Genomic DNA, 144,179 nt, shown 5'->3' with positions numbered 1-144,179 from the left:
TTGCCGGTTAAAAGCACACATCAGAAAGTGGTAAATTGTCATAGTGTTGCTTTAAATGTTCCTTTGTTTAAATCTAAAGCCAGTTGTACCTCTAACATTCATTAAATCTCTTTTTTTTCCATATCAGAAGCTCTGTGTGAGTCTGTCATAAAAACGTTTCCCATTGCGTGTTTTTGTTATTGTGCTTCATGTGGGTATAAACAGTTGTCCGCAAAGGGATGTATTTTATACCACTAAATGCTAGTGGTAGTCAAGAGGACACCTCTGGCAAACCTTTACACAAGCTTCACGGCCTGTTCCAAGACATCTAAAATGGGCCATTTAGGTGGACAATGCTAGTGCACACATCAAAAGCAAAAATGATAAGCAAACGTACAATTCTGAGGATAGCATTTTTGTATAATGGGCTGAATTTCCCAGATTTTGCTGTTATGTTATAATTGTTTGGCAGTATACAGTGTGAGGCAAAACAAAATCCTCTCATTTGACCTTATTCTTGGCATTCACAATTGTATGTTTACTTTTCACTGTTTTGGTTTTATGTCATGCATGTAAGGGAAGTCCTTGCCTTCCCTCAAGCAGGTTTCAATTTAAAACTATCTTCAGGCTTGCCACAAATGTTCAGGCTTGGAAAAGGAGGAGGGAGGAAAGAAGAACACCTGCTTTTATTCATAATGCCTGATGACAATATAATGCAGGAGTGGATGCTCAGCCTGATTGCACTCCTTAAGTGAATGTGACCTGATTGAGTTAGAGTTAAAGTAGGGCAGGATCCAGGATGAGGCCCATTTCAAGGTTCTCTCTCAGATGCCACAGTCCCCTTAAATTTCCCCACTTACGGCTACAATGTCAAATACCACCTCTGCATGGTCTACAGTATTCAGGACAACAGCTCTGTGAGTCAGTTGACATCATACAGAGCAACCATGACAATGGGGACTCGGGGAAGCCTGTGGCATGTGGTCTGATGTGAGTGAGCATTCAGTGTCCATCACCTGACTGCACTGACCAGCATGATGAATAGGGTCAGGGAAAGGGGATGTCCCATGTCGGAAAGAAGAATAGCAATGTTGGCATCTAAGCTGTGGGTGTCAAAGAGAGAGTGAATAACTGTCATCAGCTGGGTGAAAAATGTCTGGTGTGCGGTGTCCGAGGACCTATTATTATGCAGTACTTTGCTGGACGTTAGCACCAGAACGTGACCCTACCCCAGCTAGAAACCTGGCACAAATATGAAGCTCCGGGAAATAATGGCCGCAAAAAGATTTCTCAGACACAGCGGCACCTTAAAGGTAACAAACAAAATGAAAGCATGCATTCCACATTCATAAACATTTCACCATGTTCTACAGTACTTTTTTTACATTTCACATAGAAACAACAACTAAACAAAGCTTGACAACTAATAATTTGTTTAATCATCGTACTATGATGTAAACATTATATTCCCTTTTCATACATTCTGGCCTATGTCAGTTGATCCAGTGAGGAGTATTCTCCTTGAAAATGCTTAAATTTGTTTAGCAGTTTCAAAGATAACAGAGTGAAATCACTAGTTTGGAACACTGCATAGAGGCGAGGAAGATGAATTGATTCAGTTACTGGGCCAAAGCCCAGTAGTTGCCTTTGAGTTATAACTTGTGGCGCGTGGGCTACATCTTCTGTGAGGCAAAGACCACCAAATCAGAATTTGTACGCTGTTTTTTACGGTCTTGTCATTTATTTCAATGAGCGGACGTACAATCATCCCAATGAGTCTGTCAGCTTCCTGGCACCCAGTGTAGGCACTGATGACATTCACAGCTGGGGCCCACGCCGAATCTTTTCGTCTAGCAAACAGAAAGCATCAGACTGTGTTTGTAAGAATCCCAAAATCCCAGACATCACAATCACAAAGCCCGACTCTTGGTTGGTCTGATTCAGTCTCAGTGAAATACCATGGGGGTTTTGTGGAGTTAATCCTGTCCAGTGCATTAGTCCTGCTCCCACACTCGGCCACTGCAGCACCTAGCGGGAGATCAGCTGACTTTGGATCCGGTCAGTCAGGCCTTGATTAGGCACGGAACTATGATGGCTGCAGAGAGGCCAGCGCAGCTCCACAACCTGCCCAACTCCCACTGCTCTCCAGACATTGTAGGCCTTTCTTCAGCTTTTACCCAGAAATAGAACTACTAACCACAGATTTCCTTTTCATCATTATCTTTAAAGCATTATCACCACAAAGGAGTCTGAGGCCTCTAAGTCCACAGTAAACAGTGAAGCATTGTAGGGAAATTCTGAATTTCATGGGAAGAAAATAGTTGTGAAAGAGATGTAAGTGAAAGAGACTTTTGTCACTAATCCATGAATCGCTCCCTTTACTGTTGTGGTTTTGGAACTTTGACACGCTAACTGCTGGAAAATTAAGAGACAGAGTAAACAAATTTGTTGGCAGGGTCAGAATCATCACAGACACATCAGGTAGAAAGCGTGATGTTGATTTGTTGTGTAATATCATTCTGCACACAATGTCATAACCTCCCTGATGGCTTTATACTGTAGCATTAAAAAGACAAAAAAAAAACCTCATTATCAAGGGTAAGTTATAAGAAATTACAAAGATCACAGAAATCTAAAACTTACCATGCTGGCTTTCATTTAGAGGCATTTAGAAAGTAGAAAGTCCTCATCTGGATTACTGTAGATCTTGATACAAAATGTGATTTTCCTAGATAGATATGGATCTGATCATTGTATCAACATTGTATTTCAGCTGATACAATGTTGCATTTGTTTGGAGTAACTTTTCTAATAAGCCCAGCCCATGGGCACGGTAAGCCATGGCACTGAACTACGATTCCTGTGCCTCTGGACCGAAAATCAAATGGCTTTCAGACAATTCTTGACGGGAATTCCCAATACGCATTACAAACAAACTCCGGCTGAGGCACAGAGCTCATTTTATGTGTTTAACAGTGAGCCGCCAGAACTCAAGACTTATGCCCTAAACGGGTAAACACATTGGGCCAACTGTTTGTTTTCAGTTTGTTTTATCCGTTTCACAGGGAAGCAAAAATGAATATCCGAGTTGTGCGTGATGTTTGCAATCCTAAAATGAGCGTGTGGTAAAGTGGCACCTTCCCTACTTCTGTGGAGAAGGATCCAAATAGAGACACCCTCACTGTATACTGTACATGCTGAGACATCCCGTCCATCCTTCCAGGGCAAACCCCTCGACAGCCTAATTATCACTCTTTAAGGGACACTCTTTCCCAAATACCCAGCCATGGGCAACAGCCTCCCTGTGGGTCAGGGCAGGGGTTAGAAATAGTAATTTTAACCTTTGAGTCAGGGAAATGTTGAATCATCACCATTTGCTGGCCCTCCTCAAAACACTGAAATTATTTCAGGCATTTCTATGGAAATTGCTAAATGCTATAGCCAGACAGAACGTGAGCAATTCTCCCCCATGGCCTGTTGAAATCAGTGGTTATGTTTTTACACAGAGTGTCTGTGAAAATGTTTCCATTCTGCGTTGTTTTTACAATCTCTGTAAGCAGTTTCCATTAAGAATCTGCAGCTCTTGTTTCTCTGGAAAAGATGACAAACACCAACAGACTACTATGACAGGTCCACCATCAGCTCACTCAGACAGCTGAGATACCACAGTCCTTCTGTCAGACCATGTGCCTGAGATCATGGAGTGAGCATGCAGATGCATGTGGATCCTCGGGTATTCTTTCAGGGTAAAATAAAATCAAACTCAATTTCCCTCTTCTGCACTAATATAATTCAGAAAACTTTGCCCAATTATACCAAAAAGATGTCTGCCTCACGCCCCCCCCCCCCCTCTCTCTCTCAGTGAGTAGCTAGTGATGTAATGTCTCCTTTTAAAACTCATGCACAGTGCTTTGTTTGAATCATTAAATCAAATGCTCACAAACTGTCATCAGTGGAACATCAGTTACACGAAAGTTACAGGAATTCTGTAATCACTTTTAACATACAACAAATGTCCTCCAGAACAACATCCATCTTTCCTATAAAAATGAAGATTATGTTGTCAGGGCACTCAAGAATCTCCTGCAACACAAACAGTTCCACTAAGGCAAAACCAATTTATCGTGTTTGACTCCTTAAGGCTGCTTGAGATGTGTCCCCTTTATTTGGATTTAAAAAGATCCCTACTTTTGGTTTTCATATAATTCAATGTTTTTTTTTTTCAGATGAGGGGTCGACTAAGGCTTTACTGAGATGATCAAGGTTAAACAGCCAGATGCTTTGACTACTCAAAAAATGCCAAACACTGTGAGCTAAATAAAATGAATTCATTGCCAGTAAGAGGGCGTTGAAAACTATATTTGTCCACCGAGGTTCTGTAACTGGAAAGAGAACAGAGGCAAATGTTTAATCCTTCAGTAGAAATTGATAGGTGCAGAATGGAAATAAGTCTCTCATTCAAAAAGGGATCTAGTTTCGACAGGAGGAGGAAAATAAATATCAGTGAATGCACTCCTTGGTTTTTCACCATACCATATTTGTTTAAGGGGCTGTCAAAAACATTTCCTTGAACTCCACCGTCCTGGGCAGTTTTCAACGAGATCTCTCCGAAACCGCACTGGTGGTACAGTGACCGTTAGGCTGCGGTCGCATTATGGACCGGTTCATCTTTCTTGGAAGCAGCAGGGAGCCACATCAAGGGTTCTGGGCAACCCGAGATTGCTGCCGTCGTTTGAAAAGGGCTCTGATGACGAAGTGACGTCTGGGGGAGAACCTGGGCATCTCCAGACACTGCAGAGGCCTGCAGTGCCCGCTCACCATGTGAGGTCACATGGAAAACATCTCAGGGAATGCCTGGAAATTAGGACACTCCGGCACAGGAACGCTTTCCCAGCCAATCGCGGCTGTCGGAGCAGGAAATCCGAAACCAGTGAGCAGGGATGAAAGGCTGGATCCCACCATATGAGTGTGAGGAGTTTTGCTTAAAACCAGACAGCATAAGAATTCCTCCTATATTAAAACAGATGACGCCCTCCAACATATACAAATACGTAAAATACCTATCATTGCTGTGGCTCATCATATTATACTTTCATTTGTTTTGTTTTTTTTACCTGCTGTTTTGACAGGTGTGTTAGCACCTGATTGATGACCAGATTGATTTCTCCCAACAGGAAAACTCGTGCCCTAAGGGGCATAGTGCTCTCTCATTAAACGCCATGAGCACAGGAAACATGCTGTGGGTCAGTGTGAGGCTAGGCAGGATCGCTTCGGGGGTCCATATGCTGCGGTGGGACCGGGAACGTCAGGGGTGCGTCCTCAGCAGGGACGTCTCATTGGTGGAGGTACCCCATGTGGTTACGAGCGTGCCTTATAAAAACACACCAGGACATGCCGCCTGGCCTCTGCCGGGCGCTGCTCACCCTTGCGTGTGGAAGGGAGAGGGGGCAGGGGGGGGGGTTACTCCACCAGCCGGTGCCCAGCAAAGCCACAGCAGGCCTTAAATTCACACGTCAGGGAGCCGCCGCGTGGAGGAAGGCAGGCATCCTGCGGTCTGGATGAGTCAAGACGCGTGGTGCTGAGTCAAGGGGGTGGTGCGGCCTGAGTTGCAGTCTCGGCTGCGCTCGTTGGCAGGACAGGTGTGAGAGAGCAGGAGACAGAGTGAGAGTGAGAGAGAGAGAGAGAGAGAGAGAGAGAGAGAGAGAGAGAGACCAAGAGGTGGGGTTGTTTCATTGTCACTGTGCCAGCCAGGATGCATCAGCCTGGCACGCCGAAATTATGCAGGCATGAGTACACCCAAAAAGAAACACCACAAGAATGTGTTGTCTCGAAACAACAATGCAAACCATGGAAAAATATCAGCCCTGCACCTGCAAGATAAATTCAAAAACACGCTGTAAAAGAACAAGGCAGAGACCAAGAGTTAAAAAAAAGAGATGTCTCATGGGGATTTAAGAATGGGGACATTAAAACCAGACACCAATCCTTTGGGGAAAACACATCAGTCATATTCTGTATTACTTATTACATACCCTCCGCCTCTGGGATCTGATCTACTTCAAAACCCTCAGATAAACATCTGTCCCTTGATGGCAACTTCAGAGCACAACGTGTGGTTGCCTGTGGCTAACCAGGGGCATAAACGGAACTGTACGAGTCCTCGAAGACTTCTGCGTTTCTAAGTGTGTGTGTGGGGTTGGAGAGCATTCCTCGTTGCCACGGTCATTTCCCATCAGCCATCACCAATGCCAACCTTTTCATCGCTGGCCAATGGCCAGAGATGCAACACTATAGGCCTCTTTGGGCTGGTTTCTAGGTTAAATGTTAGGGCCAATCCTGGGCTACTGTAATGGACTCTCAGCTTACATACACTTGAGGGCTGGACAGGGCTTCCGTTTTGTTTAAGACGCCAGGTTTGGAGTGGCACAAGCAGCTCCGCGTACGTAATTACACTGCAGCTATTTCCTAACTCGACTGATCTGCCTTGCCTTTGGTGTACGTCTCAACGCGAAAGGTCGCGGTACGTTTTGGTCTAGACGCGCTCGCTTCCCTCGGACACTTGTTCAGATGGCTACTGGCCCTTGTGCACGCCAAGCCTCTGTGATCTGAGCGAAAAGCACTGCCTCCAGCTCTGATCTTAGTGGAAGTGCTGTGGTCTGAACCTGCCGTCTCCCACATGAAGATGGATTCCAGTAATCTCAGCTGCCGAGAAACCAAAGGGCCACAGCAGGAGAACTGGAGCACGAGAGAGAGAGAGAAAGAGAGAGAGAGAGAGAGAGAGAGGGAGGACAGAGAGAAAGTGGGAGAGAGGGAGTGGGCCAGAGAGTGAAAGACATGTGGATAGATTGATGGACATAAAGAGAGAGAGACCGCTCATGTCAAAGTAGGCATGGCCACAGCCACACCCAACCATCAGCCTGCAGGCACACAGCTGCCCTCTCCCACTGCAAACAGAAAGAGGGATAGAGAGAGAGTGACAGAGAAGTAAAGACACAGAGAGAGAGAGGGGGAGAGGGAGAGAGAGAGAAAGAGAGGTGGAAAGAGACAGAGTAAAGGAGAGTGCAGCTGTCCTGGCCTATTGCAAAAGAGATGCTTCACAGAGTAGTGGGCCGGGGCTTTTGTTTTCCTGGCGTGCCCTTTTACTATGCGGTGCTCAAGCCATGGCCTTTCTGTGGTCACATACTGTTCCAATTTCCTTTTTCTGTGGTCACGTATGGGGAGCGCCAAATGAAACGTCTGAAGTGCAAGTGAAATAATACTCTTGGGGCGTTCAGGGAGGAGAGGGCATGGATTTATGGGAAATGAAGGTGCAAGGCTTAAGGTATTCAGCAGGTGTAGGGGTCCACTACGTGTCTAGTCACACGCTGCTTTGCCAGCGTCTGCATCATCATCAGCCACAATTGTTCTACATCAAATGCGGTTTTCACTACAACAGTGAAGGCAATACGGTCCTTGGTGATGTGACAAAAGCTTTAAAATATCATTCCTCTACATACAAACACATGCAAAGAGACACACACTCCCTCTCTGTCTCTCACTCTCTCACCCCACACAAATATAAGCTGTTACAAACATATTTGGTTGGGCAAAAGTAATCATGGTAGGTATAATATTAAATTATATCCTGTATAACTGTATTACATTTCATTAAAAGCCAGGGCATGTTACTCATAGAGTGGATTTAACATCTAGTCAAGGACATGCCATAAATAGTTGTGCATAACATATCTTCACATTATCTGTAATTCACATTAAATTATGAGCTTAACTTGCATAATTGTTCCCGAAAGAATTTCCCACGTTCTGAAGCCTATATGATACAAAATAATAAACATCATAAGAAACCCTTATTTCCCACTGGTATAATAATATATCTACTTGATCATTCATAATATTTTATGAATGCAGTGTGTTGTTTATTGAGCTCAGTGTTGAACCCTGTTGGTTCCCGAAGGCCAGCCAAGGCCATACTACAGGACTTGCTTTGACCTGGGATTTTCCAGACCTCTACACTGTTGCCTGAATGGACTCTTTGTGTGTACCTCCACTTGATGTTAACGTTAGCTCACCTTTATCTCATGCAAAAGATCCTCTCACTACTGCTGATGTTATCAAGCCCTCCTGCACTATCTGTGTACTCTCCCTGTACACACACACACACACACGCACACACCCACACGCTTTGTATGTAGTGAGGTTGTTTAGCCATGTCAATCATCGTTGTTATTGCCATAGAACAATTCAGCTGTCAATAGACTGCCAACCATTGTTCTGGGCCCAGTGTTATACTGAACAGTCTTCTTTATGAACACAATTACATATAGTTTCTTGTGTATATGTATCTTGAATACTGTATCTTGATGCTGTTTTTCTTAAAATAAATAAATAAATAAATAAAAACATGTATGACATGGGAAAACTGCAATGATTGAGCAAGCTGTACCACAACTCATAGCATACTACAATGCTCCCTAAGTCCTCTGGGATTAGCATCGTCTGAAGTTGGTGTTGTGGCTTGTCTTCAGAGGGACATTTCTGATCTCCCTGCAAATCTCCTTCTTTTCAGTGAATTTTCCTGCTGCGTATCATCACACCACAAATGCAATATTGTGAGTCAGTATAACCACCTCACTCCCTGAAGCTTTCCCAAAGACACAGGGCCTTAACACAAAAGGCATATGAAAGGCTGAGCATGTGGCATGTTGACTCCATGCAGAGCGTCTGGATTACTATTATTCCAAATCTGGCCACTATGCCGTCCACCACGTCTGGTGGCTGAGTGCGTCCTGGAAAAAAAAGGTCCCCCTTCCTGGTACACTCACACAGAAGCCAGTCACGACAGTGTGTGGGTGTGTGCGCCTGTGTGTGTGTGTGTGTGTGTGTGTGTGTGTGTGTGTGTGTGACAGCAGGGTCAGCCATGTTTTCGTTCTGACAAGTCCAGACGGCACCACTGTGCCAATCACGGCGTCTGATGTGGGCCACTGCTCAGTGTCCTGGTTGTTTGTGTGCTTTATCCGTTGAGCTGTTGATGGTTGGAGGGCCCGGGAGGCACGACAGCCTGGCTTCCTACCCAGGGAGGGTGGTGAGGTGTGTCACTTTCATGTAACTGGCTTGACAAAAAATAAAAGAAGTGCTCCCTTGAGTAACCTGGCAGAAATAAAGCAAAAAAAGAGCAGTTGACAGCCAGTGCCTACTGTACTAACATGGTATTGTTTGACGCCATTTAGTGGGCTGCAGTGTGTCAATGTGTTTTTTACTGTTGCCACATTTGAAACAACAACCCTTAATTTTTTAGAGGAATTTAAGGGAATATTAAGTGGATTTGTGCATGGATTTGGGGATAATTAAGGGTTGGCTACCTCTAGACAGCAGATTAAAGAGAGACACTAAAGGAGGTTATTTCCAAGTCATGAGCCCCTCAATACACACTGAGACTTGTAGCATAACTTCCCAGAAAATAAATGTTATAGTATAATTTAAACAATTTCATGGGCAATGTGTTTCCAAATACAAAAGAACAGGACTTGAGACTTTGTGTAGCATCCAGATATGATACCCTCTGTTTCTGCGGTCATTTTCACACGGTCAGAGGTAGTCAGGCGTGGTGAGATGTGTCCTAAATATGGGTGGGGACTATTTGAGCATTAACTGCATTTTAGATTCTGAAATCAGTCCAAATGCCTCCTAACCGTGAGACTCAAAGGCAGATTGAAATTTGACTAAAAGGTGTGAGTAGTGAGAGGTGGGTCACTGAGAACAAGACTGTTGGTGTATCTGTGTGTGTTTGCTGATAGCTACTGAAAAGTTAGCAGACTTTAGTTGTAGATAGAAAATAAGCCTTAACCAACATTTGACCCAGGAGTTGTGATGGCCAAGGATTGTCTTTTAAAACTATCGTTACTCTGTCATACATAACCAAAAATCACGTCAAGGTCAAGATAGCCTATGGACAACCCTGGCAACCCATGATTTCACATGGTAAATTTTAACTGTAACTGTTGCTTTGTTTTGTCTTGGAATGAAAACATACATCAGTATCTTTATCATATTGACTGTAATTGTGTAGTTACACATCACTTCAAATCTGTCTTATAGTCAAATACCTATATATATATAGGTTTGATATATATATATATATATTTTTAAAACAGCACTGAAAAACTATGCTTGCCAGAAAAGTGGATGGAAAAAGATGCAATATCCACTCAGACAAAGGGAAATCTAGACACAATGAAACTGTCAATCAATTTTAGGCGTTTCCAACTGCTTCCCTAGGGCTATTCCTTTACTCCTCTGTTAAAATGGAAAAAGATCAGATGAAGAGATGCTGTTGGAGCATTGCTAATAAGATAATGAGATAGTTTCCATCCTTTACTCATTATGGGAGGCCGATTGGGAATTCTTGGATTTAATACAGATCTTGTAATGTATCCTTGCATGGTGAAATTCATTTTTGCTTAATTTAGACATGTAGGCCTATGTTGAAAATACCAGGCCATGAAAAGCAGACTATTATTGCACTCTTAAAACAAATGTGTTGAGAACAACACAACTTGCATTGTTTTTAACACATCTTTGTGTCCAGATAGGGACAACACAGTTTGTGTTGTTTCCTTTTTTTTTAAATTTGTTACACAATATGCATTAAAAATAACACAACTTGTACAACACTTTCATTTTGAGAGTGTGTCATTGGATAATTAAAGTAATAGCCTATCTGAAAGTAATTTGATAGTCTCATCAGTCAGTGACAGTAAATGTAATTTTTGCTGACAAATAAGCTTGATCTTTGTGCTAAAGGGAAAAGGTTTACACCTACAGTACATGACAAAAAACAAAATGTTGAAAGCAGTTGTTTTACCCAGACAGGTGTGTCATACACACTACCCCTAATCTCTTATTTAGACAGGTGCAAGTTTTGGAGGGAGTTCATCTCCAGATGGTTTGGGAACGTTGACTGTGTCTAATGGTAGCTTGGTCATTTGATGCCATTATAAGTTGTTTTGATGCATTGCCGAATGGGTCACAGCCGCAGCAGCCTGCTGAAGCGGTAAAAAATGCCAACACATTCATGAGTGTATTAAAATCCTTTTCTGAACAGACAGGAGTTTCAGGACTGCCAACAGCATGCATGTGAGTGCACTTCTAAGAGGAACTGTACCCATCTTTTGGGTCAGTATTGTACGATTTTACATTCTGTACATCCATGTCTGCTGAAGTGGTCACACAGCAAATATTTTACTCTGAAATCTACAGTTAGTGTTTAGCTACCAGTCCTCTGAACTGGAATTGGTCCAGTGATGACTGACGATATTTGTGATTAAATGTAACTAAATCAAAGGATACATGGGTTCATTGGGGACAAATTGAGGGCAAAGTGAAATTTAAGTTGCATGATTCGTCAAACTTATCTCCATAAATTGCCAGTAAAATGTATTCTGCATGAAGATACTCCCTGAAGATACTCCCTGATAATGCTGTAACTGATACCGTTGGCATGGGATTCTGGGAGTGAGAGATTCCTTGGTTTAAGCAGTCAGTTCAAGATTATTAGATGCCAGTATGCCATATAATCTCCACTTCAAAAGCAAATGATCAGAGAAAAATGTCAGTCAACCTGATCCCACTGAACTGAAATAATTCCGTAATCAAAAATGTATGCTTTGGCCTAGCAGCCATACCACAAGATTACATTTCAACTGATACAGGCCATTTCAACTGATACAGGCTCACCGCTAAATCTGAGGAAGTATGTGTGTGTGTATTGAACATGTCCATATTTGTTATATTTGTTGTCTTGTGTCTTTTGTGTCTCCTGTGAGAGTCTGAAATAGATGAGGAAATAGATCTAACCCAGGGATGGCAACACTGACATTAGTGGGTCTACAGACAGATCGTGGTGTGGACACTGACATTAGTGGGTCTACAGACAGATCGTGGTGCGGGCAGTTACAGGGTTAATTCATTTTCACAGTAAATTGCAGCTGCTTTGTAGCCTGGCTAATGCCAAACCTCATCTCATTGAGATGGGGTCTGGGAACTACATTTAATTAATTTTCTCGTATTTGAAACGTGGTTTACGAATGCCCAGAACTGTTTATTGGGCACTACGAATGTCTATCAAATGTGTCTGTACGTAGCTCATAACCGCTTCAGTGTGTCGTCATTGTCTTGCTGTCCCCCCTCCATTCTGTGATTGGTTCCTTCGTTGAGGTGTAAACGAAGTCCATGGAATCCAGGCTGCCTAGCAGCGTGAATAAAATCGCGCGAGTAAGGCAGCATGGGAAAATCCAGGCTAGCTGCTTTGGTAAACTGACCTGTAAAACCTGCAATTGCAAATCGTTCACCATGACCTAAATCACTTACCTTTTACATTTGCTAATTGTTTTGCGAGCAATAAAGTATGTGAGCCCTGGATAAATAACCTGAATATTAAAACTTTTTTACTTAATCACTTTATGATAAGGAGAGAGGTGATTTGCTGAACTGATTTAAATCATGGGTGTGGCACTTGAGTTCAGACCTAGAGCCATATATGATCGAACCACCTGAACCTATTTCCCAGCATTGAAGGAATGAGCGCAGCGTATCATAACCCATGAAGTTCCCATCACAGCCCATTTGACATCAATTGAGTGTTACTAGTCAATTAGTAGTCAACCAGTCAATTATTATTTTTTTGACTATCTGTGTATCTATATAAATAAAACGTATTATTATTATTATTATAAAACAGAATGCTTAAGGATGCATTAGCACAAAAAACATGGCTAATATTATGTTAGTTTACTGCATACTTGATTGGTCTGTTTATTGCTCACCATATTTAATATGCAGTTATGACATTGTGGCCAAGTTAATCTGTGCATAACTGAGCCAATTCCATCAATCAAAGTTTTCCGTAAGACTTCCGTAATGAAAACCACTCTCACCCAAGCTGCTTATTAGTTTGACAAGAATTAAAAAAGAATAAAAAAAAAATCAATTGATCAAAACCAGACTCATCTACCATCCAGCTACTATACTGTACCTTGCAAAGTTGACCTACAAATGAGCCATTTAACCCCCCCCACACACACACACATGCACACACACACACACACACACCGACTTGTGCTTGCTACGTGCCACTGTTTGTTTGTCAGTCTATGCAAAGAGGAGTGTAATATCATTGTAAAGTCACTGAATTCTGAAAGTACTTCTGAAAAAAAAAAAAAAAAACAGCACCAATTGCATGTCATGTATTGGGCATCCAGTCCTGACCAGGCTGCCAATCCAGAGGTGGGGTACATAAATGGCAGCAAATCTCTCTGTGTGTGTGTGCCTCTTTCACAGGCTCTCTGAAACAACACGTCAAGGTATGGTTTCACACAGTCTGCCTCTCACTGCCAGGGCTCTTGCCTAAAGCAACACAAGCCAGTCCAAGTTCAGTCAGAGTCCATCAAAGCTGATCCAAACGTCTTTAGTCATTTCATAAATCACACGCCACAAATTAAGTTCTCGGGGTGATTTATGACACCAGGAGAGCGCATGAAAGTGCTCCGCTCTGCTTGAGTCCTGGACATCAAGCCTTTTTAACATCTTGACAAAATAAAACATGATAGTTCAACTTGTAAAAATTAATCATTAGTGTAGGATTCTCTGTTGGGAAAGGAAGTGACCTAAAAGTTAGATCTTCAAAATTCAAATTCACAATAAAAACAAAAAAACAAACAAAAAGAAAGTGTTTTAACAGCATGAACAAACTCAGATGCTGTTGTTTGATTAGAAGTTGGCAGTTGGATCTGTTTCCTGTTTTCATTGTTTTTCCGAGACACAGTTCCTGTCGTTCTAAACTGACAGGCCGGAGTTTGACGAGCTGCAGTGTGCGATGGAATGCTGCAGCCATCGTGGATGGGCAGGAACGTCGGAGCGCTGCACTGCCAAGCCCAGATGTGAGACAGAAGCGGGAAACTGCTGTTTCACAACACAACGTTGGTAGGCGGGGAATTTTCTTCAATTAGCTTAATGCAGCCACAATGACGGAATCTCATATAAGGACAATTAGGGCACTTCCTCAGCTGTTCTGTTCAAGGGTCACATGACCACATGAACACACTAGTTTCTCGAAAGTCTTTTTCTTTACTCCCCCTCCCCCCACCATCACCACACCCGAAATTAGGCAGAGGATAAAACTGTAGGCCTAAAGTTAAGGCAGGTAGCTCAATGGAAGGAATGGAGACCACATCCTCAAAACAAAAAAGCATATCAAGTACAAATGTGATTACAATCTGTTCAGGCTTGTGTTTAATGCGAATAATACTTTCTAATACTAAAACTCAATAAAATCACTTGATCATTTGCAGACCTGAGAGAGTACATTCATTTCTGGTTGATTTTGAATAAATACATTTCTGCATTATCTATAATAGTATTTGGGGGATTAATGCTTTGACTAGAAAAGAGTGATTATGTTCTAGGAATTTTCCTTCTGGTAAAAAAGGAAGAAATACCACAGATTTTCTTTTTCATAAGACTCAAGAAATGTAATTATGCCTTTGTTATGAAATGATTGGCATGTGAGCCTGTAGTGAGTAGGGATTTGAATTCCTCCGCCATTTCAGTAATCAGTATGAAACAATGATTTGTTTTATGAACACAGCAACAGCAACAGTATGTGGGGAAAAATATGCTACAATTCAACTAAACCCAATCCACAACTTTATTTGATGTGTTTCCCAAAGAAGTATTTATCAACTGAGTAAGCCTAACATATGCAGATAGTCTAAGGAGAGTGAGCTCCTCAGAAAACATCTCCTGATCAAACTGAAAAGACTGGATGAGATTAGCTATAGACAAAGGACTTATCACTGTTCATACCAAACCAACCAAGATAAATAATAGCCTATGTTTGCATAATTCCTCATCTCTCAACATTTCCATCCACCAGCAAGAGTCACAGGAAATTAGGATATAGCTACCCACAATTAGCCTAGAAATCTATAGACGCACCCTAGCGGCAGCAAATTACATTTGCTTCCAGGGCTAACCCACAATGCAAATGACATTAAAACCACTTCATATGCTTTGAAGCACAGTAGTTGGGTGTCATGATTTCCAATTTGTCTGGTGGAGTTATTTCAGTGCAAAAGGAAAGATCAGACGCAAAAATGTACAATTGTATGGCATGCAACCACGTACCGGAGGAAGAGCTGTGTAGGGTGGAGCGAGTGTCAGAACTAATGAGACCTTACTTATGAAAATAAACCGCAGGGATTTGGCGAGTATTTTCATTCATGATTTATCATGAGCAAATTTTTTTGGACACAAGTGTTCTGATTTCATTATTTATTTCTGATTCCAAACAAACTGATTGACAAAGAAACCACGTTATAGGCTAAATATGCTTGTACTGTATATCAGTTGAAAAAGCACAAGAGACCATTAATCATTCACTGGACGGACTTGGAATGAAATGTCAACTGTGACGTGCCTTTTGTATTAGCATAAGCAAATCAATGGTGTAAAATTTGTTTACTGGACTTTCTAGACCCACAGAAGAAAACAGAAACACGTGGGACAGAAATAAGGTGTTTTCCGTTCTAAAATGCAAATTTGAGAGTGAATCGTTGTCCCACATAGAAATGGAGCAGGGATTTCTCCTTTCCTCTTCCAGTTGAAGAGTTTGTAAAGTCATTGTAAAATGAAAAGTTTGAAGGGGCCATGGTGTGTTTTTGGGACGGTTGCCTCCCACTGTGTAAACGTCTGCTGCTGCCCATGCTGTGTGAATCAGGCAGCTTAGCTTAGCCAGGCTGAGCCAGCAGCAGGCCTGTCATTAAACCACATGTAAACTATTAGCCTTTCTGATAATGGGAGCGCTCCAGTGACTATTTATACCCGGCAGTGGGAGGAGAGGACAGCGCCACTTTCTCAGACCACTTCTGTGTAAACATTTGGAGAGGGAATGATAGAGATGGGAGGAAGAGAGGGAAAAGGCGAGAGCTCATGGTCTAATTAACGCAGCCACCAGGGTTGGCTTGCTGTTTCCTGTATGGTAAATCTACCCACTATGTGTTTTTGAAATACATTTCTAATCGCATTTAGTGCCAACATGCAGTTGGGCTCAGTAATGTTGTGAATGGATGCCAAATATAGCCTAAAAACGTTTTAGCTTTGTATAGACATTCTTCCCTACCCCCTTAAAGGATTTCTAAAATAACATCTGCCTTGAATGGCACATGGACCAATGACAGAACATGATACATGATGGAAAAATGATCAAACTAACCAAACCACTGTCTCATCATCATGTCCTTAGTTGAGTTAGACAATCTATTTTAATGTTGTGTATAACTGACAACTTTGACAACTGACAACTGCAGTTTTACAGCATGCCTACAGCATACTGACACGCACACACCCTTGCTCAGAACACCCTGAAGAATGCAAACCTTTGATATATTATGGGCCCGAAGACACTACTATGACATGTCAGCTCATACACTATAGTTAGATCAAATTTTTCCACAGGTGATTGAAAGGTATTATTCTGGAAACTGCATTCACCCAACACACACTAGTGATGGGGACGAGACCGCCTATGCCAAGTCCGAGTCAAGACCGAGTCTTTGAAGGGTCGAGACCGAGTCCGTTGGTTTTCAAATACAGTCGAGTCCGAGTCAAGACCGAGTCTTTGAGGAAGCCAGTCCGAGTCGAGACCGAGTCCTTTAGGAGTCGAGACCGAGTCGAGACCAAGACCATAAAAACATGTCAGTTTTCATATTCATGATTTAATATCACCCCAGTTAATAATCAAGGCCTACAGACGGCAGTATCTTTGCATTGCACCATGGGATGTCATTTTCAAATAATGCCCGTCAACATTGCATTTTATTATTATTGTTGTTATGTGTTGTGTGTTTTTTTTATATGAACATAAAACAATGCGTTGGACTCGAGGACTCGGTCTGAAATTACGAGTCCTTCTCCTCCCACTGTTTGAAATAGGGACTATTCGACAACATTAACAAAAAAAGTAAAATAACAAAAAAAAGTTTTCAGAATCTGGAAAAAACAACATTGGGTGATATTTTTTTAAACAGATCCTTTTATGCACTTTTATGCATCTGCAGTTTGTGCAGCTGCCGATAAAATAATTAAATGTGTGTTTACACTGTGATTGTCTCGCTCAACAGGCACTGGTTTGACTGCCAATCAAATGAAGTGGAGCACAATAGGCTCTCCATGAGTTACCCATGCAGAGAATATTTATAATATGAGATATTTGCATTCAGATAACAATTTCATTCTTTCATGTTTCCTGTTCCACTGTAAATTTGGTGTGCCTGTTTCAGGAATGTCTGATAAAGCCTTCTGATGAAAGGTTATGTTTTCTATAATAACTTTGTAAAGATGTCCTGATGAATCTGGTAAGTTACTAGATATGTATAATAATAAAGATATGGACTCTAGCATATCATAGTTACATGTCCAGGGTTATGGTCATGTGTCGTTATGGCCTTGTTTACATGTTGAGAAATGAATGTCCATGACTTTGCTCACACAATTCCAGAGGTGTGCACAACATGGCATGCTGACCGGCCAATGTCCTCCCAATTGAGTGTCCCTAGACCATAACAAATAAAAAGATGGAGCCGGCATGATACCAAGTGGCAGTGCCAGGCGACCACCAGAAAGAAAAAGCTGCACAGTAACTCAACTGCATTGTTTGATCCAATGTGAGCTTTTGCCAGCACATGGTCAAAAGCAAATCATGCTATTTTGTTACACACAGTAACAAAGTTAAGAGTAAGTTAGTCAAACAACAAGAGGGTCATTTAACAAACATCTGGTCTCATAGACACTGCTTAAAAACAACTGTACTGCTCAATGTTGACATTTGTCATTGAATAAGCGGAATAAGACAAAGCTTTGATTTTTTTAGTACTTCTTTTGAGGAATAACCCTACATTAGCTCAATATGCATTCTAACCTTTTCTTTTAAAGGAGAATTCTGGTGATATTTCACATATATCTCTATGGTCTCAAAGTCATCTTCATTAGCCCTCATGAACATGCCCCCAGAGTGTAGCACTGTAGCTGCCTGCTCTAGCTGTTGGCTGCAGCAACTCGTAGGTGCAGGTAAACCCGATTTTTTTTTTTCAGGGGTTTTCTCTCGGTGACCTCTAGAAATAAAGATCTAAAAATCGGCAGAATTCTCATTTAAGAGTCGTTATAATGCAAATATTCAAATGATTGTTTGTGGCAACACATTAGTGTCCATAAGGTCAGAATTTTCAACATGCCAGCATATAAACTCAAATATTGCACCTAAATAGATACATGTGTTGGTGATCTTAAGTGATATGAAGCATCATTCTGACAACTGTTTCTCTTATCTCCCATCCTGTCTCTGGTCTCCCCCTGTACGTGACGCGAGTCCCTCCCTCCGCTGATCAGCAGGACGGTCTGTCCTCTACACAGAGCAGACAGAACGAGAGGAAACACAATTTATGAGCAATTCTCAGTGTTGCCAAAACATGTGCGCTCATCAGTTTTTTTCCCCCTCTGGAGCTGAAAGTCTCCATCTCAGTTCATGCATTTTTCATTACATTTACTTGAACAAGTGGATACAATTATATAAGACTGTCTCAAGGGATTCAGAAAGGGGCCACTGACTGCAGCCAAGTCACCACACCTAATGGGTGGGGCTGCAATATGGCAAGACTGACATGTTCCTCCTCCTCAGAAGAGAGGTCAAAAACAGGGTGATTGATCGGTTCCTCTGATCCAACTCATTCTCATTCTTTGAAAGTTCCACATTTGAAGTGCCCACAGACCAATAGAGGACAATATAGTGACCCAGCCCATGTTTTTACTCTATGCATCTATAAATTCAAAATGATACTGTTGAAGATGTTTAACATATTAAATGCCGCATGAATCCCAATCATTTGGACTGAGAATAAAACAATTCATAATTCCATGTTGTGTGATTAATGTGTACTATCAGAGCACTATTAAACTAATACAGTTAAGTAAAACTAAAAATTGAACTATAGTAGCAGTACATTGATGACTTTTTCCATGACCATCCTAAAACACCCATATACTTTTGTAAAATGTTATTCTATCTTACACAACTCGTATCAGTCTTTATCAGGACATATTTGTCTTTATGATAGAAACATACCAGAACTCCCATTTCAGATGAATGGAACACAAACACAGTCTGAGACAGTCAAGAGGTCAAACATCTCTTATTTGTCGGGGGATTTTAAGGGGTTTTTACCCTTAATAAAAAGAGAGTTTCACTGTCCTATGGACAACTGAGATGAGTATACAAGTTCCAATGTACTGAAAAGTAATTGTGCAAAGGTGTTCCACCTTGATTTATCGGCAGAAAACAACTCGGTGACATAAAGGTGATTTCATCTCTTGTCCTGCAATCCTCAGCCATGACACATTCCACACAATAAGAGCAGACTCTAACAAAAGCATAACATTGTTTCAACAATGAAGAACTCAACAATGAATAAGCAACCACAAACTTCACAATGAATGGAATACAGGACATAACAGCATAACCTCACACCAAATCTGCAAAACCATACACTAATTCTCAGTTTGACTCAGTTTTCAATTTCCTAAAACACATCTTGCATCTTGATTTTGTTTTTCAAACACAACCTATCAAAATGCCACACTTATTCACCAGTGCTTCACTCTCTCTACTCACATAACACTCATTACTTTACTGAACACCATCCGATCATTGCCTTAGTATAGGCCTATGAATAGATATACTCTATACATAGGTATAGACCCTTTCAACCTGCTCCTAGAGGATTTCCGCTTGAAATGTTCAGAACCAATGCAAATACTTAAACATTATGTATTGTCTACACACACACACACACACACACACACACACACACACACACACACACCAGGGTTGTGCAAAATTCCAGAATTGAATTGAAACTGGCTCTTACAGTAAATTCCTATTCAATTCTTGAATTTCACTTGCATTTCAATTGAGGTAGCAAACAGGAAGCAGAATTGCAATTGCAATTTGATAGTAGTCAGTCATTTCTTTCTTTGGAAATACAGTAATTTCTGTCTTAGGCAAAATCAGCTTTTTCAAAACTCCATGTACATCTGGTGGTTATTGTATTGTGCTTTTATTTTTTGTTGTTGCTGTTGTTGGCTGTAAAATACTCTATTCGCAACAGCAAATTATTTGGGAAAAATCACTATTTTTGCTTTCAATATTGCTTGCACTTTTACTGTGTATTTCAACTTCTCTCTGTAGTTGACTTTCACTCTTGTATGAAAATATACATATAAAGCCTATGAAAGACAGACGAAGAGCAAAGAAGAGAGAAAGTTTTGAGAAACAGTCTGTACATGATGTATCCATATATTATAACAAAGGTGTTTATAATGTGAGGTGAATGTCTGTGAGGTGAATGTTTGCTTTAAAGATGTGTTTATGACATTTTGAATGTTGTGTGTCATTTTGCTGGAGATTTGAGGCATTTTGCATTTTGTGTGAGCAATTTTGGGTTTTGTGTGTAGAGTTTTGAAAAATAGATACAGAGTTTTGAAAATGTGTGTAAACAGTAAAAACTGTTGATTTGAGTGTGTGGGTTCTCTATTTTCAAACAGCAGATTATGGATATAATGATGCAGTAAGATATTATGCTGTTACCCTTAATAAAAAAGAGAGTTTCACTGTCCTATGGACAACTGAGATGAGTATATAAGTTCCAATGTACTGAAAAGTAATTGTGCAAAGGTGTTCCACCTTGATTTATCGGCAGAAAACAACTCGGTGACATAAAGGTGATTTCATCTCTTCTCCTACAACCCTCAACCATGACACATTCCACACAATAAGAGCAGACTCTAACAAAAGCATAACATTGTCTCAACAATGAAGAACTCAACAATGAATAAGCAACCACAAACAAACTTCACAATTTAGTCATGTACTCTGGGAACTTTTGGAAACAATAGAGCCTCTACATCTGTGCCCAATCAACATCCAATCAAGATTAATGAATGTTACATTCTTACACATTTTAATTAAAACAGTCAAACCCTGACCTAGTGGCAATCTCAAAACTCGTTAGAGAGCATCAGAGTCACTAGATTCTCCCTTACACACGGTCTCTGAGATGGGAGTAGCAGTTCTGGACAGTGTTGTTTGACAGAAGAGTGATAAGTTCTGGTAAACGGATGGGAGAGGAGCCCTTCTTTTGTCCCTTGGTGGGGAACACTGTCTAATTTCCCAATTAGACATGGCTCTCCAACTTCTCGGCAGCCCGCTCCTACTGCTTCTTCTTCTCGGCACTATGGTCTCAGAGATTTCTCCAACTGAGGTCTGTTCAAATACCATTCTACCAGGATCAAAAGGTATTTCTGAGTTGTTGCTTTTTTTACCTCTTGTGACAACCATGTGTAGCCATGTTGGTGTTGTGATATGAGGTTTTAGTACGGGTGAGGGAGTTCTTTGACATCCACCAGTGTTTTAATGGTCCCATGTTGTAATACGCACACATTGAGAGTTGCACAGATGGAAAAATAATTGTCTGTTGCAAATTTGGAATTGCTGTTCATGCCAGTACTAAGTACTTACGCCGCAGTTTTGACAGTGATATTGATGAAAGCTGCTCAACAACACTGTGGGAAAACGTCAATGCTTCAACGTTTCAAAATCATATGTTTGGGCCTGACAGAACTTAGACTGGAAAAGCTATTATAATTTAGAGGTATTTTCGGAGGAAATTAATGAGCCTTTATGCATTATATGCAAAAGTTGTAACTGTTCAAATATGAGGCTTTAAGAGGTTATATACGTACCATAGCCTAGTGTAATAGGTTTGCTGAAAATACAAATTAATTTGATCTACCATAATTTTGTCCGGATTTCAGATGTTTGCCATGTTCCCTTATTTCTCATGGGAGTCAAAACTCACTTTGATTTTGACAGCAGCATATAATCTCCACAAGATCTGCAGTGTATTCCTTTTCCAGCTGCTCTCATAAGAGACCATGCTGCTATTAAACTCTCTGTGTGTGTGTGTGTGTGTGTGTGTGTGTGTGTGTGTGTGTGTGTGTGTGTGTGTGTGAATGTGTTTTTGAGTGTGTCAGTGTATGTGTGTGTGTGTGTGTGTGTGTGTCTGTGTGTGTGTGTGTGAATGTGTTTTTGAGTGTGTCAGTGTATGTGTGTGTGTGTGTGTGTGTGTGTCTGTGTGTGTGTGTGTGTGTGTGTATGTGTGTGTGTCTGAGTGTGTGTGTGTGTGTGTGTGTGTGTGGGAGAGAGAGGCATATTATAGGAGATGCAATGCCAGGTCACATCTGTATCTGTGTTTACGTGCTGCTTTGTGTGAATGTGAAAGTCTGGTTAGCAGGACAAGCAACCTCAGCTAAATCAGTCGTGTGAAAGCCTGTGCAGTCATGCAGTCAGCGCTTTATTCCATCATATAAAACAACACCCACTGCTGTAGACACGGCCTCTTCTGAGTTCACTTTTGGACCAGTGCATACTGCACAGAAGAAGAAGAAGAGGAAGAAGGGAAAAAAAACGTTACCTAAAGCACTTGCTGAACACATGTTCTGCCTCTACAGGGAAAACTGTAAAAAAGGAAAAAAAAAAAAAAAAAAGTTGTTGCCTTTGAGGAACGGTTTCTCTCGCTCTGTTTGTGCCAGCGAATTGAGCACGTCGGCCTACTGAATGTCGGTATTTAAACAGCTGGGCTCCCATAGACATGCTTATTAGGTTAAGACCCATCTCAAACATGGCCGTCCATGCACTAAGACTCCGAGGGGGCAGATGCCTTTTTGAATATCTGTTTGGTGTGTGTCTGTGTCCTTGAGTCTGTTAGGCCTCTACTACTCACTCTATCTACTGAATTAGGATCTGAGTGTCTGTCTCTGTGTTCGTCGTGGATGCCACTGTCCTTTAACTTTCACTTTTGCTTCTTTGGCAGGCGATGATGGCGAGATTGGCCAGGAGGGCGAACAGGGAAAGCAAGGAAAGACAGGACCACCCGGACATCGAGGTCCCAGTACACTCCACACAACCGCATGCACACACACACACACACCCGCGTGAACACACGCGCACACACACACACACACCCACACACCCACCCTTCCCTCAGGTTTGTCCCCATGCATGTCACAAAGTTTGCTGTTAAATGCTTGGAGATTAAAGGGAAAGTTGGTTGGGGCCCAGGGTATTTACGAGGGGACAGAAATAACCCGTGTGCTGCATGCAAATCTTTTAATTTGAAAGCCTAGTAAACAGCGTAGTGGGCTGCAGGACTCCCGAATTAACTGTGGACATACACAGAGTGGTTTTCATGACATCAGTGCTCTAGATTCAGACTCCTAGCGACTGCCAATGACGTTACACTGATGTGGCTATGACGGTCTAGAGGGGGGCTGGGCTTCTATGTTCCGGTGGTAAATACGGTTATTTTTTGACCATTTTCTTTTTTTTTAGAAAGGAAATTGGTCACACAATTACATTTTTTTCATGTCCTTTTCCTTTGATCCTAAAATAGATGTTTTAAGGGGAAAGCAGAATGCTTTCATCTTTACAGAACTCTTGCCCTTACCTTATATGGTTAAAAGATTGCTAAATATATATACAGTATATATTCTCTGTGTTATAGGCTCAATTTAGTAAATAGTTTACTGTAATGTATGCATACATTGTTTTCTCCAAAACAAGACTCTCAACTATATTCATACAGCATTCCCCCCATAGTTTTATAGTATAGCCCATTACATGTGAGAATATTGTGAGGAAATGTTATGATTATACAAAAGTTTCAGTAATCTGCAGTCATTTTAGTAATTTCAGTAATCTACAGTCATTTCTCTTTTGGTGTACAAATGGACTAAAGTAAATTTGTCAAGATTCAGGTTTGGGATAATGTGAATACTACAATTATGTAATGAACAAGCATGCAATTTTTCAACAGAAATCTTCACATTTGAGCAAAAAAGTGTTTTCTAGTTTATGTCACATATTTGAAAAATGAGTCAATCTATCAAATGTCCATTCTGAGCAATTTGCAAAATGGAAAGTCACCGTGAGAAGCCACAACTCTGTGGGGCGGGTTTTCTCGGAGCGCCCGCAGTGTTTGACCTTGCAGGGTGACGTCTCCTCGCCCTAATTGGGTGTAGAAGGAGTTGAATGTCGGTGGTTGGACGCCAGACCACCTCTTCCCCAGAGGGAAGCCTCGTCAGAGAGGCAGGCAGACGTGTTAATTGCGGTAACGGGCCGTGGTGTCGCCATATGCTGGGGGAGAGAGGAGGTGGTGCGGGTTCTCCGACTTTCGTGCTTTGCTCGTCCCCTTCCAGGCAAGCTGTTTATTTTATCGCTCTGCTACACACAAGCCACACGGAACAATAAGATCCCAACAACCCACCTCCCCCCGTCCCCTTCTGATTCCCAAACATCCATCTTACTTGTCCAGAGGAAATGAACAATTCTGCCAGGAAGGGCAAATCTCAGTGAATTCCAAACACAACAAAGAGTAGTGATGTGTCTGTTATTCTGTTATGCCGTATGCCATATACTGTTTGTAAAGGGTTGAGCTCCAGCTTATTTATAGGCCTGCAGCAACATCATGCCATCAACCCTTTAGCAGAGGTAAATCTGTTCCGGGAAAATAGCAGTGACACTGAACTTTTGAATGTGTTGTATATGTTTCGGAGGTTTTCATCTGTCAGTAGAGCTTGACTGAGGCAAACTAAGGCTCTCAGAGTGAGTGAGTCTACAGAAATGTCACCCCCCGCCGTTGACTAAGCAGAAAGTGAGGGTAGCCAGACAGCAATTAGCTTTAAATTGTGTAGTGCCACAACATGGGGCACTGTAAAAGGGAACACACTGATCTGTGTGCCTCCCATAACGAACGCTAGAAGAGTTTCCATTATTTTGAAAGACCAGGTATCTTTTCACAGTTTCACAGAGACTAGACTATCTGGAAGAGAAATGTGTGCTTTATGTGGAAAAGCCAACAATATCCAAAAGTGTTCCTTCTCATTTCACTTTAACTGGCATTATGGCATGAGTGTTCCCATGAATCACCTAAAAAAAATTAGGAAATGTGATTCTCCAGTGAAGTCCAACCTCACTCTCAGCAATATCACATCCCTCCACTGAAACCAGACACAAGAGAAACTAAAATAAATGTCCAACATTGACAAAAAAATTCCAAGGCCACACTTTCTTCGGAAGACTTCCAAGTAAGTCTCCATTCCACAGATTTAATTTATTAACGCCATCCTCCATGTATTTACTCAGCAAGGCGCATAGAGGAGAGGAAATACCTGTGGAGCTGTACTGGGGCGCATTTTAGAAGAGCAATTAGAGCCTCTGTGGAAAAACAGTCAGGAAAGTGCTGTGCGAAAATTACTGACAATTACTGTTCCATTCAATCTACGTCAATAGATTTTTAACACCGTGACATCATGTGTGGCGATATTCTACTAACCAGATCTGCTTCAGACTTCAATGCTAATTGTTTGTCAGTGATGCATGTTTATTCTTAACTTGATATGAATCATTTACTTTAGGCATATGTGAGGTTCATTTTAAGCTTCTGGAATCCCCACCACATTCCAGCACACTCTGAGCCCGATTAGCCAGTGGTTTAAAACTGCTGTTGCCACCAACATAGCCTTCTTTCAGTAAATCACAGGCAAAAACAGAAACATCTACTATAACTAAGATTTATGGTTTTGTAAAGCAGTATAATCGTTTGAGCCTTTCAGTAGAGAGACTTTATACAATGAAGCAGCAGAGTCTTTTGCTTTTGTGCAGCATAATTACAAACAATCGAGCACATCTGCGGCACATACTTGCTTATTTTCGGCAAACATTCTCAAGGTCTTGCTCCATGTGTCCATTCAGGGTTAACGGGAGAGCTCGGCAGTACAGGAGACGCTGGACAGACAGGGAAGACAGGACCTGCCGGATACAAAGGTAAGCATATGTGTTTCATACAACATTTAGTATGTGGGAAAGTAAATAAACATTTATTTATGTAGCGCATTTTCTAGCACAGTGGTTTTCCAAGTGGGGGCCGGGGCCCCCTGGGGGGCCGCGAGGGGGTGCCAGGGGGGCCTCAGCAAGTTGGAAGGAAAAAAAAAAGAAACACATAAATACATTTGAAAAATGTAAAATATACCTTTTACTATGAGGGTTGTTATACAATGCCATTATAATAATTTGTCGCATTTCTGAACATATTTTCCATGATAATGACTGGGAGTAATAGTAAAGTGATAGCTCTCTAGCAGAAATCCCCGTAGTATTGTCGATGGGTTTAATAACACATCAAGGGGGTCCTTGGCCAGAACCTAGTGGTATTTGGGGGGCCTTGTCGTGGAAAAGCACATATAAGGCCACTCAAAAGTTATCTCAAAGCCTAGACTGTGCAGAGTGAGATGGGTTCTTGTTCTGTCTTGGTGCCAATGACTATCTATGCCTTTTTCACATTCAGTAAACACAGAGCGGTCACCTCCACTGAGGCTAGTGTCAGGGCTCCAGACCCCTAAGATAAAGGAGCTCTGTGAAGATACCCTCTGGACGACAGACACTCCTCTGGACGGCAGCCAGTGTTGCTGATGAGGCCCCTTAATGTCTACTGTTTGTGTGCTGTGATACCCCTGGCACGACCTGCGCTTCTTTTTCTTAAAGATAAACTTCCATTTCATCCCATTTGCTTTCACGAGACGCCCCGGCAACTCCAAAGAAGATGTTTAGAGGCCGCTGTCAGTTCGAGTTTACGTCCCGCGACTGAGAGCGCTTGTCTAGTCGTGGCTCGGCCCCATCAACGAACGGGCCTGCTGATTAGGTTTTGGAACGCAATCGGCTCCTCTGATGAGTGTGCGCCACACGTGTTTATGGAGCGCTCGCTCTTGGCCAGGTGGCCACCACAGAACGGAACTTCCTGGAGCCTCATGTACGATGAGGGGTCAGGCCAGATTCTGTGTCACATTTCACTCACAAAACTCACTCGGCAACTATGTATGAAAGGAAATTGCTTACAGTTGTTTGTCAAAATGAAGGGTCATGGTTTATTACACAGTATATAATCTCCCATTAAACAAACCAACAACAATCAAAGAGGGGAAAAGCCATGCACCCTACGTGACTAGTGTACCTTACAGCATTCCTGAGTACTGCTGCACAATAGGCTACTGCCATCTTGTGGGTGAATGCCATCAATTATCTACAAAAATGTGAGACTCGGGGCATAAGAACTCTTGGACATTTGAAAGTGAATACAGATTAAAAGCAATGTTCTAATCTGCTACAGGTAGTAAAGGAGACCCCGGTACAGATGGACCCTCTGGACTAAAAGGAAAGCCAGGTATGATGGAATTTTATAATACTGAAAGTATTCTAAATGGTGCCAAGCAAACGCGTACTCCTGACGGATATCCCTTCACATAGAGCCATGATTAAATTTTACAGTTGTTTTATTGATGAAAAATCTAAATCTAAACTCATCTATGAAAAGTTTAGCATTAATAAATATGTAATAAACAACATTCAATAAAATAGGTACAACTTGTGACTGTGGGAGATACAGAAAAGTTGTTGGCCAGATGGACGTCAACATCAACAAGCTGAAAAATGCCATTAAGTTTCTAAAGAATGGTAAGTTATGATCTCTCCTATGTCATAAAGCTATACTATTGGTTATAATGTCTTTTGAAAGTGTAGGTGAAGTGTAAAGATGTAGGCCTTGATGGTAAGGCTGTAATCATAATACACTTTGAGGGGGATATGCCCTCATGATCTCAGTGAAGAAACTGAAGAAACCTGATTACATATAATTGTTGTGAAAACACTCATATGCTTTGCACAATAATCCTCTCTTGAGCCATCACTGTGTGTGAAAGTTGAAGAATACCATGGAATTATGAAATACTGATTCCATGGATACTGAAAAAAAGCAGATGAACAGATTGTCATGGTTATTTCTAAGAAATCCTGCACTGCCTTCTCTCTCCGCCCAGACACCCTTCATGTCCTGTAGCATTTGATCAGTACTCTTTTTAAGTTGAACTAGGGTAGTGCTTAACTACTAGCTCCTACAAACTATTGTTATATATTGTCTTATGCCATGGGGGGGGAGTCATCATCTTATGTGATCATGTAAACAATATTCAAGCCAAAACTACAAAACTACTGCACCCTAGACTAAGCTATGACACTTCTTCACTTCTTAGCTAGACAAAGCCACACAAAGGCATAGCCAGAAAGCACATGCAGATGTTTCGCAACCAAGTTTTTGAATATTTGTTACTTTGGCCACAATATCTGGACATATTTTTCTATACCAATGCACAGATGTATGTTCATATGATTATAGTTATGGTTGTAATATGTTCAACCCGCAATGGCATAAGATAGAATGGCACACAAAAAATAGAAAAATAGTATTATTTGAAATTATTGTTTAAAAGAAAACATATTACCCCATGTGTTCATGAATTTGTACATAATAATAGAATGGCAGGAACTAATGTCACCCGCCACGCACGTGTGGTCCCCCCAATGTTGACATTGGCTACGGCCTTGCTTGATGATAACAAGATGTTCCATGACATGACTTGTTACGTATTTGTTTGATGATGGTAAACGCACACCTTGTGAGGTGCTCACGATGGTAAATAAGACTTGAATTTAGAAGAAGTGTGGTGGCACTCAGAACTTCAATATGCAATTATTTATTAGAATAGCGTTTGCGCCATCAGGCATCATCAAACGTTGGTCTAATAAATAACTGCATATTGAAGTTCTGAGTGTGCCACGACACCAACTATGACTTCACATGACTTAATTCATATTTTGAGTATATCGAAAGGAAATCAAAAGACCTCGAATTAATTGGAATTGCAGAATCATGCATGCATTAGGCTATAACAGATATACTTAATGAGATTAAAGCTGGTTTATTTTATGAGCCTAAGCTCACAACTATTTTTCTAAAACTGCAAAAATCCTTCATACACTTGCTGTTTCCTGCCATGCTGTTTGATCTGTTCTACACAGTGATCTTGGGCATTATGGAGACAGAAGAAAAGCTGTACCTGATCGTCAAGGAGGCACGGAAGTACCAAGAGGCTCTGGTCAACTGCAACCTACGGGGCGGCACCCTGGCCATGCCCAAGACTGAAAACACTAACTCGGCGTTAGCAGGCTATGTCAACCGGGCTGGTCTGACTCGGGTATTCATCGGACTACAGACCAGCGAACAACCAGATCAGGGCACAGCTGTATACACAGACCAGAGTCCCGTCCAGAACTATACCGCCTGGGCAGAGGGGGAGCCCCAGGGGGCGGCCGCCAACAGCAGCTGTGTGGCGCTGAGCAGTGCAGGCCGGTGGAGCCCAGTGCTGTGCGAGGGCAGCATGTTCTACGTGTGCGAGTTCAACAAGGAGCGCCTGGCTCCCATCACCCTTCAGCAGTGACTACATGGAGAGGGCTAATGTGAAGAATGAGGCCACTGGAGTATTTGTGTTTCTTAATGTTGTACTCTTGTGTTTGTATAAGTATAGTCATTACACTTGCAAACACTTTAAAATATACAGAACACTCTGATGTTGATCTTTTTTTGTAGTTGAGCATATGATTTATTAAAAGACCATCCAAAAAAATAACAACTTTACATTACCAAAGAAAGTCCTCAGTATTCTATAAAGCCACAATACTCTTTCATCCCCAACACTAAGATCCGTTTAGAACCTTCAAAAACGTAGCATAGCTGTCAGTTCAGGTCAAAGGGTGACCTTTCACAGAATGAGAACATATAAATCGCTTATGGTCAGAGTGTAATAGTAGCAAGTATCATTATGGATATAGTGACATAAAGATTAATTTCTGAACAGTAATGTAGCCTGGTCACGCCTACCTAAATTTCCTTAAGTGAAAGAGTCTGGTTTTAACCACACCACCGTGTTGCAGCTTCTGAAAACCCTACCACAACCACAAAATCAATAAGCCCTACCACGGTGAACAATGAAGTGAAACTGTTATGCCCTGGCTGTCATGACTAGCACACATTGCTGGAACCAATAATGTAATAGCCCATGCATGCAATAAAAGATTCATAATTACTACAACAAACATGAATACCATTGCAATTATTTACTGTAAACAGAGACCATTGTGAGTGGCCCTTAGCAGTAAGATTAGTAAGGAATGGAATTGGAATTTGGAATTTTTTGGCGTTTGGAATTTTCACTACAACTTTCACACTTCACATGAACTGTGAACTCAACTTTCACACTTCTGGACATGGTGGAGCAAAACTCATCTCTTTTATGCTTTTGAATTATTGATTAAAAAGTGCACATGGAAAAGAACACTTCATAGTGTAGGTTATTTAAACAGTAGCCAGGTTTGCTTATTTACTTGTTGTAATCATTAACTCATACTCTGCCTGCAGGGAACACAATTATTAGAGGTTTTAGACAGAAATTCCTTTAGTTCCAAGTTCACTGTAAGGCAGAAGCTCATGACATTGGATTAAATGGGCTATGTCTTCTCTTTCCCAAGAGAATTTGGCAAAACCAATCTACTGAAATGGAATTGGGAACAACTGGCACAGGGATTTAGCCTACTTGCAGCCACCCCTAATGTAAATCTGTGCAGTTCACTGTTATCTCCTTGGAATTTCTTTCTTTGAGATAGCATTTACTTAACTGAATGCCCTCCCATAAAGGTCGTAGCTAAACATTAATCACATAGTAGGAAACAAATGTTTTTTTGTTTGTTTGTTTGTTTTTTACAAAAGGGTGATTTCATATATTACTAATATACTATGACATAGGCCTACAGTAGGTCTATTTTGGTTTTCAAATACCGGTAGGTGTGTCATTTACGCATCGACGTAGAAGGTGTCCATGAAGTCAGAGTAAGCTCGAAGACTAGGAGTGGATAGGAGTGGCTATACACCTGTCCAACCTGTTTGTGACATATGATTCCGACAGATTTTATCCTTCAGTCCTTTGTTGAGGTTATCTGAACGGACTGGAGGGATGGCGGATCCAACAAATCCCGCAGCTACCTCTTTCCCAGCGCCGACCATTTCGTTACCTTTGGGACCTGATGTACTAAGGACATACTCCGGAGCATTGATATGCTTAGAAATTGTAAGTGCTGTGTGTAGCCTACGGTATATTTTCAACAGCGCTGTCTAAACTATAACGTTTGTCACATATTCTAATTATGACGGGGAAAAGCCCGGGTGTAGGTCATTATAGGCTGTATGTAGATGTCGTAGTTTTAGCGTAGCCCTACTCCGAGGTATAAAAATAGTGAACAAGTTGCCTACCGTAAGACGAGAAAACAGGTGTGGGTCAAACGCCCTTAAAGGTGAAGGCACATGGCGACAATCTGGTAATCATTCGGCTGAGGAGCAATTGTAACACATTCCGTTAGGCTATTGTCCTTTTAGAAAACTACTATCAGGTAACTACAGTACGTTTAGAAAACACCAATTTTGTCAAAGTAAAGAAAATTATGTTCTGTAAATGTAGCTAGTTTTGTACCGAACAAATAAAGAGGTAGGCTAAACGTGATGAACCAATCCAGTCATGCCAAACTGAATCTTTCCATATCGCACATAGTGCAGAATAAGTAGCCTAACATACACTTTCTTTTTCAGGTGTTTGGAGGGCTGGTATGGATCTTGGTGGCGTCATCGAATGTACCTGTGCCTCTACTGCAAGGCTGGGTGATGTTGGTATCTGTAACCATGTTCTGCTGCTCCACCGCCTACCTGCTTTTTTTCTTACTAGGTTTGGCTGACCGAATCGACACGGACTGGAATTTCCTGGTGCGTTAAAACATTTTGTTGGCATAACTACAATTGAGCACTGATGAGGTGTTGGTCTTAGCCTACAGTACAATATGTCGTCGTCGATCACCCAAAGGATCGTGGAATAACGTAGGCCTAGGTTGCACTGCCACTGTGGATGTAAGGGTTCATTGCATACCTGTCAACACTCCCGTTTTCCCGGGTTTCTCCAGTGTTTCAAGGTCATCTCCCAGCACCCTCCCGTTTGTTATGTCTCCCGGAAAACTCCCGTAATTTGCATGGCCAGATTGTGTATGAAATACACCCTACCCATACACGATCACTTAGTTTCAATTTCAACCGTTTTGTCATAGGCTAAAACCTGGCACCCAAAACCCAAATAAGGAAGCGGGTGCCGACTGCCCAGCCTGAGTCTTGTCGTAAGCAAGCGGGCTAGTTGAATGGCCTACTCCAGAACTAGCTGTTGTGAAATTGTTGGGAATTTAATTGATTAACACATCACATAAACTGTTATTGAGTGTTGTTGATACACTGAACTTGTCACACATATGTTACACCTTAGTTACTAAGCACATATGTTACACCTTAGTTACTAAGCACAGTAAGCACCAAATATCATAAAATTGTATGTGGCTCTCTACATCAGAAAAATGACTGCAGCAAGATGAAGTTGCTTAGCTTTTAATCACTAGAATTCATTAGGATTACTCCCGTAATTTTAAAGAGCAGAACTTATTGCCAGTAGTCAGTGATTTCAGTAGTCTAAAATGGACAACTTGGGGGCAAATTGGAGACAAAAACATCACCAAGCCTTAGGCTTCTCTCACATGGCAAAAAAGAATTTGAAACAGACACACTGTCTAAAAGATGTGCCAGTTTGTAAGTATTTTCTCTTCAGCCCCTGGCACCATAGTGGCTGAGTAATGTCTGTTTTATGATCATGATAAATGAACATACAATTTTCTCACCCAACTAAGCATACTCCAGAAGACTTACTTTAAGTGGGTTTGGCAGCAAGATAGTTGCATCAGCACCAGTTGCTCCAAAACACCAGACGAAAAATATACACACTATGAAATTCAACAAGTTTCATAGGTTTCTGAGGATACAGTGATGTTTTAATTTTCGTACATTTTTTTTAAGTCTTAGAAGCATTACATGACGGTCTTACCTGCATATGTTGAAAATTCTCCATCATCAATGTGCTCAGCCTCAAGGAGCCTCTTGCTGAAAAATCTTATGAAAAGGTCCATTGTGTGTTTATTGCAGGACATGTTCTACCATTTCATTGCACTAGTTTTCTACTTTGGGGCTTTTGTGCTGGAAGCTGCAACTACATCAGCAGCAAGTCTAAACAGCAACTGCACAGACACACCGAAGGGGAACATCATCACCTTCCTCAGTAGTCAGCAGTACAATATTAATGTGGCAGCTACTGTAAGTATACTGCTTTTTAAATATCTTTTTTATGACTTGCACCAAGTACACCACCAAGATGTGCATGCACCTTATCCATACCCTCAGAGCCGCCATGGCCAAACTATAAACAGTAGGCTAAGCCACTGCATGCACATGTGGGTTCATTCTTACTTAAGTAAAAATAGAATATTTGAAGTGTGGTGAAGAAATATCGGGAAAAAGCCAGGAAAGTTGAGAAGAAGAGTTTATTAAAAAAAACAGCAAAGGCGGAGAGCGGTCAGAGAAGCGGTCAGAATCATATGCATGCACTTTGCTAATAAGAACATGAGATGGTGATTTGAAAGGACATTGTGAACTGTGGACTGTTAAATTCTGATTGTGTGGAGTGATAAGTGGAGTGCAGCACTCCAAGGTGGAAAAACCAGACGCCTTTCCTCGCCACAACAATGGCGGTGATGTTTGGCGTGGGTTTTGTTTGTGGCCACTGTGACTAGGACCTGATTATATTGGCAGTGATGATGCATTAGCTGTCAGAAACGATAATAAGAGCTATTCAGCCTTCAGGGGCCTGAGTGTTTGAGTGTCAGAACTGGACTCCTGTGAGAACGTCTGAGTTGGCGAGCTCAGACAGAGGAGGTGTTGTTCCCTCAGGTCCCTCCTGCGCTACTGACCAGACCTGTTTGGGTCTTCGCTGTCATCAGTGCTAGGTTACAACAACAAATGCTGGGCTAGCTAAGGGCTATTGCTTATTTAGTCACCATCCAATGTTTCTGTTCCCATTATGGATACTAAATGTTAGATAAAGGTTACAAGAGATGGCAGACAGACATTATCATCAGCTTTAGATTAAAAAAGCATCTGCTAAATGTATAAAATTGAATAAAGTATTATAAATAAAATTAATAAAATCATGTGAACAGGTTTTCAATGTGCAATGGTTAAATTGTTGCATTTTTAGAGTAACTACAATCCAGTACTTATGTTAATTATGTAATACTGAAAATGTTCTGCAACAATACAGTGTTAGGCTGTCAGTCATTAATCATCACTATAATAATTACAGGGACTGATAGCTGTGCAATTTCTGTTGTAGTTCTTCTGCCATTTTTTGCTTTTGTGCCATTGGTTTCCTCTCCTTTTGATTGCATTTTGAGTGTTTTTTAAAAATAAAAGTTGTATGGTTCAACTTTTTAAGGAATGTCTCTGTTTTACTCTATGCCCGTCATTGTAACTTGCCGTAAAATGAAAACAAAACTGTAGCCTTACTCAGGTGTTCTTTTCTCACAGATATTTGCCTTCGTGGCAACTTTGTGCTATGGATGCAGCATGATCATGGGATTCAAAAGATGGAGGAAGTAGTTGCGAGAAACATCACAACAGACATACTCTACTACACAGGATAGTCTAACATTACATTACATGATTTAAATTCAGATAAAGGGGTTAACAGTCTTGTGCTAAATCATGCAGACCTATTTACCGTAATATGGAAGTTTTTGTACTGTATAGTAACATATTCAGTGTTCACCATAGAAAATATTTTCTAGGTAATTTATATTTCACTGATTGTTATTGATGATTATTATTATTTGCACCAAGTATTTTCAGAAAGAGTGGAAGAGAGAAATGTTTTTTTCATTGTGTTATTTTATTTGTGCACTGTAGTTACACACAAAACATTAAGGTTACTCAGTTTTGGTAGATTTTTAGGGTTAGTATTTTAGATTTTTATTCTTGACTATGTTGCACTGGTAAAATAATGAAGTATATTTAACCTATTGTATTACATTTGTCAGTACAGCATATTTACATTTAGACATTACTTGATTAATGATAATCTGTATCCATTAGTGTTTTGATCATTATTTGTACAATGTATGTTGTATAAACCAAGAGCAGTTTTATTTGTCTTCTCCTTGTTTAATATATTGGTATCTCCACAATCTCAGTGTGACTGTTACATGTCCCACGTTGATATCACAGATATTTCGACATTAGACCCCAGTGTTGGCAGAAACTCATAGTCTGGCGTCCTCTATCATGAATCACATTTTTCCATCTTGATAATGGATGATGTAACCTGACCATAAGGAGTTCAACCAAAGGCAATGACTTTGATATAACCAAGAAGTATGGTGTAGTTCTAGTTCAGTTTCATAATTTATGTGTAAACTTGAAAATATTTTATATCCTGTTTATATTTTTTTGTCATTTCTAAGTCAGAGACAGAGATCAATGCAAAAATTCACAAGTCAGTCCTTGCATTAGTAAGAGAACTGAATCCTTGACCTATTCTTAGAGATGGCACGGAGCAGAAGTTTATAAGACCACAAGCAGAACAGTGCTTTCCTGCTGGAGGAGAGTAAACACAGCAACTGTGTAGCACTTGTGTCTGTGCCTGTGAGTCAGCATGCTTACATTTTTTGCTAAAGTGACTAAATCAGTGTGCGGTAAATATGGTGGTAAATTACAGCATTTTACCAGCAGAGGACACTCACACAGACGGATAGCTTTGCCAGGGAATGTGTAGCCTGAGGTCTTTATTACCCGGCTTTTTACTCCAGAGAACCTAATGTTAAGTGTTCATTATTTACCAGTGTAAGATGGGGACTTTTGATGATTCACTGATAACGATAAGAAGGATAATTGGTTATGTTAGCTGAGCTGAACAAACAAAAATCCCTTCCCAGATTTGAATATTGTTAGAGTTACAATCTGTGACAGACAACTTAATGTTTGTTTACTGTTGAAATGCTCTATACACAGTATGTCTTTGCACGTGTGAGAGTTTATTTACGTATTTGTGACTGAGAAGCTATCGTTAAAGGAAAGGAAGTTAGATTGCTTAAAGCAAGTTTCATTTATCTTTTAGATTCCTTGGTGACATTTGTGGCATTGGCAGCGTGTCGTCAAATTTAGCAGACTAGTTATCTTTGCTCCTTTGACTCCCGGGACCCATTGAGCAAAATGGGGAATTTTAAAAAGTCAAAACCACAGAGTTAAGTCAAAACCACAGAGGTTATAGACAGGAAATTGCTTGTCCATATGCAGATTATGCTGATAATCTCACAAATGAAAACTGATGGCAAAGAAATACAAAAAGTTTTATATATATTATAACCTTTTGAGATGCCACATACTTACACATGGTGAGTCATTAACTTTTACCCAAGATTTTACTTCTTACGTACGTCTTTTGGAATACCTGGACCAGACGACTGTTGTTCAGCACCAGAGATGACCTTTTGTGTTTGTGCACATCATTCCAGTGTGGCTAAAGAGTTTTGGCCCACAACAACAGACATATTTGATGTTCACCCAGGCCACGGCTGCAAAGCACAGGAGCACACGTTGAGAGACAGTTGGAGATGTTTGTGCAGACACTCAACTGGCCAAAACCTCTGGAACCTTCAGCATTGCCACGAACACACAGGCCTTAAAAAGGTAAAAAATGCACAACCAGCTGATAGCTAGAACAGCTTAAGGCTACAGTTTCTGTAACTCGACATAGCTGAAAGGTTATGGTATAGCTGTAGGAGATACCCTTTGGCCCAAGCTTTGCTGAGAATTCTGCAAGCAGTGCTTATGGTCGATCTGCATACCTGTAAATCTCTTTTCTCAATGCAACTCACAAGACCTGGGTAAACAGCCAACTGAATGTGCCGTAAATTGTGGCCCGCGGAAGACGCACCTCCACATTTCAGCCAGGCGTTTCTGCCCCTCTCCTAGGAGACCTCGGCATTCCAGATCAGTTTCCACAGGGTGACAGCTTGTTAATGGACAACCAAGGCCCAGGCCTGTGCCATTGTTCAGGTGCTACATTCCTCCAATTGGGATTTAATGAGCCCGGCTAGCACATCAAACGCTCCTGACCTTTTATCTGGCATTATCCAAGGCAAACATGGCATAGCTGTGTGTGCGTCACAATGCAGGGTCACTCTCGGCCTACACGACAGGCTCGTTTGAGGAAGGTCAAGGAGAAGGACTTCTAAAGGAACAAAAATAGAGTGGGATTCCTGAGAGGTCACAGTGTTGCATACTAACCCATACTGCAAGTTTGAATCCAAGTTTTAACACCACACTTTTGCAGTTTCACTGGACCATAACAAATACATTAAGATGTCCTGACACTCAGCAGTCTACAGGTAGTCAGACGCATCCTAAACTACTGAATCATGCTGAAGAAGGATGATAGATAATATTCAGTTGGTAATATAGCTACTGAGCTATTTATCTGGTTGCCTACTTCAGACATTGCGTTTCGTAGGTTTACTTTGCTGATCATAGTAAATTGCTTAGTCTTATTGCAATCTTATATTTGTGTGTTGAATCAATATTCTTCACCGTTCAACATCAAATCAAGGTTTGATGGATATTAAAAACATGAGGATCTTTTCTCCTTGTGTTGAGCACAAAGATAATTGTTCACTCCGTCTTTGTTGAAGAGTAAAAAGTCAACAGTGATTTATGACACTCCTGGCATATACATTGATACTACAATGTATACTGCATCAGAGGAATAAGACAGATTTAATCAATTCAAGCACCGATACATGCCAACATGTTTAGTATACACCTGCTACACAGAAATGTAAAATTTATATTATATAAATACATAATAATAACATTGTATTAAATTGAAACAAAAAGAACATAATGATAATGTTTTTTCTTTAAAATATGTTTAGACAGAAAAGATGAAAGGGGTCAGTCTCACACAGTTTTTACTGTTGTATGTTGGTTTGTTTACTTGCTTGCTTGTTACTTGTCTTTGTTCACTTGTGTGTTTTGTTGGCTTGTTTGATGTTCTCTGTTGTGATGATCACAAATGCAAAATCAACTGACCAGAGACGTCACGTCACTTTCACTTCACTTCACGTAGAGCAAAAAGAGATTCTTCAGTGCCTGGCAGTGGCCTGGGGTGCTGAGGTAAGAACTGTCGGAAACTGGGCTTGCTCCTCTGCTGCTGCCTCAACATCGTGTGCCAGATCACATGGAAGTGTGTCTGGAACTTGTGGTCAGTGTTTCCTGAGGTGAACAGGATGTAGAGTTGCGGAGAACAAACGTCTGTAGCACCATGTGGCCAGTGCGGCCCACATACCGCCAGTCTGTGACCCTCAATATCTCAATTTACACACCGTACAATCAGTCAAGCATCAAGCATAGTGCATGTTTTTTTTTATGTTTAGAATTATCCTATCACATACTCTTTATTACAGTTATCAGTTAAGACCAGAGGCGGACAGAGTACACAGCTTCATTACTTGAGTAAAAGTACAGATACCCTTTGCTAAATTTTACTCAAGTACAAGTAAATGTACAACAGTCAGATGTCTACTTTAGTAAAAGTACTGAAGTGCTTGTTTTTGAAAGTACTTGAGTATCAAGAGTACAAGAGTAGCCTACATTTTCTAAATATTGCATTACTACTGCCACGGTGCTTACATATATGTACAGAAACGTCCTACATTGAGTTATGAAAAATGTTAATGTTAATACCTTGGAGAATGTAAAAGGAATTTAAAGTAAAAGCAAGTCATTTTCATCTTATTACCATGTTGCCAGGGATGGGCAGTATTTCTAATACATGTATTTAAAATACGTATTTCAAATACAAAATACTATTTTGTAATTGAAACACTTGAAGCGAAAACTATCATTAACTTGTTCAGAAAATTTAAATAGTCTGGCGAGGTGGGGCCACAGGTTGGCACATTCCCGGGATGGACCTGCTGCGTCTTCATCCATTGTTTAGGTCCATGGTTTAGTCTCTTATCTAAATCTGACCATGGAGTTGACTTTGGCGGAAAGCTGAAGGTGATTGCTGATAGGCTGTCCCAATCATTGGCGCCTGCACAATCCAATCACGTTTGAGAGGGAAACAACAAATTGAGGGTTTCCGAGATTTTTCTTTTTTCCTTTTTTTTTAGAAGTAGTAACGGGAACTCACGGTTATGGATAGAAATGTAGTGGAGTAAAGAGTACAATATTTGCCTCTCAAAGGTACTTGAGTAAAGTCATGAGTACTCCCCAAAAATGATACTCGAGTAAAGTACAGATCCCTCAAAATTGTACTCAAGTACTGTACTCAAGTAAATGTACTCCGTTACTGTCGGCTCTGGTTAAGATACTTCAGTAATGTCAGTGTCAAGCAAGCTTTAACACACTAATGGCTTTCCAAGACACTGTGACTTTTATTTACAGTATACAAAACATACTATCTCTGTGAAATGCTAAAACCTTGCTTCATGGGCACTTTGCCAATGATAATTTGATGTGAAACCATTTCAATATTTAGAGATATGCTTTGAGAAAACAGTGTAAAACATATGGCTATTCAAAAATAGTAATGGCTATTCAAAGTATTGGCTAAATACCAATCAGTGCCAAATATTTGAACGATATTTAGATGTGACTACAGGGGCACAAGAACAACAACTTGAACAACACATAAACAGTTGTTAAAGGGATACCAGGCAACATTTTCGTGTTAATTACTCATCTTCGTAAGTCGGTATATGGTTAAATGACTCATTACAGGGCGAATGAAGACTCTCTCGCCCGCCCCTACTGCCTGTAGGAAGAATATCCCGCTTGCAAGTTCAGTGTATCCTATCCGCCGACCGAAGCAGGATCAGTTTACAACCTGCATACAGCACAGAGGCAGGCTAACGAAACGCTAGTGATTGTTGCAAACGTGTGTATAATGGCAGAGCCAGCGAAGAAGCAGCGAAAACACTTGACAGAAGATGCAAAGAAAAGGAAAAGAGCTTCAGACCGAGCGAGGCGGAGTTTCGTAGAGAAAAAGCATCAAGCTTGCCTGGTGTCCCTTTAAGGCATTATTGTCTCAGCTAAAGATTCAAAGAGGAACAACTGGGAGAACATTAAGGTCATTGATCCAGGCCTGTATTTGAAGTTATGCCCAATGACACTAGGGTAGCGCTGTTGAGAAAACCCAACCCTCCCTTCAGACACTGTTCTGTTTGTCAAGCCAGCCAGTGGCTCTACAAATAATAGTAAAATTAGCTCATAAATTTGCTTGTTTTTGTTGCCCAAAAGTGTTCTGAGATCCCTGTGTGGACTGCTCCACACCATGTGCAGTGAAAACAAATGTCACGCTTGAAATCACTTCCCAGATTCCTAAAACATCCAGTCTGGGACATCACAATAGTAACCCGCAAACCAGGGGTCATTCCTTGTGAAGTGGAATCCAAAATGCCAAGGAGATGTTTCACTCTTCACAGAATGTGGCAGCGAGACCAAAATCTTTCTTTCAAAAGGACTATAGGATGCGTTCATATCTGTTTTTTATTTTTTGTCTTTCAAAACTGTATCAGCCAAATATAAAGATGGAATCTCAAACATTGTTCTGTTACAGATCTGTGTTTACCACTCTCCACCCCTCAGCCACCCCCAGGGTAAGACTGACTGTGTGTGTGCTGACTCATCCTCCAGACTGGAGATTCACCATAAATAAACTTGGTGGTTGATTTGGCAGACAGTTTAAGAACAAATCCAATTCTTCTCAGAGATTTACAGAGGCACGTAGCTGAATTACTAAAAAGGGAGAGGGACCACATCCTCATACACAAACTCTCTCTCACACACACACACACACACAGACCTCACACACTTTGGGCCCTTGCTCCTCCTCCTCTGTTGACCTTTGACCTCCCAGTGGTCAGGCATCATCTCCTGAGATGACCTCACAGCCTGGTCAGTTTTTTTTTCCAGGAAAAACATGCTTGTACATTCTACCATTAAATGAGCTGTTAAGTACAAATTCTTCCATAGACCTATGGAGAATGTTGGAATTTTAAAAGTTGTCACACACCTCCCAAGATTGAGCAGGCTGTTTTTGGCTATAGTTGGATATGCCTGTCAGTTCCAAGATGTTTTCCTTTTCCAACTTGTTTGACAGCAGTGAAGGGAAAGTGTCCTTCTTACCATGGGATTAGGAGAAGAAAAGACCATGGAAATGTTTTGGAACAACTAGCAGTTTTTGAACTTCAGACTGAAATATATATCATGTTCAGAGTGCTAAAGGGGGTCGTTTTACTTACACACCATGCTTTAACATTAGGTGTTATGAAAGTTGTATAGAGTTTAAAACAATAATAAAAAAAAATGCATTTTTTTTATTTCCTCTTTAAAATACAACTCAATACAACTACAAATGCTTTAGCTCACTTATATCATCACATATATGATTAATCACTGAAATGCTTCAAGCACCACATACTCATGGACCAAGGACTGAAAAGGGAAATTCAAGCTTTACTCAAAATACTTCTTTCTTTTCTTCTGCAGTCTTTCAAGAATCTTTTCCAAATCTTGTCAGTTGTTTGGTGTAAGGAGGCCCTTAGTCGCTTTAAAAAAAAGCATCTGCTAAATGAATAACTCTGTACATTACTCTGTAGGCAGTAGTATCTTGCCAGTTGCTCTTAAAGTGATTGTGCAGCGCCTCATTACTCTCCAGCAAATCTGCTCTGTTCATCTGGAGGAACACGGCCTTTGGCACACAGAAATGTAAATGGAGCGAAGTTTAATTTAATCACTCAGCCATGTAAGCCTTCTCAGTCTGCTGTCCTGACTTGCTAAGTTGGAGAGTGGAGGGGGGGGGGTGGGTGGCTGTAGGAGTGAATTCACAATGTGACAATCTGGCAAAGCAGATAATGTAGTCTACCTGAAGGCGCCATGTAAGTCCAATATGAAGCCCAGACCACATCTAGCCTATTCATTCTGATTCAGGCCTGATAACCAGCAAGGAGCATTCAGGCTTTCAATCCATCCAAACACACACAGATCGTGTTCTACTGAATACAGCATATAACATAATACATGCATGCACATAGGAATTATGTATTTTTGTATAACTGTTTGTTTACAGCAACAACTAAATGGCCATGGTTATATCATACATCAAGACAATGCCTTCATGTCACTAGTTGATAGTCATTACATGCTCAAGTAAAGACTGACCAAGGCTGATCACTGGAGTACAGTCTACTATGAGCAGCATACCTGTCAACACTCCCGTTTTTCCCGGGTTTCTCCCGTATTTCAAGGTCATCTCCCAGCACCCTCCCGTTTTGTTAATTCTCCCGGAAAACTCCCGTAATTTGCATGGCCATCAAACTTCATTTTAAAATCATTGATCCATTCAGCTTGCCAGATTGTGCATGAAATACAGCCTACACATACACGATCACTTAGTTTCAATTTCAACCGTTTTGTCATAGGCTAAAACCTGGCAACCCAAAACCCAAATAAGGAAGCGGGTGCCGACTGCCCAGCCTGAGTCTCGTCGCAAGCAAGCGGGCTAGTTGAATGGCCTACTCCAGAACTAGCTGTTGTGAAATTGTTGGGAATTTAATTGATTAACACATCACATAAACTGTTATTGAGTGTTGTTGATACACTGAACTTGTGCCCCAACAAAAAAAAAAATCTCCCGTTTTTGGAAAGCTAAATGTTGACAGGTATGATGAGCAGGGGTCATCATTTTTAAGGACGCAGGGACAGATTAGACATTTCTGACATTATGACTTGATTTAAATAAATGGCAACATCCTGCTTGCCTCTGCCAACCTTTGAGATGGTGGCATATCAATAAATGGCAAATTACGGCAGACTACACACACTAATCTCTGCAGTCACCCTGGCAAGCTCTAAAATATTTTCCCAGAATAAATAATCTCTTTGGGTCCAATCCACCAGTCATACATGGAGCACCCAGACCAACGGACTTCCTATGTCCACCGCAGCTCGGGGCAGTATATTTTCACATGGAGTGCTTCTGGCCACGCGTAAGCAGCGCAGACAGTCTGTCTGAACAGATTCCAACAGCGAGAGCGCCCAGACGTGTTCACTATTATTCACCAGGCTTCTCGCACTCTCTCTGACCACACATATCACCCCCAGAAATATTTCACGGGACACATAAATGTGCGTAGGTAGACTTCCGACCACACTCCTACAGAATAGTTCTATCGACTGCATATCTTCCCTGAACCTGAGTGCTGAAACCGTTCCAGAGGATTTGGCTTGGCCAAAAGTCAATCTTACATTCTTGAATAGAATTGATGGATGTCATTTTAAAGTGAGATTTATTTTCCAATCTTATAATCTTATCTAAAAAAAACCATTTTCTTTATATTCCTGAATTAATTTCTTAAACTATAAATATACTGCTTGAAATAAAAGCTTAACCCCTAATATTTTCATACTGACATTACTAAAATGATGCTATTCAATGTTAATTAAATATGTCCAGTAAGTAAGTCCACTGCATGAAATATCAAGCCCATTAATTAAAATTCCGACGTGTTAATATCATAGTGCATGCATGTAAATATGAGTGACACATATTTGTATGACCATGCTTATTTACAGCAACAATTAAGTGGCCATGAATATATCACACATCAGGATATTATCTTCATGTCACTACATATGCGTAGTAAAGACTGATCAAGGATGATCGATAAAGTACATTTAGAGGGAGTGATATTGCCTACTATTAAGCTCCTGAGAGCTCCTCAGTTTTAGTCCAAAAGTGTCCTTAGTCAGGGCCTCCCTGAGCAGGGGCTAGGCTACTGAAGAGCTTAGGCATGCGCAAGCTTTGGCACCCAAGCCGCGTGTGCCATTGGACGGCCCGGTGCAGACACTGTCAGCAAACACAGACCTGCGGAGCGGCACATTTTTCAGCTCACAATGTGGAAGTGTTTGAGAAGCTGTGAATCATGTCAGGGGGACATCGCACCAGGCAGACAATGGCAACAGATCAGCTGCTACCAGGATTAGGGCCAGAACCACAGACTTAAACAACCCAAGGCCCATTCCTCCAACTCCTGAATATCGTACAAGTCCAGAATTCCACGAGGAACTTTAAATCTCTTGAGCCACTTTAACTAAGACTGGGGGTGTTAATACCAAATACCACAATAGCCCTGATTTCCTGATGCAACAAGATGTTTTAAGCACTCCTGTTTTTTTTTTGAAAATTTCTTCCAACCCTGAAATAATTTTTTATTAATAAATAATAATTTGCCATATTTCACAGCTTTCCCACAGCTTTCCCACTTTTGGCCTATTACAACATTATATATTATATTAATATAACATTAAATATTTTCATGATGGACCATTTAATGATCTCATATGTGTCATGTCATATCGTAAGAGTACTTTGCACAGTGAAAAGTCTAATGTCAAGGTCATATTGTAGGTGAAAGGTCACCAAAATGCCTTTTTTCCCCAAAAAAATCAATAACATTCCCACACTTTATCAAATCATGATTCTCGTTAAAATGCGTCACACTACTGGCAATTTACTGAACTGAAAATTTAAGTGTCATATAAGTTAAGATATTTTGTTTCTGAAAAACAGTCTCATGTGATGTGGCTGTAATTCAGTGACAAAACCCACATTCACCATAATTGAAGTTTGGCATGTCCAGCACTGACAAATTAACAATGGCGATTTGTATTCATGGAACAAGGTCAAAATCCAAGAAGGAACTTGAAGATGTGGCCTATATGGAAGCATCTGACCTCCCTCATGTGCATGATGTATCTTCTTCGCCCTGCAAGGGCCGGTAAAGTCCTGCGAACCAGGTCTATGGCGGCAAAGATTCTCGCCTCTGCTTTAAAAGACCACTGGTTGTTCTGCAACATATATACCATTGGGGAACAATACATTGCCAGCATAATTGAAGACCTTTACGGCTGCTACACACAGTTGCGAGCGTTGCAGTGCTGGAGACGCATCCCATTCACTTTACGTGGGCTTACGTCATCCGTTGCCGAACTAAATTGTGGGTCCGTTGCGTCGCGTTTCTCCCGTCGCTCGCGTTGAGAAGTTTAGCTGTTGCTGCACCGGCCAATCAAGCCAATCAACGGACGGCACCAACCAATCAAATTACGGTTATACTTCAAGTCATTTGCATAGCTTGCGCTGATGGAACTGTGTGTAGAAGCCGTTACAGTATACCCGCTTCCTCGCCAATATGAATTGGCCACAGTCCAAACGAAGTGAGAAACGAGCACAAGAGTCCCAAGAACACCTTTTTGGGGTCAAGATGGGGGATGAGGAATGGCAGTTCTTGCATTCCATGCGTAATGACCGCAAAGGTTACTGTGAGGAGCAGGTTGATAGAAAGTGGGAGTGAACAATGGAATGAAAGAATGCGAGGGAAAAGGCCCTGGAGGCCATGCAGAACAAGGAAGAGGAGCGGAAGAGGGCTGATACAGCATTGGTTGGGTCAACATACGAAGAAGCTATGGGGGAGGCAACCATAGAGACCACCACTGCATCTACTGATAGTATCTCAGAGCAGGTAAATACAGCAGATGATACCAGAGACTTTCTAATGAGGAGACACAGCACTCAAAAAATCCTCCATAGAAATGCATGGGCTTAGTTTGTTGTCTACACATATCCCACCCCTTCCTCTGCAAAACGTCGACATGTGAATACATTGAGCCAATCATGTGGTGTGATGTGAATACATTTAGCCAATCATATGGTGTGTTGTGAAGACATCGTGCCAATCAAAAAGCGTTGCAATATGGCCGCCGAGTGGAAGGACTTTGATGATACATACAACCCTGCAACTGAGCAAAAGTACACGTTGCCACGGACACTGACAGCAATGACAGTGATAGAGAAGTTATGCCACAGTGTTATCAGCATTTGCGTATATATCTCCTCGTAAAACATCTCCACTGTTCAAGCTGAAGTGAACCATGAAGAACATTATGACTGAGATCAACTTTGTTTTACATTGTGCATTGTAATGATCTCTGCTTAATGTTTCTTATTGAATGTAATTCTAGAGCATTTTGGGTGACTTTTGACCTTTAATATGACCTTGAAATAGGATATTTTATAATGCAAACTATTCTCATGGCATGACATACCACATGAAAGACCATCAAAGGGCCCACAATGAACATTTCTCTACATTGAACTTAACAAAATGTTAGAATATTGTGTTTTTTTTTGCCAAAATAGGCATTTTGAGCCATTTTTGTGACCTTTGACCTATAATATGACCTTGACACTACACTCTTTGTAGTGCAAAGTATTCTTACAGCATTGCATGCCTCATGACATACCTTTAAAGGACCCAGCATGAACATAAATCCACTATGTACTTTGAAAGTTGGCAAAAAACACACGTTTTCAGGGTTGAAAAGGCAATTTTGGGGGGTTCGGGCTTGATTTGAATTTTTTTCACATCAATGTATTATAATGAGCATTAGAAAATCTGGGCTAAAGTTGAATCTGAACATTTTCATGAAACAACACCCCACTAAGCCAATAGAGTCTGGGCCAAACATGCTTGTTAAGTTACACACAAGCTCAAGTTCCATAACACAACTGTTGTGATAATGTGAATATAATGAAATGTGACAAACATGACAAACTGTACAATGTTAACTGTAGAAGATATGACTAAGTGGGTGGAAAAACAAGTTCAGGTAGTGGTAAGAATAACAACCGCATAATTTATAATTATCGCCTGAACTACCCATGATACTGTTCTGCAGAAGGCATCTTTTTATATAGTGAGGCAACTTCAGATTACATTATAATAATAATATTCAAATATTACGTTACCATGATGTCATGCTATTTGACCACATGTGCCATTCCCAATGATACAGGAATCAATGTCTCAGGAGTCTAGGTGGGACACTGACAGAGTGGGTGACCTGGCTCCTCGTAATCTCTCTGAAGATGTCTGGGCCAACATGGCTGTCGCCCATCTCTGGGGCTGGACTCGGTGGCGCCGGGAGTATTCAAGCATTGCAGACACCCAGCCATGACATCACCATATTAAGCATCCTCTTACTGATACTATGTAGCTACTGTTGTGAATGGTGAGAAAAACAACCAAGCATGTTTTGCATGGATAAAAGAATACAGTATTTTAGGTCATTAATGTGTCTCAACAACTTAAAATCAAATGATCTCATCATTCATGAGCTCCACCTCTGATTAGAATTGATACATCCTCAGGACACTGAGGGGAAGGACATCAGATACAACCATGCAATCAGTTAATGAAGTGACCGTACATTACTCACATTAATTATGGAGAGCCCAAGTGAGTTGATTTGAGTGGCCCAAGAATCTGGATATGTAGACTCTCATGCCTCACCCACCAATACACTGAAGACAAAATTATGTCCTTCATTGCCAAAACGAATTCAACTCATCAGCTATACATGTTTTTGTAATTGTGTGTTAATCACAAACTGTTGAAAAGGGATCATGTAGGCTTCTCATCATCATCTACAGAAACTCATCACATGCATATCAGAGTGTCAGCTGAATATGTATTTGCAATTTAATAATGTGGTATTTAATTGGAATATATAATGTGGTATTTAATATTTCTATACATGGGGACATTATTTGAAACAGTTCTGAAACTAAAAACGAAATGAGGCTCCCAGCCTATTGAACACTTGAGCCCACTTTTACTTTAGTGGGAAAATTCTGAGTTAAACTCTGTGTAAATACAGGGCAAATGAGAGCAACACGGGCCAATGGGCTGCCCGACTATCTCCACAGCATAAGATTTTTTCAAGGCATCGTCACCTCCTCGCTAAGTCGAACAGCAGTATAAATTCTTTTGAAAGAGTCTGGCCCATTCACCAAAGGATTTGCCGCGTAACAGATGAGCTGATAATTTGCAAAGAAGCATAACAAAAATTGCACACTGAAAGAAGATGCCAAGAGTGATAATTTTCTCCTTGTATGCACAGGTAAATAAACTACAAAGAAGTGGACCGTCGGATTCAAAACAAGTTAAAATCGATATCAACTTGTTTCGTTTTGTGGTCATAATAGGGTGAATGTAAATGTATGAATTTGGTTATAAAGGTATGTGTATTTGTAGGTGGCGTTGGGCGTCCTGGCATGGGCGCAGGTATGTCCATCACGGTGCCGATGTCCTGAAGAGCCACCAATGTGCGCGCGCGGAGTTCCATTGGTTCTCGATGACTGCGCGTGTTGTCTGGTCTGTGCACGACAAGTAGGAGAGACTTGCTCCGAGCTCAATCCGTGTGACATGCGGAAGGGTCTACGGTGTGATTATGGCGCGGGCGCGCACAAGAGGACCGGCGTGTGTGCAGGTAAGGATACCTTTTATCATTCTATCATCAGAACTTTCATATCATGTCGCGTAATTATAATGGATATGTAAGCATCGATGTATTCACGATAAATGATTCACGATACAGATGACATTATTTCAAAATACATTCTTATGAGAGACAGGCTAAGTGTGATGTATAAAGGATCTAACATTGTAATAAAGAGGCATTAGTTCCTTGTTCATCATAATTATCAATATTTAAAGGGCATTTTATTATATTTCATTTCACAAAAAATGAACCTCCAGCCATTACCAGCAAAAATCCTGTCTGAATCATGAGTACTGTGCATAGATTGATGTTCTAACACTGAGATACATATTTCCCCCCACAGCCCACAAGGGAGATATGTGTGTCCTTGATGGCTCTATCTACCAGAACGGGGAAACTTTTTTCCCCAGCTGCAAATACCAGTGCACCTGCCGGGACGGCCAGATGGCCTGCGTGCCTCGCTGCAACCTGGACGTGATGCTGCCAGGTCCAGACTGCCCATTCCCGCGGCGGGTCCAGGTGCCGGGCGAGTGCTGTGAAAAGTGGGTGTGTGATCCCCAGCAGGAGGCCAGCGCCCTCGGGGGCTTCGCCATGGCCGGTGAGCTGACCTCCTCACTCCCTCTCCCTCTCCCTCTCCCTTTAACGTCACTGTCACCGGAGTGAGAGACTCACTCTGTGTACTCTGGGGTAAGAGGAGTGTGTGTGTTGTGGTGCGAGTGTGTGAACCATGACGCGAGGATGTCCACAGTGTCAACACTTCTACCTGCAGACCTCTCTGGGTTCCTTTTGAGCCTAATTTGTTCGTAAAACTGGTGAACACATCTTTTGATTATGTCCACACTGTTTACCCAAGTACTGACCAGGGGTCTTCTGCCTTGTCTGCGACAGCCTACAGACAGGAGGATACGGTGGGCTTTGATGCTTGGGACCCCAGCGTGAACTGCATCGAGCAGACGACCGAATGGTCAGCCTGTTCTCGGACCTGTGGCATGGGGGTGTCCACCAGGGTCACCAACAAGAACCAGCGCTGTGAGATGGTCAAGCAGAGCCGGCTGTGCATGGTCCGACCCTGTGACATGAAGACAGAGCCAACCGACGTGAAGGTAACAATACACTAAATCAGCATTTAGGTCATTGAGTTTATATTGCAATGTGATCCCTAATATGTACCATTCCATCTTAGCACAAAATATATTTAATAATAACTTCAATAGGCCTATATTTCATATACAATAATATATTTATATGGAGAAGAGAACTGAAATGGCTAGATACCAACAGTAAGGGGAAACAAAACAACAGACTTAGATATGAAATGGCGTTTTTATTTTGTAGAACATCTTAAAAATGTCATAGCTTGAACTATACTATCTCACAAAACATGTGCATAGCACAATAATTGACATCTGATGCAATGTGTGCCAGCTTTGTTTGGCTGGTCATATCACAGTTGGCCTGAGCTCCTCTTTTGTGATTTCAGACAGAGGGCGCCTGCCTGAAGACCAAAAGGACCCCCAAAGCCACCCACTTCTCCTTCAAGAACTGCACTAGTGTCCAGGCTTACCGCCCGCGCTTCTGCGGCCTCTGCACCGACGGGCGCTGCTGCACCCCTCACAGCACCAAGACAGCGCAGGTGAAGTTTGCCTGCCCCGACAACAGGGTGATCAAGAGGCCCATGATGTTCATCAACACCTGCGCCTGCCACCACCACTGCCGACGGGAAAACGGCATCTACCAGAGCACAGACCCGATGCACAGCGGCAGCCTGAGACTCTGAGCCTCAGACACGGTGTCAGACATCATCTCGGAGCCCTGTGCTCTGTAGTAAATAGGCTTGCTTTATTCTGTTTGCAACCTAAATTATACCAAAGGTTTTAGTATACTTGATTAGAACAGTAGAAGATCTGTTTGCTGCTATCCTCAGAGCTGTATCAGTACCAAGTACTGCACTTACTCTGATACCTAGATAGAGACACCCTTTGGATGTTCAAAGGGCCACATAGTATGTGCATCTAAAGACCAAAGGTGGTAGACACCAGAGGATTCTGCAGGTGAAGGAACACAACTCTTGTAATTCTGGTTAAAAGTCATAAACAGTGACCTTGGTGTCTCCAGGATCACCTAAAGTCAGTTTTATAATAATCATAATGATACATGTATTGGTGCAATAGACAGGGGGCCACAAAGGCCCGATCTATTCAGCTGAATTCCTCACACGAGGCCGTTGTAGATGGGTGACCTCTCCCAGGACCTGGGGCCATGTCTGCCCACCACAGCTGTGAGGGGCCCATGGGACTGGGAGGGCAAAGGTAACTCTCACACTGCCATGTGGATCTCCGCAGCTAGACGTGCTCTGTGGCCCTGCATGGCCGGGAGAAGAGCTCTGACTTAAGCAAACAGATACGGTATCTGGAAATGTGGGCCAAGAGTCAGACATGGTGTCCCAATTTGACAGTAAAAAAAACACACAAGTGCTGTACATGTTAAGGACAGCGTATAGGATGTGTTGTGAAAACCCTTCACCTCAGATTCCTCCTATTTCCTTTATGAAGGACAGAGGGCAGTATCTGTATATATGTGCTCTAAAGTTAGCCTTTGCATGTATGAAATGCACAATGTTTATATAATCTATTGTTTATTTTATAACTATTGTAAATAGCAATATACAGTATTTGATTTTCTTTATATGTACTTACATTATATATTGTGTTTGACTAAGCTGTTCCAGTGTTCCTAATAATCAGTATCTCACTGATTAACAATGTGGTAATAAATATGTATTTTTTTATATAAAAGTCTCATTTCCTCTGTCGTGCAATAGAAGAAAGCACAATTAATTAGGCACAGACACGGGGGCACTGTGGCGCGACAGGCTACAACACCCATACCATGAACAGGTCCAAGTGCCCACGGGGACCCAGGTTCGAATCCGACCTACGGTCATTTCCCAACCCCACCCCATCTCTCTCTCTCCCACTCGCTTCCTGTCTATCTTCACTGTCCTATCTGAATAAAGGCAAAAAGGCCAAATAATATACTTAAAAAAAAAAAAAAATAGACACAGTACAACTGTCATAAACTGAGGAGGATGCATTTCTCTGAACATTAAGGCGAGGTCCACACTACCAGGCCAAATCCACTTCACATATTATCTTCACACGTGTTATTCTATCACTTGATGGAAATGAAGGTAGTCAGTCAGCCAAGTGGGTTGGCTATGTGCTGTGTGTCTTTGTAGTTGTTGTTGTGAAAATGTGTGTCAGTTCAGGGTCTATCAGTAGCCCTCACTGGGGTAGGAATCTGATATTGGCCACATCTGAAATCCAAAATCTGAATTGAGCATTAAGACTTGCGGTGTGAATCTAGCCTTAGTGCCGTGACACGCTCCCGTGTCTGTGTCCTGCGCATGCGGCATGTGATGAGAATTGCGTCATCAACACGCATGTTGGGGGGTTTCGTCTGCATCCCAACAATTCCACGCATGCAAATGTGCACGGAGGAGCATACCACTTGCTTTACAGTGTCAGTGGGATGCGCACATGAGCTTAAGCTGCGGCTCTGAGTGCGAGAACTCAATAGCTCCACCATGTGGATGGAAAAAGGGTAGCGCAAATCTAGGAACTTGAGTTGAAATACTCAAGGGTGGAATATGGGTGCAGTGTGACAGCGTAGACGATTGATGAATGAATGGTGAACAAGTATGGATATCATTAAATAATCAATACATAGTACACAGTTTATGAAATCTAATGAAGCTGTTGGGAAAGTATAGTTGCATAACTGTCTTTATTAACATTTAAGAATTGATCTCACCTCTACAGATTTCTTAGTGTTTCCCTCCTATTATAAAGGTGATGGTATAGAGCTTATGTGCCAATCTGTCTGGGTGCTCCATCTACAGATTGTTATTCTGGTAACTTTCCTTGGACAGACAGAACAAAATGTAGGGCTTTGCTAAATTGATTCATACGAGAGTGTAGTCGTACCACAAAATGCATTATCTGCAAAATAATCCTTGAGCTTATTCTGTACTTTATAGATATTGTTTACCGCTAACATCAGATGCAACGACAAAATAACACAAACTTCTTTGATAGTGGAATCTTGTGATGTGTGGCCTCTCTCAGAAGCATTCTCTCATTTATTTCTAGTTTGATTATCCCAAATGTGTGACATTCAAAAGTGTGCTATAGCCCCCACCTCTTGTCCTCTCTGTTTTGTTTTGCCTGATGGCCTCAAGATGGCATAGGAGAGTATCAGAATTCCCAGCTGGGCACACCTGGGTCACATTAGCCCTTGCGCCAACAGCCATCTGGTTTGAATGCAACTAGTCTGTTTGAAAGAGCTGGACTAAACACATAAATTTAAAACTGCTAAATTCTGCTGACTTTCAAAACAAATCATCATCATTCTGTTTCCAATCATGCTCATCAGTCATGTTAACACACAGGACATCAGAGCCATATTCTCGTATTAGCAGCTGAAGTCAAATTGTGAGACCTCAAAAAATATGAAACGTCTGAAAGCAAACAACATTTTCCAGTTGAATTGCTTGTATGTGTCTCTTTTAATATCATGTTGGACCTCAAGGCACTTTACAAAGAAACCCAACAAGGAGCTGCATCTGATTCAATAAGGTTTACCACAGTAAGCCCCCTGTTCACAGACTTAATGGATTTTCTTTCACCGCACAGTAAATCACTAACCCATTAAATCAAGGATTCAAAGCATAGCACATCAGAACTGTATTCTGATTTTTGGAAACTTTTTGTATAAATGAAGTAAATGACGTACAAAAGAGTTTAAACTTTATTGTTATGAATTTCATGTTGAGCATAAATAAAGAGTATCACACAGGTGCTATGGACTGAGAAGTCGATGTTAAACAGCTTCATGGTCACAGCTGTGTCCAGCACTGAGCTCCACATGGCGGCAGCGGAGGGCTCCCATTCCCAGAGCCACTCATCATCACCACCACAGACACAACACAAACAAGGCCACATCCTCAGCGCACTGATGAAGCCCTACAGACCAGTCCATTCATGCGCATGAATCATTACACGATAGGGGGAAATGATATGTTTACATAACGGGGGGGTTAGCCATTCAAAGAATAATAAATATGGAAGCTTGTATAAAAATATACACCTAACCATTGGGGGTCAATAGTGCAGGGGTGCAGTGGTTTTCAGATTTCACTCTCGTATGTGTGCAGGTACGTTTTGAGGGACAGGATCTCCTGGTAGGAGCGGCTGGTGCGGCGGTAGAAGTCCAGGCCCGTGAGGATCTCCACGTCACGCACGCGGGCCGTGTGAGACTTCATCAGCTCTTCCACCCACTTGGACTCGTCGTCCGCACTCTGAAGAGGAGAAGGAGGAGGAGGAGGAGGAAGGGCATTTCATGAGATTCATTTTATGTCGGCAGTATCTAATCCTAGGGACATTCTACCAACTGGATGACAACGAGCTGTTTTTGACATCTGAAGAGTCAACAACACTGACAGATAAAAAAACAAAAACTATTTTTAGATATACATTGCAGAAAAGGAAATGTGAATCTAATATCAATGTCTACCGTTTATTTTACTTTTAAATAATACTATAACGATCAGGTGTACTGAACATGTGCCTGTACTGTGTACGTATGAGAGGAGTGTGAGTGTGAGGGGAGAGGATACTCACGTTACAGCTTTCATCATTGTCAGCACGGTGAGGTAGGATGAAGGCGAAAACACTGAGTGGACCGTCACATGAGTCCAGCGTGTGTGTGTAGTCCAGACAGCTTGTCACCACGATGAAGAAGTGGGTAGGGATTGGTATTGAGCCACTCACGTATCTGTAAAAACACACACACACACACACACACACACACACACACACACACACACACACACACACACACACACACACACACACACACACACACACACACAGAGATATGCATCAGTAGATGAATAAATCTATGTGGCTGATACTACGCTTTTATCAGGCATCTACTGTAGTTTTGCCATCACATTTCCATTCATTTTAATGTTATATGTGGGCAGATATACACGCATCCTTCCCACCAGTCAATGCAGTTCAATGTTCCGGACTGGGGCACATGCAATCATGATAGAACATCTTTCACAGCACAACATTGCTGACTATATTGCCAAAAGACACAATTTAGCAAGTTAGCAAGCTTCTGACAGTGCCAATAAGGATCAGGGTGGGGTTTGCAGCATTTTGCATGCCCTTTTAGTTAGCTTGCTCGATAAGACCAAAACTCACATAGTGTGTTTTTAAGTTCAAGAGAGAGAGGAATAACAGATAAAAATAAATACGGTTTGCCATGTCGTCTCACTCACTGTTTCATCTTCTCTGCTGTATCTCTGAGACCATCATAGTCATAGTCAAAGATGGGGCCGCTGACGATGTTCACTCCATTGCGCTCACTGGCGTACCTCTTCACCAGGACCTTCTGGAAGTAGGTCCACATCCCTGAGAACACCACCAAATGAGGGTGATCAGTAAAACAAAGTAAAAGAAAACTCAGTATAAGCAATAAACATAAACCTTCTTTTCATATGATTTTGGGAATGTCTTTGAGGGAAGTCCTAGGACCTGATGTGAGATCCACAGAGAGGATTCCCTCTCCCTCCCTCCCTCCCTCCCTCCCTCCCTCCCATGGAGGCCTATGGAGTGTCTGAGGCCACCCACCAGGGATATGATCAGAAGCAGGTGGACCACCAGAGCACTTGGGTTTGTGATAGTATGTGTGCGCTGAACTCATTTACTCCCCCTACCCATTCACGAGGAAGCCAGCGAACACCAAAAGTGACCCGTTTGCCATCCAAAGAGATCCCACAGACCACTAACTACTACCACTTACCGGAGTGAGATACACAGAGCAACACAAGCACGGACAAAGTCAGTAATTCACAGAAACATTTTTAATACATGAGGACAAAGACATATGCCTGGATATATTTTCTATTGTTTTTTCTGTGCCGCACAATTTAAGATGAAAGCTATGCCAAACCCTAATCACTTCAAAGAATGCTGACAAAAACCATTTCCCATAAATTACTTTCACAGAGAATAAATAGACCGGAATTCCAAATTATGCTGATATGATCAAGATATATTCTGTCGTAATACAGGCCTGGAGTATTGTCCAGTAGCATAACTCCTGTGAGTTGTTTACACAGTCAGTGGTGTATTTAGGACATTCTACAGGCCTTGCTATGATGCATAAATTGAATTAGAAACAGAGAGCAAACTACTTATCCTATAAGTTGGTGGAAATGCTCAAGAGAAGCTATGTTCTCTGTATGTCTTTGGACTATGTAAATGTATATTGACACACAGACAGCTGTGAAAATACCAACATACTTAGACTAGCGCATATGTAAACATATGAAAGGACACACACATACAGATAATATATGTGCAAATATTCACTTGTGTCCTCCTTCACACATACGCAACTACACAGAATCACACAAAAATATACATATCTCTCAGGTATCAAAGGTAACCTGGTAACCTGACATATGCAATATTCAACTATAACTCATGTGTTAACCATTTCCCTAAATATCAGTAGTATAATACCTGAATTGTAGAAAGTCTACTTTTTATGATAAAATAAATAAATAAATAAATAAATAAATAAATAAAGAAAGAAAGAAAGAAAGAAAGAAAGAAAGAAAGAAAGAAAGCTGAATTGAAAACTGAATCGACTCACTTTTGAATGCTGGGTACATGGGCACTGTGTTGGTGATGAGAACTGCATCAAATCTGGCATCCTGCGTTGAGGCCAATTCTGTCAATCAGAAGTTCATAAAATGAGACCAAAGAAAGGCTTCCCTCTGTGCAGAGGAAAACAGATGTCTGCAGCAGTGTTGTGTCAGCACTGGTTGAAGTGGACTCACGAGGCGGATAGAGGAAACCGTAGGAGAGCTGCTTGTCTGCCCGGTAGGCTGTGCAGGACTGACTGTACGCTGGTGGGATGCGGGCATCGGGCCGGACACAGTTACTGAGAGCATCTGGTAGAGTGGTCACATCAACCTGAGCAAAATCGACACACCATTACATGAAAAGAAAACACACACTATAGGCCTGCTGGTAAGAATCCATAGGCCTCCCTATGAGGCCTGCTACAACCAGTGCTGTGATGCTCAATTCAAAACTAGTTAACCGGAGGACAGTAAACTGAGTATGCTTTTATGGCTATGTCTACCATTTTTGTTTGCTGTGTGCCGACAGGATTTGTCGCCACCTATCAAGGCAGTAAATAAAAAATGAGCCTGTCACTAACAATCAAGACTGAAAAAATCCTGAACCAACATCATATTGCACTGATTATACACCAGGCCTGTTTTATTTCAAAAGGTTGGAGAAGACAGAGAAGCAGGAGAGCTGAGTCATCCACTCTATAAAAAAGGAGAGCTCGATTGAGGCTGCCAGCTAGACAATTAGAATAATCACTGAACCACTCTTGGTTCCATCAAGGCTGAGTCTTTCAGCCATTAGGTCAGGGGTTCCCAAACTTTTCCACGACAAGGCCCCCCAAATACCACTAGGTTCTGGCCAAGGACCCCTTGATGTGTTATTAAACCCATCGACAATACTACGGCAAATGTAACAATACATTAAGCTAATCCTAATAATTATTTTAGCCACAAGCACTTTGCGATGGAGCATACAGTGTAAAAATTGTATTTGGGGCTTTCTGCTATATGAGAGCTATCACTCTACTATTATTCCCAGTCATTATCATGGGAAATATAATGTTCACATATGCGTCACAATATTATAATGGCATTGTATAACAACCACCATAGTAATGGTAGGTATTTTTTAAATATTTCAAATGTATTTATTTGTTGCTTTTATTTTTCCTTCCAACTTGCTGAGGCCCCCCTGGCACCCCCCCGCGGCCCCCCAGGCCCCCACTTTGAAAACCACTGCTTTAGGTATTACGTTATTCTATTCTCTGGGGCACTGAGGTACCTGTTTGGGTACAGTGTAGGAAGTCCACAAAGGCATGGATAGGGCTTCACTGTAAGCACTGATATAGTCACTGTGATGCAGGATGCTGTATTTCGTTTGAAACATCACTGCTGGTCGACCATGAGGCAGGTTCTTGTTGTCTGTATGACAGAGAGAGAGAGAGAGAGAGAGCGAGAAAGAGAGATGAAGTGAGCGACAAAGAGAAACAGAGAGAGACAGACATGAAGTGAGTGACTGAGTGCCCAACCAGGACATAAGTTACATTGCTTCACTACAGTCACTACAGTCAAATGATGGTGTTTCTGAAAGGTCTTTACCATCCATAGCTTGCCTCACTCGTTGGTTGAGCTCTTCCACTTTGTTCTGTAAGAGACAGAGCCACAGTGACTCCAGGTTATAGCCTCTTACAATGGCCAGTTTCAAAGCTCTCTGTCCCCTATTTTTTGAACGCAACTGGAAAAGATTAAAAGTGAAAATCTCTTGCAAGAGATCTACATCCCTGCAGAAGCAAGAGCATTTCAAAAATGAAAGAAGAGAAACTTCATTCACATCAAGCAGTTTCAAGAATTGTAAAGGATTTCTCAACAGCATCTGGAGCACATTTACAGGTCATATTGTACATAGAGCATAAAGGATCTCTACAGCTACACAATGGCACAGCGGTCAGAAACAAAATAATCACAATTTGATGCATACTGTAACTATCTATATGGATATAACATGTACAATTCTACATGCCCATACATATACTATAAGAGTGTTATAAACTATTTAACATGGTATAATAATGCAATGATAACTCCTTCCAAAAATTACATTGTGTAGGCTATGCATATTCATAAAGTCATGACAAAAGAAAATAAGGCATTACAGGGGTTAGACAAAATAATGGAAACACCATGTTACATAACATGCGACCTCTATCACCGCCTCAAATTACGCTTCCTAGAGGTAGTTTTTCCTTGTGTTTTGATATACCAGCATGACTTCAGACACAGTTCCTCTCGACACGTTTAAAGGGACCCTATGCAGTTTTGGCCATTTATTCGCTGTTTTCTTGCTTTTTGCTTGCCGTTTTCTCTACAGAGCTCCCTCTACAGCTTCAGAATATATATTTTACGACACTCCTCGCACAACGGTTTACTCGCTGTCTGCTTCTTTTCGCTGGCTCTGCCATGACGAATGTCTAAGAAACTCCATCGCTGCCTTGTTCTAGTTGGTGCGTGGCATGTATGTGTGTAGTGCCGTAAAGGAATTTGTTACATCGCGAGACCGCAAGACTTTCTGACTCTGAGGCCAGCGGCTCGCCGGGCCAAAGTTGCAAGGCTGTTTTTTCCGCTCACAGACGCTAGGGGGAAGCGAGACGGCCACTATTCAAAGTCACATAACCATTCCAATGACTCTGAAGCTGTTAAGTTTAGGTAAATTAAGCTAAAAAAACTGCATAGTTCCCCTTTAAACAACTTGGCTTGGTTTTTGTTACTGAGGCCCCCAGCCTTTTTGGAAAGAAGAAACATCACACAATTTGAAATACTGATGATTGGTAGGAAAAGAAACATCTTGGTTATTACATCAAGTATAGAGTGTCTGCAATTCATCTATACTTATACATAACATACATATAGTTATTAATGTGTAAAAGTTGCTAAAAATATAGGGTTTGAAATATCACCTGTTCCCTTTTTCTATCTAACCCCTGCATCTGTACCATAAAACAATCTCAATTCTCAGGGTTTGATGGGGTTATATAAGATGCTGACCTTATCCTCACAGCTGCACCCTAAGTCGTCTGTGACCAGCCCCACAGGGCCGGGTGGGGTGGGCTTGGACACCTCCTCAGGCATGGCGGCTTTGTGTGCAGGCAGCTTCAGCAGGTGGTTCAGACTGCCGTGGGTGCCGTTGTTAGGGGACGGCTTAAGGCCCAGCAGATCTGTAGAGATGAGAGGCAAATTTGATCAGCTCATACCACCTCCACCCCAGACTCAAACTGCCCTCTCCTATGGTCATTGTTCCCCATTTTTGGGGAAAGCAGAACGCTTGGATTGCGTGGAAACCTATAGAGCTGCATCAACGTGGTAGGTGCTTGCTTTCCCCGAAAAAGGGGTGTGGTGCAGAGAAATGACGATACATCGGTTGTGCAAATACCAAAGACTGTAAAAGGCGAATACAGAGGCTGCAGTTGGCAAGCCTGCCATAGGGAAGCTGATTAGTGGTGATAACCCACACCTGGCACCGGGGGGTGGGTATGAAAGCACCTGGGCCTTTGTGTTCCAGCTTCCACTCTCATTTTCTTGACTGACACTTTTTATGCACACGTACACTTCCATTCACTCTTACTCACTATGACTTATACACATCCAAACACTTTGAATTCCCCTAGACTTACTTTCATTTCTACTTTGAGTAAATACTAATAAATAAATTATTTTATTTAAAGTTCATTGTGTAGTCTGTTCATTGTATATCTATAGCATGGCACAAAATGAACAAAGTTAAATCTTACCACACATGATATTGTAAAGTTCGATGTTCTCAAATGCCGGGACTTTAGTCTTAAAATTGAAAGATGGTCCATAACCTAAGAATATAGTCTGAGGGGAGAAGAGAAATACTTGATTAAAGTAACCAGACAGATCTCTCTCTAAAGAGTCTTTAGTTTGGTATGGTAAAATCAGAATATGATGTACCTGCATACTGTTGATCTTGTTATCATAACCATGGTCACCATTAAACGGACAAGGCCTTGATCCATGGTTTTCAGATGTCTTTTTAGGTTTTCTGTATAAGACAGTAAGATAATCACAAACATGATGGAAATCCCCTATTGCCCACCTATTGATCTGACATGATATTTTGTATGACACAACCATGAAAACATAAAATATCAATGAATGTCAATAGCCTGGAGCAGAGCGGTAGACAGAACAGCGTGGCGAGATGGTGAAAGTTCCACAAACTGGTCAGTAGTCAATGAGTTACTAGAGCCCGCCCTCCAGCATCCTGAAATGCATCCCGCCCTTCTGCTGTCATTATAGATGAACCAGTAATAAACAACCAGTTGCAACCTATTTCCCAAAGAAAGAACATTTCTAATTGGACTGCTTTGGAAAATGGATATTATACAGTATGTGCTTCATAAAACTGACTATTCCTCAGTAGAGCTACATAAATACTGATCAGTTCGACTTTTAATAGCTTTGTATTCTTGGTGAAAACTTACACTAAGGTGTTACTCGTTTTCATCAACTCTATTAGACCAATATGTCAACCACACATTTAAACTCATTTCTTTATAATGACCTAGACTTGCTGTGTCACATTTGTTTATTTCTAATGAATAAAACCCATATTAACTTCCTCCCTGCATATCTCCAGACCAATTCTGTGGCTAGTGGTAAGTAATAACTGCAATATCATTTTTAATTGCCGTGTCAAAGCCAAAATACACTGGTTTATTTATTAGAGAGAATGCTTCTCTCAATTGCCTTTTGGCCAGAGGAGGTTTACCAGCAGTGATATGCCACCACCAGCTCATCATTAGACAGTCATGCAGACATGGAAACATCTCAAAAATCCAACCAGTGAAAAGCGTTCTGTCTGCGTTTACATGAAGGATTCATTCGGTTTCACACTCAGTGACCCTTATGCTAGAGAGCTCCACACACAAGCATGTGGCGTCTGCTAATCACCTACCAGGCCTTGGGGAGCAGTCAACAAAACAAAAAAGCTTTGGATTCAAAACCAGAAGACTGATCCCTGCTGAAACCATCAGCCTGGTGTGAAGTCTCTCTCACTCTCTCTCAGTTTCTCTCCATTCCTCCATCTCTGTCTCTCTCTGTCTCTCTCTGTCTGTCTGTCTGTCTGTCTGTCTGTCTCTCTCTCTCTCTCTCTCTCTCTCTCTCTCTCTCTCTCAGAGAGCAGTCAGTTCACAGCTCCCATGGTGCCAGCGATTAGATGGTCTTATATCTTGGCAGGCTGAAGCTAAAAGACCTCTTTCATTTAGCTCTGCGGTTGACTCCAATGAGGGGTTGGGGTGTGTGTGTGTGGGGTGGGGGGGCATAGGAAACTGGACGTTGCCTCTCTTTACCACACACACACACACACACATTCTATGCACCACACACACACACACACACACCCCTGATGATGTTTTCAGTGGCTTCACTCAACAGTCAGGCGATGGCATGACCTCATGGATTTACTTTAAGGCCATGGCAGTTTCACAAGCAGAACTAATGCGGTGGGTTTGTTGGTCTCCAAACACATGTACTGTCTCTCTGCTAACATCCACTGTCTCTGGACGTTTTCCCTCAAAACAAAAGTTATTTAACTTCTTCTCCAAGAGCCAACCTTTCTGATTTCAAACTGAATGCAAGACAAAATCTTACAGGTTTGGACAGTACCAAGCGTAAACGTCTGATGAACGTGCAGCTACAGTACATGTGTAACCGTGATGTGTAAAATGTAAAAAAAAAAAAAAAAAACATTAAATTATGTTTTTGAGGGTTAGTGTGAATGAAGGGACACAGACAGTGAAACCTCACTTTGCAACGTGCCATTTTCTCTCCACCATCAGATGGATCTCCTCAATGCGGAGGTTGTTGGCGTAGTGCAGACGCTTGGGCAGATGCTGCTTCAGGTATGGCTTAAAGTGCTGGTTTGGCTTCCTGCACTGAGGAAGGTAAGAAGAACACACATGCTGTTTTACACCCATCTCAGCATGGTGGCTCTGTGCTGAGGGTATTAAAGAAGCCTAATTGCAGCATGAATACAATAACGCATGCTGACAACACCAGAGGAGGGACAGATAGAACTTACAGTGAGATTGGCTACCACTGCTTTCGCATCATCTGAAGAACATAAAAACAAAACAATATTAACAGTGAGAGGTCTTAGATTACAAAATAAAAAGAATAGCAGAGTATTCCTTTTTTTTTAGAAACTATTCCATATGGGAACTACTGTGCGCTGATATTCTGAGATTTACAACGACATTCCGTTTAGGTGTTATTTACTGACAGTAGGCCAGTGAGTCAGTCCAGTCATCCTGTATCACTTACATTTGGCGTTGTTTGGGTTCCTGGCACGGATTCTGCCCAAAGATCCTGGTATGAGGAAAATATCATCCACATTTGTCATGTAGGTGCTGAGGAATTCTTTTTTGTCACAGTGGGCCTCTTCCATTCCTGAATAGAACAAAATCTCACATCAACCTCGTACAGACTGGTGTACTGCTACAGAACAAGACCATCACAGAGTAACTTCCTGGGAAATAATGCCTTTGGTAAAGGGGACTATGCTGTTTAAACCACCACAATGTTCATTTGGCAGCAATAATACCAATCTAGTCAGCTGTAGGACAATCTCTAGTCAGTTGCAGTACCGTGATCTCCCACTAGGATGATGTTAACACATCGATGAAGCTTCATCTGTTTCAGGCCCTCCATCAAGTGGCCCACCACTTTATCCAGGTCCTTCAGAGCAATGCTCAGCTAAACAACACAAAGCCACACAGTCAGCTCTAAAAGTATTGGCAAAACTATGGAAACTTCAACTATGCAGATAGCCTACAACTTACATTACTGCTCTGCGGTCCCAGTCTGTGTCCATAGACATCAGGGTGCTCATTGTGCATGGCATACACATAGGGCCTGTGACCACAGGAAGAAATATTGTACCAAAGAGTATCACAACCATACAGTAACTGTTTTCAGGAGGATGTGAGGAAAGATGTACATAAATCTCAGCAAAAAGGTGTGTACTGTAGCTGAAAGATGCCTATAGTCAATGTAGAAACGCAAAATCTAGAAGGTGAGTGAATGTATTTTGAGTATATACTGTATTGCTGATAGAGTAGCCACTACAGTAGTGTATAAGCAGGAACCTGTATGGGTAGGAGGGGGATGCTATACAGACCTCTCTGCATCAGGAAGGTTCAGCCACTGTAGAATGGTCAAAATCCTCCTTTCCAATGGAATGGACCTGTTGGTGAAGACACAATAGAGTATATGGAGTGTGGATGCATGGACCAAATTTGCAATCATTTGGAGACATCACTTAAACTATCGTTCTTAGTTGGTAAAATGAAGCTTTAACCACAGAATTTGTTTGTCAAATTTTAATTCTTAGTCAAAAAACACCACAAGATTCTTTAAGACGAGCTTTTAGTATGATACGAGCAGCGGACCAGACACAGACTGCACTAAAAGCAACAGAACCAAAGATGATAATGTGTCTTTCATTAATCTTCGGGAAGCTATTGCCCATCCAAAACATAGGCAGTCTTCATGTAGGTAGTCAAATGAGGTAGCAAACTATTATGACCAGACATGACAGGAAAATAAAATTGGGTTATCATCGACATAGCAATGATAAGACACTCCATGCTCATTATCTGCCCAAGAGGCAAGAAATAGACTGTGAATAGAAAGGGACCTAATATCGAGCCCCGAGAAACTCACAAGACACAGAGAGGATACCATCAGTAAAGAAAACAAAGATTCTATCAGAAAAATAAGAAGCAAACCATTCACGTCTGTCCCCCGGTCCCTAACAAAATGCTCTAATCCTTCAAGTGACACTTAATGGCCAATGACTCGAAGACCCAAATTGGTGCATGTCAAGGGTCCAAAACTTTCAATATGGTACTTTATAATAAAATAAAAAAACTGTGTCCTCAAGTATTTTCGATTAAATGGAAGGCTAAAATTTGATGGAGAAATCAAGATCCAGATTAGGATGATTACCAATGATTACCCTAATCCTCAAGACATCACACATACAGGTGCATCTCCAAGATTAAAATGTATTGCATTGCCCTGCCCAGACTGAGAGATTAAATGCTCAGGAAACCATTGCTGGTATTTTGACTTAATTGACTGATTAGAGCTCTTCTCAGGTGAACATTTCTGTATTATAAATGATTTATTCTAATATCCTGAGACACTGGATTTTTTATTTCCATGACCTGTAAACTGTAATCATCAAGATTAGTATAATCAAGATTAAAACCCCAAAAAAGGCTTGAAATATTTCACTTTATGTCTAAATTACGGGAATTATATTTTTGAGATGCACCTTTATTGTGAAAGCCAATGCAATCCATCCTTTTTCTATTCCAGTTCAGCTCTTCTCCGTATTTGTTTTTACATGCGTTGTGTACTGTCATTGAACCAAGGCTGGGTCTAAACTCATAAGCGCAACAGCATCAAGAACTGAAATGCAAACAAGCAATTAGCTCATCAATGTCTGGCTGACAGAAGGACTCAGAAACAGGTAGGCTACCACAAAAGTGTCTGGCCACCTAACACAATAAAAACTCATACTAATTCGGATATATTTACTGTTGGAACATATCTGTCATTGATGAGGATACCTCAGGCAAGCCTACATCCTTGCCACAGTCAAGAAATGATCCTGTTAGACACATATTACTACTGTTAAAGAGCAAAATACCTTCTTGCAAATATTGACATATGCTGCTCATAAACAGTAAAATCCTTTCTTTTAAAGTAGTTACATAAAACCCATTAGTCCTTAAGTCCACATGTAGAAAACTAAGGAAACTGTGGTACACTTGAAATTAAACTTTGAGGCACCAGGAGGGGGTAGCAAGTACAGTCATTTCCCTGAATTATATCTTACGCAATATACTGTGGGGGAACGGAAATTGTTTAGTTGTTCGGGACATAAAGAAAGCTGTGGTTCGGTCAAATCCTGTAATCGTGCCCAGGTGCAACTGGAAAGATTTATCAGGGGAGTGACACCTTTTTCACACGATTTCAAAATAATTCACACTGAAAGCAAAGCACATGAATCTACTGACGTGTGTATTGTTTCACAGCTAACAACCTGTTTACTGCTGCCAAGTGGTGTACTAATCCTTATCTGTCAAATCCAATGTGACAAGGTAATCTAACTCTTCACAGACAGCTCAATCTGTTATGACTGTGGAAATAAAAACAGCCTTTCTTTGCCAATAAGATTGTCATCTGTGAAAACACAACAGTATAATGTAACGATTGCAATATGATATAAAACATTACCATCTTGCTAAAACCTCAAAAAAATCAGTCAAGCAACAAAATCTGTCCGCTATGCCAACCCAAAAGCTGCACACCAAGCAGAGGCAAACTTTTAAAACACAAACCTTGCATCATTGACATCATCAGTGGGATCCACATTTTATGTGTATATGAGACTCACTTTGACAAACTGCTGGCAAAACATGCTGGGGCAAGTCTCCCTACATCACAGCAAAGACGGACCACGGGAGAGGCAGCGGAGAGGGTAGGGGGAAAAGAGAGGGAGAGACTTCCATCTCAAAGGCCTCTATGTGTGTATGAATGTGGGAGCCTTTGTGTTTGAGGTGAGGTTTATAGAGCCCAGAGTTGGCTCAAGGGCATGACCAAACAAGAACAGCCCCCATGAATTCAACCATACCTCAATTAAATCACAATTACTGTGCAAAATAACTCTTTTGTCTGTGGACAGCGCTACTTTGAAGGGGCAACGAGAGCTGACCCTGCATGAGCGCTGCTTGTGTGGACCGAAGCCCACCACCGATGAAATGAGGGAGAAAGTTATACATGGCTTTCAAATGAAGCTGCTTGCCGTTGTATTTGGCACATGATATTGTGGACTTACACAGGCCAGAAGAAGGTGCCAGCTTTCACTCCCTGTTTCTCTGCCGTGATCCAAATCTGGAGAAGGAGAGGAGTGAGTTAGGACGTGAATTAAGAGTTAATTTTTGGCAAATGTATGTAAACTTACACTTAATATAACAGACATTCAACTGACAGACGTGTACTTTCTCATCATCATTTTACTGAAGTTTCCATCTAACCCACACTCTCTACTACTGTTGCACTAAAAATAACACAATAAAATGACCTATTGTTTCTTCATTTCAACTTTTTAGACCCTTTAGCAAAATTATACATAATGACAGGTTTCAGACTATAAGTCACTTCACAGCCTCAAACTCCCCTCAGGCATATGAATCTCTAAGAGTGTTCTAATTACAAGCAGACAGTGGTGATGCTCGTTCAGACTGGTCTGGGATGACTCAAAAGGACTGATTCTAAGCTATAGTCAATAGACCTCTAAGCAAATATACCCTTCAGGATAACTCTAAATGGCTCTCTCAGTTCCACACCTTGCTGATCGGTACCAACTACACAATCAGGGAGCTTCAGGTAAAGGCTCAATTAGTAAGAAATGTAAACCATTAAATTGGTAGGGAGCTGCAGAGATTGAACTGTTCTGTCTGTTACTGTACACTTCCAGAGAAGACTGCATCAATGTTGTCCTCCTAGGCGGAACCCTGAATATCGCAATGTTATGGGGTTTGGCCCATGAAACGTTTTCTGGTTGACACAGACAAACTCAAACAGTTTGTTTTTCAAGTAAGAGCGGAGTTCAAATTGCTCCCTGTAATAAGAGTGTTCCATGAATGTGGCATTTTGAAAGAGAAAAGCAGATATTGTTCAACAACAAGTCTAACGCTCAGGACTTTAGAATCAGATCTCTCAGCTTGCTGCAGTGTGCAGACTTCTAGGCTGTCTCTCTGTCTGACATCTGCCTGACAGCGAGTTGAGACGCCTCTGCAGCTGTTGAGCTGATGGCTACCAGATGCAAGGACAAGAAACTCCAGTTCTATTTCAAATGGATGAGGTCAGGGAGAAGGACAACAATACCAATTTATGAGAACAGAGAAAACAACCAAAGCCAACTGTTGACTTGAGAGAGGACTTACTGGCTGACCTCCCCACCAGCGGTGTTTCAGCTTCTCTTGACCGCGGATCGAGAAGGTGGCCTCAAAGGTGGGATCATGCATTGAGTTGCCCACAATTCCATGAGACTCAGGATACAGACCCTGTAGATGAACAAGAATCATGGGCCATCAACACAGAACAAGGCTCCAACCCCATGCTATTTTCTATGGTGCATGCAGTTTAAAGAGGTGGATGGTAAAAATACAAAAGAGAAATTGAATCAGCGGTGATCAGTGCCAGTTCATACATACAGTTGCAATTGAGTAGAGGTTTGGGTAGGTTTTGGTGGGGTATACTGGTCTCATGTAGGGAGCATGAGTGCCACAGGTTCCTGTGAGTCACAAAGAAGACTACATGAGCACTACATCTGAACACAATTGATATTGAAGTTGTTTCCTTTAGCACGCAGCGACTTACTTAGCTTCTCGATGTAAGGGATCACTGCGGAACCTCTCTTCATATATGAGGCCCGGAACCCATCAACAGACAACAGGATGAGAGGGGGGCGGACAAACCTTCATAAAGATCACCACACACACACCACACACACAAACAAACAAACAGAAATCAATACAATTCAACTGACGACACGCTAAAGTGCAATACAGGATGAATATCTAACTATTCCAAAAAATAGTATTTCAAAGTGAGTAAAATAAAAGGCATGCTAGAAGTGGAAGCATCTTTTGATGTCAGATGCTTTATCACTGCATGCCAGGTATCCAGACTACAACTTTGAATTCACATGCATATGGTAAGGTCATGTTTACTACATCCTGAAACTAAATCCTGCTAATTATTGATAACAGTAGCCAGCAACCTGTGTGTTTTTAAAGGCAATGGCCTTCAATCAAGTGATTTTATTGAGGTTTCCTGGTAGGCCATTATTTCTCTGTTCCCTCACATGCATACCCACCATGCAATAAACATATATTTGCATGTCTTTGGTTATGGTGATGGGTCCAATACAACTTCCTCTTCAGAGCTTCCTCTGACCTCCTTTGATGTGCCAAAAGGTCACAAACTCACTGAAGTGACCCAGGAAGTGACAATGTGACCCAGGGAGGTCAAGTGATGTTTCACTATTATCATCCAGCTGTATCTGAATCAGCAGGGGGATGGACACTCACCCAGCAGGACACTCATGACTCTTAATTTCCTCACAGTCCTCTGTCAGCCACGGGACATCTCCTGAGATGGAAAGTGAAAGACAGAGGGAGGGAGGGAGAGAGAGAGAGGGAGAGATTAAGAATCTGGCCCCATGCTGCTCAGTGGTTGACAGTTCCACAGTTGTGCACTAGTGGGTTGGGCTCCACCTTTACAGAGGCTTCTGTAGTTGGTGCAACAGTCTCCTTTGGCTATGCAGTCGTCCGAGCAGTGGCAGGCGTGCTGGTCATTACGCGTCTCCCCGCAGCGCTCCTTACTGCACTCATAGCCACCATCTGACACAGAAAAAAGAGAAATCAAAGACATTTTAAATGAACCGCCATGACTGCAAAACACCCTCCGACTCATATGGCATTGCATATTACGATGTGTCTCCCTAATGTGTGAGAAAATACACTTGTTAAAAGATTTGTTCAAACACCCCACATTTTAAACAAGGACCACCTACATAGACCATCTTACTTGTTTTCAAGCAATGCTCATCAAAGTCGGAGCAGCAGCTGTTGTATGTTTTGCATAGATTGTCACAGCGGCATTGCGGAGCTGCAGCTTCGACCAGTTCAAAGCACCTGCTTTTGCATGAACCTGACAGGCTGGTCAGTGGGGAACTGGACAGAGCTGGCCAAGAGCAGAGAGAGAGAGAGAGAGAGAAAGGGGGAGAGAGAGAGAGACAGAGAGAGAAAGACAGAGAGAGAGAGAGAGAGAGAGAGAGAGAGTAAACTGTTAACATCTGCTGGAGTCTCTAAAATACACATCAGATAATTGGCCAATAAGCCTATAGCCTTTCAAGGCCAGTCAACAGAATCCCATAAATCAGCCCAGTGGTTACAAAGAATTCCTTGTGTGTTCATGACAGACATCATGACAACATAAAAACAGGGACAAGCGCTGTGGATTGGCTATGCAAGATGCAATTTGCAGACTTCAAATGGAGTGGCACTTAGTAAGGATCCATGGGCCTCTGCCTGGGATCAATGTGTCTTTTCAGCTCTGGACACATCCATCTGTCAGTCGTGTGCAAGCGCAAACAGTTTAAAATATGCGTTTACATTTAGGCCTAATTCATTCCCATGATTGGATATTTTTTAAACTAGAAGACTGGAAGATGTGGATCAGAAAGCTGTGAAATGCTACCTGCACATCTTATTATTGACTTAAGGTAGAGCTGAGTAAACATTTCCAAAAGTTTCATCAACAAGGCAAACCTAAAGAGCGCAGCACTGTTGTTTCATTCCAACTCAGGGATGCTGTAGCACGTCCATCTGATGGACATGAGTCTTAAAATAAACATTTCACTGAATATAATAAGCTTCCCTACAAAAATATTCTGTCACATACAGAACTAATGGAATCATCTGAAAACATCAACATGGGCTAAATTGAAATGGCAATGGTTGTTATTAATCAAAGAAATCAATAACATGCAGCTTTTCTTGACATGTTTGGAATGGCATGGGTGAGTCCAGCTTTATGTACATAAACCTCTAACGGACACTGCCGCATGGTCTTTCCAAGATACACTGCACTGAGTCTGGAACTGGAATGACTTTCCCCTCTCACACAAACATACAGCTTTCTTTTTCCTGTTCTGATGTAGATACAGTATTTGGTTTATTTTGCAATGCATAAATGTGCTTAATGAACAAAAAAACATAATAAACAGATGTCGCAGCATAGCAAATGCACACTGCAGGTTGCCAAACAGACTTACTGTAAGAACGAGAGTCATCGGATGCTTTGGACCTCCCTGAGCGGTTGACAACGTAAGCATAGTAAATTCTGGGACCAGAGAGCACAATCAGGACATAAAAGACCTGCAAAGAGTGTGAGTCGTAATTAAGAGCCATGGTAGAAGAGGAAAGGAACAGAAAGAAGCCGGGACAGTCTTACACCAAACGTATTAGGTCTTAAAACGCAATATGCAGTAATTTCAAACATCAAAGCATTTCCCCTCTTTATAAATGCTACAATGAAATTTAGGCCTAGTTTAATGGACTACCTGTAGGCTACATTAGGAAACCAATGGACAGTAAACGGCAGCTTGGGCATTGATAACCTGCTGCAAAGTCTGTCAACACCAGATGGGTCCTCACATAGCCTCGGCTATTGAAAACCCTATGCAGTAGCCTACAGCTCACCGACATACAGTAGCCTCTAACCATCATGACATCCCATTGGCTTCCTGATGCAGCGACTCAACAGCGCTTCTGTGAAAGAATTGCATGCACATCACATTCATTTGAAATGCAACGAATGTTGATTGCAAATGCAAGTTATTAACCTAATAATAAAAAAATAACTTCATCCAACGTCTATCAATAGAGGTTATAAGAAAATGTCTAAACCAAAAGCGAATTTTACGAAGCTAATGACATCCAATTAAATCAAGTATTTTTTGCACATGGGTACCCTAATGTTATGCGACTTTCCTGAATGAAAAAAGTTCAAACATTAAACACAAAAGTATTTTGAAGTAGTCTCGTAGATGCAAACTACAGCTTCGTGAAAATACAGTATCAACCTAATAGCCTACCACCGAGCACGGTTATTTAAGCTTGAAACTAAAAATAAAAACATGAATACAATGCATGAATTATTTAAAACAGTCACATTAACTTATTTACTGAATCTTACCGTACCCATTTGAGTGGTAACATGGTTAAATATTCAGCTGGACCACAACAAGGAGTTCAGTGCTGCAGACTACCACCACACGTCCGCACCATGTTCGCGTTACGGCTGCACAGCTGCCTTCTCCAGCGAGTGCTATGAGCATTTTGCACTCAGCCAATGACAGCAGGGCAGCATCAGAACTCGTGTGGTTGCAGTGCTGCTGTCAGTGCAATGGACAGACGACCCATGTCATGTATGTAGGTTACAAAAATATTTAAACGTTTTAAATAAACACTTGTAAACAACCGAAATGTGTAATGGAGTCAAGGCGGTTGCATACCATACATTTCTGAGCTATTTGTCACACATCTGTGCATTTTAATTTGTCTTTTTGTGTCCCAATTGGTGTAAAACACAAAGTTTTTTTTTTATTATTATTATATTGGAGGCCTACCTTATGTATCAACCAAGGCATTACATAGCCTTTTGCTACAGATCTCGCAAATGTTGCACACCCCTCTGCATTTAGGAAAGGCGACAGCCTATTTTGTAGTATCAGAATGATTGCTTAGACTTGTGGGAATGCCTTGCCTCAAAAGGTCAAGCCTACGAAGCGACATCCTGTAGGCCTATACAATAGGTCTACTCTGTCAATATAAACTACTCTGTATGAATGGGGTATTCTATCACCACCAGTAGTTTACCCTAAAACTGTGAAGTTACAGAATCCATAGAAAAGTTCAAAACAATAACACAAGAACTGAGCTGATGGAAACCGCAGCAGGCACAGAGAAAAACAGATGAGTTGAGGAAACAGGGTCAAGTACACTGGAAGTTATTACTGGCGGAGAAAACCGTAGACAGGAGCGGGCAAGGACACTGAGCAGGCTGTCCCAAAGTGTCAGGCACAAGAACAACATCTTGCCAATATGGTGATGGAATTTATGGTTGAGGTATTTGGTAGACGCTTTTTCCGTTGATTAGACCGTTAGCCAACAAGTTTATGACAAATGCAAAACGGTGCAGTTATCCAAGAAGTCACATAGGTTAGGTAGATGAGAGGATGTTCAGAGAAGTGCACTTTCCTGTACATAGTCCTCCACACATAACAAGACCACACAAGACAAGTCATCTCACTAAAGCTAAAGGCCAGATTCTACTCACTGCAGAGTAGACCATACCATATTTGATCTCAGTAGGCCTATGATCTTTAGAAATATGATGTTTGTAGCAGAATTTTTGATGGGGTTGCAAAATTACTGTAATCAGTCCTGTGATGCAAAGTAGATTAGACTTCTGAAAGTGGGAAAGAAAATCTGCCATGGCCCGACCACAAGGGGTCAAACACTTGCTCTACATATCACAATTCTGCTAGAGGAATTTGAGGTTATATGAGACAACCAGGTGCAGCCTATTTTTCCACCAGACATTCCTGTCATACCAGATGATCATGGTCTTAACAGATTGAAAATGTCCAACAGCATCAAATCTCACCTCAAGAGAACCCAGAGGTGGAAGGGGGCCATTTAACTGCAGAGGACAACAGGGAACACTGAATCCATCAGATTCTGCTGCCAAGCTGAGGTGCATGTTTTGTCAGCCTTTTTTGTACCTGCATGAGATAACTAAAGTGGTGGTAATCTATATAGCTGAGGGCTATATGGTAACACAACCCCCCCTCCCCCCTCCCCCATACACACAGCGACCCCCTCCCTCTCTATGAAGTCACCTCGTGTGTGGTTGAGCCTCATCTTGACTGCTCTGGCAGGGCCTGTGCTGTCTGTGTCGCTGTCCAGCCTTCCCTTCCTGTGTCTCCAGTCTGAGTAGAATTCCTGACAAGGGGCTATTCATGCAGCCCCTGCTACAGCTTGCATTTTAGCTTTCTGCATCACTACAAACTCCTTCAGTCCTACATTTCCTCTGGTCTTAAGAGGACTCACAATATACTCTAAGGACTCACAACAATATGTATAATCTACTACCAACTGTAATATCTACAGCTGATACCATAACTTCTTTTCTAAGTATACTGTTACTATTGTAAACATTATTCAGTCATTTACATGCATCATACATTTATGTTGGTTTTGTTCATGCAATGATGAATTCAGAAAACTTTATTTGAAGTGTATGATTAAAATGACAAGAACAAGGACAATTAAATGAAAATAAAAATAACAAAGACGTCAAAACCACAAAACAAAAACAAAATAAAGTATCAAACAGACATTAACACTTGGTTTATGTAGAAACACGAGAATGTATAAGAAACTGGCGGTCTACCTGAAGTATAAAAGAATGATGGTGTAACATTTAAAATCTAGTATCCAGTCCGAGCTTTTTCACAGGGGAAATCTGGAGCACTGAACTAGTGCCAGTTTGTACAGCACCTACATAAGAGAGCTGAAGGCTGAACTTTCACCCCAATATTCAGGCTTGTTATGTTGCTAAATCTCCATTTCCCTCTCAAGTTGTAGTCGGTGGGCTGAACTGAGGGTACACTGTGTGGGGGTGGGGAGTCCTCTTCTTAGGTAAACTCTCCATCATATACAGGGCCATATAAAAAAAATATGTGGAAAGGTCTGCGGCAGCCAAGAACCTTAAGAAGCCACAAATTGAAAAGTTCCTTTGTAAAAACACGTACAGAATGTCATTATTTATCACCTTCTGTCGCTCTTGGTGTGTGTGTGTATGTGTGTATGTGTGTGTGTGTGTGTGTGTGTGTGTGTGTGTGAGGGAGAGAGGAAGACAGATAGAGAGAGAGCAAGAGAGAAAGAGAGCAGGAGAGAGAGACAGAGAGAGAAAGAGAGAGAGCAGGAGAGAGGATGTGTGCAGGCTGAGTGGTGTGGCATGATAGGTGGTTGGGAGAAGGGGAGCGGGCGGTTTTGGGGAGGGGGGGGGCAGAACTTAAGTGCTGAGCACTGCCTCTTTGTGGTCAACGATGACATCAGGAACACACATGAAGTGCATCTTTCACCCTCCAGAGTCCACGCACGAGGGAAGGAGAAAGTGCCTCTTTTGTGAAGTTCCTGAGCTGTGGTCGCCACAGTAACACCCGTCTCTCTCTCTCTCCCCCACCCCCAGGCTTGGGCAGAAGGCCGTCCTCAGTCGGAGAGGGATGGCGAGCGGATGGAGCGTCCGCTGGCTGGGCTGTTGCTGAAGGCGTGCGAGTCGCGCTCCTTGTCCTTGCTGTCGTGCTTGTGCTTGTGTTTGTGCTTGTGCTTGTGCTTCTTCTTCTTCTTCTTGTGCTCGTGGTGGTGGTGGTGGTGGTGGTGGTGCTCGCCGTGCTTGGACGACGAGCTGCTCTCCTTGCTGAACATAGGCATGGGCGTGGCGGGCATGGAGAGCAGGCTCTGCTCCACGGACGGAGGCTCTTTTCCTGTGGGGCACCGGAGAGAGGATGGATGGAGGGGAGTGGGAGAGAGAGAGAGAGAGAGAGAGAGAGAGAGAGAGAGAGAGAGAGAGAGAGAGAGACACGCTATGAGACCACTGTTATTTTTTAATTCCAGAAAAATGTCAAAAAGGAGATTTTAAGATTCTGTTTGCTCCAGGACGCCCTTTAAGACTTCAAGGTGGAGTGAGCAATACTGACGGAAGTCAGCTGTTTTGAAACACAACCACCTCATACACCCCCCTCTCTCTTTGAAATGTTCTTTCCAGTTCCTTGCACGCACATCATCTTGGCTTGGACACATGCCATACAACACAGGTTAAAAACCTACACACACGTGTCTCAGAGCAACATAGGAACTTAAATGCATAGGCTGCACACATAAATAAACCTAGCGTGGCATACAACAGGCGGCCAACTGGTCTTATATGGGGTATGGCTTATGGACAGGCCCGTAACTACACATTCATGTAGGGAAACACAACATCTATTTTGGCAAGAAAAAGACTGGTTCTTGTTTGTTTTTTTACATTGTATCACCTCTTAAGTGCTGAGGTGAACCTCAATGCTTAGCCTGGTAATATAGCACTTCTCACTTACCTGGTGTAGATGGTCTTTCCAGCATGTTCAAATGATGATAAATGAAAGCCTGACTATCATGAACTGTCTCCATGTCGATGTCCTCCTCTTCTTGGGTGGGAAACTGATTGATACAAATTTAAATATATCATCACATGGTGACAAATAAGCCCAGAGGGGTATTTCACAAAACCTAGATAAGGGATTAAGCTGGGATTTTTGGTTATCCTGGATGAATTTAGCCTTGACTTGGTTTCACAACAAAGATGGCACATAAATTACTATGGAGATTTATTCTGTGAAACTAATTATGTTTTCTTATTGCCAGCTTTCATTCAAATCAGACCTCCATGTGATTTTTTAAGAACTTTATTCCATTTGTACACTACTTGCTAAATGCATTTGCTTGCACAACACCACAGATTGTCTGCGTAATTCCATAGGGTTATCATTTTAATTGTGATAACCCAATAATTATACTCATACATACTCGTATGCTTATTTTGTTGATAGACGTTTGATGAATAGCCTACTATAGTAGGTGATTGGAAATAAAGGGCAATTTTTCAAAGGTGTTGTCAACTAATTTGGATAATATTTATAAGATAATATTTAAAGTCATATATAGTCATACTATGTGTATCTTTAAAGTGGCGAGTGCTTTTCTTAATCACGTCGTGTGCCAAGACAAGGAAGCACTCACACATGGGTGCATACGTAAATGTGCATTTAGTTGGTCTACTACGCCTACTCTCAGTGTTTTCCCATTCAAAAAAGAAAAGGTTTACTTTACTGTTGGTCTATATCAAAAGCGGTTGTTCACTTTGTGTGAATGACGCTATTTTCTGACTCTTTTTAATTTCAACTGTGAACCTGATTACTTACACCTGACTTAACCTAGTCGCTCCTACTCATCCTGGATTGGCGTTAATAAAACGTGTTGAGCTAGGATGACCACTCAATGCTATGTCAAGCCTCGCTTTACAGTATCACTTATCTTGGACTTTTTAATTCTGCTTTATGCTGTGGAATACCCCTCAGATGCTAGCAAATAGGCCACTGTGACATGCTGACCTAAGCACCTTCACTAAATACGAAAAAAGGCGTAATATTTTCTAGTAAATTTGTATGAATGAAAAATTAGGAACATGAATATAAATCATCTCGCGCAATTACATATCTTTTCATAAAACCAGCCTAGCTGTACTTTAGGAGTGTCTGTACTTTGGCAAAAAATGGCAAAAAAGGAAACAATGACCACTGAAACAACATGTCCTATTGAGGGAGAAAGACGAGTTGCGGGCAGGCTCCTTACCCTGCTCTTCATGGGAATTTTAGCGCTCAGCTCGTCCTGCAGCACCTGCCCCGGCTCTGGGGGAGACCCCAGGGGTGTGTCCAGCTTCCTCTTCAGGGCCTGACTGGGTGGAGGGACCGGGATAGGTGGTGTATCGATGACCAGATGCTCTTCCTCTGCCTGCGAACACAGAGAAAATGAGTACACAGACGGAAGGTACTAGCTCACAGGGTGATGACGGACTCATGCAAATATGATTGGCAACTAAATGGGAGGAATCTAATGGACGTCCTCAAAAGACTGACAGAGAGGCTTTTAGTAAAAAGAAGAACAGATGGATAGATGCAACAGAACGGATGGCTCTAGGATGGATGGGTCTAGCATGCCTTAGTACTGACTGAGAAGGCCATGGACGAGATGGACGAGGGCAGCTCGGGGGCAGCCACGGCCTGCTCGGGCTTGATGGTGGGGTTGAGCAAGGCCTTCTTCTCCTTCAGGTTGAGTACCAGGCCCAGCTCGGGCAGGGGCAGGCAGGAGGGCCGTGTCAGGCCAAACAGCGTGTAGTACAGGTTCATCGCATCGCAGCGCAGGCGCCAGTCGTGAGAGGTGCCTGCAAGGGTCACAAAGCAACACAACGTCACAGGAGGGATGGAGGATTATTTGTCATATACAGTACAAAGTCTAGCCCCCTCTTCATTTGTTGCTCCACTAATGTTACGATGGTCCACCTCATACTCTCCCCACAAGAACACAACCATCACACAGGAAACAAACATAGCACCAAAAAGCCCCCCCCCCCCACCCCCGCAAGGACAACCACCACAAGACCACCAAAACAAATCCAAAAGTGACCAAACACTGAAACCGGACCGGAACGAGAACAAAAACCACCCTCTCTGTGTCCTTCATCACTGTGCGCACACCTCCGGGCTACACTGCAGCAGAGAGAGCCAGAAACACTGCCAGAGCAAAACATAGAGATACAATACTGTATATTTGATGTTTTTGTTTGTTTATAAAGCACTTCTATCAATGATCCCTGTATCAAATCCCTGTATCCCTGTATCAAAACCAACCACAGGGTAAAAGATGAGAAAGCACAACTCAAGGACAAAAAGAACTTTCTCAAATGATGTATCCTGGAGAAACCATTAACCTGATTCTGTAAACGGTAAGATTTAATTTGATGTAAAAAGCTTAGCTCCCATAAACAGCCATTGCAACATCAACCCCAAAAGCAGGTTCAGAGCTACCCAACAATCTGTTAGAGCACATTAGGGAATAATCCTGGCAGACTGCAGTCCTCCGAAGAACCCTTTAAATCTCTGCCATTGTGAAACAGACGATTTCCCCTCAGTCTGAGAGGCGCGTGTGCACTAATCAGAAGCAGGTGTCAGTGTCAGAGTTCTAAAAAAAAAAAAAAAAAAAAAAAAAAAAAAAAAAGTTTGTAAAAGTTTTTAAAACTCCTGCCAGCATATGCCGCACATATATAGGTCAAACACGCTGAAGGTAGCAATCACTACGGGGGGGGGACTCTATAATGAGCTCTGCTAGTGTCTCTGTCAAAAGACGTCTTAAGTTGTTGTTCAGAGGAAGTCCCGCGGCAGGCTTGTGCGTTGTGTTAAGAGACTTCAAAGGGTCCAGCGCGCTGCGGCTGGCTCGTAAAGGCGGAGGCCGGGGCCGGGAGGCTGGCGCGTGCGGTGGGGGCCATGTCATCACCTCCAGGCCTGGATGAATACGCGCCTGTACTGTACACATGTGGAAGTGATTGTCCAGAGAGTCCCCGTTGGATCTGGCCGACCTCGCGCGTGATGAAACACAGATGTGGAGGCCATAGGAGAGAAAGTGTGTTTTGTCTCCCTAATGTGATTATTAGTTTGTGCGTCGCAACAGCTTTCGCCATCTTTGTGTGTGTTATGCAACTTTTTTTTTTCTTGTTTGTTTGGCTACAAAAGAGGTTTGGCTACAATTTATCTCGCCTTGCATGGAAATTGTATGATAGTTACTGTATTGTCACCTGGTGCTATCTAGAGTCCGTAATCATGTTACACAGCCACTTACAGTGTAGTAGAGTGTAAATAAAAGAGGTAATATTTGGACACCAAATATGTCAAAAAACATTTAATTTACTGTGTACTAACTTCTTTATTGGTTCAAGAATCAATTCTGTCACTGAGAAGGACCAAACGCCCAAGCTCAGAGGCGACGCCTTCCTCTACCCTTTGACCCTGCCCCAAGAACCCCTTCACCAGTACCCGTCTCAACTGATTTGCTCCATTCCTGCTCTGAGAGCACATGAAAATGTCTTTCTACCTCTCTACTAGTGAAATAAGCCCAGTGAGCTCGCCAAAATAAATAATAATTCAGTTACATAAATGAAAAGGTAACAGAATTGACTGAACAGTGAATCTGCCATTACAAAGACTAAATAAATTATGGCTAGATCAAAAGAAATGTCTTGAAGAAATTTAGAAAATCTGTTCAGTCTTGATCAGTTTGAAAGAACTACAAAGACTTTTCCAAATACCTTGGATGTGAAGGAAACACAGTACGAGTTTTAATCAAGAACACTTGGAAACATGAAACAGTGAATTATTCATGGAGTGGATGGTTTACGGAAAAAACATCTTCATTCTCCAATGTGAAGGGCAAAACCCCCCTCTGTCTTTCAGGTTTTTCATTGCCAGGCTAACATGAGTTCATGACTGAGCAATTCAAAAGAACCTTTTGGATGATACTATGCCTGCCATTAATCAAGCAAATTCCTGAAATCACATCATGCCACAACAGCCAAAGGGGGTGCGGTAGCTCTCCTGCCTCAGGATCCAATCTGGACACTTAAAACACTTAACTGACTCCACTGACCATGGATCCAACAGAAAAGTCCATGAGAATTAAAGCAAAGAAGTTGGATTGGATTTACAGGAAGGAATCATTTTGATACACTCAATACTTCAGATAATGGAAAAATCAGGAGGCAATTGCTTAACCACAAAATATAATTTTCAGAACCTTGTTGTAATTTAATAATCTTGGATTTAAGGTCAAAGTGTAAACAAATTGAGTGTGACGGATGCAATAGCAAAGGAGACCGCATTTTAGTCTACTTAGAGCAAGAAAACAAACTGTGCCGCCATTTCTTAGGCACAGAAAAAAAGTACATTCTGTGTGAGCCTACTGTTCTAGTTCTGTCTTGTTTGGCCTGAGTGTATCCTAACCTTACCTGAGTTCATGAGCTTCCACAGTTGGTCCACAAGTGCCTCGTTGCAGAGCGCTGACTCTGTTGCTTTGGTAAAAGGTGGGTTCTTACCAAGCATGCTTAGGATCTTATGTCTGGAAAGATGCAAAACACATAAATAGGTACTCGTTCATTTAGAGGGGTTTGTCAGTTCACACATTTTTTTTCTAATTGGTTGTACATAACATACATAACTTTAAGGGCAATTAAGAATACGTAAAGACAAAACGGATAACTTCAAGGTTCTGATCAAAGCCACCAAAAAAGAAAACACTGACTTGACATAATGTGTGGGGTCATTCTGGACCATGGTCAGCAGCCACTGGAGTTCTTCTGAGCTCCTGTCAACTAGCAATAAACACACACAGGTAAAACACATGCCCCCGTCTGTGGCTCACACAATGCTGCCCTGTTAGTAGCCCACCCGCCTCTAGCAGACCACCAGCTCAGCTCACTCAATTACATTAATATGAGCAATATGGTGGAAGAGGATGGGCAAGAGCCAGGGGCAGACATGGTGTGTGTGTGTGTGTGTGTGTGTGTGTGTGTGGGGGCTAAAAGAGGAGGAGGAAGGGGGCAACAGTGTGAAGCTTTACATCATTAATGATGCAGAGTGATGAGGTGATTGTTTTTGACTCATTTCCAACAGTAGCCTTGTTAGGAGAAGAGTTGGATGAAAATAAGAAGTGAGTCCATGGCCATGTGCAGTTGGCTCAGTCACTTTTTCCACATAAACATAATGACCAGTTTTATTTTGCTCTTAGAAAGCACAGTTAATCAACAAGCTCTTCAAGCATTTCAATAAACTGCTATAAATCTGACTACTACAAAGACACTATGATTACATTAATTTTTCAACAACTGCTAGAAATAAACTTTTTAGAAGGCACAGTATATGAAATTCAAGCGTGATTATGGCCAGAGGTGCCTACCTCGAGTGTAATCCACAAGAGCTTCCAGTGCAGCGATGCGGACATCAACAAAATGGCCAAACTCTGCATAGGACTTGAAGAGGCTGGGATCACTGGGAATGTGGCCATTCTTCTGCAGCGTGCGAATGGCTCGCAGACAACTACATACCACACAAGACAACACAAGCACAACATCAGTTTTCCCAAAAGCTTCAAGCAATATGAAGCAACTATTCATATGAACTCGACTACCATATGCAAAATATGAACTTATTTTGCATGACTTATGTTTAGCTTGGCACAAACAAGATAAGTAAATATAATATTTATTTACGTAAACAGAGCTGTATGCAATAAAAATCATGAACACAAGTTATATTCAACCTTATTTTGGAATACGGATTATGGGGTGAAAAGTTTAGAGTAATGACTTCCCTAAAACAAATTGGAATCTAGACTAAAGTGGTCTGTTGTCTTTCCTAATTTCCAATAAACCTTTGCCACATATTTGACAGAAAGGGCACTCACTCGAGCAGTCATAAATCTGCCTGAAAGTGATCCTGGTTTCTCTGTTTGGCAATGATGCTCTGTGAGTGCATCTGGCTCTATGGTGATGTACTCAGAGTGCCCCATGCACGCACTCAGTGGTGACTACGTTCTTGCAGCAGGATTGGCTTTTCAGTAGTCATGTCTTTGCATGACTAACATTTTCATAGATTTATTTACTTGATCAGTTACATTGACTGTACATCTCTAGTTTGATAGCAGAATGCTTGTAAGCAACTGCGTCAATTGGCTGTGCTGTGATTGGGTTACTCATCTACAAAAACCTAAGAGTTAATGTGCCTCTAACAGGCTGTGACTCTACACAGTACCTAACGGTGATTGTGTTCCTGTAACAGGCTGTGACTCTACGCAGTACCTAACGGTGATTGCGTTCCTGTAACAGGCTGTGACTCTACGCAGTACCTAACAGTGATTGTGTTCCTGTAGCTGGGGAGCAGTTTCTCCATGTTGAGGTAGCGGGTGATCTCTTCCAGAATGAGGCGCACGTCTGGGTTGAGGTTGTCCACCGTGCGGACCTCGTTGTTAATGCTGATCGCAGGAGTCAGGGAGTTGGTGAGGGCGTCAATCAACTCAGCCCTGTAGTAGTTGTCAGAGAACTGTGTCGACAGCGCAAAAGAGAGATTGACAAAAAGCCTGAGGGATATACAACCTCCACCTGATAAAAATAAAAACTGCTGTTCTGACTCCTAAAGACTGTGGATACACTGCATGCCTCACCTTATTCTTCCTGTTATCATTGTACTTGATGAGGTCCAGGATGAAGTTCAGAACTTCTTTAGGGCATAAATTCTGCACATCTCTCAACAAAGCCATAGAAACTGGCATAGTCTAAAGAGAAAAATATGGGAGGGGCATGTTACAACAAGTTTCCTTCATATTGATAATATTTTGAAGAATCTGAAAAGCACTGAAATGCAATAAATGCATGCAAAAGAAATCTAAAGAGGGAGATGCATGCCTTTTGCAGGAAGTAGCTCTGGAAGTTGATGAAGTTGTTGGTCTTGACGATGTTTGGGCAGCTCTTGCAGCAGAACATGCGGGTGAAAAGGGATTTCATGGCAGGTGGTCCGGTCCACGTGCTCATCATGGAGTTGGCAATCTGCAGCAAAGGAATAATAATAAAAAAATATGTTTCTGGAACAAGGGAACAAGACTTGAACATGAGGAATGAAGTAGTAATACATCATTACATCCAGCACTGTATATTTTACAGAGGACATCAAAGAGGCTTTAAGCCCCATGTAAGTGTAAGAGCTCCAGCCTGTGGGGAAGGTGATATCGGTGTTCTGTACGACCATATTTTCTGGATATTTTCCCCTTTTATTGCTTTTACAAATAATAATAATAATAAGCAGCTTTATTTGTATAGCACCTTACATACACAGAATGCAGCCTTAAAGTGCTTTACATTTGGATCATTTAACACAATAATAGAGAAGAAAATAATAATAACAATAATACATTTTGAGGCTAACACAGCAAGTTGTTGCGATAGTATACAAATGCAACATAACAAATGCAAAATATATAACAAAATATATAGGCTTTGCTAACAAACTATATATAGGCTTTGCTAACAAACTATATATAGGCTTTGCTAACAAACGCTTAGGCTAACAAATGCTTAAATGGAACCTTGGTCAATTTAATTTGGCCTTTTTATTACAATAAAATAACTCACTTTAATGAGTGAAAGTGAAAGCAGATCTCTACATCCGACTCAAAACCCATTGCGGCCATTGCTCCCTCTTATTCCCATGTCAAGCTCATCTCCTTCCTACACACTCACCAGCTTCTTCTCTGAGTGCCTTCAGCACTGCAGATATCTGCCCACATGCATCGCGTCTAATGGGTTTAAAAACCAACGTGCTTTCTATCCTGTTCTCTCGCATCCTGTGGCATCTAAAATGTATTTAGTAAGTATAAGTAAGTATATGTATACTCTTTTGATCCCGTGAGGGAAAATTAGTCTCTGCATTTATACCAATCCGTGAATTAGTGAAACACAAACAGCACACAGTGAGGTGAAGCACACACTAATCCTGGCGCAGTGAGCTGCCTGCTACAACAGCGGCGCTAAGGAAGCAGTGAGGGGTTAGGTGCCTTGCTCAAGGGCACTTCAGCTGTAGCCTACCGGTCGGGGTTCGAACCGGCAACCCTCCGGTTACAAGTCCTAAGCGCTAACCAGTAGGCCACGGCTGCTATCCTATACTATCCTGCTTTCACCTGGAGTCTGGAGAAAAACTATATACATATAAAACACATTAAAATATTAAACAGTAGAGTTTTGACCTACGTGGGTTAGTCTGTGTGTAAAACTCTGGTGCTGAGGCGCTCCCTACCTTGGCCAGGCAGAAGCAGGCCTGCATGCGCACTTTGTAGAAGCACTGCTCCTGCTCTAGGATGTCGGTGAGGGCGAGACGCGAGGCCGGCGTGGAAAACTTCTCCAGAGCCAAGATGGACTCCTCCTGGGCCACCACGTCGCGCTCGTAGCGCAGCTGGTACTGCCACATGAAGTCGGCCTGCTCGAACTCCACCTTCCGCAAGATGGACATGTCCGGGTCGATCCGAATCCACAGCAACGGTGAGTCAGCACTGAGGAGGGTTGTATGGTGGACAGAAGAATTCTAAATGCCCTGCTAGAACTAGTTTCCCCCTACATGCATTTAGGTAAACACATACACATAAACAGCTACTATTCCCTCCTGCTATGCTGTCGTGCTAATACTAAAACCAATCAATAATCAAATCCTGCTTAAACAAAGACATAGGACACATGTTTTAGTAAGTAGTTAGTAAGAAGTTAAAGAGAGAATTGTGCTGGTGCTTGGTACAAAGACAAAGCAGCTCAAGGCCATTTATCCTTGAGAACAGTCGTGCCTACTCATGGGTGCTGAGGTGTCCCTTTCTTTTAGAGTAAAAGTGTAAACCTCAACTTATAAACTACACTGTCTATTCCCTAAACCTTTCCTCAACACTCCTAGAGCACATTAACACTTATTAAATACATACCTGAATATCAACATCAAGCACCATCTTGGGCTGATATTTTTAACAGGGCATGGAGCTCTGCTTAGTGCAGAGGTTAACACCAAAACCTCTGGAGGCCTTTTCAACATGTTGTTGGGCTGGAGGCAGTATGTTTACCACACGTGACTATTACAGCAGTGACACACGGTCCTCCTCACATTTGTAGAGTGAGCTTGGAAGAGTCCAAGCCACAGCCAGAGCCCCAAAACTGGGCAACCACCCGGTTGTCCTCACATCAACCCTCACATCTCCTCCTCCTCCTCTCCTCCTCCTCCTCCTCTCCTCTGTTTTATAGCTCCCTCCTCTCTGTCCTCCAGCTCACCCTAGCTCCAGATAGCTGCAGCTGGCCCTGTCCTTTCCTCTACTGCTCTCGGGTCTGGGGAAGAAACATCAGCTGTAACGCACATCATTTCATGGAGTAGAAGCACAGAACTGCAAGCAGGAATATTCAAAACATAAATCGCATAGAGTGACGCGAGGAGGAACACATTCCCCACAGGTTTGTACAAATATTGCAGAAGTTCATGGTTTTTAATGCCTTTTTTTTAATAAACAAAATACTTTTCCTCAACGTCGCAATAGTTACCTATGAAGCACTTACAACACATTGCATCTGGTTCTGCAATTGTAACATTTTGTTAAAGACCTTAGTACTAGGTGGCAGTGGCACGACGCAGTAGACATTTGGGTCACTGGCCAACAAAGTTTGGTGAGAGAATCAGCATCAGACAGGCCTGATGGGACAGTGAATGACCAATAGAGAGGAAGTCTTACTCCATGGCTGAGAGGTCCATGTCAACTTCCTCTCCGTTCATCAGAGGAATCTTCTTCTTCTTGTTTCTGTAAGCACAAGGAGATGGAACAGCCATGGGAGGGGAGGCAAGGCAAGGTCAGGTCAAGGTCAGGTCAAGTTCAAGGTCAGGTGAGGTCAGGTGTGACACTAGCATTGTTTGACAGCCTACAGTATTCTCATAATGTCAAAGTAAAGATCCTTGAGGAAATGGAGAAGACTCCCCATACTGTGTTGGGTATTGCTGCAGTGGCAGGAGTCTCAAGGGTCAGTAACAAATACAAGTTAAACACACTAGAGGTCAACTAAAACTGGATACTGATCCTGCATGGACGATGTTCTATTGGCCGGTGAGGCCTCCACTCAGTATGCCGTCAATTGCATAATAACTCAATCCTCAGTCCAATTCTCATACATTAAATCAAAACAATACAGCTACATTAACATAAGCAAAGCAGAGTGAAGGGTCCTGTACTTTTTGTTCTGTTTCTTACAGGTCTTTTTACATAATATAACTATTCTATGGTTCTAGGGCCATCAACCTGCCAAAAAAGTTTATTTTTGAGAATGTAGCATGAATGTAGCAATGTTTGTGAAACAGATCCATAAGACCTCAGTGAGAGGTCAGGAGACTGTACTCTGCACTTCTTTACCTTCTGCTCTTGGAGTGGCAAGGTATATCATGCTTCAGACTGTTTTCCTCTATCTGCAGGGTGTGGTTGAAGGAGCCATCCAGTTCCTGAACCGTCACCTTGATGGGGCCCTGCGGAAACCAAAGAAACACACTTAGGTTCCTTTGCAAAACACCTGCTGGCCCCATGACCATGAGACCACCCCGAGAGAAGGCTGCCACACACTAGCGGGCTCTTACCACGTATTTCTGTGTGCCGGATGAGGTGTAATCCTGGCGAATTTCCAGCTCAAGCACATTCCTCTTCCTGTTGAAGGCAAAGCTCCCAAAGAACTTCACCACCCCACTCTGGTCTCTGGGCAGGAGTGTCAAGGCAAAAATTCAAAGCCTCGAGTCGATCATTCATCATGTGCAGCTTTCAGCTACAGGACATCACTCATCATTACACAGACATGTGCCTCACAGATCTGGATAAAATAGTGATATGGGTTAAACTGTCTCAACTAAATCCATCAGCTTGACAGCTTCTGCATGGTGAGAAGCACTATTCCAACAATTCAAAACAACATATGCAACATTTAAAACGGCTGTCAAAAAAGAGGGATTTATCTACAGAAAAAATATTTATTTTTAATTGTATATCTTAATTTTGCTTGTTAAATTCTTTTCTTTTTTTAAGTTTTTGTTGATTTTGCACTAATGAACAAGAATGGCGTGTCCAGTTCACTTAGATATTGCTGTATGTATTTAATTCCACAACTTTGGCAACAGAAGAAAGCTTGTGCAGCTGTAAAGGGATACACCCATTGCTTGATGAGAGGACCGATGTCCTTGCCAGACACGTTGGAGATGGACTTAAGGAAACTGGAGGTCGACACCAGCATCTGGCTCCACATATGAGACTGGTACTTCTGGGACGAGGCGGTGCTGGCTAAGCTCAGCAGTTTGTTGAAGACCTGCAGTTACACACACACACACACACACACAGTATGTGCACACAAACACACACCCGCCGTATAATATAGATTAATGCTTCCTGAACAAAGTGCTGAGAGAAGAGTTTCCACAAGCTATTCAAACAAAGCCAAAGATCTTTTCCAGAAATATACAAATTTCTGAAATCCATGACTGGAAAAACAACCCAAAATCCTAAGACCATGGAGTGGGCACTGAGCTTTTTGGGAAATAATTCACAAAGCAGATCGATCAGGGAAGGCTCAGCACTCATATAAACTTCGTCCTGCCAAGTGTCACCTGAAGCATGAACTCCATGCTGATCCGATTCTCGATCAGCCGCATGACCAGGTGGGCTTTGCACTGGAACATCTTGTAGTACTTCCAGGACAGCGTGTGGGGGTGTTTGATGGAGAAGTGCAAGTGAGGCGTCGGGCTGATGAAAAACAGATGGAGGAGCGCCAGAAGAGGAAGAGCCCAATGATAGTCATGAACACATATGGAAAGAGAAAGAGACAGCAAAACAAACAACAGTAAGTCATCAAGTAATTAACAGAGAAAGACATCAAATGAAAAAAAAAAAATAGAATTTAGAAAGACAGAGCAAAGGAAAACAAAACAAAAACAAAGAAATAGAAAGACAGAGCAAAGAAAACAAAACAAAAAAACAAAGAAATAGAAAGACAGAGCAAAGAAAACAAAACAAAAAAAAGCCAGACAGACAGCCTTTATATTCCACTTTTTCCCCCACTCTGAGGCATTAGTGGTTATTACCTCAGCTGTTGACAGGCGCCTCACAGCGCTTGAGTTAGAGCTGAGATAATTTGCAAACAGCTCTCAAAACACACTTCAGTGGGGAACTGATTTATGACAAATGAGAGCGCCGGAGCCAAGTCGTTTTATGGGAGGTCAATAAGTAGTTCTACTCACAGGCTGTTTTTCCTACAGTCGGGGGGATTCTGAAATCGTTCATCGAACTGAAACGTCTCTGTTCTACACAGCCATGCTAAACGCCAGGTTCAGAGGCCAAGCCATGAGGTGTAATTTAATTTGACGTACACTCTCATTATGATTGGCCCCGCTGACTGACCACTCAAACTCTCCAGTGCCTCCTGGGCCAAATGCTGCCTATGGATTCATGTGAGTGAAATCCACTGCGTGATGGAAAAGTACAGTGTTGTTGTTGATGACTGGAACTGAACCCTGATCAGTGTGGAAATGAAAGGTGCATTTAGTTACTTGTCCTTTTCTTTCCCTCCTCCAAAGGTGGGGTGCAGCAGAACTCCCCCCATCTTCAGCTCATAATCCACAATCCTGTCCAGCTCCTGTGGGATAAGTCAAAACACACACACACACACACACACACACACACACACACACACACACACACACACACACACACACACACACACACACACACACACACACACACACACACACACACACACACATCAGTGCTAGGAGGCAGCAGTACAGTTAGAGAGTAAATTACCCAAGAGCTCCCAAATAGATAACACTGGGAGGTGTGGTCAGCTACACAAGTGCAAGTATAGGGGACAGGGCTGGGCAGGACTCTTGTTCATACCTCCTTAATCCAGTGCCGGTACTCATTCACACCAAAGGTCTTCTTCAGGTACAACCCGTAGATGTAGCCAGAAATTCCTTTTAGAACCCACTCATCAGACCTGCAGTATAGAAAAAACAAAAATATGATGTAGTAGTTCACATGGATAGGATGAATGTCATGGATATATTGCATATATATCCATGACATTAAATATACATTATATATACAGTATACTTAAATAACACAGGTGCTATCAGAAATTATTGATAAAAAAAACATGCATATTATGTCCCATTTAAGGTATTGCAATGTTTTATATGACTATTTACTAAATTACATCCATCCAAGGTTTTTAGAATGTCAACTGACAATCTGTAAAAAATTACAGCAAAGTTATCATTGTGAATTACTGATGTAATGTTCTGTGACTAATACAAGTCTCCAAAGGGCATGGATCTGACCTATGATTTATGCTCGACCTTGTGGTCTTCATGGTTAGACTCTCATGCAAACAAACAGCTCTGCCACTAACTGCAGCCTGCTGCATATTAAATCCTGCAACTGAACCCTATTACTGCTGTCTTATGAGCAGCCATGAGTTTTACAGGCGTCCTCATGCGCTAAGGGTGAGTGCTTGCTTGCTTGCGCACGCCCCTGTGTGTTTGGATTTAAGGGGAGGCAGTGAGAACACCGCAGCCCTCGACGGACCACACATCTCTCCTCGCCGTCTTTGCAGCTCGGCTCAAGCCGTTAATCCCCCCTCCAGACAGCTACGCTTGACGGCAGCCAGAGCCCCCTTCCAGGTTCCAGCGAGAGCTGCAGGTATGACCTCATTTCTCTGGGCCAAGGTGGAGGCGCGACAAAAAGGGGGCCCGTCCGCCACCTCCTCCTCCTCCTCATCCTCCTCGCTGGCCCATGGGTGCTTATAGGCACTCGCTCAGTCGAGTCTGTCTCCAATTATAAGCTTCGGCTGAATTAACCCACACAATTAATCGCTAGCAGGTGACTGCTTTTCATATCAAAGGCCTTGCTTGCGCCTCTTTTCTGGCACGCTCCCTCCCCTTTGTGACGGCTTATATAACACTACCCTAAATTAAATAAATAAATGCATCTGTAATCTGAGCTTCCCACATCTGACTTGGGTTTGAGAGCCCTCAGTGTACAGGGGGGGCATTATTTCACACACAGATCAGTGCATGGGACACATTGAGTCAGAGTGCACAACCATGTCGCTGAGGGAGTGAAGTCATATACTGGTGCTGTTCCACCAGCATGGTTCTACATTACTTGACGTTCTTCTTTCATTCTCTGTTTAGATCATTTGCATGATGCCTATCTATTAAAATGCTATTAGAGCTCTCAGCTGCAAAAGAACATGATCCAGGTGAGGCCAGGAGAGGCCAGCAGAGACAGAAAATCTCATGCTCCGTCACAGACAACAGCAACAGAACACATTTAAATCGCTCAGCTGTACAGACACTCTCCACAGGTCACTTCAGAGTCTAACCAAAGCTGCCACGCATCATGAAGCACGGAAAAAAACAAAAATCAAGGAGGGGGAAAAAACATGGAAGAGTGAGAGAATGAGTGAAGTCAGAGAGAGAGAGAGAGAGAGAGAGAGAGAGAGAGAGAGAGAGAGAGAGAGAGAGAGAGAGAGAGAGAGAGCGGGGGAAAGCAGCTCTGTGTCCTAAAGCTGAGCCTGCGTCAGTGTGTTGGAGGTCCCTTAGTCACCCACGAGGAGCCAAAGCCCGCCCGTAGTGACGGTGTATGGAGCAACTAATGACCAGGACAGGGCTGTGATGCTGCCACGGGGAAGAGATGACCAGTCACCAGGGCGTGAGTAGGAGACTGGGCGGCTGTTTTGCTGACTGGCGCAACCTGAGAAAGGGGGCTTCCTACTCACCAGGACATGCGCGAGATGAAACAGCCAAAGAACTGCTGGGCCAGAGCCTGGGCCAAGCAGCGGCGCGTCAGGGGGGTCTGGTCGATAATCATGGCACTGTGCAGGAGATTCGTACTGCAGTGGCGGGAGTTGAAAAGGCAGGGGGAAGGGGGGATTGCAGGAAGGGAGAGAGAGAGGGAGGGAGGGAGGGGAGAGAAGGGGAGAGAAAGGGAGAGTGGATTGGATATTCAACTATTGGTGGTACAACTATTTAGATTTTTTTTTATTATTATTCTTTGAAGAAGATATTTTATTCTCCTAATCCTACATTCTGTAAACATTGCTGCACATGAGATTGCCTTAAATCTTTTAATTCTATTTTGTCTGCTACAAAACACTGTAAACACATTTGAGGTTGGTGCAAAGTAAAACTAAAGATTATTTACTAACTACACAAAATCTATTTGCAAATTTAACACCATGAGAAAGATCTAGGGCTGTCAATCGATTAAAAAAATAATCGAATTAATTACATACTCTGTGATTAATTAATCTAAATTAATTGCATATATAATTTTTGCTGTGAAAGTATTTTAAATATTTACATTCAAATGAATCATTGAATAATCAGCATTAGTGACATTAAAGTTCAAAAACTCTTTTATTATTATTTTCACTGTTCAAATAAAAGTTTTTTTTTTTCACATACAAGACATTTCAGACCACAGATATAACCTAGGGGACACAATGAAAATTAATTAACACTCCCCTCAATGTCAACACTTATTTCTTTGCATTGATGTGCCACTATAGAGTTGATGAACTCCGGTGATATGCAAATTCCTTGCTGCAGACATTGCAGAGGACTTTATTTTCAACACTTTATTTTTTATCAACATCATCAGGCCATTTTTTAAAAGTAAATGTTCCAATCAATGATCCAGGCAGCACGTTTTCTTCTCTCTCCTTCATTTTACAGTCTGACTAGAACGGCTCGGGGTCAAAGGTCATACGGAATCGATTAATCTGCACTAATTTTTTAAATCAGTTATTTTTTTCTCAAATTAATTAATCGAAATTAATCAGTTATTTTGACAGCCCTAGAATGATCTTAAGGACAAACATCGGTAGGGTCACAGCCAATTGACAGTTCCACACAGAAGGGCTTTCTCCAGCTTACCTGAAGATGCTCATGGAAGCATAGGAGGAGACCTGCACATAGGCCTCGTCCACAAAGACAGTCTTGAAGCAGGAGTAGGGATAGCGGCAGGTGAGGATCTCCTCATAGAACTCAAAGATCTCATGGAGGTAGGACATGGTGTGCTTGAGCAGGGGAAGCAGTTGAGGCAGGCAGAAGTGGGTCACCTGAGAGACATTGCACAGAGAGAGGTTTCAGCACAGCCAGACAACACACACATCTCTGTAATAATATATGTACTGCTTCCAACGCTGGTATTGTAGGACTACATCACATACAATAGGCCCTACATGTATTTTGTTACGTTCAGAGTTTACGCTAGCCGGCTACAGCCGGAAATTTGGCCGGTTTCAAGTGTAGTTGTGAAAAAAATATAAACGGACAGAATGTCCGGTGGAAAATATGCTAGGCTACATTAATTCATTCATTCATTAATTAACAGGCATAACATTAAATAGGCTTATATTGCACAAAATATAGGTGTACAATATCTTACCAACTTGAAACTATTATTTCAAGTTTGCACAAGTTGAGGTACAACACAAGCACAAAACAAATGTCTGGGACATTACCTCAACCAAGAACAACCTAGCGGCGAGCGCAGCACATGCCGCGTACAATGTGAACCCGGCTTAAGAAGGCTAGAGTCTGTTCGCAATGTGTGCGCATGCAGTTTGTGCGACTTAATGAAAGTAGCCTTCTCTGTGCAAAGCTGATTCTAAACATACTGCTGGTGCTGACGGCGCTTAATAAACTACATTGTGGAAATATATAGTTTGAGATTTAGTGCCATTTAATTTAATTTATTTAAAAAATGTGTCCGGCAGATTTTCTGTATGTCCGGTATTCTGAAATAGCCTATTACCGTTTACCGACATTTTGTCTGGCCAAAAAAATTCTAGCGTAACCTCTGGTAACTCTGATATTCCTGTACATGAACGAAGCCAAGTTCTAGACTAAAGTTTTTTTTTTCATTTTGTACACCAAAGAGAGTAACACAATGTTCTCTTTTCTCCAGTGCAACATTAAAAAAAAATCTGGACTCTGAAGTGAAGTTGAGGAACGCTCACACTGAGTGATCACACAGAGAGATCTGTTGTGTTTTACTTCATGAACAAATATAACATCTATTTCAACTGGACCAGGATGAAGCAGGCTTCTTTGTATTCTATGAACTACGTAAACAGAAAAATATCTGCTTATGTTCTGCGATCTGTGCAATAGACAGCATTCATTGTTTGTAAGGAAAAGTCTAAGCTTAGAAAGTCATGGCTTTTTGTTCAGGTCAACCATAACAGATATCAGTGTCTTTTGACTGTGTGAAGTCTGGTACTTTTAGGCACGGTTTCTGCCTTTGTGGGAGTCAGAGGAAGCTCTGCAAATATGTAAAATAATGCAATGCATATTCCTGAACAATGAATTGCTTCATTTTAGCAAGGAGACACCCCACAATAACACCATTTGTACAATAAAAACCTTTTCAAAGCCGTAATATTATTTCAGACTCAAATTTCTAACTCCTAAAGAGATGTTCACATTGACACAATGCAAGATGTCTGAGTTAATGTTTCATGGATCCGGGACACATACTTGGACATTAAAAAAAGAGGAGTAGGATGACCGACTAAAATATACCTGCAGAGGTGTTCAGAAAAAAATCTGAGACTGCCTATATAAAACATCATGCTAATGGGTGAATCCAGCTTTAACACGAGGTACAGAAGCCAAGATACAGATCATGTGTTCCCTCAGATCAGATGAAAACTATGTGCCTCATTTTCACAGATTTGATCTTGTAGCTCAACTGGGGCCAATTAAACAGAACTACTAGTAGCATTTAGTAACCTTTCTGTTCCACCTTCCAGCATAAGTCTGTAAGGAGCACGTCATGCTACGGTGGAGAGGGAATCCTCACCCTGTCAGAGTGAATGTACACTGCAGTCTCACCTCATGCATGTAGGGATCCACAAGAATCTCAAATGGTCCAACAGCCAGGGAGATGTTGGGGGCCGCAGTGGGGATGGGCAGCATGTAATGGTAGGTCTTCTTGCGCATGTCGTGGGTGTAGACAGTCTCCAGCAGGTCTCCACAGGACACGGCGACCATGGAGGCGTCCACTGTGAACTCCAGCTTCCACGTGCACAGCTCCGAATACGAGTCCACGCATGGGAACCAGAACCTGGCAGAGAGAGAGAGCGGCGAAGAGTCAGTGAGATAGACACACACTCACTTCTAAGTCTGTGCAACAACAACACTTTATAGATTTTATTTCATGTTCTATCTGATATCTCATGTTGTTTTTACCACAACCCAGCAGTATGCCATTAAGCCTGTATTTGGGTAACGTTTTTTTTAGCATGGCTAACAATGAGCCACTTCACTCTCATGCTAGACACAGGCTGAATTGCAAGCTGAGTGCAAATATTGTGAGTTTTGCCCAGGTACTGCAACGCTAGGAAATTCCATACCGTGTGGAGTTCTGGTAGCCGAAGGAGAAGATGTGGGCTCCCCGCTCTGCCATGCTGCCCTCCACGTCAGGCACAACAAAGTGCAGGCCTCCCTTAGGCTGGTCCAGCGAGAACTCAATGTACACTTTCAACACCTTCATCTCTATTGAAGAAAGACACAGATAGTGAGAAACAATCAAAAACGGCACATGAACAGAGAAAAGAAATCCTAGTAGGGGCAGCCGTGGCCTACTGGTTAGCGCTTCGGACTTGTAACCGGAGGGTTGCTGGTTCGAACCCCGACCAGTAGGCACGGCTGATGTGCCCTTGAGCAAGGCACCTAACCCCTCACTGCTCCCCGAGCACCGCTGTTGTTGCAGGCAGCTCACTGCCCTGGGATTAGTGTGTGCTTTACCTCACTGTGTGTTCACTGTGTGCTGAGTGTGTTTCACTAATTCATGGATTGGGTATAAATGCAGAGACCGAATTTCCCTCATGGGATCAAAAGAGTATATATATATATATATATATATATATATATATATATATATAGTATACACATCATTTCACAGTTGTGAAAAGCACAGTGCACAGACTAAAATGAATAAAATAGAAAATAAGGAAAGGTAGACAGGTAATGAAGACATTAAAGTGAACCTTGAAAAGAGGATGCAATATGATTTAATATTCAAAATAATCATGCTAGAAAGTGCAACCACCAGAATCAGTTTTTGCAGATTTGATGTAAACCCATAAAATGAGCCATCATCCGCTGTCTAAAACATCTCCCCCCGAGTTCTCACCGTCTCCTTGCTTCCAGAGCTCTGACGGGACCTTAATGCAGAGCTCCCCATTTCCAGCATCTGGGTCCACCGCACTGACCGCAGCCGTGTAGGCACTGGAGAAGTAGTTCAGGTTCCTCCTTCAAACACAGCCAGTCACAAACTAGTCAGTCACAAACCAGTGGCAAAGAGACCGCCTGAGGTGATATAGCAGCTTCTCGTGTCATTTAAAGTTGCATTGCATATCTGAAAATGCAGCAGCTGTGCCAGTCTTGAGCAATGTTCTTACTGAGCAACTGCATTTGGATACAATTCTGACCAGTGCTGTCTTCAAGAGACCAAAGCACCAAAACAATGCTGTGGACCGGGTGCAACTTACTGCTTTGATTCATGATGACAAACTTCTAAGGTGGGATCATTGTAAATGAACGGAGACTCCAAATCATTGACGCGTACTCTGTATATGCGACACTGCTTGCTGTTGAGTTTGATGCGGTTTAAATTCACAACCGTGGGAAAGATAGTCAGCTCCACATATCCCTATCAGAAAATAGAAGTACTTTTAATGAAAATAATCCTTTTGCGGTACTTCACTGGTAAATATGGCCCAATTTATTTTTAAGATATTAAGTTTAATAAATCAAACTTACAATAACTGACTTCCTCTGGAAATTGATGTTGGTTATGCATACCACCTGATGGGTTGTATAAGGAGACAAGAACAACAATTATTGAGTGAAAAATAAAATTGGCCTTGGATATGATAAATTCGTATCGGTTTTAATGACAAGTCAGTGAAACATGAACTAGAAACTTTCTTGACTTTGCATTGTAGCGTCAAGCTAACGTAGTACATGCATACATGATGCTGACTTCTAGAATGAACAAAGCCTGTTGCTGTAATATGCAATGTTGAATTGATTGGTACTTATAATTTGTATGGTCGAGGACTCTCGAAACCCTTGTCTTTCTTCCTGTTCATCCTGCAGGTCGAAGCTTTCAGAAATCGGCGTTTATTGCATAGGTAAGCAGGTTATGTCGGCAACTAATGTTACCGTCTATAATGCGAGTCTTCCGTACTCGATGTTGGCTTAACGTTAAGTTACAAACATTCAAACATAGGAAATTAGACTAAACGATGCATAATTTATGCATAATATTAGAACAACCAGAGGAGTCAATAACCATACTAAAGTTACTTTACAATCGTTGTTAACAAGTGAACACTAGCTAAGGCTCAATGACTAGCCAGCCTTACGAAGTTAATGTTAGCAGTCTGGCAAGCTTTATAAACATCTGACTGAAATGGTCCCTCTGCTTCTTCAAACGACGGAAGGAATGAATGCCTTTATTTTTTATGCCATCATTCCTGACAGCGGACCATGTACTAGATCTATACCCTACCCTACATCTCAAAACATTGTAAACTTCCTCCAGACGCAAGCAGCCATTTTGTCAATGACCTTTCACCTCCCGCGCAAAACAGATTTCCCCCACGGTCTTTGTCCACCTCCACAGGCATTATCGCCCTCTGTTGGTGTGGTGTTTGATTACAACAGAGGTGAAGTTAGTTTGATTTTTGATATTCGGATATTGGACAGATAGTCAATTTTTTTTTTTAATGCGGACGCATTGTCTCTTATTAGTCACACATAGGATAACTATTCTGCATTGGCTTGGGGTCCCTAGGTCACATGGCTTGGGAGGTATTGAAAATAAGGAGACCGTTTCTTATAGGAAATAATGTATTTTCTTAAAAAAAAAAGTAATATAAAATACAGCGTGCATAGTCACTATAAAAATAGGTGTCTGATGAGTCCCAAATAGGATAACTATTCTGCATTGATTTGGAGTCCCTAGGTCACATGGCTTGGGAGGTATTGAAAAAAGGAGACCATTTCTTATGGGAAATAATGTATTTTCTTTAAAATATTCATATAAAATACAGTGTGCATACAGTGACTATAAAAGGAGGTGTGTCTGATGAGTCCCATATAGGATAACTATTCTTCATTGGTTTGGAGTCACTAGGTCACATGATGTCAAAGCTATTGACAAAAAAAGACTATGAAGGTAATTCAGAAGGTACCTTATAGACGGTCCCTAAGTAGGTTGTCTGCAAACATGGGGTGAAACTGGCTGCATTAAAAAAAAATTGAATATCTGTCGAATATCCGAATATCAAATATCAATCTAACTTCACCTCGGTTTGCTTACAATGCATTTGGGTTGAGTTTCTTGTGACCATTGCAGTCAATGCAAATTGGACCATGTAAGAAAAAAATAACAAGTAACAAAGTTTTTAAAAAATAAGGTTTTATTAACAGATAATATACACAAGGGAGACACAAATGCGTCCTCTTGATGGGGCGAGGAAGAAGCATGCTCCTCACTTTAGGTTGCGATAGGTCTTCTAGAGTTGTACACTTTGATGCCATTTTGCATTGAAGAACGTGCAAATTTCGTCAGAAGGGCTCCAGTTGTCTGTTTTTCTCCACATAGATCCCTGTTTCATAAAGTATCCAGTTAGAATGTGATCGACACTGATCTTCCATTAGGAGAGAGACAGTTGCTGAACTTGATATAAAAAAGTAAACACTCAAAATCAGTGTTTATATATCATCATCCTCCACATATTATTTAAAAGGTTAGCTTTACTGTTATAGCAACAAATTATATCTTATTTATGCCATGGCTTTCAACTCTACTCACTGTATGTAGGGAGCGATGTCATTCTCAGTCCACTTCTCTCTCATACTGAAGAGGCAGCTGAAGCGCTCCAGGGTGTCCTCTGGTAGGTCCTCCACCCTCAAAAGAGAAATGGTCTCTGGTCTGGTGCTACGGTCTACCAGTGCCAAACCCTGCACAAGACAAAAGCATTGATGGAACAATGCATTCCCCATATATTTTTACCAGTTCACTTGATGTTGAATTACTTTCATATTTGGTTTGATTGAAAATAGCACTGCATTGGGAACAGATTGTTTCAATTTTGAATGACTACTGTTACTCCCTGATTGGGTCTGTTTCAAAGTCAAAGTCAAAGTCAAAGTCAGCTTTATTGTCAATTTCTTCACATGTTCCAGACATACAAAGAGATCGAAATTACGTTTCTCACTATCCCACGGTGAAGACAAGACATATTTTACCAATTTAAGTCCACAGACAAACATAACATTCAAGTAAACAAAAAAGTAAGTAAATAAGTAAATAAGAGGGCACATATAATAATGAAAAAATAAGAGCAGCAAAATTTGGTTGAAATTGTGCATAGACAGTCAATAAAATACTAGTGCAAAGTCAGGCCAATAAAAGGCTTGGGTAGTTCTGTTTGACCTAAGTAATAAAGAAAGTGGCATAGTGGTGCAAGTTATGTAAGTAACAGTTCCACTTTTAACAGGAAACTATGTTTTTGACCACTGGTTGATTAGATATTGTTTTTTTTTCTGTCAGGGGTCTCTGATGGTTTAACTGGAGACGTTGTGTGCACATCCCACTTAAGCCGGACAAAGGTACACGGTATGACGAAAAGAAGAATGATTGTCACACACTGGAGTAGCTCCCAATATTTAATTGGACTAAAAACACTGGCGACGTTTTGACCCAACAGGGTCTTTTCCAAGTACATTTCTAATGCCTTGGGTCATGTGTGTCCAGTCCCTCACCCTGAGCTGGTCCAGCTTTGTACTCATCCCCTCCGGAACACTCTGCTGCCAGACCTCCTGGAACTCACTCAGGTGGAACTTGACTGCATTCTGCAGGAGCAGCTGGGCAGTAGCCCGGCAGATTTTATCCTCATCCAGAGAGAACGCCACCTTCCCATCTGAACACAACACGTAGCAGCAGCAGTACATCAAATGATGGTGATAAGAAAACAACAGAAATAAACATGGTGGCGTTAAGGCTATTTTTATAACCACAGAGACAGCTCAATGTGTACAGCACGATAAAACGAGAGACCACAAAGTTCTTAACTGATTTTGACAAGAGAAGAAAAGGTATGAATAGCATACCTTCGGTTGTGTACTGCCTTCCATAACAGTTCAAGCAATGCTCTATCATTTCTCTGAATCAGAAAGAGGACAATGGTTATTATCACTGAGATGACGATAACTTGTTCAACTCAACAAGAACATGAACACAACACATTTGTTTTACACTCCCATTTTATGAAATTGATTTTAAAAGATGTAAGATTTCTTGAACACGAAAGACTTATTTCTCTCAAACTATGTTCACAAATTTGCTGAATTCTGTGTTAGTGAGCCTTCACCTTTGTCAAGATAATCCACCTGTGCTGATAATCAGTATCAAAAGATACTGATTATTACTCACTCAGATGCATCTCCACTGGCCCAAACAGCAGGTCTTTCTAAATGATGCAGTTAAACCAATCAACAGAATAGGCTACGTGCACGGAAGGCTCTCTGTGCGCTCATTTGTTTCCGGTGGAGCCAGGTGTGTTTGAACCTGCCACTATTATTAATGTAATTAGTGTCTACACGGACCCAGTTGGGTGTTGCATTAGGGAATCAGCATGTTACGATAAAGGATTATGCGTGTGTTAAAATTGTCATTATTGGGCAAACAAGATATTCAGTGTCGGAGTGAAGATGTAAGGAGCAAAATGTAATAGAAGATGCCATTATAACACAGTTAATGCTCCGCCGGAAATAAATGAGCATACAGGGAAAACCTTTTGTGCACCTAGTCTATTCCACAAATGTGAAGTTTTGAAGGACATAATTGGCATGTTGCAAAAATGTTCAGAGCTGCTGCCCATGAACGAATGTGAAGGTGAACCAATACAGATTTGCCAAAATTTGTTAAACAAAAAAATTGAGGGAAATAAACCTTTTGTGAGCATAAAAGAGGTCTTAGTTCTTCTAATTAGACTAATGAACAATGGGGGCAAAAACAAACATGTTGCGTTTACATTTTGTTGAATTAACTTACAAGTTCAACAAATTTGTCTGCATACATTACTAACTCCAAGTTCACATATACAAACAGCAAGTCACTTCAGACATTACAAATTAATTAATGATGAAAATACTGTCACCAAATATTTGAAATAAATCAATCAACAGTGCAGTGCATATCATATTGTGAAAGGAAGATTGAAGACCTAGTGAATGCATATACATCATTCTTGTGAATATGCTTATTTCTTACTTTGGCTCCAGGCCACCAAGTTCCTGAAGACAATCACTCAAAGGAACTTCAGTGAAAGACCAGGATTCAGAGTCAACTAGCTGAGTTATATGGCCCACCAGCTTCATCTCATAATCAAAATCCAAAATTCTCCAGAAGCCTGCAAGACAGAGGGAGCATTAAATCTCGTGCTGTACATACATGTTAGGAATATAAGGTGTACTGTTATCCACATTATAGCAGTCAATCCCCTTTCTGATAATATGATGTATGATATGATGATATTCTTTGACACAAACATACAGACATTTGTGGATATTTGTGGGCGGTAACAGGTATTCCATTCTGTTGGAGGTGCATATAAAAGCTGCATCGCCATTCAGATTACATAGAAATGAGCTGGCTCAAAGGTTATAAAAGTATTTTGTTTAGTTGTATAATGAATGCACGGTTTTTATAGCTATCCATGTGTGTTTTTGGTAACACATTTTGGTAACTATAACATGCTGATTGACATCTTCAGAACATAAACATATTCAAGGTGCCTAATGTTGAGTTACTCCAGTCTATATTTTTTTGACATTAATCACTCCTATGAAATTTTGCTTTTGTCTATCCAAAACAGCGGATGGTCAAATCAACGAAAACTCTTGATTGTTTGCACCTCCAACATCATGGCGTGGAGTTCTGAGTGGTATGTGACGTAAGTTTGTGTGAAAGAATTATGTATGTAAGAATTTTGAGATGAAACAGGTCTCACCATCTATTTCGCAAGCGTTAATATTTTTTAGTTGGGCCAAAAGTTCCTCTTTACTTGCTTGGATTCTTTCAAGAAGGTCAGCTGTGGAGTACTGAGGAGACAGAAAAATGCATTCTGTGGAATAGCTAGACTACATATAGACTCTTCTCTGGACTGACTGCTTTGTCAAAGAAAAGTAAACAAACTCTATACTGCAGATGGGATGGTATAGCATGTTGGGCAATCGGGTCTTTTTCAGATATCCATATACAGCTCACAAAGCTGAAAACATGACAGCATTATGCAAAAACACTTCATGAACTTAACCATTTGACATCATCCTTATGGGATTACAGAATGTTCTATGATAATAATGAATCTATTGCTTAGCTCTTAACTCACTGATGATGCGTCCAGATTGCACCAAAGGTGCATCGTAGAACTTGCATTTACTAGATAGATAGATATAGTATAAGTATATATATTTTTTGATCCCGTGAGGGAAATTTGATCTCTGCATTTAACCCAATCAGTGAATTAGTGAAACACACTCAGCACACAGTGAACACACAGTGAGGTGAAGCACACACTAATCCCGGCGCAGTGAGCTGCCTGCTACAACGGCGCTCGGGAAGCAGTGAGGGGTTAGGTGCCTTGCTCAAGGGCACTTCAGCCGCGGCCCACTGGTCAGGGCTCGAACCGGCAACCCTCCGGTTACAAGTCCAGAGTGCTAACCAGTGGGCCACGGCTGCCCCCAAGATAGATAGATAGATAGATAGATAGATAGAGATAGATAGATAGATAGATAGATATACTTTATTGATCCCTAGGGGAAATTCAAGAATGCAGGATAGAATACTAGGTACATAGAATACTAATGCAGGTTTAGCTAACAAGCGATGTTGACAGAGACTGCTGCGAAAGTAAATTGAGCAGTGAATTGGATTTAAAACAATAGTCTTCACACACTATCATTCATATGTGGAAGTAGTACAGGTAAGGCTGTACCATTTGTTCAGGGACTTCAGGCTCTTCCTCTGCGGGCAGAGATGGGCCCTCATACGGATACTCCATCAAAAGTTTCTTCAACTTCTTTAGCCTTGGCCGCTGCTGCTTCAGCTCCCAGTAGCAGTTGGAGAACCCCCATACCTAACACACACACACTGTATAATATTACACAAGCAAAGAAATAGGGAAGAGACAGTCAAAAAAACATTTCATCTCACCTCAGCATTGACAAGCTGAGCATCCGCTGACACTTCCTTCATCTGATCCGGAGTCTTACATCCAGGTACAAACAGAAGCAAGTTGGATGTGTCTGCCATTTTGAGGTCGTAGGTTTTGTCTTCACTGCATATAATCGCATGCTCATCTTTGTCTCCTCTAATGACAAGGCTTAAAATGATATGAAAACATTTGAGGATCAGTTTGCTGATACGTTAGTTTCACGATAATGTAATATTTTGAGTATACGTCTCTGTGCTAAGCCTTGTAGCCTTAGTGACTCTCGGAAATGACATTTGAATGGCAGTATAGTGTAACTTCCTAGGTAATTATCCTAACCTGCCTAGATTTCACATTAGTTAAATTTCGTCACAGTCTGTTACTCATCGAATACTTATGTTGCTATGATGAATTGCTTTCATTGATTTACTAAATGGTTAGACATAGCAATAACGTTACCTCTTTCCAGCTTCAATGTGTTTACAAAGTGTTTCGTCCAGTTCCATGAGGCAGTAGTCTCCAGATGACACATTTTCTCCAAAAGACAAGCAATGTGTTACCGGCAACAAATCCTGTTCTTTGAGTTTTGCGATCTCAAGTGTTGCGTTTACCTCTTCCAAAGTTCTCATTTCGTCTACAAAGGACTTTTCCGTACTTCATAAAGACGCTAACACACCGCACTTGCTGCACTTCAGTTTTCGCGCAATATCTACCGGAAATCCCAGCAAATTTGAGTGACTCTGCCACCAGCCAATGACCAACAAGGATGAATGTTAATCTGCAACGCAAGCTATTTCCTTTAGAGGGGGCTAAAGGAAAAGTTAACATGATTGTTGTTTCACATCGTTTCATGTGCAGGTGGGGGTGTACATATTTTCATGGTCATTTGAGTTAACGGGTGAGGTACCTGGGTGACATTTTAACACATGCTACATGCTGATTATTACTAACACATTTCCTCTCACTGTCATATACCTGAAATGACACAGTCATTTATCCTACATCTACAAAAGTAATGGGACGCCTGCCACCCACAAAGCATTACCAGCCTATTAATATGGAGTTGGCTCTCCCTTTGCAGCTGTAACATCTTCCACTCTTTTAGTGTGTTTGTGGAAATGTTTTCCTATTCACTCAGAAGAGTATTTGAGGTCAGGCACTGATATTGGACAGAAGGCCTGGCTCACAATATCTCTTCTACTTCATCTAAAGTGTATGATGGCATAGAGAATCCTGTTCTTAGCGGGCCAGTCAAGTCAATTAACAACAATGTCTCTATGGACCTTTTGTGCACTGGGGTACAGTCATGCTGGGACCAAAGGGCTTCCTCGGACTGTTCCCAAAAAGTTGGAAGAATATTTGTCTAAATTGTCTTATAGACTACTGAAGCATTAAGATTTCCCTTCACTAACACAACCCCTAAAAAACAACCCCTATTCCATTATCCCTCCACCAGCATGAATGTACAGTGCACAAAGCAATTCCATAGACATGTTTATATGATTTTGGTATGGGAGAACTTGACTGGCTTGCAGAGAACATGGTTCTCTCTACATCATCAAACACATCTGGGATGTAGGCATACTAAAGCATTGCAAGCCAGGTATTCTTGTCCAACATCAGTGTCTGACCTCAGATTGACAGTAAGAATGAATGGGCGAAAAATTCCACAAACACAAGATGTTGTGGAAATCCTTCTCAAAAGAGTGGAAGCTACAGCTGTAAAGGGGGGACCAATGGTCCCCAAAGGGCGACCTTGAATTTCCCCTGGGGATCAATAAAGTATCTATCTATCTATCTATCTATCTATCTATCTATCAATTCCATATGAGGCTACATATGAATATTGGGATCACTGTGGATGTAATGGCATACTTTTATCTATAGTGTATATGACCATATTTCTTCTGGTTGAAGAGTAATAATTTCATTTTTGACAACGACATGTGATCTTTAAGTCTTTAAAATTATAACGTGAAAGACACCATGATTTTACTCCCACCTCAAGCCCCGCCCTGTGGAGTAACTCCCCCTGTGACGGCACGACAGTCAGAGCAAGTTGGCTCGCGCTGCACTAGTGCGAAACGTGCCTTTGGTGTCAAATAGTAAACAATCAAAGACGATAAGGGGATATCGCATATATATGTTGATGTGCATTAACAGACGGGTCGATGTAGTACTTCGCTAGTAGGTTTCTGTTTATCAGCTGGAATGCTGACATATATGCAGTACTACACACTTTGAATAATTTGTGCTGAAGGATTGGCTGACAGAAAGACTGTTCTAAGTTGTTGCATTGGGTTGAAACAGGCATGTCTGTTTTTTTGTGTTAATTGTAAAACACCTTTTTTTACTATGGCTGCTATCCGCAAAATTGGATGTAATTTTTAGCCACAGGTCCTACAGTTAACGCTTCCAGAGGACGGCTCAAAGGTAATTTCATTATTTTTATACCTCTGTTAATTGAAAGCTCTTGGGTACGACCCTGTTATATGACAAGCTAGTAAGGCTTGCTGTCTCCTGATTGTGATGGGTTGTTTGCGCATTTTACAGTAAACTGTATCATTATTTGTAATATAACCTAAATGCTTTTGTTTAACAGGACCAGAGACACTGCAGTCAGTAATTATTTTTATTCAGCTTCTTGAATTCATGAAAACAATCAGTTGGCTAGCTGGCTTTGTATTGTATAGTGCTCTCACTGTAACTGTTACAGCGATCACGTGCAAATGAATGACTGAGCGTGCACTAACGTAACGGATCACATTATCGTAATTTTCAGTCTCGTGTATTCTGTCACTGCATTCATTCATTTTTTGCCTCTATATGCATTTAAACGCAGAAATGGACGGCATCCAGACCAGTATGCAGAAGAAGGCTGCAGAGCTGGAACGCATGGCCGAGGTGCTGGTTACAGGGGAGCAGTTGAGGTAGGAGTGGCTGTGGTGGTGTGTGCACTCTGTGTGCTATATGTGCAAGGCAATGTAGCCTACCCCTGCAGCTCCGCAAACAAAGGCGTGTTAGCACCCATTTGGACTGTAACAATACGCCTTGACGGCTTGTTGTGCACAATGAGCTTGGTGTGTTTGCATTGTGAAATTTTGCCAAGTGGCATAATGTCGGCCGTCGGCCGTCAAGTGACCTTCACCCACTGTCATTTTAATTGTCCCACTGTTTATATCTGTGGACGTTCAGATGGCAAAGTAGAGAGAACCTGTTTCTTTGTAGACTGTTCAAATCAACTGTTACAGATTGGTTATCATGCCAGTATGCTGTGCCAGTTGTTAGGTTACTCAGTTTATTGACTTGGCTTTTGGACCTGCCACTGACCTTCCTCCTCATGGCAGAGAGGTTGGGAAATTGGCAAATTGTTGGTGTAATGGACAAAGGCCAGGGCTAAATAATTAACTACAAAAATATATTTCAAAAAAGTTTTACTGTGTTGTTTGTGCGGTGTCTTAAAGCAGATCACCAAAATAACATGTTGAATAACATCTTTCCAGGAAATTGCTGGACATTTGTTTTGTGTTTTATTGGCTTTATAAACGTTACAGTTATGTGTGAGCCACATTAATCCTTATTGTTGCTATTTCTTATATTGCAGCCGTTAACTACTGCCTTGAGTCTCCTTTGCACACAAATAAGCTAGGACAGCAGCACCCAAATCCCTTTAGACATGAGATGTAGCATATGTTTGCTGATAATGGAGAGCAACATTGCGGAGCTCAAGACTCACCAACAGAGTTGGAAACACTACTTGACACAATAATAAACAACAGTTGTAGTGAGCCTAGCAAGCCACTAGGCAAGGTCTTGGTGTGGGTTCCAAACACCACATCTGTCACCTGTGGGCACTCAAATGTGAATGATGAGCCACTGCATGCTTTTTGTTGCCATATAACTGTCATACACTGACTCAGACAGAGAATTCAGTTCAAGGTTTTTCAGATTTAATGATGCACAACGTTAAACAAGGAAGTTGCAGACCCACGGCTTAGCAAACACACAGGAGACACAAAGTTAAGGTCCAAAAGGTCCAAAGCACAGAAGATTAGCTAAAGAGTTCAAGTAAAAAGGTAGTCCAAACAAATGATCCAACTTAACTGAAGCTTCCAGCAAAAACTGGCGTAAATGTGGGAAGTCGGGAGCACAGAGTTCTTGTCACATTGAGACCAGCCACTGAGTATTGGGGAAGTGGGACAAAAATAGGGCTAGAGTCCAGAGAAACACAGGTGTAGGGAATTCAGTAATCAGGGGAAAGTGAACTGGAGACATGAGCTGTGAGGGACTGATTGATGGGCGTGGCTGAGGGATTTGTTGAGTCTGAAGGTGAGTGACTGGGTGTGGCTTCTGGGGAACCTGGCATGGCTGTGACAATAACACGCTCAGTAGTTTTACGATCAGTTCTATTATTACCTTACTTAAAACTGATCCTGTCAGGGCATAGGTTCAGAATGCTGTCAAACTGCTCTACACCTCTGATGCTTGTAAGAGTACAATAGTCCCTTGAAAGTCACAGTACAAAGGCACAACCATAATGGTATGAAGTCGTAGACCTAATTAAGTTATTAAGACGACTGACATGACAATTATCTATTAAATTGGTGTCTGTGAAATCACTGTAGGTCTCATCTGTCCATTCAGAATCAGGGAAATGGGGCCTATCAAAGTCAAAAAGTCTGCTTTATTGTCAATTTCTTCACATGTCAAGACCTACAAAGAGATCGAAATTGCATTTCCTACTATCCCACGGTGGAGACAAGACATATTTTACCAATTAGGTCCACAGACAAACATAACATTCAAGTAAACAATATAAAAAGTAAAAATAAGAAGGCACAATGAAGAAATAAGAGCAGCAAAAATTGGTAGAAATTGTGCAATTGTGCATACAGTAGACAGTGAATATAATAGTGCAAAAGTCAGGCCAATAAATGGCTGAGGTAGTTTTGTTTGACCTAAGTATGCAAGTGGCATAGTGGTGCAAGTTATGTAAGAGCAGCAGAAGTGTGTTCAGAAGTGTTCAGGACAACAGGACAACAACAACAAGTTGCAAGTGTGCAAGTGTACAAGTGGAGTAGTGCAAGTGGAGTAGACTATGAATTCTTCTTCTGATTACATATGTATTATGATATTCACTGTAATGTGTGCGTGTGTATTTGTGTGTTTACGTGTGTGTGTCTGTATGTGTGTGGGTTGAGGGTGAAAGAGTGTATGATAAGCATGTCTTAGACGTTTAAGCTCATGCCCAGTTCCGTATATGTGCATCCCAGGCTCCGGCTCCATGAATGTAAGGTGATCAAGGACCGCCGGCACCACCTCAGGACCTACCCTAACTGCTTCGTGGCCAAGGAGCTCATCGACTGGCTGATGGAGCACAAGGAGGCCTCCGACCGGGACACGGCCATCAAGATCATGCAGAAGCTGCTGGATCAGAGCATCATCCACCATGGTAACACACAACTCTGACGGGCTATTGGAAATGACAAAAATTCATTTATCACCCAAAGAGTCTGATTGTCAACGTTTTTCAGATCTCTGACAAGAACATACATTCTAGGATGAATGTGTATAGCACTGTAGTTGTTGGGTTATTGCTATATAATGCCACACATGACTGTATATTGTTTTACATGGGTGCTCGATGTTCAGATGTAGTATGAGGTGACTGTCAGTGGCTGATTTGGCACTACTTAATGTCTGTCAGAAATGTTGTTTTCAGTGTTATAAGATCAGATGCCAATATACTGTACTTGTCAGGTTATCTCCCCAATGTGTCCTGAGCCTCCATAAACGATGAGAGCCTTCAGTGCAGTACTTCATATGTTTAGGGGACTGAATGCTCACTCTCGCATATTTTAATGATAGAAAATAAAGCAACTGCACATTTTATTTACAATCGTAATTGAACAAGATTTTTGCTTTTATTCATTTCATTCATTTTATTCATACAGTACTATACACAGGGTTCCTACGCAGTATGGAAAACCTGGAAAAGTATGGAATTTGATTTTAGTAATTTCCAGGTCTGGATAAGTATGGAAAAAAGAAACAAGGGTATGGCTATTTTCGGCTAAAACACTGGTAGACTTTTTATTGATTTTGTAAAAGATACCAAGACATGGATACTGCATTATCTGATAAACTGTTATTGCAAACAAATAATATTGTTTATGGTGATTTCTGAGGCCTCTGCCAGCAGTGCACTAGTCTCCAACATATGTAGGCTATGCTGTATCTACAGAGAACTAAAAATGTGGGTGCACCTTCCAACACAGCACTTCCCCCAACGAAAAGTATCCAAGGGCTACCTAGTTAATAATAAACATTGACAATGCTAGTAGAACGCTCCATTGACAATGTCTAGAATATGGTCAGAAAAATGTACCGTGGCCCCAGCCGTGGCGGAACTGGCTGGGGCACCTGCACCGTCAGCCCGGCTGACCGGGTTCGATTCCTCCCGTGGTCCTTTCGGATCCCACCCCGATTCTCTCTCCCACTCACTTCCTGTCATTCTCCACTATCCTGTCGCATTAAAGGCATAAAAGCCCAAAAAAATATACTTAAAAAAAAAAAATGTACCGAGAAATGTGAAAATTTGAGTATGGAAAAAGAATTTGAAATGGAAAATGTGTAGGAACCCTCAGTGTATACAACAGCACAATAGAAGCTTAATGCCACTAGGAAAAAAGAACTATGTTCTATCTCCTCAAGGCCTTTACTTAATGTTATGGCTAAGAAAAGCACAGTAAAACAAATGCTATTATTATAGGTATTTATTGTTTTTTTGGTCTTACCTTTGGTCTTATCAATGGCCCACACTTGTTTGTTTATTTTTCAGTTCTTGATGAACACAAGGAGTTCAAAGACATGAAGCTCTTCTACCGTTTCCGGAAGGATGACGGCACGTTCCCCCTGGACAATGAGGCCAAGGTCTTCATGAGGGGCCAGAGGATATACGAGAAGTATGTTGGTGTTTGTCTTTTAATTTGTTGATTTTCCCTCCTTTTATGAACGGATGTTTTCTTGCTGCTCTTTCACTAGAGAGGCAAGCTTTTGGGGGGCTTGGTGTAAATGTAGGATGGGGCAGGTGAGGCGCTACTGCCATTCTGTCATAAAGCCATGGTGTGTAACAGACAGTGAATAGATGTGTTTTGAGAAGCAGTGTCTTTTTTTCTTTTGTTTACTCACAATTCTCATACAATTTCACATTCAGTCTTTAGTACAGTGAACAAGTAGTGAGGTTCAAGTTCACTACTGCACTCTTAAAATGAATGTGTTGGAAACAACAAACTGTGTTGTTCCTATCTGGACACAGAAATGTGTTAAACAGCGTGTTAAACAGAAATGTGTTAAACAGCGCAAGTTGTTTTCCACACAAGTTGAGTTATTTTCAAAACATATTGTGTAACAAATAACAAAAACAATGTGTTGGAAACAACACAAACTATGTTGTCCCTATCTGGACACACGTTGTGTTGTTTTCAACACATTCATTTTAAGAGTATAGTATAATTGCAGTGTTATTGGACAAAAAGAATTGAAATTGATTGTTTTTTTGCACAATGATGGTTTCTGTAGAAATTCAAGTCATTTAGACGTTCAATATTTATGAAGAGCCAGACAGACTGCCTAGAATATACATCTGAAGCCTTCTAGAAGCCTTCTAAACATTCTAGACCAGTCCAGTGCCTCAGGACAATGGAACTCAAAGTAGCACATCAGAAAGGTGAATGGTGCTTTTGTGGGCAGGATTTGAACTGAACGTCAGGAGCTGTTATTGTTTGGTTTTGACACTCTCAAGATCAACTTGTTTCCAAGCATGTCTCTCATCATCACAAAGTGTCAAGCCACAAGTCATACCTGGCCAAGTCATACTAGACATTCACTTAGGGAATGTAATTCCTTTGAAGTTACATAAAAAAAACAACAAAACTGACATGTTGTCTCATATGTTGACAATCCATTCAGATAAAAGACAGATACTCAACTGGTGGGTCAGACAAGCCAATCCGCACGCTCCTTTGAGCTGAACGGGCATGTTCAGTGTTGTTTGGACATTGTTGTTGCCTCTGTGTGTGTTTTTCTTGGTACCTAACCACTTTGGTCCCCAGCAGCAGGCAGGTCAGTACATTTGGTTTTCGCACTTCCTCCGCAAATTAATTGTTCCCATGGAGACCCAGGCTGCCAGCAGATTGGAGAAGTGCTTCAGTCAGTTCAGTCTATTTATCTAACTGCTTTCACCTGCATCCATCAGCCTCTTGCAGTTTGGCATCCGGACAGAACATCTAGGAGCGGGGGTTCACATATCAAATCACGTCAGATCAGTGTTTGTCACTTCTGTTTGACTTGGAAATGGTTGCTTTGAACGCTGTAGCTTAGAGTATGGATTGCACAATAATTCAGTTGTCTTGCAATATTCTGTCTAAGGGATGTATGGGGTTGTGTGAGGACATGTTAGATTGTTAACTCGACACACGTTCAAACATATGTATGTCTAGATAGGTTTAGATTCTATATAAACTCAATGTTGCTCTCTTAAGAAGTTGAAGCCTCTGATACATTCAATTTAAAGCAGGTTTGGAAGTGTTATCCCTGTTACATTGGTATGATACTGATATTTAAATCAAAACAAGCAAGTCAGAACAGAAAACTGTGTGTTTAATGGCGTTGTTTAACTCCATATCTATGTGTGATGCACAGCCTTTACCGTCAAACAAGTTAAAACAAGTAGCACTGTTCTTTTCTGTAAATAATTACTAGTCAGATGAACATGATGAAATACTGCATCAGTCTTCCACCATCAGGACACTGAGTTCTTTGAAGGTCTCTCACGTACATGGCTGGGTTCTATGCAGGAACTCTATCCCTTGACCTTCTCCTAAAGGTCATGCGCACAGACTGTGCCGGCCTTGTGAGTGGGGCATCACTCATCTCTTATCATGTCCAAATTCTAACATCATCTCATGCTGCGGACCACAGGCCCAGGTGGCTGGTCTATATTTAACATTTACTATTGAATGCATGACCTAATGAACACTAAGCATGATAAGTTGTGTCGGCTCAAGCTGTAACAGGCCTGGAGGCTTTACTGGGTCAATGAGATGATGGTCCAGTCCTGTCTGATGATATACTATGTGTTGCAGCAGAGGTGGACAGCAATGCCACAGCAGTCTGCTATAGAGGAGCTGCCTCTTTGTTGAGTGGGCAGTCTTGCATAGTAACAAGTAACAAGATGTGGTCCAAAACCAGAAATGCCTGTTTGTGTGTGTGTGTGCGTGCGTGTGCGTGTGTGTGCGTGTGTGTGCGTGTGTGTGTGTGTGTGTGTGCGTGCGTGTGCGTGCATGTGAGTGTGTGTGTGTGTGTGCGTGTGCGTGTATGTGCATGTTCTGTGCCGTTACAGTGTTTTCAGTCTCACCCTAGGAAGAGGCTGTCTGGTGTGAGAAGACATCTGCTACTTTATGTAACAATGATGGATGCATGTGGCGCTGCGTAGCCCATAAGCATCTGTATATGGGTCAGCTCTCTCCACCCCCACCCACATCACTCCTCTGTCTGTCACCAGAACCGCCCGGCTCACTCGCACACCGACTGATTTACAGCCGGGAGGAGAAAGTGGGTGCACTCCTCCGCTCGGCAGGCTCGACCTGGCATGATGCGCTGGACAGGACAGGGGAGGTGGAGTTGGCTCTCATCCCTCTCCACATGGCCCCCTGACTTACTCTTCAGATTCCACTGCAGGGAGTGGTGGCCTGTCTGTCAATGTTTTACCCGTTCACTCTAAGGCTGGTCACTGGCTTCGGAGACCCTTTGAAATTGTTTGATGAACAGTGACCCGACATCCTCGTTCTATTTCCCCTGTGTTTCCCTGCTGTTTCCCTGCCCCTCTGTCGGGGCCGCGGTAAATCCGAAATACCAGACAACAACAAACACCAACCTGAGAGGGTGGCCTCTCTCTCTCTCTCTCTCTCTCTCTCTCTCTCTGTCTCTCTCTCTCTCTCTCTCTCTCTCTCTCTCTCTCTCTCTCTCTCTCTCTGGTTAACGGCCGCGGGAGCTTCCTGCCCATGCTGAGGGGCCCTGTTTTTCCACGCCACCCCCAATGAGTACAGCAGGGAGTCCACAATGGCAGCTAATTATAACATTCCTGTGTTTTTGGCCAAGTCTTGCAAGAGGGCCATGAAGCCCTAGCGCGGTGGTATGAGCACTTCCAGGACCTTGTTGTGTTGCATAAACACATGGCAATGCGGCCTCTCGCCATGAGGGAAAAAAACATAGATGATGAGGAGGAGGAGGAAAATGACGGGAAAAATGTGGCCCGCTATCATTTCCTCTCGATAAGGATCATAGAATCCTTTAAGGATATGAGTGAGACTAAAACGGGCTGCTCTCAAAGGACCATCAGCAGTGGAGATTTTTCCCCCCCCCTGTTATTTTGGGAAATGATTTGCAGACACCAGTGTAACAGTAACGGAATCCTGCAGACCTTCCCCATCTGTGTCACCAACCATCAGGAGGTGGCCAGCCCTGACCAGCTGTTAATGTGGAGTGATATGTCTAGCGATGCATCTCTAGTCTAGTGATATGGTTTGCAGTTCCGATTTTCAGGCTCTATGCCAAGGGATTGGACAGGGTGACAGGGTGACAGGGTGACAGGGTGACTACTGAGTAAGAGACACTGGCTGTAAAGAAAAGAGATGGGACACAGGGATTAAAAACTAGGTCAGTGAGGCCAGTCTAACCTCGGCCAAGGTCACACTGCGATTGCACAACTGCAGCACCACTTAATGTCCACGTTATCAGTTAAGATTCAGGTGCCTAGGCTTGGCATTTTAGACAGAGGGCCTCACCCAATTGACTGTGTTCCTAGCAAGAGGAAGGCACGGAGATGTAGGATTAGATAAGGGTCATTAGCCAGGCAAAATGTTTGATGCAGGCAAATGTTTGCTTTATATATCTCAGCCCAAAAGTGCTTGGTGTGGCTTTCCATCCTAGCCTGTGTGTCCATAGTGCACAGTACTATGGATGTTGTATGTTAAAGGTAGGAATCGTTTACAGGTGACTGCCCCTTGTCGTCTGATGACCTCATGCGCTTTCTCTAGCCAAGCCCAATATCTCTTTAGAGGGGAGCGGTACATTTGTCTGTTTAGTTTGCAGCAGCGTACAAGGAACACTGAGCAAACGCACTAGGACTGGGTAATGGAAAGTAGGCTAAGCAAGAACCAAATATTGCACAGCAACACCCCCTTTACGCCAAAGTGCTTAATTTAGCTGTGGATGCCCACTGTGCTTTGGGTGCACACTTAATCCCCTTTACTAATGAGAGGAGAAGATTTGTTATTAAATGTCTGACCACACTGTGGAACATCTTGTCCGTAAAAACACATTACACATTTTAACCCAGGTTTAACGCACAAACAAAATGTGTTTTTGTCAGCACGTAAGCAGGTCGAGACTTTGGTCGTCCGTATGTTTTTGAGACTTGGCATAGATTAACTGGGTGCTGGGGCAGAGCCGTGGCTAGGGCGGGTGTCTGACTGTGCTGTCCTGTCGGCAGGCTGATGAGTATGGAGAACGGCCTCCTGCAGACGCGAGAGGAGGAGGGCGTGACGTTCGAGCGGAGCCTGGTGGCGTCCGAGTTTGTGGATTGGCTACTGCAGGAGGGCGAGACGGCGACCAGGGAAGAGGCAGAGCAACTGGGGCGGAGGCTCCTGGAGCATGGCATCATCCAGCACGGTGAGCAGCGTGTGTGTGTGTGTGTGTATAATGTGTATGTGTGCGTGTAGTTGTAGGATAGATCAGCCATCTGCACAGTGCACATCCTGCAGAGTAGATAAGAAGATCCATTGTTTTAGTTTGTTCCAGTCACATGTGTGTAATCTATAGTGCACGATGCCTCGGTATCATGACCACGCATGTCCATAAATTCATCCTATAGTCTTCTTTATGTCAAATAGAGCACTATGGCTTTGCAAGCTTTGTTGCAGACTGCAAGTAAATATGCTTAAATATAAATAAATCGTAAATAAACCACATGGCAGTATTTTGCGTAAATAAAAAAACTAAACAAAATTGTGCATTGACCACAGTCGTGTCTGCAGGTTATGTAACTGCAGGTTATATAAAATACTTCACTGTATCGCAAATCAATCTATTAAGAATAAAGCTCAATCTATCCAACCCTTTTTTGTGAGACACATTATACTATATTTATGGTACTCATCAAATAATCTAAGCTTGATACTGCACTCAGCAGTAGGAAATAGACTAGGCTATTGTCACGGGCAAGACAGACGAGGACCACAAGTGTGTCACGTTTCTTTCAGTTTTTTAAAGGGTTGGGGGAAAAGAAGTGTGTGGGTGTGTGTGTGTCCCAGTGGCAGAGAGGCGTCAAACGTTGGTGGGGACGAAGGGTCTGGGCTTACATGCCAGGGGCCTGGAAGTCCTGGGGAACACACACACACACACACACACACAACAGGAGAGCAGAGGAACAGGGCAGGCGAAACAAGGCAGCAGCACAGACAAAGCCAAGGCAGAACTCGCAATAGTAAAGGTGGCAGGCAGGCTGAGTTACTGCGGCAGGAGAGCAGAGGGGAGTCAAGCGGGTCCGGGTACAAAAGCAGGAGTCAGAGTGGCGCGTAGTCGTGCAGGTTACAGGTGCAGGCTTTGCAGACGTTCTGACAAAGGTGGACTGAAAAACAAGGCTTTAAATACAGGGGATGGTTAACAGGAAATGCAGTGCAGCTGGCAGGTCAACGAGAGAGCAAGGGTAGGGACAGGTGCGACTAATCAGGCAGAGCAGAGACAGAGACTGGGAGTGGCAGATAATTGAGAACAATGAAGGCTCGTTAACAGGCAGAGCGAGAGCTCATCACAGCTACACTGAGCTATATTATTTATTATAACAGACAGCGTTTTTGGAAAACACAAGGGTAGTCAGTAATACATATTCAATACACTAGGGCTAAATACATACATCAACAAAATGATCAGTACAGGAGGTAGTTAGTCTGATGTCATTTACAGCAAACTGAAATACAACACTACATTACATCATATCATGGGAAACACTAATACAACTTCATGACAACACAATTACACATTATCCCATTCACACTCACATTCACACTGGATCATGGAATCACTCCCTGGACAGTAAACACTTAACCAACCCACTGCACTCAGGGCCCAGGGCCTTCTCACTTGCTCACTATCCCACTATCACTTTTATAAGACTCAAGAAAGATATTGAAGATTGTAGGCACTCATAGGGTGAACAACACAATCTACAGAAATTAAACATTTCACCTGAACTAACTGCCACTTGGTAGTAGAGCACACATGAACAAAGGCATAACATTAGGATGCAGGATGCAACAACACAGTATGACATTTAGAGTAGAACCCAGGATGAAACCACTTGGTAACATACCTTACTTGCTGTTCGAGTGCTAAAGTCATTTAAAAGTTTCAAAGAAAGAAGCAACGGGATCAGCATTTCACCCTCTCCTGCACACACACACACACACACACACACACACACACACACACACACACACACACAGGCGGAGAGAGAATGTTTGGCCTAGTGTCGTTATTGAATTTAAGGAAGGTAATGACACAAAGAAGTGACCATGACGTTTCAGTGGCGCTGTCATAAGTTGTTTAACTATGCAATATAAGAGAGATGTGCTAAAGCAGCCTATGATCCCTGATTCATTTCTTGCTAAGCTAGGTTAGCCACCTTAGGCAAACTTTAGCCTGTGTCATATGCATATAAGTAAGCATCACCGTTAAAAAACAAATTGATTAAATATCAATGAATGGGCATGTTTATCAACTGACCTGGACAAATAGATTACCATAATCAGTTGTACTTGTGCATTTAATAGGAACGTGGTAAACTAACTTAAGCTAATTTTAGCCTCAGCGTGAACTGTCTTTTCTGCACAACTGTTGTCTTGTCTGTTGTCTTCATTTATTCCAATTGCTCATAAGGTATAGTGAACATATGATGAGTAACAAGAGCTAGGGCTTATGGGGTACACATTTATTCTAATGCACTATCATTATATTAACAAATTCAATCAGTTTTTCCATAAAGCATAAGTTCATAACAGAAATTTGGAAACAAAAGTATATTAGAAATATATCATATATATATATATATATATATATATATATCATATAACACGCTCTGGTACAACGCCGCAAACAGTCATGTGGTTCATGTCATGTTCTAGTAGTTAACTTATCAACTATCATCATATGACATTAATTTCATAAACTCATTTTACCTCTGCCAGTAGCAGTGTTTTTAAGTTGAAGTTTTGCGCTGTTATGCATATGTCTTCAGATGCACTTACTTAAAGGTCTAGAGAGGTTTTCTAGCAGACCAAAGCCAAAAAGAGCTCAGGCCCACAGTGATGGTAAGCAACAGATGGACATTCCACTGTCTCATATTTATTTTGCAGTTGACAGACTTGAGAAACTTCTCGTCTGCTGCTGACACATGTACACGCTCGACCACGTTAAAAAGCACAAAAACGTATGTTTTTCTACACGCTTCTCTCTCTGTCTCTCGCTCTCTCTCTGTTTGCCCCTTTCCTGTGACGTTTGTCTGACACATGGCGATGGGGGCCATCTGTCTCGAGGATTACAACAGAAACTGGAGCCCAAGCCTTACATGACCTCTCTCTCTCTCTCTCTCCTTCTCCCTCCCTCTGCCCCCCGCCCCCAGTTTCTCTGATGGTTCCAGTTTTGTCTTTCCTCTCTCTGTCTCGCTCACTCACTCAGCCTCTGACACACTGTTCCCCCTCTCTGCACACACACTAACTGAATTAAACCCAAAATAAGGTTGCCAGTTGCCATAGAACTGTCCACCTTATTATTCCCCCCCCTTTCCCTTCTCCCCCCTCTCTCTCTCTCTCTCCCTCCTCTCGCTCTCTCCTCTCTCTCACTCTTTCACTCCCTCCTCTCTCTCTCTGGCAGAGGGTGCAAGAGCTGTCCATTTGATTATGGCCTGGCCTGACAGCAGTGGGCTGAGATGAAGCAGTCTTTGTTATACTGCATATCTGTTCCACCCCATACAAACAACCCCCACACACACAATCCTTTTCCATTTAGGGACGGAGAGAGTAGCTATTGGTTTGCATAATGTGTCAGAGATGGCTTAATATTCAAAATATTAATACAGTAATACAGAATATGCACTATGAATTGTTTTTTTTCTCTAACTCCTTCATTTTCTTAAACTCTGACTGACGCTTTTATCTAAGGCAACTTACATATGTCTATTATTACAAGGGCCAGTCCCCCCAGAGCAACTCAGGGTTAAGTGCCTTGCTCACGGTGGCAGCCAGGAATTGAACTCACACCTTTTCTGGCTACTGAATTCTAGCCCAGCTCCTTAGCCACTACTACTACCACAACACCGAATTGTGAGAAAGCATTGCTTTGAAAGACTTCCTCTTCATTTTCTGTTTGTGTTATCTGTCTGTGTTCCTACGTGCATGTCATAATTTTATTTACTGGATAAAAATGTACTGACCTGTACTATTGAAATGTTATGTTTGTTTTTGTAATGTCTGATTGCTATTACCGGTATACTTTTAGGAAGTGAAAGGTCACTTGTCTACCCTGTACACTCTTAAAATGAATGTGTTGAAAACAACACAACTTGAGTAGTTTTTAACACATCTCTGTGTCCAGATAGGGACAACACATTAGTTTTAAGAGTGTACAAGGTGTCAGTTGGTGCCTCGTTCATAACCAGGGTTTAGATTAAGGTTATTTCTGTGATGAGTTATTTAAGGACATAGATAACCAACCATGCTTCGACAGGAGGCGTTTCCTCAGTCTTGATTTCCATGTTGCCCACTACAGACCTCTACGGAACAACCAGTGAAACATTGCAATGCTTTTTTGTCAATGTGTCATAGAGACATTATCTTTTGGAATGTGGTTGAAGAAACCTCATCCCTCAGCATAGACACACATTCTTTGTTTTGCATGTAGACCAGTGAAATATTCCTATAGGCTATAGCCTATATTCAGTGTTTCATCGAAAGGTCACTGTTCATGTGGCCCAGTGCTGTGCTGTTTTACCATTGTGTAATTGAGCTTTAATACACACACACACACACGCACAGAGAGCGAGGGGGGGGGAGAGAGAGAGAGAGAGAGAAAGACATGCAAACAACCAAACAAATGCTTGCACACACACATATACAGCACGACTGACGACAATAGGTCTGTTTGTGGAGACTGACTGAGGCCCAACCAGCTGACATACCGACACGGCAACACACACACACACAACACACTCAAACACACAAAAAACCCCATAAAAACACACAATAAAAACATATAAAACACACAAAACTAACAGTGAGGCAGTGTCTCTTAAGAAACTTTGCATTGTAAATAGTGTAATCACACAAGCTGACAAGTATGTTCTTCACATGACTAGCACTCAGAAGTGTATAACTCATACTGACAAGTAGACCTCTCCACCTGATACTCATACTTCCACTCATATCTCTCAACTCTTTCTAAGAGAGTCTGAGAGGCCAGTGAAACATTGGGGGATCACAGACGCTACATAGATTAGCTTTGAGGCTAAAATGGTCTTAAGGCTTTGCGAACAGTTATTTTTATTATTGTGTGTTATTATTATTGTTATTAATCTGTTATTGTGGTTCAATGCAAATATGTCCTCTCTTTTTTGGATTGTAGGATTACCAATGTAATATTGATATGCATTGTTAGTCGTTTTGATGGATTACCGGTACTTCTGCTTCTCTAAACAGATTAACCGATTTCATCTGTAAAAAAACTTGATGTGTGGCATATTCTCATATTGAAAAAGGGCTGTGTCACCCTGTGAGTGTTGAAGTTGTTTGTGATCAGTAGAAGCCATTATCCTTCCGTTTTTGGCTCTCATAACTAGGGGAAGACCTGTGTTCTGTTGCTAGTGTCACATCCAGAGGTGGCACAACCCCGTCTCAAGCCATGCTTGTTTTGTTTATCCCACAGTCACCAACAAGCACCACTTTGTGGACAGAGGGCTGCTCTACCAGTTCCGCTTGAACTTCCGGCGGCGGCGGCGACTGATGGAGCTCCTGAACGAGCGCTGCAAGACCATCCCTGAGAGCCACGACAGCCCCTTCTGCCTGCGCAAGCAAAACAACGAGGGGGGCAACACCAGCTTCCTGTCAGGTACACACACCCCTTAGAGGTCTAGTTACAGTGCGGGGGGTGGTCCACACAGAATTAACTCAGCTACAGCTTCCTCTAAAAAGTGCCTGCACACTTTCCTTAAAAAGTGCCTGCACGCTTGCTTAGATGACTGTTGGGGTGGAGTGAGATTTAAATAGGCTCCATATGACACAGCAATCCTTAAGACCTGTCATGAGGTGGTTTGTGACCTCATAATCATCCCAGTTATGTTGGCTTAGGTACTGCTGGCCAGTTATGTTGAACTAGATACTGCTGGGTAAGGTCTGAGTGGGTTTGCCTATCATGTGCATAGGTTCAACACTCAGTTCCTACTTCGTGATGTATTCTGAAAGCTGAAAGCAAACAAATTTCACAAGCAAACACATGTTATAATGGAAATGGTGTACAAACAGGGTGTGATCAGAATATAAAATATTGCCTTATTTGCCTCCAAAAGTTCGTCTGGTTCTCATTGAGTGTCTGTGCCGCTCCCAGAATATTAATGTGCTGAAGACCATTTCTCTCTGTCTGCAGCAGAATGAATCCATTGAAATAATCAGTTCTAAGTAAAGCCAGCGGCTTTTCTTCTAAATAGGCCTAATGTTCAAATAAAGCATAGAAGAGAACCTACTCCATATTTATTAGCAGTATTTTTAAGTTGTTTGTACAAACCAGTAAACACAGACAGGTATAGGTCCTGGATTAGTTACAGTGTTAGCCCTCCATCCCCCCAACTAAGCAAGTCACATTAGGACACATACTGCAGCTTAATGCACACTTTGACCTGAATAAGAAATCATTTTCATCTGAATAATAAATTCTAATAATTGGAAACACTGGAAATGTGCATGCAATCCTCTAGTGCACATAAAAATGTGATTCGCTAGACGGTGGTGGATTTACTCTCGATTCACATAGTTATAATGCAATTAAAGTTGATGGAGATTTATTCACATTTGTTGTATTTTTACCTACGTGTTGTTGTCCATAAACGTTGCCCTGACGACCTGATGTTATGATCCCACAACAGTTCAGAACCCTTGATTAGGAGAATGTCAATTTTGAATTTGCACAGTTGATGGAAACGCACGCCGATATACATTTTTTTTGACAAATGTTCATGAATGCGCATGTGTGTGCATGTGAATGACCTAAATAGAAACCTAACTTGTACCAGACCAATATAGTGTATGTTAAGCTAGGTCTTTCTGGGTCTGTTAGGCTGGCTGCTTTTCACCCACACAGGCCATGCCCACACGAAGCAGCATGTCTGCTAACTGTCATTTGGTTATTCACAATAAGCTAGCCAGATTCACTCCTATTTTTGAGAAAAATGCATTAACTCTTTGTATCTTTGACTTCAATGGTTGTGCCCTGTTTAATTATAAATGAATAATGCTTCTATGTAGTGTGTTATTGCTGAAAGACATACATGAGTGTGAGCTTCACCTGCCACCTTTCCATTAAACGTTTTTAAACTTTCAGTATATCACACTCAGAGGAGGCAGTTCGGAGAAGTGAGAGGAGAAACAAGATTCGGCCTCAGCCATAAAATGATTAGTGTTTGTTTATAGCACACTTGAGAGCTCTAACTGTCTCAGATGAACTTCAGCCTCCAAAGTTACACAATGTTCTTTTTCATGGAGATGAAATATGTTGCTACCAACAGGGAGCCAGTGGTGAATGCTGTGCTCAGTTCAGGCGAACTGAGTGTGAGTGTGAGTGGTGAGGTCTGCGCCAGTGTTAATGTGCGATGGCGCAAGTCCGCACACCTCATATTAACACTGTGGCCACATGCGGTCAGTGGGAGAGGTACGCGGGAATTCGCAGAGGATCTTAATCCCACTCCCCTCCTGCCAAATGGCCTCTCGGAGAGGAGAGGAGCAGAGCGCCCCGTTTGGGGGTGAGGTCAGAACACAGCATCCCCAGTATCCCCAAAGAGAGCTGTGTCAGGGAGCACACGCAGCAGAGTGGCTGAGTGACTCGCTGAACTTTGTACAGCAGAGAAGGCTCTCTGTCCTTTGTCAAAGTTACACTGCACAAATGCAGCACAAGAACATGTTTGAAACCCCCATTAGTGATATGAAGCATGCTCTACCAAATCATATAGCCAGATTCCTTGAAACAGTATTGTAGAAACAATAGAGATTGCTTTATTGCTTCATTGTTGATGGATCACTAGAAAGTATTTGCCCATTGGTCAATCCATCCAACCTCCTTTGAGCATTGTTGCATATCGATGGAAGCTCTTCAGAGTGCAGTGACTGGCCCTGTGCTACTCCTGTCCAAACTTCTCTCTTGAGTTTGGTCAGTCCGTCTAACCTCCTTTGAGCATTGTAGCATATCAATGGAAGCTCTTCAGAGTGCAGTGACTGGCCCAGTGCTACTCCTGTCCAAACTTCTCTCTCGAGTTTGGGCTGGCCGCTCCCCTCTCTCTTGTCTGCGCACCGCTCCGTGCTGCCCGACCACAGCAGGATGCAGCAGGCTGTTACCACTTGTTTTGTCCGCCACACTTGTTTGCATTCTTGTAGTCGGGGCGCTGTGGTGGCGGGGGCATTCTTGCGCCCGTGTTTGTTGATGTTAGGCGAGTTAGGGAGCAGATGTGGGCAGGCGGGCGTCGCGTCTGGTGTCCTCTGCTCTGTCTCTGCACAGCAAGAATGTACAGGCTTTTAATTTGTAGCAGCCTGGGCTCCCTGTTCCAACAACCTTGGATGACTGGGACAGAATAACAGTTTGGTGCGCTGTGTAGTGTTATACCTCAGGGGAATTGAAGCGATTAAACACATTTATTTACGGTTTCACTTTGACTGTGTAGCCCTCATATGTATACCTTGTTTGTGCAAACAGAAAATATAGATGGCAGTTTTATGTTGCTCATTTGAATCACTCTCCACAGATTGTCTCAGATATGGTTCTGAGTGGCAATGAGGTTTGCACCTGTTTTTGCACATGTTTTTGCACCTGTTTTTACACCTGTTCATATTTATGACACTGAAGTGGTATCCTCTTATCTAACTGTGGTAGAGAGCCAATAAGCTCATTTCCCACAACCTTGGTGTGTTCCTTTAAGGCAGACTCAGTAACTGTGGTTCTTCAGGCCTGTTTATGGCTGCAGGAGTGAGACTCTAAAGCAGGTGTTGTGTCTCTCTTTCTTTCTCTCACCCCCCTGCTCTCCCTTCCTCTCTCTCTCTCTCTCTCTCTCCTCCTGCTTTCCCTCCATCTCTCTTTCTCCCTGAGTCCTCTCTCTCTCCCCCTTCTCTCTCTCTCTCGCTCTCTCCCCCTTCTCTCTCTCTCTCTCTCTCTCTCTCTCTCTCTCTCTCTCTCTCTTGCGCGCGCGCTCTCTCCATCCCTGCAGTGAGTCCCACTAAGGAGATCCGGGTGGTGTCGGCGGTGCGGCGCAGCAGCATGAGCAGCAGCTGTGGCAGCAGCGGTTACTACAGCAGCAGCCCCACCCTCAGCAGCAGCCCGCCTGTGCTCTGCAACCCCAAGTCTGGTGAGTGCGTAACACACACACACACACACACACACACACACACACACACACAGGAGCACACACACACGCACGCACGCACGCACGCACGCACACCCACACACACACACACACACACACACACACACTAGGGAGGTTCACAAAATTATTTTTCACCAAATTTTGCCAGATCGCGTTTTGTCTTGTTCCAAGTATCTGTACCAAAAATGGAGTCAATTGCTGCACATTTAGGGGTGGCACACTTTTTCACAATATTGACACACAGACAATACATGATGTTTTGGTATCCGAATAAAACCATTGCAGATGCTGCATTGAAGAGCATTGGACGACATTTGTGGTACCCGTCAGAAGAACTCGTCGCCCTGGCATTTTTTGATGCTCAGCTCACTACCATTGGTGGTGGTTAGTGAGGTCCCCCCTTCCCCCCTTTCTGGTTCCTGCGAAAGTTATGCATTCTTAGGTTGAGCAATTGTAAAAAAGTGTGCCACCCTTTACTGGCGTCCTATTGGCTCAATTTTTGGTACAGATGTTCAAAATGTCAATAGGAACAAGGCAAAATGCGATCTTGCAAAATTTGGAAAACTTTTACTTATACCATTATATTGTGAACCACCCTAACACACACACACACACACACACATGAACAAAAGGATACAGATTGACGCAAATTACACAACAGCACAAAGTATACATGAAGAGTTCAGATGCAAAACCCTCTAAATCCGTCTGACCACTTTTCTTTTAAATGAGCATTTAAATTCAGGCTCCTATAGGTTTTTGCCTATAAATCGATATTTCAGACCAGGAAGAGAGTGGTATGTAGTGGGTTTAGAAGTTAAATTATTTGATTAGCGTATACTATGTGTGGAGAGCATCCCCTCACCATCTTTATCTCATTTTTGACATAGGTGGCATTTAGAGGCTTTTGCATCTGAACCCTTCACATGCACAGCCACATTCATGTTCAGACATGCAGTGTGCAGTGATTTTGCCTGAAAAAATCCCAAAGCTAAACTCGTCAGGGAAGGTCAAGCGCTACGATAAGTGTATGTGTGTGTGTGTGTCATGAGCCAAGCTGAGTCACTCCTTACACAGAAACAGATCAAAGTCTTCCTCTCTCAGAATCATATTTCATACCTCCCTTTCTTCTGCCAATCTGCACTAATGCTCAACTCCTCTCCAGTCCACCAATCACACGCGAGTGTGTGCACAGGCAGCCTGCTTCTGACTGGGTTCTCTCGCTCACTTCGTTTACATCTCGCCATTCTGGACATGAAACCGACCCAGAGAGCCTGTGAGAACCACTGCGTGCACTTATCAGCTGCTTAGGAGCTAGAGACACAGAATTATTAGGGCCGTCGTGCTTTTTATCTGTGTGTGTGTGTGTGTGTGTGTGTGTGTGTGTACGTGTGTGTGTACGTGTGAGTGTGCGTGCGTGCGTGTGGGTGTGCGTGTGTGTGTGCGTGCATGTGTGTACATGTGTGTGTGTGTGTGTGCAGAGGCAGGAAACTGGAGGCCTCATCCTCCCACGCTCCTTGGCTGAAACTTCAGTTTAAACGTTAAGAGGGTTTTTGCATAGCACAGCTGGCCCCTCAGTCTTAAATACTCCCATCTGGATCTTAGGCCTCTCTAAGTACAGCGCCAGTAACAAGCATGCCTACATATATTACAAGCCTTTATCTTTCATTATCTTTATTCTTGTGTGATCATCCAGCTTTCGTATCAGCTCCGTGTCACAGAGTTCCTGTGCACAGAAAAAAGGTGACTCTACTCCCTATACAGTATGCTATAAAAATCTTTTGCTTTTAGTGCTAAGCATTAAGATAATATATCATATTATATATCATATATTATAAAATAATCGAATTTGAAAAAAGAAAAACTGCTTGAAAAAGGATAACCAATTGAAATTTGAAATGCAAAATTATACGTAATATTGAATTAGAGCAGTGGTCCCCAAACTTTTTCTTCCGAGGGCCAGCTCAAAATGCCTGGCTCTAAGAGAGGGCCAGAGACTCGGAGTATGTCAGTAACCATAAATAGCTTAGTGCTGTGAACAGTCTACCTTAGTTGAATATTCCATTACATTTAATCATAGGCTACTGTAATTTAATACCATTGCTAGCATATCAGTGTAAAATGTAGCTCAAATGAAATATTCAAAATGTGAACTCTGAACTCTGTGTCTTTGCATACACAGCTCAAATTGTGAACAAGCAATATCCTACAAATAATTTAAAGTTCTCAAACTATGAGAGTTTTATGAAGTGCTGGCAAAAACATCTGAAATGACCACTTTCACTCACCTGATGAAAACTTTTTGAATTGTGAATTTGTATGAACGAGTGGATAAAAAATAGAATTAATTATCCCAGAAAGTCCCAGAAATATGACTTGAATAGAAGTTAGTTAGTTATTAGCAATTAATTGATAAACTTTTAGAATACTTTGAGCACTGATACAGTCAGCATAGGCCTCTTACATTGTTTGCAAGTAGGCCTACATTTCATTCCGTTTTTTCGATGGCAAATGCGAAACAGCGCCAAAACAACCACCAGTGGACAAAAAGAGTATTACACGTGTACTGTTAAGACTCGCTATAGAGAATGAATGGGGGAAATTACGGAGGTTATAGTTTGACGATGTCATACTCCCATGCGGGGCAGATGCTATATACCATGGTCATGTTTTGGGGGGCCACCCAAAATGAGGTGGCGGGCCGTAGTTTGGGGACCACTGAATTAGTGTCCTTTGTTCACTGAAAATGCCCTAGAACTATTCTGAAGTTGACGACGGCTGGATTTACTGAGTACCCCTACAAACTACCAGCGGGGGTCGTAGGAAAAGTGACCCGACTAAATGGCCAAATATTCTTATTTAAATTCACTTCAGTTATCCGTGCATTTTGTTTTCACCAGTTGTTGCATTTGTTTTCACCGAGTTGTCCCAAACTGGAAGAGGCCGCGATGTCAAGAATAGTGACAGTGAACAAGAGAGAGAGACGTGAAGTCAGATATGTAGGAGATAATGGACGACACAGCGCTTGAGTATAATGAAAATAATGCACGTTTGAGGTGCTAATGCAGGCCACATTACCACCTCGAACGTGCATTATTTATCTGATACTCGAACGTGGTGTCGTCCATTATCCCTTACATATAGAGGCCAGGCTTGTGCAAAATTCCAGAATTGAATTGAAACTGGCTCCTAAATTCCAATTCAATTCTTGAATTTCACTTGCATTTCAATTGAGGTAGCAAACAGGAAGCAGAATTGCAATTCGAATTATGCACAATCCTGATAGAGGCGTCCTGAGCTCTGCTGGGAAAGAGTGCAAGAGGACAGGAAGTGAGGCTCTGAGGCTGGCCTGCCTCTCTGCACTCTCCCCTCCCCTCCCCTCCCCTCCACCTGGCTCTGCTCCCACAGACTGGCTCCAACCCGATGACAGTAATCCGTATGGGAGACGGTCATCGCTGTTCCCATAAACCCCACTCTCTCTCCTCTTGATCCGCTGGAGCAGCCAAGACATTGCGGCGTAAAATCCAGGACTGAAAAAAAATCCCCTCCCCAATTCCCACATGTGCAGCCTCTCTCCGTTAGACATTCTGAGGCACCTGACAGCGGCAGACACAGAAACACTGCATGCCGGTTTCCACTGCACCTCCGTGCATCTGGCAGCAGCCCTAATACTATATGAAATATTAATCGCCATTATGGGATAATCCATTTGCAGCACTATATAGCTGCATACAGAAGAAAAGCGAACTGTCCGTTTGAAACATATGCCATGTATTTTTTGGTATTCTATAAAAAAATCATGAAAACTTATATAAATAATTACTGCTGTGATTTAGAATTCACAAGGGATTCTGCATTGGTGTAGACGTCCAGTGTAAAGGCCCATTCACACCAAGAACGATAACTATAAATAAATATCATTCTTGTTAATATGAATGACGACGTTTTCACATTAACTATAACGATAACGACATGAAGAACGATATCGTTGGGGATCACTTTCAGAGCGATTCAAAGAGACCCTTCAAAACGATAAAAAACGAATAACCAATCAGAACCCATCGAATTTTAACCGTCACATTCATTAGCACAAGGAGAGACTTTGTTTATCGTTGTTCAGTGTGAACACTTCTATTGTTATGGTTATGGTTATAGTTATCGTTATCGTTATTGTTCTTGGTGTGAATGGGCCTTAAAGCAACACCAAAGAGTTTTTTGTACCTTAAAATAATGTTTCCAAAATTGTTTCAGTGGTTCATCAACTCGTTATAGGGTGAACAGAACTTCTGTATTCGCTTCGCGGCCCTCTATCGGCTATAACCGCACTATGTAAGTATGTCTGCTGTATGCTTGATGAAACACGTACTTAAAATACTTTTCAGAAAGTTTTTCCACTGTATTTTTTTTAAAGCAATTTCAGCAAATCCTACCAAAGGAAAAACAGGTTTTTCAAATATTGTTGGGCAATTTCTATCTAGGCGTGACTGAGAAAGAGAGAAGCAGGGAGGAGAGCCCAGCCGCACCCTGACCCACAGAGAGGGTTGAGATGAGGGGAGTTGAACTGCATGCAAACTCTATGACCCAACCCCAAGCAACTCTATCCCTCTCACACTCTCTCTCTCTCTCTGTCTGTGTGTGTGTGCGTGTGTGTGTGCGTGTGTGTGTGTGTGTGTGTGTGTGTGTGTGTGTGTGTGTGAGTGTGAGAAAGAGAGTGAGAGTGAGAGAGAGAGAGAGAGAGAGAGAGAGAGAGAGAGAGATAGCTGGCAGGGACACTCAGTTCCCCCTGCGGGACAGGCAGGGGAGAAGAGCCAGAGAGCAGTCTGTCACTGGGACAGAGGAGCAGTTCACGCACACACACACACACACACACACACACACACACACACACACAAACACACACACACATGTATGCACACAGAGACACACAGACACATGCACTCACACAGAGACACAAAGAGAGAGAGAGAGAGAAAGAGAGAGAGAGAGAGCGACCACAGAAATGAAAGCATGCGGCAGCCATGGCAATGGCTTCTTCTGAAACATGCAACTAAAGCAGTAATGAGGCACTACATATGCTGCACGTAATTTGGAGTCTGCATCAAAGGGGAACCCTGAATTTGTCAAGCTTTTTGTTCAGTAGTTTACTTTAGAGTCTTGCTGAATGCATGAAGGTCTTTAGCGGCCATGCTCTTTAGAAGACCTCTTAACAGTTTGTGAGGTACAAGAGAATGCTATGGATGATTGCATACGTTTCAGTTTGTAAAGAGAAGCTGTCATCTTGTTCAGATGTATTAGTTTAGGAGGAAAGCTTTTCATTGGCTCTTTATTTCTACCAATCATCACTCTCTTTCAGGACTCCCGCCCCCGCAGGAAAACAAACCACACATTACTGTAAATGCCTGAGTGTAACATAAGACCTCTTTTGTGCCGCTTACGATGACCAAACTTTTGGCCTTCTTCTCTTACTAAGAGGAGGATTGAGATGTACCGTCAGTTATATTTAATAAAGGACAGAAAGACATGTTTGGATGGGGAGAGTAGAGATGGTAAAGTTGTATAGACACAAAAACCCATCTGTACACACGTGTTTGTCCACCTTGAGCAGTAGACACATGAATAAGTGTCTGTCTTTTCCACTGTCCGTCAATTTAAGTGCTATGCCAATTAAAATTCCGAGCGAAGAAACATGCAGGAAGTTGACTGTGGTGTAAGTCAGTGGTCCCCAAACTTTTTCTTCCGAGGGCCAGCTCAAAATGCCTGGCTCTAAGAGAGGTCCAGAGACTCGGAGTATATCAGTAACCATAAATAGCTTAGTGCTGTGAACAGTCTACCTTAGTTGAATATTCCATTACATTTAATCATAGGCTACTGTAATTTAATACCATTGCTAGCTGTGTTTATATTGCCATCATGCCATATCAGTGTAAAATGTAGCTCAAATGAAATATTCAAAATGTGAACTCTGAACTCTGTCTTTGCATACACAGCTCAAATTGTAAACAAGCAATATCCTACAAATAATTTAAAGTTCTCAAACTATGAGAGTTTTATGAAGTGCTGGCAAAAACATCTGAAATGACCACTTTCACTCACCTGATGAGAAAGTCCCAGAAATATGACTTGAATAGAAGTTAGTTAGTTATTAGCAATTAATTGATAACCTTTTAGAATACTTTGAGCACTGATACAGTCAGCATAGGCCTCTTACATTGTTTGCAAGTAGGCCTACACTTCATTCCGTTTTCGATGGAAAACGCGAAACAGCGCCAAAACAACCACCAGTGGACAAAAAGAGTATTACATGTGTACTGTTAAGACTCGCTATAGAGAATGAATGGGGGAAATTACGGAGGTTATAGTTTGACGATGTCATACTCCCATGCGGGGCAGACGCTATATACCACGGTCATGTTTTGGGGGGCCACCCAAAATGAGGTGGCGGGCCGTATCCGGGCCGTGGGCCGTAGTTTGGGGATCACTGGTGTAAGTGAACTTTGGTTGTTGGTAGTGGTAATGGTGGTGGTGGTGGTGATTTTTCACAGTGAGGTTACAGGGTTGTCCTCCCACCCTTCATTTACAGCCTTTTCCATTGACACAGGCACATCTGATCTGAACAAGACTGTAAATGGTCTTCGTCATGCTTTTCTGCCCTTTCAGGCTCCTTTGACACTGAAGCTAAACCAAGTAGCTGTGCTATCTGTTAAAGCTTCAGTCATACCAAAGAGGAAACAGCACCACAACTCTGCATCATACACACACACACACACACACACACACACACACACACAGTACACACACACACATACAGTACACACACACACACACAACAGTGTGCATAAATGGATAAACTTCGTCAGACTTCATGGCTTTGAGTGACTGACACGGTCAGATCAGAGGTCAGGACTGACCGCTTGCCTCTTCCCCATTCAGCTCATAAGTATGGAGAAGAGAGCATGAGTCTTCTTTCTCTTCTGCTTTCTTTCTACAGCCTAGAAAAGATTAAGCACAAAGTCCTACGTAATAGTTCCTGGGGGGTCCTCATTCAGAGATATTCCTCGTGGTCACGGTGCGGCAGCATTCCCGTAAACACAAACAGTGTGCTGTTTACAGTAGTTGCAGTCTGGAAGGGGAGCTTTGGCGCGTGACTCAGTTGAATTGTGTGAATGCATAGTAGTGTGACTGTGACTGTATCTGTGTTGGCCCTTAGCAAGGCTGATGTATATTGTGTGTGTGTGTGTGTGTGTGTGTGTGTGTGTTTATGTGCATGTGCAGTCACTCACATCTATGGTCTCTTTCCTTGCAGTACTGAAACGACAAGTGAACCCAGAGGAGCTGCAAACCCCTGGAGGGCCATACATAAAGAAGACATTCACAGTGGGTCTCCTCTCTCTCTACACACACACAAACACACACACACACACTTACATACAGAAACATACACACACACACACACACACACACACACACACACACACACATACATACATACATACATACATACATACATACACAAACACACACACACACAGGCTTTTCTTTTGAGACACACACACAGCACCATGCCTTAGCACACATGCATCCACACACACACACAGTACCATGCCTTAGCACACATGCATCCACACACACACACACAGTACCATGCCTTAGCACACATGCATCCAGACACACACAGCACCATGCCTTAGCACACATGCATCCACACACACACACAGCACCATGCCTTAGCACACATGCATCCACACACACACAGTACCATGCCTTAGCACACATGCATCCACACACACACAGTACCATGCCTTAGCACACATGCATTCACACACACACAGTACCATGCCTTAGCACACATGCATCCACACACACACACACAGTACCATGCCTTAGCACACATGCATCCACACACACACACAGTACCATGCCTTAGCACACATGCATCCACACACACACACAGTACCATGCCTTAGCACACATGCCCACATCGAGTGTGCTACTTCAAACTCACATTGCCTCACAGTCACGCACATACACATGCATGTACACACACACACATACATATGAAGACTCTTAACCACATATCAGCTTTCGGCTTCTGGTGAATAATTTAACGGAAAAGTACGAATTGCCAGCTGAAAATAGACCAGAGCCACTTCCTGTTGATTTTTTTCCCCCTTTTCAGTTTACTCATGTAAGTTTTCATGTAAACAACATGTTCCTTGCTTGCACAGAGAGGCAGGCAGAAGCAAAGAAAAAAAAATACTGTACATATTTTCAGAGTGTACCTCAAAGATTCCCATATTAGATGCAGTAGCAATCCTCAAAAAGCTAGTGTGATGGCGACTCTGGTTAGAAGTATAGATACTGAACTATTTAGAGGCGTTCAATTGTGAAATGGTGGTTTTTAGTGGAGATTTTCAATGGTTATAGTGAGAGGCCTAGCGAGCCAGAGCCAGTAGTTTTCCGTATCTAAGTTATGTGGCATCTGATTCCCAGTGGCCTTAATTGATGTGCTGGGAGGGCACTTGCAAACACCGACTCTGGATGTCGTCCAAATAGTGCCCAGATTGGCCAAGAGCCCATGGTTGTACCATACCTATTACTAGTAAGCAATTTATGATGGCACTGAGGACAACTGCAGTGTCGCTGGGTGGACAGATGCCAGGTCACGAGACCCTTGAGCAGCGTGCAGTGACCGGACACCAGAGCGTGGGCGAGAGGACGCTAATCACAGAGATGTGAATCAGGAAACAATACTGTAGTCAGACACATACTGTAGGACAGAATTCAGTGTTTGTCCCGAGGTAGCGCCCAGCTGTAATGAGATTAAGGCCTCGCCAGAGAGGAGTTGTTGTCTTGGGAAATGTTTAAATGTTTAGTTTGATGTGGAGACGGACTGTTGCATAACCATCCATGACTCTCGCCAGTTTGAAGAACATTTCCTCTTATGAAATAACATAGTTTGGTTTTTCCCCTACTGTTGTTTGTGGTACTGTATGTGGTTTGTGTTATGTTGTAATTTAATCACTGTGTACCAGAGTGCCTTGTAACTTTAGAGTTCTCTTTTTGAACACCATGATCATCTGAAAGCCTGTGTGTGTTTGTGTGTTTAACCTGCTGCTATGTTCTAGATTAATGGTTCTTAAACTTTTTGTCTGGCAACCCCCCAAAAAACATGGGCCAAGTCTCGCGATCCCCTTCTCTCTAATTGGTGGAATTTGGTCTCGAAATGTTGAGAGATGGGCATTGTAAGCAAAGGCAGAAAATGTCTTCTCTTTTGGCGACCCCCAGTTTAAGAACCACTGTTCTAGATCACCTGAAAGTCTGTGTGTGTCTGTGTGTTTAACCTGCTGCTGTGTTCTAGATCACCTGAAAGTCTGTGTGTTTAACCTGCTGCTGTGTTCTAGATCACCTGAAAGTCTGTGTGTTTAACCTGCTGCTGTGATCTGGTTCTGCCCTGCAGATAGTGGGGGATGCTGTGGGCTGGGGCTTCGTGGTGCGGGGCAGTAAGCCCTGCCACATCCAGGCTGTGGACCCCGGTGGGCCGGCCGCCGCTGCCGGCATGAAGGTACTGAGATTTTACACACTCGACCCAAGCAACATAACTGGACATTACAACTGGAAATACACAAACGCTGAACACTTTGAATTTGAATGTCATTTGCTTGTGATGTAGTCTTGTGTGTGCTTGTGTGGATGAAGGTGTGTCAAATAAATGTATGAATAAATAGATACATTACATACTGAAAGTGCTTTGAAAGTGTTTGGAACATAACAGACCCCAAACACATGTTGGAGTTGAGGAAGTTGTGGGCTATTGGTCCTGACGAATGATGGGTCAGTTCCCCTTTTTTGGGGTCCTCTCTGTTCATTAGACGTTACATTCTGTCATGTGCTGCTGACCGGTTGTTTATTGTGGATTGGAAACTAGAGTGAGGCGCTGCCACTCAAGGGTGCAGCTGTAATAAGCAAAACAAGCAGCTCTTGTGTCATAGTGAGATAGTTTTCTGTGTGTGTGTGTGTGTGTGTGTGTCTATGAGATAGAAAGAGAGGAAGAGTGAGTGTGTGTGTGTGTGCGTGTGTGTGTGTGTGTGTGTGCATGTTGGTACGTAGTGTGTGTGTGTGTGTGTGTGTGTGTGTGTGTGTGTATGCGTATATGTGTGTGTGTGTGTCATCAGACAGAGAAAGAGAGTGTGTGTGTGCGTGCATGCATGCGTGCCTAAGCGTGTGTGAAAGGGGGGGAGCCGGAGAGTAACGGCAAGGGAGATTGAGACTATGTGTGGTCCTCATCCCCTCTCTTAAGAATGACCTGTTTCAGTGTCTGCTTGACAGAGTAGGCCACAGCTGATGACCATAACGGACCACTGGTCTTATGTAATCGTGTCCACTGCCCATCCCCCCACCTCCACCTCTGTTTATGAATCCGCCTTACATAAGCCCCACTGATGGCTGCCTTCAAACCTCTCCTCTCCACTATACTCTGCTCTGCTCTGCTCAAAGGAGGAAAAACATACTTCTGCTATTTAAAGACACTGCCAGCTGATACGTGTGTGTGTGTGTGTGTGTGTGTGTGTGTGTGTGTGTGTGTGAGTGAGGGGGAGAGAAAGAGACAGAGAGAGGAAAGCAAGAGAGAGAGAGCTGATGAAGAGAGGGAAGCAGAGAGACAGGAAGAGAGAGAGAGAGAGCAGATGGAGAGAAGAGAGAGAGAGGGCGAGGGTGTATCCTGCTGCTCCCTCTGCTGGTGGTGGGCAGTAATGAGCGGCTTTGTATGCACAGCACGCACAGACTTCAATAATGAATGCTATCCTCCCCATGACCCCTCAGCACTGGCACTGCAGACAGGAAATGAGCGTGCTAGCGCACCGCGGTGATCTTTTGGGGGCACAAATCTCATTCTGAATTGAGCATGCACACACACCACCTGCAGAATTATGTAAAATGTTCCTACGTTTCTAAATCGTCCTGTTCCTATTCCTCTGCAATGGCACAGTGTGTCCTGTCCTCGCCTTCGTGGATCTAACCAATGTGACGCCGCTTTCCTGTTGTGAAGGATATTGAACTCTGTCCAAAGTGCCAAAGGCCTGCGGTGGGAATATTTGACGTGCCCAGTGCTGTCCACAGAACAAAGGAAAGCGGCTGTTTAGCAGGCTGTTGTCTGCACTGAGATCATTATGAAGCCACTGTGCTGAGAGACATATAATGTAAAGGATGACAGCTGTTCCACTCAGGCACGCTTCTATCATTTCCCCCTCAGAGAGTCAGCTGGGGCAGCTGGTAGCAGGGTGGGGCAATTAGTTAAATCATCATCAACAATGAAATGACATAGTGTATTAGCAGTTTGAGCACAGAATTAGGGCCGACCACTGAAATGGTAAATGGTAAAGTCAAATGAAAACAAAGCACATTTTTTATAAAAAAGATTATGTTCAAAGTACAAAATGTGTGAAGTCCTGGCGGAATATTAAAACGTGAGGATGTTGGAAAGCAACAGCTGTGGTTTTACAGTTTGCCGGTCAGCACAGTGCGGCTCTACTAAGTGATGGCGCTGAGAGCCGAGCCAGCACTGTAGTTTACAGGCACAAGAGGTCAGTAATGACTGTAGTGTAATCCTGCGCCTCTGCCCTGCTGGCTGAGAAAACAGCCCCAGCAATCAGCCCTGACCCTGCCCTGCCCTGGCCCGGCCAGCTGAGCGCCAGGTGGGCTGGACAGAGCAACACCTCCAGCCCCAGCAGCGCTCCGGGCGGCTCGCGTGTCTCCCGTGTTGTCTTAGCAGTTGTGGTCCAGACTGTTTCGGCTCGGCAGCCAGCAGAGATGGGAGCGAGGGAAGATATCGGATTCAGAGGGGAAAATAAATCTCTCTCTCTCTCATTCTCTCACTTCGTCTCCTTTGCACAGTGTCATCACCTCTGTTACTGAGACCTTTGGGCACAGGCCAAGAATAGCATTTAAATTGGAGGCAAGAATTTGAATGTAATCACCAGGAGTGTTTGGATTTCTCTCAGCGCCAGCTTTTTGAGATTGCCTTCATATATGTGGCATGATGGGGCCTTGTTTGAACTTATGTAATCTTTGGTGGTTTTGTTGGATATCTGAGATTTCCATACAACACAGTATATCTTGCTTCATCCTTTGTGTTGTGTAACCTTAACAAATATAAGCAAAACAAATATTTCTATCTAAGACTTGGTGGTGGATCACAGTGTACTCCAAAAATAAGCAAAATAGTAACAATGTTGGAAAAATAGGTTTGAAATGAAAACTTGTGAACAGTTCTCCTGCCCTTCTGAACCGATAGAGAAGCATGTACCCTTTACCGATAAATTGTTTAGAAGTCCTGCGTGCTTTATGATGTTGAAGTCTCTGCCCCTTCTCTCTTATGGGGCAGCCGGGGCCTACTGGTTAGCGGGATTAGTGTGTGCTTCACCTCACTGTGTGTTCACTGTGTGCTGAGTGTGTTTCACTAATTCACGGATTGGGATAAATGCAGAGACCAAATTTCCCTCACGGGATCAAAAGAGTATACATATACTTATACTTATACTCTGTTCCTCCACAGGTCCGTCACTTTGTGGTGTCTGTGAATGGCCTGAACGTCCTCTCTCTGGACTACCGAACCGTCAGCAACCTCATCCTGACCGGGCCGAGGACCATCGTCATGGAGGTGATGGAGGACCTGAACTTCTGATTGGCTGACCACCCTTACGCCTCTCAGCAGAGCCCTTAGCCAGAGCAGCAACCCCCAGAGTGAAGCAAGACTGGTGTCTGTCTGTGTCCCGCTGGTCTCCTGACAGACACCCTCCTCCCACTCCTCCTCCTCCTCCTCCTCCCACTCCTCCTCCTCCTCCTCTCCTCCTCCCTCTTGTGTCTGCAGCTCCTCACTCCTCTTCCTCAGGCTGAGGGCCTGAAATGAGATCGAGGGGAGATGAAAGCTGACTGGCTCTCCTCAGTGTAGAGAGGACACATTATTTGTGTGCGACACTCATTTAAACCCCTCTGCACTGAACACAGGAACATGCCCAAGGAGAGCCTTTGTCCCTGGACACTCAAGGCTTCCTAATTCCTCAGAAGGACACCAACCATTTTGTATATTTCGATTCCAACGGACGTCAGTGTCGTTTGGGACAGTGCTGCTGACCACATGTCGTTATAAACCCCATCAGTCATTTTCAGCAAAATCTCATCACCTGGGCCCAGTTTCCCGATAACAACGGAGACACGCTCTTCAGAGGGTTTTCTACGATTCATCTTACGATCGTTCGTTTGTTTTTTCCGACTGTTTCCCGAATATGCTCGTAGCGTGAACGCGCGTGCACTTCTCTTAAGATGCTCTTAAGGGGAGCTGTCCACATTAATAGTTCTGAAATATCCTCTGCACGTCACAGCTTTAGGCCTACCATTCAAACTTCGGATCTACACATTAATTCACATCAATACAAAAATAGAAACACTTCCATGACATCTGCATGTAAGCATCCCAAGTAGGCTAGGTTATATACCACACACAGACATAAATAATTGTAATTATTTAAGATTAGATTGTTGCACCATGCAATAATTTTTCGCGGTGTCACTTAAGAACACGTTTGAAGATAAGAAAGAAGTCGATTAAGAATGTAAGGAAATGTGTAGGCTTAGATTTAGATGCTGTGCAGACTAAACCACATGTTCCTTTCTCTGCTTTTACCTCATAGGCCTAATAAATTATAGCCTTCACTTAGCAAAGATAATGGCAAACTCTTCTGGCAACGTCTCGTTTCATAACTGGATTCAAATCTGATTCATCAGGTAAACACAATAAATAATAGGACCGTAAGTTGGATTATTCTAAGTTGTAATTCCTCTGTATGTCCTGTTGGTGACCTCAGTGAGAAGTACTGTTAAGACGCTCTTAGCCGGTAACGAGAACTCTGGAGCACTCGTGAGATACGAGTGTTTTCAATGACGTTCTTAAGCTACGATGGTTTCGGGAAACAGTCTGCAAATCTTAAGACATTCGTAAGAGGGACTTTACGACGCACTTAGGCTTAAGATGCTTTCGGGAAACTGGGCCCTGGACCGCTGTATCGGTGGTTTCATTTGTAGAATCCACAACTAGGGGAAAAACCACAACAGAACAGGAGAACTGGTACTGGTTCAGGCGCACAATTGAAGGATTTGGCAAGAGCAGTTACGGACATGTTGAAGGTACACCATTGCTATTGGTCTGGTAAACACTGCATACAAAGTTCATTGAACAAAGCTCTATACTGACACCATGCAGTGTGGATGGGAGGCTCTCAGGCTTAGACAGCAGTGATAATGCAGTGTGTCATCGCTGTTAGCACACTACCACCAGGATTGCCACTATCAAGGGTATTGATTGCCAAAGGCAAAGGTTTTGAGAATACTGCTTTGTGACAATCAAATGAGTCGTCTGATCACATGTTGTAAGATACCAGTACTTTCTTATACAATATATCCAATGACACCATACTCAGTTACCAGTCTTCTACTCAGCTATTTCACAAATCTGTCTACTGAAAACTCAGTGTAGTTTCATAATAGATGATGCAGTTACAGAATTGACATCACTGAGAGGTAACTCTTTACAGGGCCTTTATACTGTAACCATCACTCCTCTCTTTCTAACCTCCTGCAGTTAGTCCAAGTTATTGTTTGTTGGACGGGGCGTGTATCATGGCCTGTGATAGACACTATGTGGAAACAGCCTCGGCACTGGGCACCGGTCTCTTGCAGGTCAAGCACTTATACATGCATGCACTTAGTTACACGTACAGCACTCATTCACAACTGTGGCCTGTTTAACGTTGCCAGTCTTTGGGTTGCCCAGATGGCCACAGGAAGACCACAGATAATAACACTGGGATATGAACCTGACCTCCATGAGCAGAGAACACCACTGTGCCACTTTCAAACTGTCAAACTGAACCTCTCCCCTTAAACTGTCCTCCTTTTCGATCTGCTAATACTCTGTGAAGAGGTGAATTCAGCTCTGAATTCAGCTCAGCTCAATACTGTACGCAGCTTTCATAACCAGCAATGCCAAAGCCATCAGGTTTCACTCCCAACACATTTGTGTAAATATTGCTGCTATTGGTCATCTGATTGTTGTGGCTGAAGCTGCAGCTGGCAGTTGGTTCAGCTTGGCATTGTGATGAGACATGTCCATGCCTGGTTGTGAAAACCATTCCAGGAGATGCAGAATACAAGAATAGCATTCTACTATCTACAATGTAATAACATTCTACTATCATTCAACTAAAAGGAGAAATGTTCTGCTGATAATATCTATATATATCCAGTGTTTTTGAACTGGATGCATAATGGTATTGTGCCTATATTCACAGTACTAAGTGTAAAATAGATCGCTCATTCCACTTAAAATCACAAATGTCAATTACTGTCAATTGAAAAAATCAACTCTTCGAAGGGAATACTGTTGACACTCCAGAAAGCATTAAACGCTGTATAGATCAACCATTATTCTAATCATTAGTATTCCAGCATTTAACTTATATGCCTGTATGCATCATGGGTTTATCAAACAACTGATGCACAACAGATATACTGGAATCTAGAGAATACGGTTACATTTGTTTTCTCGGTGGTGTTTTCTTTATTGTCCAGAAGCATTTCTCATTTGTGAATGTAGTGCTTTAAAAACGTTGTCATTCATGGTCCATGAAAAGACTCCTGTACTGTAACTAACCATTTTGCCAAAACAATATTTAAGGAAATACTTGTATAGTCCTACTGTAGATTGGTGGCATAGGAACATTTAGAAGTTCACTGTGTAGTAAACATCTACACCTTCATGTTGCCCTTTTAAGTAACCTTTGGTTACATCTATTAAAGCAGAGAACTGCAAAGATATGTAGTTATAACCTTATGACTATGTAGTACATCAGTCTGTATATCAACACCTTAAGTGGGATATTAATATAGAATATTGTGCTATTTTAAATGGATGCAGAAAATACAAATCCGTAGCCACTGTATTTACATAAGAAAGCAGTCTTAGTGTATAATTCATTCATAAGCTAACCCAACAGTATAATGCTGTTAAGGAAGAAAAAAAACATTTTAAAAGACTGTTTTAACCTTTTTGGAGAAGTGTGTGATATGGTCCAAATATGTTAAAGTATGCATGATGATTACAAAAGGAAAACAGAAACACTATGTGTTTGATATGTGCTTGCTACAAAATTCATGAGCAACATCTGTAAATGCGTGTGGCTGTCACTTGTGTCATATACAGTAGTGGACCGTGACACTCTTTCACATGTTGTCTAGTTGCCATCTCTGAGGATGTTGATGTTTTGTTTTTCGCTTACTTCGTTCAGTCCTCATCTACAGTACACAACCTGATGTATGTTGTGAAAGTGCCCTCACCTCATGAGTTAAAAATGCAGAGGTAGTATCATGAAGCCTCAAAATGGCTCTTCCTATCCCTGTTGAGAAATTGCCCTCTTCAGCTCTTCAACGTATGACAAAGTTCACGCTTTTATATATTTCATCATTGGTGGCTACCTCTTCACTAAAAATATATTATTTGACAAAAGTTCCACATTTTGTCAGTGATATTCAAAAGACTTGCAACATGTTAGATGACACAAGCACAAGATGTTTCTCTAATTCCATAACACCAATGATCCCAAGCAGGGGTCAGCTATTTCGCTTGTATGTTTTCATGTGAAAATGCATGAGAAACCCATGCCAATCTTTAAACCAGATATTCAAACCAGTCATTACAATATCTGACAATCGGTGTCTGCTTTCCCCCGACACAGAACACCGTAATCTGTAAGTCATACAGCTACAAACCTGCCATGATTGATCCGCCTCTTGAGGAAGGATGACTAGCCTTGGCTCTGAGAAGGCTGGGGGTGATTGGGCGGTGAGAGCCAGAGCACCACAGTACGTATCAGTGTGGTTTGTAAGTGGCAGAGAGCACAGAGCTGATTTAACACTCTCCTGTGCCACATCTGTCTTGCAGTGCAGCTCTGCCATGTTTTATTGTTTGTTCATAAACAGATTTATGAAACATTCTCTGTTGAATCGTTTTTCTCCCATGAATAAATTGAACTGAAGTTACAGAGTATCATTCACTGACTAACAGAGTAGTCTGGTATGAGACATCATAAATTGCAGCCATGTACTATGATAGCAGTACCAGTGGATGATATGTGGGTTTATCAAGGCTATTAGGGTTACTAGGTTAGATTCAACTTTATTGTCACTAGTACACAAGTAAAAAATGAAATGCAGTAATGTAAATAGTAGATGAAGTTGTTCTGAGAGTATGTACAGGGTAGCCTATATAAATAAGTGATAAATCGAATACATATTAAATGGCATGTGTCCTGTTGGAAGGAGGAAAGACAGTCCATCACTGGGACATGTTGGGTACCCACCACAGAGACTGTGTATGCTGTAGGACTGTCAGGGACAGAAGACGACCCAAGAGCGCAAGTTCAAATTCAGAGTCTTTTTATTGAAGGGTTCAGGGGGGAAGAGGAGTGAGAGAAACGTGAGGTCTTGGAGGTTCCGGTTCCAGGGGTGCTAGGAGTGCCAGGGGTTCCAGGGGTTCCAGGGGTTCTCGGGTTTTCCAAGTCTCCGGGGGGTTCCAGTCCAAGGTGCTGAGTGTGTGTGTCCCCCAGTGATCGAGCGGCGTCTCGGGCTGAGGGTGGTGACGCGTCGGGGGCTCGCTCGTCTGGTGGTCGGAGGCCTGGGGAATCACACACACACAACAGCAAGGTGAACAGCAGGCAGTAGTACAGACCAGGGCTAGGCACTAAACGTGGTGAGAGACAGAAGGCAGATTCGAGTTACCGGGGGGGGCTGAAGATCGGAGAGTAATCGAGAAGATCCGGAAGGCAGGTCGGGATAACCGGGGCAGTAGAACAGGGAGGCAGTCAAGAAAGGATCCGAATCACAGGTAGGAGTCAGAGGGCAGGCAGGCAGGCAGGCAGGCAGGCAGGCAGGCAGGCAGGCAGGCAGGCAGGCAGGCAGGCAGGTTACTGGTCCAGGTTTGAAGACGATCTGACAGGGCTTGGCTGAAAAACAGGGCTTTATATACTGGGAGAGGTTAGTGGAGAATTGCAGTGCAGCTGGCAGAGTAATTAGAGCAGAGTGGGGCAAGGTGAGGATGGTGAGTGGGAAATGCAGCGCAGCTGGCCAGGTAACAAGAGCAGAGCAGGGCGGAGCCAGGTGGAGCTCGTTAGGCAGAGTAGAGAGAGAGTGAGCAGAGTGGCAGAGAATTGAATCAATTAAGGTTGTTACCAGGGAGAGAGAATGCTCATGACAAGGACAGTGAGGGAGGGAGGGGTTTGTTGGTAATAAAGAGAAAACAAATCTAATAACAATAATGGAAAAGTAAAGACAATGCAAAACACAAATACAACACACCGAATAATGTGTAAAGTAAATGTTTGCTTCTTGTTTTGCGTGTATTCAGGTGCCTCAGAGAATTTGCTACTGTTTGTTCCCAATTTCGACTATGTCCACAAGAGAGCAGGATAGCACAGCACTTGGCTGACTCAAACATCAGGTTCTCTTCAGACTGGCGTGCCATTTCTGACAGGGCCCCTACAGTATATGCCATTTGACATTTTTCCATGTAATTTTGGCAGAACCTTTACATTTGATATATTCAAACATTTATAGAAGCATGATGTGTGATCCTTTAAACATTGTATAGGACTTCCATATCGCAATGCAGATCAAGTGACGACTAGTATGAATCTGGTGATCTAAATAGATTATAGATTAAAACGTTGTGCACAGATGTGGATGACTGACAGATCGGAACAGAGCATTTGCTCAAAATACACATCGGGTGGATGCACACACCATAAAGTAGAAAGGTGAAAGTAAAAACAGCATGGAGTCTATTACACAACACAGTAGAAGTGCTCCTGAGTGCTTGAATGGCTTTTGTAAAAGGGATTCCTGGACTTTCCTGTGCACCCCTGTGGAAAAATATAGGGCCTAAAAGCATAGACCCACTTTTTGTCCAAGTACAAGCAATTTATGTAACTTTAACAAGAAACTTTTATCCAGATGCATGTTCATTATGTGCTACACCTGGAGTTGAAGTTCTCTCTACCAACAAGTGCATTATAAAAGGAAAATGGTTTGTGAAAATGGATGTTCCTGTACATTTGTCTACATAAGTAGGCATGCTTTAGATGACACTATAGTTTGCACCGGGTCAGTAAAATTAAAGTTTTTGGAGTCATGCAGGTACTGGGCTGAGCAGCAGTGTTGGTGTGCACCCTTTGAAAACGTGGGCAAGACGTTTATGACACCAGTACTAACAACACAAAGGCATATGCCAGAGTATGTTTCTTTTACCCAATAGACTCTGTACACACAGAGGAGGATTTCAGAAGTGACATTCATTATTCATATGTCATTATTCAGAAGTGACATTCATTATTCATATTGGATATAACTATATTAAGTCTGTGGGAAAAATGTCCAAGAAGTTCCAGTGAGATTTACCTATTTTTTAAAGATATTTTTTATATAAAAAAATCTCTAAAAAATTGTAATGCAGTGAATTCTATCTAAGTACATCTGACATTATCGGAATACATTCAGCAAACTAAGTTATGAAAGTTATACTCTCACAATTATTCCGATCTAGATATGCGAAAATACCTGCACTCGAATTCATAGTCTCTAGATGGCTGAACTCAACAATACCGTGAGAGATCCAATCAGAGACAGCAGGCTTTTGTTCTGCCAGACAGTACCGCAGACATATCACTACACAAAGGGATCTCAGGTACTTGGTGACAAGTGATGGATTGGTCTTATCAGATGTCAGCACTCCCCCAACAAGGCCCTGAAGCATGTCCCTCAGAAGGCAAACACACAAGCCCGGAAATGAGGGTATGTTGTCAGAGAGAGAGTTTTGTTTTGGCCCACAAATGTTTTAAATTGTAGAAGAATGGCAGATGCAAAAATGGAGCTGATTAGAACGCAAAATGTGGAAAAGATGGTAATTTGACAAGGAAGACTGTAAATGTAATGGAACTGAGTCATTCTTTTGAAATGACCTTCTGTTTTTGTTCAGGTGACCTTAATTTGCGAATGAGTAATCATGTTTCTAAAATGAATAAAGCATTCAGAGGGAAACTCTGTATGGTTTCTAGGTCAGTAAATTAAACCAACACAACATAAACAGAGAATTATCAAATGCTGTGTGAATTGTTTCTGTGGGCTCCCCATAGTTAGAGTTCAAGTAGGTGACGTGGGACAGATTTATTAGGTCTAAAGGTGGTGACCCTTTTTACGGACATGACCCTATTTAAACACCCTATTATGACACCTATTTTCAAAAGACTGCTTTTGGGTTATCTGTTTCTTTTAAAGCCCTGTAGCTTAGTTGAGGTGAAGTCTATTAGAAGACCGTAGACAGGTGGATGTGCACGCCGGCACACACACACACACACACACACACACACATACACACACACACACACACACACACATTTGTTTGTCCAGCACTCTTGTGTATAGCCTAAATGTGTTTTCATTTGCAGTGGTTCATTTTTTCAGTACTTTGCATCCATAAGAATTTATAGTGACAGAAATACAGGACGCCTGAGATCCCCCACAACTGAAGTCCACTGCCTAATTAGAAGACTATGACTAATGTCAGGTTCCTTCCGTGTCTGAAGTGGGGAGCCCAACTGTGATTAGCGGAAGATCCGTCATTTAGTCCGAGAGTAATGCATGGGGAAGGGTGAGTTCTGAGGCTCGGCCCTGGTCCTCCTACCCAGAAACAGCTGTCTCCTCACAGGCAAAGCTGAGAGGAGGGGGGTCGTTCCGAGAGCCTCCAGCCACTGAGAGGTGACTCTCTCACAGGATATAATGAGTGGTAAGGGACAGGGACTTCAGGGAATCTACACTGCTGACCTCAGCTTGTGGAATGTGGCCAAAGGAGATTTCCTCTTTGAAAGGAGGAAGTAAATATATGAACAACAGGTGTATCAAACTTTTATTCTGCAGGGCAAAATCAGGAAGCATTGCTCAGTCTTTGGATGAATAACTAGATGCAATAGGTAAGCCATAATGAACAATGTGCATAATGCAAAAGAATCTCAAATGTTACCTATGGGAAGTAAAACTGTTTTCATTTTGTGATGTTTGGGTTGCTGTGTTATTAGAAACAGTGAAACCTTCAAGTATGTCATTACAAAAATTAATAACTTTTACATGTAATTAAGATATTATATTCTATTTCACGGTTTGATAATTGTTAATTGAAGAGGCAGGCTGTGTAGCTTATTAAACTTGTTTAGCTATTGTCTTTGGAATATACATTTTGCCCATTCAAATACGGACCCGTAAAAGTCTGAGCATAAAACCACATCCCAGCCTGTTGTGATTCCTTTCCAAATCCTGCAGAGGCTGCAGAAGAGAAGGTGATCTCTGTGTGCGAACTCAAGAGCAGCTCAGAGTCACCCGGAGACATTAATGCATTTATTCATGGGGGCTATCGGACCCGAAGAGTGCTGAGTCACAGTTGTGAGCAGGGGCAGGGGGCAGTTTCTCAGCCCATCAAAGAACATCCCTGAGGGGCTTCAGACACCTCTGGTCAGTGGTATTCGTGCTGCAAGAGTTTGGGGCTCTGTGGGGATAAGTGTATATATAATCAATTACACAGAAATAATTTCAAATGACAATTTTAAGAAGGATTATGAAGTTTTGGCCCTAAAACGAGGGAGCTATACCTAAAAAAACATGCAAACACCTTTCAAGTATACAGCAGACCAGTTTGCTAATAAATTAACTGACATCTTCTGGGGATTTCTTTGGCAATAATGTATTGTGAAAGCTTTACTTTAATAATCAAAAGCTGACCTGAACCACAAAACAACATAGTAAACAGCCCAGAGGCTAGTAAACAACAGTTGTGTTAAGCTATTCTTCACATGACCGTATTCAATCAAAATTCATTTGAATGTGATCCAAAACTGTTTTCTCATTAAACACAAATCAAAAAGTGGCAAATTGGCCTATCATGGCCTATCAATGTGTCTCTAAGCTAATTAAAATTGGGCATTTGTGCCAGTGGAGAATGTTGCATTATGCAGGATTACAAATA

The 144,179-nt window shown here is 42.2% G+C and overlaps 7 protein-coding genes and 1 long non-coding RNA gene across 13 annotated transcripts; 4 read left to right on the top strand and 4 right to left on the bottom strand.

Moving 5' to 3' along the window:
- The first annotated feature begins 21,237 nt into the window (after positions 1–21,237).
- On the top strand, positions 21,238–30,109 carry colec10 (collectin sub-family member 10 (C-type lectin)). Its single transcript, XM_048244753.1, has 6 exons — positions 21,238–21,378; positions 22,956–23,027; positions 25,895–25,966; positions 27,306–27,359; positions 27,554–27,649; positions 29,051–30,109. Exons 1-6 carry the CDS (start codon positions 21,264–21,266, stop codon positions 29,467–29,469), a joined length of 828 nt encoding a protein of 275 aa, XP_048100710.1. The 5' UTR covers positions 21,238–21,263; the 3' UTR covers positions 29,470–30,109.
- Positions 30,110–30,925: 816 nt separating this feature from the next.
- mal2 (mal, T cell differentiation protein 2) lies at positions 30,926–35,143 on the top strand. Its single transcript, XM_048244754.1, has 4 exons — positions 30,926–31,152; positions 31,668–31,838; positions 33,090–33,257; positions 34,527–35,143. Exons 1-4 carry the CDS (start codon positions 31,039–31,041, stop codon positions 34,596–34,598), a joined length of 525 nt encoding a protein of 174 aa, XP_048100711.1. The 5' UTR covers positions 30,926–31,038; the 3' UTR covers positions 34,599–35,143.
- A 12,639-nt stretch (positions 35,144–47,782) lies between these two features.
- Positions 47,783–51,191, top strand: LOC125296161 (CCN family member 3-like). Its single transcript, XM_048245879.1, has 5 exons — positions 47,783–48,020; positions 48,155–48,389; positions 48,745–48,999; positions 49,290–49,504; positions 49,882–51,191. Exons 1-5 carry the CDS (start codon positions 47,985–47,987, stop codon positions 50,176–50,178), a joined length of 1,038 nt encoding a protein of 345 aa, XP_048101836.1. The 5' UTR covers positions 47,783–47,984; the 3' UTR covers positions 50,179–51,191.
- Positions 51,192–53,192: 2,001 nt separating this feature from the next.
- Positions 53,193–71,111, bottom strand: enpp2 (ectonucleotide pyrophosphatase/phosphodiesterase 2). 2 transcript variants are annotated; one of them, XM_048247067.1, is made up of 25 exons: positions 70,983–71,111; positions 70,055–70,157; positions 68,806–68,961; positions 68,493–68,618; positions 68,307–68,367; positions 67,594–67,691; positions 67,428–67,507; positions 67,158–67,277; positions 66,047–66,102; positions 63,317–63,382; positions 62,979–63,051; positions 62,784–62,892; positions 62,461–62,586; positions 62,219–62,250; positions 61,945–62,072; positions 60,088–60,178; positions 59,904–59,991; positions 59,161–59,330; positions 57,718–57,853; positions 57,401–57,540; positions 56,320–56,455; positions 56,133–56,210; positions 54,751–54,883; positions 54,083–54,236; positions 53,193–53,760 (listed from the first exon to the last, which is right to left on the bottom strand). In XM_048247067.1, exons 1-25 carry the CDS (start codon positions 70,998–71,000, stop codon positions 53,590–53,592), a joined length of 2,649 nt encoding a protein of 882 aa, XP_048103024.1. In that variant the 5' UTR covers positions 71,001–71,111; the 3' UTR covers positions 53,193–53,589. The 2 variants fall into 2 exon arrangements, with proteins under 2 accessions (XP_048103024.1, XP_048103025.1); XM_048247068.1 differs by having other exon boundaries at positions 57,718–57,763.
- A 2,922-nt stretch (positions 71,112–74,033) lies between these two features.
- Positions 74,034–95,674, bottom strand: taf2 (TAF2 RNA polymerase II, TATA box binding protein (TBP)-associated factor). Of its 4 annotated transcripts, none has more exons than XM_048245805.1 (27): positions 95,150–95,674; positions 94,868–94,922; positions 94,597–94,757; positions 94,239–94,357; positions 93,457–93,598; positions 92,936–93,167; positions 90,971–91,155; positions 89,812–89,925; positions 87,927–88,026; positions 87,581–87,666; positions 86,642–86,777; positions 86,189–86,343; positions 85,628–85,742; positions 85,410–85,519; positions 84,741–84,806; positions 84,289–84,342; positions 83,279–83,531; positions 81,895–82,035; positions 81,654–81,764; positions 81,339–81,532; positions 80,391–80,530; positions 79,737–79,806; positions 79,444–79,553; positions 76,607–76,830; positions 76,242–76,400; positions 74,948–75,050; positions 74,034–74,335 (listed from the first exon to the last, which is right to left on the bottom strand). In XM_048245805.1, the coding sequence occupies exons 1-27, from the start codon at positions 95,197–95,199 to the stop codon at positions 74,061–74,063; spliced, it is 3,660 nt and encodes a 1,219-aa protein (XP_048101762.1). In that variant the 5' UTR covers positions 95,200–95,674; the 3' UTR covers positions 74,034–74,060. The 4 variants fall into 4 exon arrangements, with proteins under 4 accessions (XP_048101762.1, XP_048101763.1, XP_048101764.1 ...); XM_048245806.1 differs by having other exon boundaries at positions 76,619–76,830; XM_048245807.1 differs by lacking the exon at positions 84,289–84,342.
- An 839-nt stretch (positions 95,675–96,513) lies between these two features.
- Positions 96,514–102,046, bottom strand: dscc1 (DNA replication and sister chromatid cohesion 1). Its single transcript, XM_048246317.1, has 9 exons — positions 101,794–102,046; positions 101,337–101,505; positions 101,119–101,259; positions 100,132–100,222; positions 99,393–99,531; positions 98,231–98,283; positions 97,883–98,040; positions 96,930–97,078; positions 96,514–96,723 (listed from the first exon to the last, which is right to left on the bottom strand). Exons 1-9 carry the CDS (start codon positions 101,961–101,963, stop codon positions 96,612–96,614), a joined length of 1,182 nt encoding a protein of 393 aa, XP_048102274.1. The 5' UTR covers positions 101,964–102,046; the 3' UTR covers positions 96,514–96,611.
- A 1,337-nt stretch (positions 102,047–103,383) lies between these two features.
- On the top strand, positions 103,384–134,797 carry deptor (DEP domain containing MTOR-interacting protein). 2 transcript variants are annotated; one of them, XM_048246660.1, is made up of 10 exons: positions 103,384–103,767; positions 104,177–104,264; positions 106,608–106,786; positions 108,176–108,299; positions 112,889–113,067; positions 118,372–118,554; positions 121,910–122,047; positions 129,369–129,439; positions 131,523–131,627; positions 134,616–134,797. In XM_048246660.1, the coding sequence occupies exons 2-10, from the start codon at positions 104,179–104,181 to the stop codon at positions 134,742–134,744; spliced, it is 1,194 nt and encodes a 397-aa protein (XP_048102617.1). In that variant the 5' UTR covers positions 103,384–103,767; positions 104,177–104,178; the 3' UTR covers positions 134,745–134,797. The 2 variants fall into 2 exon arrangements, with proteins under 2 accessions (XP_048102617.1, XP_048102616.1); XM_048246659.1 differs by lacking the exon at positions 103,384–103,767 and having other exon boundaries at positions 104,146–104,264.
- Positions 134,798–139,532: 4,735 nt separating this feature from the next.
- Positions 139,533–140,070, bottom strand: LOC125296723. The gene is made up of 2 exons (XR_007193834.1): positions 139,892–140,070; positions 139,533–139,787 (listed from the first exon to the last, which is right to left on the bottom strand). It is a non-coding gene; the product is annotated as an uncharacterized LOC125296723 (long non-coding RNA).
- Between the last annotated feature and the right edge of the window lie 4,109 nt (positions 140,071–144,179).

Source organism: Alosa alosa, chromosome 6, assembly GCF_017589495.1.
Source record: "Alosa alosa isolate M-15738 ecotype Scorff River chromosome 6, AALO_Geno_1.1, whole genome shotgun sequence".
Lineage (NCBI taxonomy): Eukaryota > Metazoa > Chordata > Actinopteri > Clupeiformes > Clupeidae > Alosa > Alosa alosa.
The sequence above is the reverse complement of the archived record's forward strand: the minus strand, read 5'-3'. Positions and strand labels throughout refer to the sequence as shown.

Bases quoted from the DNA above. Each gene is read 5' to 3' on its own strand.
- colec10 (XM_048244753.1), top strand. From the start codon at position 21,264: ATGGCTCTCCAACTTCTCGGCAGCCCGCTCCTACTGCTTCTTCTTCTC. The intron at 21,379-22,955 runs GTATTTCTGAGT...CTTCTTTGGCAG, and splicing joins CATTCTACCAGGATCAAAAG to GCGATGATGGCGAGATTGGC. The intron at 27,650-29,050 runs GTAAGTTATGAT...TGTTCTACACAG, and splicing joins CATTAAGTTTCTAAAGAATG to TGATCTTGGGCATTATGGAG.
- mal2 (XM_048244754.1), top strand. From the start codon at position 31,039: ATGGCGGATCCAACAAATCCCGCAGCTACCTCTTTCCCAGCGCCGACC. The intron at 31,153-31,667 runs GTAAGTGCTGTG...TTTCTTTTTCAG, and splicing joins CATTGATATGCTTAGAAATT to GTGTTTGGAGGGCTGGTATG. The intron at 33,258-34,526 runs GTAAGTATACTG...CTTTTCTCACAG, and splicing joins ATATTAATGTGGCAGCTACT to ATATTTGCCTTCGTGGCAAC.
- LOC125296161 (XM_048245879.1), top strand. From the start codon at position 47,985: ATGCCAAGAGTGATAATTTTCTCCTTGTATGCACAG. The intron at 48,390-48,744 runs GTAAGGATACCT...TTCCCCCCACAG, and splicing joins GAGGACCGGCGTGTGTGCAG to CCCACAAGGGAGATATGTGT. The intron at 49,505-49,881 runs GTAACAATACAC...TTGTGATTTCAG, and splicing joins CAGAGCCAACCGACGTGAAG to ACAGAGGGCGCCTGCCTGAA.
- enpp2 (XM_048247067.1), bottom strand. The intron at 68,619-68,805 runs GTAAGATGGTCT...TTTCTGTGTCAG, and splicing joins TGAGCATTGCTTGAAAACAA to ATGGTGGCTATGAGTGCAGT. The intron at 67,692-68,306 runs GTGAGTGTCCAT...ATCTTTATGAAG, and splicing joins AGTCATGAGTGTCCTGCTGG to GTTTGTCCGCCCCCCTCTCA.
- taf2 (XM_048245805.1), bottom strand. From the start codon at position 95,199: ATGAACAGGAAGAAAGACAAGGGTTTCGAGAGTCCTCGACCATACAAA. The intron at 93,599-94,238 runs GTGAGAACTCGG...TTTCTTCAATAG, and splicing joins GCTCTGGAAGCAAGGAGACG to AGATGAAGGTGTTGAAAGTG. The intron at 86,344-86,641 runs GTGACACTTGGC...GTGTAACTGCAG, and splicing joins GCATGGAGTTCATGCTTCAG to GTCTTCAACAAACTGCTGAG.
- dscc1 (XM_048246317.1), bottom strand. From the start codon at position 101,963: ATGAGAACTTTGGAAGAGGTAAACGCAACACTTGAGATCGCAAAACTC. The intron at 101,506-101,793 runs GTAACGTTATTG...TATCATTTTAAG, and splicing joins CACATTGAAGCTGGAAAGAG to CCTTGTCATTAGAGGAGACA. The intron at 98,284-99,392 runs GTAAGAAATAAG...TTTCTGATTCAG, and splicing joins CTTGGTGGCCTGGAGCCAAA to AGAAATGATAGAGCATTGCT.
- deptor (XM_048246659.1), top strand. From the start codon at position 104,161: ATGCATTTAAACGCAGAAATGGACGGCATCCAGACCAGTATGCAGAAG. The intron at 118,555-121,909 runs GTACACACACCC...CCATCCCTGCAG, and splicing joins CAACACCAGCTTCCTGTCAG to TGAGTCCCACTAAGGAGATC. The intron at 129,440-131,522 runs GTGGGTCTCCTC...TCTGCCCTGCAG, and splicing joins ACATAAAGAAGACATTCACA to ATAGTGGGGGATGCTGTGGG.